The 143,944-nt window shown below is 34.5% G+C and overlaps 1 long non-coding RNA gene and 1 other non-coding gene across 6 annotated transcripts; one reads left to right on the forward strand and one right to left on the reverse strand.

Annotated features, from left to right (window-relative positions):
- The first annotated feature begins 26,855 nt into the window (after nucleotides 1-26,855).
- On the forward strand, nucleotides 26,856-46,796 carry LOC123573500 (uncharacterized). Of its 5 annotated transcripts, XR_012435289.1 has the most exons (7): nucleotides 26,856-27,118; nucleotides 27,642-27,657; nucleotides 28,766-28,839; nucleotides 37,401-37,489; nucleotides 40,754-40,799; nucleotides 41,729-41,775; nucleotides 46,680-46,796. It is a non-coding gene; the product is annotated as an uncharacterized lncRNA (long non-coding RNA). The 5 variants fall into 5 exon arrangements; XR_012435288.1 differs by lacking the exons at nucleotides 40,754-40,799; nucleotides 41,729-41,775 and adding an exon at nucleotides 43,686-43,868 and having other exon boundaries at nucleotides 26,883-27,118; XR_010586633.1 differs by lacking the exon at nucleotides 40,754-40,799 and having other exon boundaries at nucleotides 26,888-27,118.
- Nucleotides 35,029-35,107, reverse strand: LOC123573779 (small nucleolar RNA SNORD18). Its single transcript, XR_006698513.2, has one exon. It is a non-coding gene; the product is annotated as a small nucleolar RNA SNORD18 (small nucleolar RNA).
- Nucleotides 46,797-143,944: the final 97,148 nt, after the last annotated feature.

The raw sequence follows: 143,944 nt of genomic DNA on the forward strand, positions 1-143,944 counted from the left end.
TTCAAAGCAGCACTCATTTTTTTAAGAACACATATAAGTAAAAAGGAGGAACATGGAGGTGAGACATAGTGCTAGAAAATAATTTTTTAAATGTAATTCTTTTAAAAAACCTCTGCATCCTTACAGTCTACCTAAAAAGACAATTAATTTATGAAATGACAGCCAAACTAGCAATACATATTAACAAATTTGTCTGACTCAGAGAGCTCGTTGTAATGTTTTGCTTTTGCATGTACAGATGTCTGTGCACAGGCAAACAACTTACTGTTTAATGAAGTTTCAATATGTTAAAGAAAATCACCTTAGTGTCATAGAGCAAATATATTACATTCATAACAATATAATCACAATTTTATAAGCAAGATTTACTGAAAGTATTTCAAAATTGATAAATGCAAGCTACCAGAATCTTATAGCAAATGTAACCTTCGTGTGATTTAAAATCAGGTCATCCCAAGAACAGATAAAAAGGCCTCCTATTGTGACTCCTTTTTACAGTATTACTAGTAATCATATTTAATGCAAAAGACAAGAAACAAATAAGAGAAATATTATCGTTAATTACAGATGCTGTCTATTTCAGTGGATACCTAGGGAATTCAATTAATCACTCATCTCATTGCGTGAGTTCTGAAAACACTGAGAAACAAACAGAAGCATACCAGATGAGGAAGAAATACATTACCTTCCAGTACTGAAAACTGGTGGTTATAATTGCAACAAATGTCTTTCTTATAATAGAAACTCAGAAATAGAATGACACACTTTATCAAAAGTTATGCTGCATGCCACCACAAGGCTTCCTCATGGACTAGGCCTACATCTCATTTAACAAATAGTCAAATTCTATTAAGGGGAGATGCTCATTGTATTTTTTTTTTCCCTCCCAGGAGAACAAGGCTTATTTGTGATTCACGTTTTCTTTCCCTTATAAATAAGTGAATGTGAGGCCAGAGGAAGTCCAAGAGTGTTATTCTTGGAGAGCTACTTCTAAATCTAAGGGCATATTCTTAGTGAAAAAAAAAGAAACAAAAAGTACATCTTCCCTAATAATAGTCTTTCTATTAAAAATATCCAAAATATACAGCTGAAATTTTGCTGGAAAAATTGAAAATATGGATGTATACAAATTAAAGATATAGAAAAATAAGAATCTTAATTTCATACCAGCCATCAGTTAAACCTGTTAATTAACAGATACAGCATTTGTGCTATTATAAAGAGGCTCGTTTATTTCTATTACAAGTTTGGGCCAGAAATACATAAAATTTTATTGAGTCTATAAAGTAAATCAAATGATATCATCCCATTTTCTTTTGCAAGAAAATTCCTTATTGTGAAGATGTCAATTATCTCCAAACTAGTCTATATTTAAATGCAATTCCCAAGCTATTTCCAACAGGTTTGTCACGTAAAATTTGACAGCTGCTTCTACATAGCCACTGTATCAGTAGTTGTTCTGAGACTGGAAACTTGGGCAGAATTTGATGCTGCAGTATTGAAGTAGAATGTTTCTGTCTCTGGAAAACCTCAGTTTATGCTCCCAAAGTCTCCAACTGACTGAATGAGGCCCACCTACATCATTGAGCATAATCCCCTTTACTTAAAGTCAGTTAATTGTAGATGTCAACTACATCTGCCAAATAACTTTACAGCAACACTGAGATTCCTCTTTGGTTAAGTAACTGGGTAATATAGGCTAGGCAAATTGACACATATAATTAACCATTACATCTTATAAAGAGAAAATTACCCAGAATAGGCATAAATATTTTGAGGAAAGAATAAAAATATAGTGGTACCTTTTTCATCCAGTCTAAATTTATATTGAATATAATACCATTCTTGTAGGTATAATAGACAAATAACCTAGTGGGAGGTTAGAATTAACATATATGAGGTTTCAGTATACGACCATTTCAAAAAACTGAATCTCTTATCCAATTTTTTGAAATGGTCGTATATTGACCATATCACATTTTTGAACCATTTCAAAAAAGCGGATAAGAGATCCAGTTGTTCATGATTTAATAGATCATGTTGGAATAATTCAATATATATAAAATGATATATATATACACACACACACATACAAAATATTATTTATAAAATAGGCTTTACATAATATCCTATATAACAATAAAGGTATAAAGTCCGAAATGAAAATGGATTCTAAGTGAAAATTGAAATGTGTGTGGGCAAGCTGTATTGCATAATTGTAATTTTTCCTTTGCTACCTGCCCTTGCCCTGATTCTAGCGTTGGGAGGATGCAGTTACCTCTCTATTTCATTTGGGCTGGAACACTTGTCTCAATTTGCCCAGTGCAAAAAGAGTAGGTAAAATGTGTGTAGGAACTTTACATGTGGTTGTGCAATTTTGGCTTGTTTTTATGCTTCTGCCATCCACCAATGGCAAGGACTTCTCTGGAGTGCCATTGACATCAGAATAAAAAAAACAAAACAAAACAAAAAAACTTTAGAACGTTTTTGAACCCAATCTACAACCTGGAATGAAACCAATGAATCACAGTTTAGTCTAGCAGAATGCCAGCTGATTTACAGCCCTATGAGCAGGAAAAATAAATGTGTGTTTAATGTACCTGAGATTTGGACATTTTTTTGCAACAGAGCTTTATTATCGTGACTGTGATTTAATATATTATAGGAAATATTAGAGAAATGTGTGAATATTTTATTTACAGAGTGAAGAATGCTTTTCTAGGCCAAAAAATTAAAAAAAAAAACATAGAAAAACATGAAAAAATTGCCTTTGTAATGTAAAGTATTAATGAAGTAAAATAAATATCAAATAAAAATAATATGATAACCTATGAAAAACTATGCAATATGAAAAGATTGATATTGATATTATAAAATTCAAAAAACTCCTGCATTATTGAAAATAACAAAATAGGAAAATGGCTAAAAATAAATACATGGACATATTAGGAGAAAAATACATTGAAGATGATTATCTCTTAGTAATATTTGTATCATGAGAAATAAAATAGTTATTTTGTTCTTTAAAGGGTAAAAATAAAACAATGAAAATAACAAGTGGTTTCAAGGATAAAGATAGATGGGACTATTTTCTGTTTGGGAAATGTTAAGTTTAGAATAATTTGAATTATTACCTGTATTTTAGTTGTACGTAACTTCCATCTAGCAATTCTACTTCTAATAAATAATTCTATCAACATTGTAATATTTATGCTTAGAAATGCTTATACAAAAGTATATATGCTTATATAAAAGTATATATGATTGCATATTAGAGCAAAAACTGAAAACAATCTAAATGTGCATCATTGAACACATTTTTATTTGTAATATACACAACATCACAATGTCTGATGCATAGTGCATGTTAAATAAGAATCAGTAATACTTATCAATCAATAAAACATGCCCCAATTAAGTCTAATTCAGATTGTTAAAATATTTAGTTTACTCTTCAGAAACATACGTTTAGGTGAAACTTAAAGTCTTATTTTTGCCCTTAAAAATGCCTACATTGGTTTATATGTTAAATGCAATCACAAACAGAATTCTTCAAGGTATTTTTGTAAAAATTGACAAGCCAATTCTATAATTTGTGTAGAAATGTAAATGACTTTCCAAAAGATGATCAGTGTTGAAGGACTTACATCTTCTAATTTTAACACTTATTATAAAACCACAGTACTGGAGCATAAACATAGACAAGTGGAGAGGGATAGAGTCCAAAAATAGACTCATGCATCACTAATCAGTGTGTTATTAAATTAAACTAATAACATATTATTTTATAATTAATCAGTTAATATTAAATTAAGCAATTAATTTGTCCACTAATTTTTGATAAAAGGGTAAAGACAACTGAATGGAGATGTCTTCAAAATATGATGCTAAAACAATTGTATAGTCATATCCAATAAAAAGATCCTCAATCCATACCTTGTACCATATAAACATCAAAAGCTGCCTTGTACCATACAAATATCAATAGCCAGAGTATTCCCCAATTAATTTAGGGCAATATTGTTATCATGGACCTAAAGTGAAAGCTTCACTTATGAGTTTGTTATTGTGATGTTATAATTGGTACAAGAGAAAAAAAAAAGCAAAACACCTACCCAATTTTAATTTTTTAAAAAATAAATCCAGAGAGAAGCAAAAGTTTCAGAAATTGAAAGTGGTACCTTGATCATTCCAACACTGGCATGCAGGATAAATAGCTTCTACTGTATGAGCCATACCAATGATTATTAAGGGGGTCCTTGAAGCTGTAAAAGTGATTAAGCTTGAATATCACAAGCTATTCTCAATTATAACTAAGATAGTGTAAGGAACAGAGTCGATGATTAGATTCCCCATCTAGGGAATTCTTTTTTTAAAAGCTTCTGAAAGGTGCAGTTTAATTACAAAAAGCAATCACATTCAAAAATTTGAGAAAAAATACACTTTCTGATAAAAATACTAATCAGCAGTTTGAAGTCAAACTATACATGAAATGGAAACTGCAAACTACTCTGAAACAGCAAGCTATCTACACAGGTGTAATGCGTGTGTTGTAAGCCTCTAGTTCTACCTTGGTAAACATATTTCTTTGAGGACTTGTAGTTTTATTGCAGGGATTGCTTTTTCCTGGAAGAGGTTGCAGGTGCCATCTTAGTTGAATACAAAGACGTTAGACTATTATTTCTGAAAAATAAATCTAGGGAAGTGTACTACAAAGGTTCCTTACTCCCAGCATCCAGTCTGTCTAGATTTTGAAAGAGAAAAATATATATCTTGTGACGACTTTTTAAAATTAGTCTCTATAGATGTTGAATCTATAGCATAAATTTTATAAGATATAACATATTGATTTATTTTCTGTTGACTGAGTAATGTGAGGAACTACTACTCATGTATCAATACGTGAAAATCAGGTTTATTTTGTACCACAGTACTCTTTAGACGTCATATAATCTAGGACAACCTAACATTTTTGTATTCCCAAATACCTTAAGCACTCAGAAAGTACCTCTTTTTGAGTCACATTTTGCCACTGTGTTCATGAACATTTGCAGTAATAGCATCATTTCAGCTTCTTAGTGTTGTCATTCTTAAAATAATATTCACCATAATATATTTATTGTGTTTTGGCAAAACATAATAAAAATAATAATACCACTAATAATAAACACACAAAACAAAGCAAACTTTAATTTTTTACTAAAGTTTTCAATCTCAGACATAAAATAATATGTATTTCATTGCCGATTTTGTTTAAATACTTTTAAATTTAAAAGCTACAGGAATAGGATAAATATCACTTTGAGCTTAAATAACATTTGACAACATCACCCCCATCATTTCTTGCCATTGTCTTCTACCAACTGGCATGTTCAATTTTATGTTTGCCTAAAATTCTTTGATATTTGCCTTCAGGTTTTCCTTATAACCTCAATTCTTGCCATAATCCTGGACAACATTCAGGATTTTTTTAATTGTTATTTTCTTAATCTATATTTATCTATTTTCCTATATTTTCTATGTAATCTATATTTATCTATTTAAAAATTTAAATTTAAGCATTGACATCAGTGATGACAATCTTCCATTTGCTTCTTATGTGTTATTCCTATAACACATTCCTGTAATGGATAATAGTTGGAGCTTGGATTTGAACTCCCAATCTCATAATCTGAAATGCCCCCTTCAGCAGAAAAGAACTTGCTCCCTTCTTTACTGAGAGTGGAGAATCTATTAGATGATAAGTGCCTTCTTTTCTGTATTTCCATTATAAATGCATTTTCCTTCCTCTGTTTCTCATTTTCTCTTGATATTGTCCAAATTCTACGTGAGCACTGATATGGTTTGGCTGTGTCCCCACCAAAATATCATCTTGAATTCCCATATTTTGTGGGAGGAACTCAGTGGGAGGTAGTTGAATCATGGGGGCAGTTCTTTCCTGTGCTTTTCTTGTGATAGTGAGTAAGTCTCATGAGATCTGATGGTTATTATAGGGGGGCATTTTCCTGCACAAGCTCTCTTTTTGCCTGCTGCCATCCATGTAAGACACTACTTGCTCCTCCTTGCCTCCCGCCATGATTGTGAAGCTTCCTGAGCCATGTAGAACTGTAAGTTCAGTTAAACTGCTTTCTTTTGTAAATTGCCGAGTCTTTATTAGAAGCATGAAAATGGACAAATACAAACACCAAATATTATATTATCCTTTTATGACTACGCAAATTATTTTCTTTTATATAACACACTTTCTCTTTATAGCTTCAGTTTTCCCTTCATTGGATCTTCTCCAATTATTGTTTTCAAATAACAATAATCATATTAACGATAATAAACTCCCATCTTTACAAATAAATGCAAAAATTATCACTCTCTACGTATTACTCTAAGTTTCTGATCCTTACATTGTGAAGAATTTAAGGGTAGTTTATAATCAATATCCTCATTCTTTCTCTCCCTTTTTCTGTTTTATATAGTAAAATATGAGTTTTACCCACCTTTCCAATGAAACTGCTTCGACTGGTATCACCAAAAAATGTGTTGGTCAATCCATTATAACCTTTTAGTTTCATATTTTTTCAGTATTTGGAAATATCCCTGTGCTAATTTTATACTGCTGCATAACATACTACCAAAAATTTAGTTACATACACTTATCATCTTTAAACAACATCCATTTATTATCTTACAGTTCTGTAGGTCATGGCATCTCTAGGTTATTTGCTGAGGGTTTTACACAGCTGAAATCAAAGTGTTGGCTGTGTTGCACTCCCATCTGGAAATCAGGTCCTTTTCCAAGATCATTCAGGTTGCTGGTTGAATTAAGAACATTATAGTTGGAGGAGAGAGGTTGCTGTTTTGTTTGTTTGTTTGTTTGTTTGTTTCTTGCTATAAGACAGAGATCTTTGTCTTCTTCTGGGAGATACATTTTAGCTATAAGGGCTTATTCACAACATAGTAGCTTTCTTCTTCAAAGTCAACAAGACAATCTCCCTTCAGTTTGTTATGGTAAAAATTTAAATAATAATAATCATAAAAAGAGTGACTATACCATTATGTTTGCCATATAAAGTAATCTAATCAGGGGAGACATCATTTTTCATATTAACAGGTCCTGCCTACACTCAAGGGGAGGAGATGAAAGGACATTTCCACCACTGATTAGGAATCTTGGAGGCCATACTAGAATTCTTCCTACCACAGTTTCCTTTTTGGCATCTTCTATTTCTTTGGCTCCTCTGACACCACATTTTTATAATTTTCTTCCTTCCACTTCAAATATGTCTTCAAGACACTTCTTTTTATGACCTGCCCTTAAAATATTTAATATCAATCATTCTTGAAGCCTACTGTCTCATCTATAACTTGATGCATCTAAAATCTATGTCTCTATTCCTGTATGCTCTTGTGTTACAAATTTATGAATCTAACCGCTTACTCTCCTTTGCCATATCCACTTGAGTGAGCAAAGGAATATCAACATATGAAATGAACTCATCACTTATTTCTCATACCTAACACACATGCACGGCACACACATAATCTCTTCTTCAGTGGTCAATGTTTTCAGTGAATGAAATAAAAACACCATTCAAATACTAGCCAATGCCAGAGGTCTGTGCTGCCCCTTGATTTCTCTTCTACCACTTACACAGCATGTCCAACCAATCATGAAACACTTTTACTTTTACCTCTTTAATAACTCTGATTTACCCAAACGGAGTTACCAGCATACTTGAGTTAATTAGATAAAAGTCTTCTAAACTACTTTTGTCTCCATAGATTGATTCTAGAAGCAAACATTTGTTTATACTTTTTATCCTAAAACTCTTCAACACTCTGTCTTTGAGCTCAGGGTAAAATGCAAGCTTTTTGGAATGGGATTTAAAGACCCTCAACAATAGGATCTTGATTATATCTCCAGTTTCGTCATTAGGCATTTCTCATCTGAACTCAGAAATTTTGCCACAAGTCTACTAAACCACTTGCAGATTCAGTTACATCTGTTTGTTTGTTTGTTTTCTCTAGACTACAAACCATGCCTTTGAACATGCTATTCCTTGTGATTTACTGGAACATCCTTTTCTCCTTTTTACCTGACTGACTTCTATTCATGCTTGTAGTCACAATTTCATTCTTGGTGAGGGCCTTTTCTTACCGTTCTACACTAAACATGGTTTGAAGATTGTTTCATGTGCTTTTCCTGGACAAAGCACTTAGATTATTATTTAAATTGCATTTTTTCTATATTGTCTTTTAATAGAAATAAGCAGGTTTCTGCAGTGCTATAAATTAAATGGATATATCTTAAAGGATGTATAAGTTATAATCAAGAGAAAGGAAGGTAAAAGAAGTATATGTAGAGAAATGTAATGACATTATTAAAGTCACAAATACAGTGTGCTTGGGATGTCTAAGTAGTTCAGTAATTTGAGAGTATAAGATGTAAAGGTCAAGGAGTAATTTGGAATGCTGAACTGAATCCACAATGAGCAGGACCATTAATGCTTCAACTTAATCTGGTAGTCAGAGAGAAGCCACTAAAAATTCATAAACATTAACATGACGTAGCTCTCCTTTCCTTTTAAATCTATCACATAAATGACTCGGTAAAAGATAGATTAATGGTAGCAGTCTTCTAAGAAGACAGATTGGAAGATTATCAGTACAACTGAGGTGAGAAATAATTAGGTCATGGAAAAATCAAGCTGGAGATACAAACACAGACTTGAAGAATAGAAGATTAAAGGTAAAATGTTAAAAGGAAGTTGTTTAACTTATCCTATGATTTAACCAAATATATGTATATATACACACACACATATATCTATATATATTCAGATATCTCTGCTATTTCTTGAAGGCGTATCTTATTCTTTGAACAAATATATATGTATTTCAAAGAACAATATATAAGTACTTATATATTATAATATTGTACATATAATATGTGCATTATATACATATCTAATATATAAATACATATATATAGAGAAAAAGAATAGAATACACATACTCAAAAAATAGCACAGTTATAGTCTGCATATTTCCCCAATACTTCCCCAATAAGGTTGAAACTACTTGATGAAGAGAACCATTATTTTTAAAAATTGTATAACATCTACTGTGAACCTTGAATTTTTGTAACACATATACACCCAAACACCCACAGACACAAAGGCCTCTGAATAATTCTGCTTCAAATAGTACAATAAATGTTTTTAATTACTTTGACTATTAAATGAATTCATACTCTTTTATGTGTTGTGCATATTGCAAGTTCAGTTTTTGAAAGCTATGCCCAGAGAATGCATTTGAGGTTCCTGACATGAGCCGTACCTTATGCACCATCAGAATTCCTCTTTGAGGCTATCTGCTTGTCTTAGTGTTCCCATTGTCTAAGCCAGCACTACTTGGTAGAAATTTCTGTAATGATGGATATGTTCTATATCTATGCTATTTAAATATAGTATCCACTAACTATGTGTAGCTATTGAGCCCTTGAAATTTGGTTAGTGTGACTGAAGAATTGAATTTTTAATTTTATTTGATTTTAATTAACAAGATTAAACAGCCACTCATCACTAGTAGCTATACAGTGGACACACACATCTCGATTTTTAAGCACCGGACTTCTGACAGTTGGAAATTACTGGAATTTGAGTTGCTGGGATTTGATTCAACTAAATTAAAACTAAAAACGCATTTCTCAAACCTCCTTTGCATGCTTTAACTTATGCTTACAGCTGTAGAACAAAGGTGCAAAGAATTGAAAACTTCAGATTCTACCTTCGAAGAAGTCCATCGTCAGTTTTACGGACTAAAGCTTGTGGGCCAAATACAATCTGTCACCTGATTGTGGAAATACAATCTTTTTGGAACACAGCCATGCCCTTCCTTATATATAGTCTCTGGCTACTTTTATGGTACAGAACAGGTGTGAGTGGCTACAACTCAGGCTACACAGACCTGAAAGCCTAAAATATTTACTATCTGGCTCTATACAGAGAACGTTTGCTAGCCCTGGTCTAGTGGGTCAAAGCTGTGAAAACAAATAATTACAATGAAGTACAACAAAGCTACTATAGAAATGGGGATAAAGTACAGAGAGGCATTAGGGCAGGGCCTGATTGACTCTGGCTGAGTTGTCCGGGAAAAGAATCAAAGAGAAATGATGTCTGAGATAATTCTGATTGATGAATAAGAGTTTGCCAGAACACAATTAAAGGGAGGGTTTGATGAGTCTCTCTGTATTTAGTGAATGGAAAATAAGTGGAAAATAAAATAATCTCACCTTTTATAAATACATGCACACACACATATATATATATACACACACTTGTGTGTGTTTTTAATGCATATATACTATATACATATTTGTGGAATATGCATATATAACACTAGTGAGAAAATATTCATTTTTCTTAATGAATGAATGAGAAAAATGAATATTTTCTCACTAGTCTTAATAAATTTAACACTAAAGGGAACTTATTAGAAAGTCTATATTGAAAAGGTCTTAAATCTTTATGACTTATTTACCAATAGTTACTAATATTAAACGAAATAACATGTTTTATATTAATTTATATGTTTTCTGGAGTTACAATTGAATATTAATTTTTTAAAGCCATTAACCTTCAAAAGGAAGACTTTCTAATGGCATGCTGTCATTGTTTTTTTATGATGTGTGCAGGAATACAGGAATTTAGGCACATCATAGACAATGTGTTTTTCATGTCATTGGCTAAAATGTGAAGATGACCTACAAGAAGATATTTATGACTGAACAAGAAAAGGGTATTATAATGTCTAGAACTCAGGCTACACAGAACTTTGTGGCTCAAAACAGACATATTGAGTTGAAATTTGAAGCATGAGGAAATCTGAATTCAATATTAGAATAGATATTTTAATATCAACATGATTTACACTCCATGTAATTCATTTTTTAAAGAAAATAAAAATTCAGCTAATCTGAGCCATTCATCTTTATTATTATTATTATTTTATCTTTACTAGATATTTGCTTTGCTTTGCTGCAGTTATTTCACACTTCTACCTTTGGGCTAGTTCCCCTGTGATTTGAGTGACGTGAAAGGGACAAGTGCTTTCCTCTGGCTATTGTTATTGGTTCAGGTAATTTAAATTTAAGCTTATTTGCATGTGCATTATCTAAAGGTAAGTATTCCTGAAGGATGGTTCAATCAATAGATATATCAGCACAATTAATGGTTGTGACAGAACAGGGACACCTTATCTTCCTATGGGTATGAACAAAGCGTGACATTACCTTCATAGTGCTGCAGCCATTTGGTGACCCTGAGAGAAGACAGTCTAAGAATGAAGTCAACATATGGAAGAGGGCAGAGAAGAAAATACAGAAAGCTAAGTCTGAACCCTACTGATCATTACCTCAAGCCCACTCTATTCCAGATTTTTAAGTGAGCCCATCAATCCTGTATTGCTCGAGTCAATTTAGTTATATTTATATTACTGTTATATTACTTAAAGACATCTTGATGCAAAGATGTACAATATATGAGTAGCTTTCAAATAAAGTTGCATATCAAACAAAACTCTATGTCTAATTTTGAAATTACAATCTAAATGACTATAGAATCTGTTTTAGTTTTATTTTTGGGAATAATAGCATTTGCTCATGTACAACCATTTTTATCCCCTACGGTCTCCTTGGAGATGCATAAACTTTCCGCTTTATAATTATGTTGGATTAAAATTTTGTATGCCTTACTAAAATGTAAATGCTACCTTCATTTTAAGGAAATTATTAAGGAAGGGGAAAAAATTGCCAGGTGATTTTAATGAGAAAATAGAATTCAAAAATATTTGAAATAGTTTGTTTAAGAACAATGTGGGGTGGAGAGATGATGTTAAACTGTAACACTAAGTAGGTAAGAGGAAATATAAGGCCAACTGGAGAATGTGCATGTGTGTGTGTATTCACATGTATGTGTGTTTCCTCATGTTGGTTGTTGTAGGGAAGGTAATGATAGAGAAATGTGATACTAAAATTAAAAAAAAAAGTCCTTAAATCACAAAAGTTGATTAATTCAATGTCTTATATAAGAAAAGGTTAATGATTGCAGACAAAGGCTGTAATTCTAGGGGCAAATAAATATTTAATAACTGTTTACAATTGGAATTTCAAGAGTACCATATTTTTAAGAGGAATTTAGAATTATGGAACTTACCGCGAAAGTCAAATATGTTTTAAAATGACTTTTTTTTCAAACCTACCAATACTTTTTTACATATATGCATCAAAATTTGCTTTTGCAATGTTATGCTTTTAAAACATATCATTATTAGTATCATCATCATTTATTTTACTTTGCAAAGCATTGTAACTGGATAAATGATGGAATTGTATTCATAACATAAGGTGAAAATGAAATATAAAGTTATCAAATAGCAGGTATATAGCTAAGGAAATGTAATACAACATTTATCTTTGAATTTTTCAATCTGTATTTAGAATGCCAGTGTGTCATTAAAAAGGCCCCATATATTGACAGCATTAACACCTTATTTTTTGAATAGTAGTTAAATATAAAAAATTCCACATTCTTGAAAGTTATAAAAAGAAATACTATATTAACAGCTATTAAGATGGAAATTGTGAGAGAAAGTCTATCTGTGCACCATGAAGAACTCGTATATGTACTGTTGTTACATTTTGCATTTTTTTTACATAGTTTGATTTAGGTTAATTACATCTATATTTGCATATAATGTTGGTTATAAACATATGTTTCAAAATGACTTTTGTGAATTGCTGATCATGCAAAATTCTCTGCACCATGATTGGTGTTCTGAATTTTTTTAAAAAGATACATATATTCTGTTCTTGGATTCTACAATACACTTTGACATATTAAAGGTTCTGATAAGCTCAACAGTAAAGAAACTAATTAAACATCATTTAATAAAACATTGCTTAAACTTATTTGTCAAGAAAATATTTTCCCCCTAAATAACACTAACATCTATCATTTGGAATGCTCAATTCACCAAATAGACTATTAAATCTTTCATTTTGAATAAAAAGATTTTCAATTTCCTTGTCTGGTTTTGCTTCTGAGATACATTGGCTCAGATAGATAGTTTCACCATAAATAGTGATTTTTGCAACTTGTTTTAACCTCAATAGTAGATCTTGTTCTTTTGGCTTAAGATAAGCACTACTTCTATATGTATCACATCATATTGGCTTCCTTTTGTTAAGGTAATATGCATGCTCTAAATTCCAAGATAGGTATTAGAAGTGTATAATTTTAAATGGTACACCAAGGACATTGGATAGATTCTTCTGATTTTTTTAATATTTGTACATGGATATTTGCCTAAGAGTGTTTTCCTGTATAGTAAAACTTGCCCTTTGATGTTAAAGAAAGATGTGTGGTATGTGTGTGTGTGTGCATGTATGTATTAATATTTCGGGGTTTCTCCAACCAATGCCATCAACATAAATTTCTTACATGATCATTATTTGTTTTTCTTAATTCAATCTCATTCAGATCAGTATAATACAAACGTTAGATAGGGAGGAGCAAATCTGTCTAAGTCACGCTGAATAGATTTAAAGAATTTGAGGATTTAATGCTGAATGTCAGAGTCAGATTACACAAAAATCTTGAAATTCCAAAGCAAGATTTCTTCCGTAAGATAGTGTCAATGTAAAGAATATCATATTATGGACTTCATTCCATAGCTACACATACAAAACATTTTCATTCAGAAAATGTCATGCACATTTAAAAGGAAGATTGATAAAAGACATCATATGAAGTCTTTCTTGGAAAACAAGGCTGAGGAGCTGTCTGGATCCTCACTGCAAAATGAAATGTCCTTTTTGTTCGGAATATAAACAAAACAATAATACACTATCATGCTCTAACTGAAAATACATATGACTAAATAACTAATCATATAAATATTATAGTTCTTCTCAAAAATCACTAATAAAAATAATACATATTTCTTTCTTCCACTCATATTTATTCATTGCTTATGTATTCTACTTCATAGAGTAAATGAATGTGTACAATGATAAAGAAACAGGGGAGAAGTAAACCATCAAATAAATAATTTTTTTGGAGAAAATTAGCAATGTCACACATATAATATGCTCGAGGGGTAATTCTTATTAGTTATTTATAGTTATGCCAATTATTACATATAAAATGATCAGTTAAATTATTCAATTTGAATGGTGCATTAAAGGATCGATAGTTGTACTTTTTAGCGGTACAGTTGTAGTACAAAACATTGGTGTTTGAAAGTCAAAGATATCTGAGTTGGAGTTCTTGCTCTACCTCTTATTTAGAATTACTAAGTGTTCTGTGTTTCAATATTTGAGTCAAAATAAAGGGAATAACTTCAGACCTTTTAGCTCTTGTGATAATTTTCTAAAATGTTAATACATTAAGGTTGCTTCTAATGCTAGCTCATTTTCTTATTCTCCTTCCCTTTTTAGCCATTGGTCCCTCCAACTCCTCCTGGAGTTTTTTGTTTTGTTTGTTTAATTTTTACATTGCCAACATAAGCTTATGGAGTATGAGTGTAGTTGGATATATTGCACAGTGGTGAACTTTGGGCTTTTACTGTAACCATCGCACGATTAGTGTATGTTGTGCTGATTCAGTGATTACTCATCCCTCATCCCCCTCTCAGCCTTCCACCCTACTGAGTCTCCAGTGAGTGTTATTCCACACTCTAACTTGGAATTTCATTTCCATTTCATTCCTCTCTTTTTCTTTCCTTAATTACTTTGCTGCAGAGTGAAACACACTGCTTGGTCTAATAATTTTTTATAATAAAAGTATAAATGGAGTTCGGGAGTTTTTTTGGGCTGTGTGTCAAATGTTGCTAAATATTTAATGAGGCTATATGAAATTCATTTTTGTCCAGACTGAAGTTCCAAGGACTGCATGTTTTCAATATATGTATCACATGTCTTATATCTTTAATGTATTCCCAATATATTCTTTTTTTTTAATCCCATTGTCTCCACCTAGAGTCTGAGCTGATATTTTCTCTTAACCAGGTGATCTTTTTCACATATGAGTTGATTTTTTATTTTTAACACTTATAACTATGAAATGTTAGGTTTTATCAAATGTAACTGTGATGCCAGTTACCACCCTAACAGATCATAAGTGTTTTTATTAAAATGTTTATGGAATAATTTATCTATATAGAGTTTGATGCGTGATTTTTGAAATTCCACAATATGTTACTTTCAAAATCACTTGAGCTTAAGGAAAAATATACAAAGCTTCAAGTAAGAGATGTAATTCATTATATCATACATGTGCTATTAGTTACTATTGCAATAGTAGCTATGAATTTATATTAATACTATTACACAATATTAGCAGCAAGTCGGTATCATTTAATTTTTTTAGCTTTTAGTTTGGGGCTATTTGGAAAGAGGGTCTGAATAACTTGTCTGCCCAATATTTCTGGATCTTTCTTCATTTCAAGTCTTTTAACGAACAATTAAAAATTTACACAACTGTACCCTATAATGTATAGTGATTTTATTCATTCTCCTTCCAGAGTGGCAGCCCTTCATCTGATAAATATTTTAGTCTTAATTTGATATCTACTAAATTACTGAAATGCATTGAGCTGATTCTTTTGAAGTATTAATTGATACTTGAAATGCAATTCATTATCTAAAGGAAATTTGACTCAGTCCAGTGAGACATTAGAAATGAAAAGCACTTCAATATATCTAACAAACTCCTTGTTTTACTAACTAAGCAACAGAGAGATTAAGGAGTTATCTCCTCTTTTTTTTTTCTCTAATTGCAATTTAATATGTCTTTCCTGTATAATTATTTAATACTAATAATTTATATTTCTGAAGGTTTCAAATTACTGGCCAGTACCTTTTTTCATGATGAATGAATCCTCTAAGAAGACAAAGTTATTTAAAACCGTATGCCAAGCAACAATATTGCAAAAATCTCTGAATTCCCTTAAAAATGATGACTCATTCAGAAAACATGATTGTTCATATTTATTCCCGATGCCACATTGAAATTGTTGAATGCTGATGGCGACTGATGTAAACAAGAAAAAATATTTTTTAAATGCAGTGCAATTTACTTAAAAATATTTTGCATTTCTCTTTCTTACATATTTACAATATTGAAAGACCTTTTATTTTTAATTTTGTGAAAGAAATAACCAGAAACTTTGAGAAAGCCCAACCTTACATGGAAGAACATTTCTAGATATGTGAAGGAATTGTGTAGAATGTATTTTTTCGTATCTATTTGAAAAGAATAGAAATAACGCTTTGTCTTTTATAATCACTAGGTAAATAACAGGTCCGAGAGTTGAGATATGGCGTCAAAAACAAAGTGAAAGAAAAATGCAGGTAAAACTAACAATCATATGTTTTCTACTTATTTGACCTGGATAGTATCCTTGGGCCTAGTTTTACTATTAGTAAAATGGAAACATTTATTTCTGCTACATAGATATGCACTTTAAATGTAATAGTCATTATGGAAATGTGTTTTTCACAGTCATGCAAATGATCATTTTCAATATTAAGTGATATTAAACTTTGTACAACTCCTGGAGATATTATCTAGCACTTCAGTCTATGATCTACTCTCTTTGTTTTGAATCATTAATTATCAATAACTATTTTCCAGTGTGGCATAATTGATCCATGAGGTAATTCAGTTGATACATTTCACTACCTGTCTGTTTGGATATTATCTATATTAGCAACCCATGGAATAAGTCATTAGTTAGGATTTTAATAAATCTTACTATATAGCCAAAACTTTAATACATATTTCCATCATAGCTCCCTTTTAAAAAAATCTGACTTTCTTCACAAGATTATGATATTGGTGTTTAAAGATCATGCATTACTTGTCTTTGTATTTCCTAAAACATTCTAGAGCCTGCCAAAAAAATGAGTGCCAAATACAGACTTGTAAAATTAAATAATAACTTCATGAACTATTTACAGGACATGATATATATTATCACATACAATGCTAGCAATAATCGAATTGTTTTTCTTTTAAGGAAGTCTAATAAAATGTTCCAAGACTTCATTGATCTATACTAAAGGACAAGCTTAAAAGATAATATTTACATTATGGGACCAGTTACAAATTCTTTCTCACCCTTCAGGTCTAAGATGACTTGTGCTACACTGAATTGCAAGCTTCAATGTGGTGTGATATAGAAAGAAACCTGGATTTCATAGCTTTCAAATAATACTTTCATAAATTTGTAACCAATTATCTTTAGCGGTCATCTGCAAAATTTCAGAATGTCAAAGCTCATCAGCAAGCTCATATTTACTCTCTATAGTGTCATAGCAATGTTGTAAAGACATTACAATTTTAAAACTCTGCATGGTAATTATAATAATAAATGAAAAAGTAATCATTTAAAAATACAGGGAAGAGGAGAATGGACAATAATAAGCTTAAATGTTTTGAACATAATATATAGCATACATCCTATTTTTTATGCTGGGATACACTGCTTCTGTTGTGAAATAAAATTTGTAGTTTGCTTAGCAGAGCAGAAAGCAATTCAACATGAATTGATAGAATATTGTAAAAAACATTCTAGCTGGCTAAAACTTCAAGAACAACATATTACCCAAACTGGTATATGACCAAAACACTAGGATTTAATGGCTGTATATCAGTTTTGTGTTTGTTTTGTGAAAATTGCCTGGGGTTCTGTGGTTATTCCTATTCCACTTTGAAATATGTCTCCATTCTCCATCAGAAAAAGCAAAAGATGCAGAATTATGTAATGAACCATGTAGTAAAAGGAAAAAGGACCCATTTTTGAGATTTAATAAAAATGCTCTTATCTATATAAATTATTTTCCTGAAAGTGATATGAAAACATGAAGACCCAGTGAGTCTCACTCAATTTTCCTAAACAAAATGGGACAGTTTTCATAATTTTCTAAGCAAAAAAACTATGACCCTTACTTTATTTTAATCTACCTTTCTTTTCCTTCCTTCCTTTTCCTTCCTTCCCTTCCTTCCCTTCCTTTCCTTCCTTCCCTTCCTTTTCCCTTCCTTCCCTTCCTTCTTTTTCTACAACTTTCTTTTATTTATTTAGTAAGGAGTAAATTCCACTCTAAAAGATTACACTCTGAGTTACTAAATATAGTACCAGTTTTGCTTCAGTGATGTCAGAATCACCACGTAAATCAGATATTTTTAAAAGTACATACAAATACACACCCCTACACCCACACACACTCAGAGTCTTATGAAGGTAAATACTGCCGAGAAAGATGAGCCTTAGTGTTGCTCGGAGCCAAATGTCTACAGTTCATGGGCTCAATTCCCATTATATTTACATTACATTTAAGAATCTGCTGGGTGTGGTGGCTTACATCTATAATCCTAGCACTTTGGGAGGCCAAGGTAGATGGATTACTTGAGGTTGGGATTTCAAGATCGGCCTGGCCAAGATGGTGGTGTAGCCATAAGTAGAAAGCTGAAACTGGATCCTTTCCTTACTCCATATACAAAAATTAACTCAAGATGGATTAGAGACTTAAATGTTAGACCTAAAACCATAAAAACCCAAGAAGAAAACCTAGGTAATACCATTCAGGACATAGACATGGGAAAGGACTTTATGTCTAAAACACCAAAAGCAATGGCAACAAAAGCCAAAATTGACAAATGGGATCTAATTAAACTGAAGAGCTTCTGCACAGCAAAAGAAACTACCATCAGAGTGAACAGGCAACCTACAGAATGAGAGAAAATGTTTGCAATCTGCTCATCTGACAAAGGGCTAATATCCAGAACCTACAAAGAACTCAGTCAAGTTTACAAGAAAGAAATAAACAACCCCATCAAAAAGTGGGCAAAGGATATGAACAGACACTTCTCAGAAGAAGACATTAATACAGCCAACAGACACATGAAAAAATGCTCATCATCACTGGCCATCAGAGAAATGCAAATCAAAACCACAATGAGATACCATCTCACACCAGTTAGAATGGCAATCATTAAAAAATCAGGAAACAACAGGTGCTGGAGAGGATGTGGAGAAATAGGAACACTTTTACACTGTTGGTGGGACTGTAAACTAGTTCAACCATTGTGGAAAACAGTGTGGAGATTCCTCAAGGATCTAGAACTAGATGTACCATATGACCCAGCCATCCCATTACTGGGTATATACCCAAAGGATTATAAGTCACGCTGCTATAAAGACACATGCACACGTATGTTTATTGCGGCACTATTCACAATAGCAAAGACTTGGAATCAACCCAAATGTCCATCAGTGACAGACTGGATTAAGAAAATGTGGCACATATATACCATGGAATACTATGCAGCTATATAAAAGGATGAGTTTGTGTCCTTTGTAGGGACATGGATGCAGCTGGAAACCATCATTCTCAGCAAACTAGTGCAAGAACAGAAAACCAAATACCGCATGTTCTCACTCATAGGTGGGAACTGAACAATGAGATCATGTGGACTCTGGAAGGGGAACATCACACACGGGGTCCTATTGTTGGGGTGGGGGGGATGGAGAGCATTAGGATATATACCTAATGTAAATGACGAGTTAATGGGTGCAGCACACCAATATGGCACATGTATACATATGTAACAAACCTGCATATTGTGCACATGTACCATAGAAGTTAAAGTATTTTTAAAAAATAAAAAATAAAAAGATGGTGGTGTACTATGGTTTTGTATTTTTAGTCTCTACTAAAAATACAAACAAACAACAAAAAAATAGCCAGGTGCAGTGGCACATGCCTTTAATCCCAGCTACTTGAGAGCCTGAGGCAGGAGAATCTCTTGAACCCTGGAGGCAGAGGTCGCAATGAGCCAAGATCACACCACTGCACTGCACTCCAGCCTGGGCTACAGAGTGAGACTTCATCTCAAAAAAAAAAAAAAAAAAAAAAAAAAAAGAAGAATCATTCTGAATGATATGGTTTGGCTGTGTTCCCACCCAAATCTCCTCTTGAATTGTAAGTCCCACAATTCCTACATGTGGTGGGAAGAACCTGGTTGGAGGTGATTGAATTATGGGGCGGGTCTTTCCTGCACTGTTCTCGTGATAGTGAATGACTCTCATGAGTGCTGATGGTTTTAATAATAGAAGTTTCCCTGTACGAGTTCTCTTTTTGTCTGCTGCCATCCATGTAAGACATGACTTGATACTCCTTGCCTTCCACCGTGATTCTGAGGCCTCCCCAGCCATGTGGAACTGTGAGTCCAATTAAACCTCTTTCTTTTGTAAATTGTCCAGTCTCAGGTATGTCTTTATCAGCAGCATGAAAATGAACTAATATAGCTCTCTGTAAGGAATTTTACTTGAAAATTGGGAATCTAGGTTGATTATTAAGAGATTATGACTCCAGAATAAGAATAGTGGGTTTGTGTGAAAGAAAGGCATGGGATTCAAGATAATCCTGTTTGTTCTAAAGTAGGGTTGTGAGTACCACAAATGATGATTGTATCTTTGAGTAAGGAAAGATGCACAGGCTGATTGTCTAAAACTATTTCTTTTTCCTCTTTTAAATATAATAGTTAATTTAAAAAAATATGTTTAATGCTTATGCCAAACAAATACAAGCAAAAAGGAAGAGAGAAAAAAAGAAGAGATCATAGAATCTGTACAATGAAGCAGGAAAAGCTATATACACACACACACACACACACACACATATATATATATTCATTTTTATTATATCATGAATTACATCGAGAAAATCCCAGATTTATGCATTGTCAAGGAGGAAAAAGAGTGGTGTCTACTTCCAGCATAATGAGGAACATAAGTCACTGGACTAAACGTAATGCTATAAAAAAATTGAATTATAAACTAAAGGCTAAATCTTGCTTATCTCTGGTTCACTGATTTGTACAAGATTAGAGGACTCTATCTGGACCTATAGGCTTTCTTTTCCTTTCTTTGTGTAAATAACATTCCTGAAGCATTTTAGCAGCCCATTAGACACAGTATGACTGACTTGTAAGCCACTTTTCTTCAGTTCATCTTTACTGAACATCTTCAATATCACAATGTTGTTCAGAGTGCCTCCTGGCCGGGTGCATTGGCTCACGCCTGTAATCCCAGCACTTTGGGAGGCCAAGGCGGGCGGATCATGAGGTCAGGAGTTTGAGACTAGCCTGGCCAACATGGTGCAACTCCGGCTTTACTAAAGATACAAAATTTAGCCAGGTGTGGTGGCACACGCCTGTAATCCCAGCTACTCAGGAGGCTGAGGCAGGAGAATCACTTAAACCCAGGAGATGGAGGTTGCAGTGAGCCGGGATCATGCCATTGCACTCCATGTGGGCAACAAGAACGAAACCCAGTCTCCAAAAAAAAAAAAAGAGTGCCTCCTATAGTCTAGGTTAAGATGAATATCATTTGAACCTTTACCTTGGATTTATGTATTCAATGGCTGTATTATCTTAGCAAGATATTTAATTACTTCTACCAAAAAATGACTACTTTAGTATGTGTCCTGGATTTGGAAATGATGCTAACTTCCTTAGCAGGGCCACTGTTAGTACAAATTGTCAATAAGCTTCAATCATAATGATTGTTGTTTTTATTTTCATTCCTTCATTTATTTTCCCTAGCTCAAAAGGTTTGTTGAAACATTGTTCAGAAGCAAAGGTCTTTCTGATCAGGTCTTTCACGCTGAAATATTATTACTGAGGGACTTAAAATTTGCTCTGCAACCTATGATAACTCTTTTATAACCACAATATTTTTTCTACATTAGCTTCATGTGAATCCATAGCCTGGTTTCTTGCTGAGGTAGAAACCAACCCATTCACAATCAAAATTTTCTTCAAAATAATCAGTTTATCCTGACTTAAAAGGAAGGACAACATCTAATGAATCTCCACACTGTTTTCTGGAACACTCCATAGTCTGATTAGCTTTGGCCTTCCATACCATTTTACAGATTAGGATCATAACTAAGGTGAATTAATAGGCAATAAGTCAGTAATAATAAACTTCCTTAAATCCTAGTAGAAGAGTATAAAAGAAATTCAAAATCTAAAATATAATCCAGAATATTATTTTACAGTAATATCACTGAAGCTATTAAACCTTGTATTAATGTACCATTAATGTTTTTAATATAATCAATATTAAGTGGCATTTCCTTTTTGTCTTTATAACTCATTTTAAGATAATGTTTTACTTTCTATTATTTAATATATTGCCTTGACTGCTTGATCCTTCTGTGAATGTAGGTGGTGTATGTATGTGTGTGTGTGTGTGTGTGTGTGTGTGTGTGTGTCCAAGAGTAGACCTATTATTATCAAAAGGCCAGCAGCACTAAAGGCTTGAATCGGTGACCCGAAGGTTAAATTCCACAGCGGTAATCACTAAGCTGTTCTCCATTATAGTTGTAATAAAAAGACTGGGACTGCTGACATCTGGTACCTCCTCATCTAAAACCTTTTAAACTGTTTGTGAAAAAAAAAAAAGCTTTTATTCAAGTGAAAAAAAAAATCCTCTAGGTGTGTGTTACTTAAAGATCTGGAAATTTCCTGTAAGATACACTGTCAAAGATGGTCAGAACACATCTGTACTAAAGTAAAATGTTAAACCACACTTTTTCAACTTTACACTTTTTCTTGACCTATATAAAGAGCATAATGAGGACACATGCAGAACAATGCAGTATCACACTTTTTAATATTCCCTCATAAAATGAACATATTTTGCTGATTATCAATATGCTAATTCAAAATGACTAAAAGATGATAAGTAAAAATATATTAATTAAATTATTATGAACCATAAGTTATAAGCAATGACTGTTTTTCTTATATATTTAAACAGCTTAAGTAAACTATTCCTTGTATCCTTATGTACTTAATTTCAAAAACACTTTAATAAGAATAAATTTGCCAAGTGGATTTACATATACTAGATATTGTCGGCAAACAATAAACAATGAAAATTACAGTGCATTTCTCAGTTATAGATTTGCAAGTATTTATTAAAATGAATTATTTTTACTATTAATATGCTATAAGAATTTGCTACCTTTAGAAAATTTTACAAAAAAATTTAAGATGTATAATAATACAATTAATAATCAAAAAGTAAACTTTCTCTAAAAAGATACATAATTGTATGGATTTTAAGGACTATTCTTTCCTTTTCCCAAGGGAGACTGATGATTTATACACACTCTCACTGGGTGTTTTCGAGTAACAGCACAGATGCCAAAATAAATAAATAAACACCAACCAAAAAAACTATCAATTGCCCTTGAAGAATACATTAGAATTTGAGGGGCAAAAAATATACACGCTCAAATTACTTAGGACCACTAACAGAAGCAAATAATGAACAAGCGCCAAAAGAGTATGGTCCAACGGAGGAAATAATTTAACTCTTTGCTGTTTGTGGAATACATACTCAAATGATGTCTGCAGTTTGGATACTATTTATTCCTTTAAATGTTTAACTTTATTATTGCATAAAGATTATATAGCTATTTGGACATAATATCAATCTTGTCCACAGAGAACTGTCATCAAAGAATTATAGAAAGTTTACTTAATTTGATACTAAAAGATCAGAGTTCACTTTTTGGTTTTACTCATTGCTAATTTTGATATCTAAGCGAATTGAATAATTCTTTGAGTTAGTATTTAAACAATTACTGTTAATATAATTAAATTTAAAAATAGTGCTAAAAACTAAAAATGACCCTTTCCTCACGGGGTCATTGTAGATAGAGAATGAGATTTATATAAAAGCTTCTTGTAAACTGAGGCAGTCTGTTTACTTAACAGCTATTATGAGCTTGTGTTTAAATACTTACATTAGAAAGTAAGACATGCTTCAAAAGGGTCATAGTAAAAATGCAATGTAGAGATAATCAGGGAGGCAAACACTTTCCCATCAAAGAAGAAAAGTAAATGCTCCATGGAGAAGGAGCATTTGAACTGTGCCCTGAAGGATTTCTATTTACATTTAGCTTCAGAGAATGATCACCATTAGGAAGATTATTCTAGGAGAAAGTTATTCAAAAGGCATTTTGAATGAGATAAAGAATTATGGCTTATTTCATATGGGTAGGACAAAATTAGATTTGAAATAATATCATGTTCAAAGGGTCGAGAGAGGATCTAGTAAGTACTGGGTGGTGAATTGCATACGAATTTGCATGGCTGAATATAAAGAGGCTTATATTTCCTTAGAAATAGATTGAGACTGAAAAACTATAAGCATTTAAGAGGAATTTTTTTCTGATTTTCTTTTTTGAGCAACTTGACAAACATTTACCAAATCAAGGGTAATCATAAAGTAAAATATAATATTCATCATTTGCCTTACTAGAGATATTCAGAAGTCTCACCATACTTGGGAAATATATTGTATAGGTGTAATTAATAAAGAAACACATGAATACTCTGCAATGTTTATGATAAAGATCAGAACAAAATGTTTGAGTGGGAGAGAAGAAATAGGTACCATTTAAATGTATGTTTTAAAGATTATTTTATCTGGAGTCAATAGATGATCCTAGTGATACCTGTCCTATTTGGTCAGTTCATAGCCCTCCTCCCTCATGCTACATTCTCATTAAATTTACTATAAGGTTTGCCCTGAAAGGCATTAGGTACTTACTTCCCTAGCCACAATTAGGCAATCGTATACATTTCAATATTATTCTTGTATTAATACTCCTCTCACTCACATTCAGTTATTTGCTTACAACGGCCACTTCCTCATTAGAAGGTTACATTGTAGGCCATAGTAGGTCTGTTTTACCTCCAGTTCCTCTTTGCAGCATTCATTAAGATAAGCAGCCCAATATCCTTTCAAGAGAGAACTTGCCAATCAGCCAGGAGGAGTGCAGTTAGCTGACACTGTCCACTTGCTGGCCTTCAAGATATAACAAAGTATTTGAACTGAGGCCACACATGCTTTTTTCAGATAGCCTGTAGGAAATGGCGGACCACAATTGGGACACTGGAGCCTGGCCATTTCTGCCCACTGTGACACCTCTATGGGTGCTCCTTTTGCTGAAGCTCCCCTTTGGGCTTGTGGAGAATCTCTCAGAGCTGCATCCCAGAATGAGGCTCTTTCTGCCAATCTGTCTTTCTTCTTCCTCTGTTCACATGGGTGTCAACTGTGACATGGTCTGAAGGTCTTTTCTGTCCTGCCAACTCTTTCTCCCTCTCCTGTCTTCCATAAGTATTTCCCTCAATAAGTCTATTGCAATTCTAATTCCATATTGGCATCTGAAGAACAAATTGACACAATGTCAGAATTCCTAATAATCAGAAGTTACTCAAAACTATTTGTGGAATAAATGGATGGATGGATAGTGCATGGATGAGGAGAACTGCTAGAAATAAGAGGGAAGTTTTAAATGTAAGAAGCAAAAAGACAAACTTTATTCACTTTCTAATTTTTTATAATAATGCAATCCATTAAAAATAACCAGTCCCTGCCATCACTAATGTTCTATCATGTTTTTGAAGGAAGGATGGGAAAATAATTGGTAACATGAAATATTATTTTTTATATATATATAACATGTATTATGTGTAATTTCCCAATACTTCTTGCAAATAATAGCATACATATATATGTGTCACATATATATATGAAATATAATTTAATTTACACAGCAAATCAGGAAGGAAATTAAAACTCAGAATGTTTAATTAACAAAGTGAGTAGCTAGCAAGTGGAAATGATGGAATTTTATCTTTCCTTTGCTCCCAAAGATTCAAGGGCTAGCCTCTTAATGGAGCATTTTGATGCTTTATGCTGTAAGTTAAGAATTAACTATAACAAAGAGAATATTAGGTTATAATTATGTCTATAGGAGTCAACTTTCATTCACCTGACTACAGGGATTTTTCTCTATTAAAACAAGTTGTTGTGAAAAGTTATCTTATTTTCCTGTTGTGCAGCTAAAAATATTGAGGCATTTCATTTAGTGCTTGTGTATTTCTGGAACTTTACTTCCTACTTATAATGCTTCTATAATGGAATAAATGTTGATTTTATCATATTTCCACTTTGAATATCCATATATATATATATATATATATATATTTTTTTTTTTACAAACACCCAGCATTTATTTTGGAATACTACATCTCCAACACAAACACTGTGGAATTAAAGGACAAAGTGATGGATGGTGGTTGTCTCTAAGTAAAAGAGTCTTAGAGTTAATGTGATTATGCAAATGTTCATTTTATTACATCTTGTATGTACTGAATTTTTGAACAGATGCAATAAACAGTCAATTACTTCAGTGATGGGTAATACCAAGTAGTAACTGCAACTAAATCTGAACTGTATTCCCCAAAATAGACTTTCAAAAGTAAAGCTGTGTTTTGTCTAGCTACCATTTTTCAATTAATCATATACTAATTGACTTAGTAAGAAATGTGTTGGTTGTCTAACTCTTTTAGAATTATCTTGCCGGAGCTTCCAGGAAAACCAATGTGCTCTTCCCTGTCACACAAGTGCTTGCTGAATCAGTAAGTCAGTAAATGTAAGTTTGCTGATGACAAAAATGTGTCAATTTTTTCCATGTTGTTTTAGACAAACACTTAAAATATGGAGAGATAAATTGGTTTTAAAATGCTAGAGACTGGTGCATTCATTTTCCAAAGCAATTCCTTTTTTCTGCCTCTGATTATATTTGACTTTAAAAATAGCAAAAGTCAATTGAGTGCCCTGATAATAAGGGGATGTTTGCTGATTACAAACAAGAGATACCAGTTGTGTCTGTTTTTGTGCATAGCACACAATCTATCTCTACATACCCCCTGCCCCTTTAAATTTTATAATTTTCTATTTCTTCAAAATAGTCACAGATGGTGGCAGACAATTACATGATAGTAGACTTTTCCTAGCAAAGCCCTGGAATGCCATATCTTACCACTGATGTGTTGAGTGATTCCCCTTGAAGGACCATTTTATTTGATGTTCTGTGACCCAGAGACTTGACATGGCTACACTTCCCAGAGAGTCTCATGGAACTAGGAATCTGTCATCCCATGGTAGCAGTACGTTGGCTTCTACTATAGTAAGTTATATTATCTCTCTTTTTGAAACTTATTGTATGAAAGTAAAAACATTATTGCACACAGAAGAAAGATATTTTCAAGTCTAAGTTTTATCTAGTTACGAATCTATATATTTTAAGAAAATTAAGTCAGAGAACATGATTAAAATCAATGTTAAATTAATTTATTGTGAGCAGGCTGATCTGGATAAGTGAATTCATCAATAGTGATGAATGATATCAATATTGACAATATAAATGTGTTATGCTTTAGTTTTTCTCTCTGGAGTGTGCATGCAAAACCATGCTTATTAGAGGTGCTTTTGCTGACAACAACAGATTCATTTTCATAAACAATTACAGGGAGCTACTGAGTATTTTAAAATGGTGGAATAAATTGATTAAATAAAAGAAAAATGGGGACATTTTATTGCAATATAGTTAAGAATTTCCCAAAGTAGTTTATGATAGATGCATTTTAAATAAATAAAATCGTTTACTTAATTAACTTAATTAAGTACACTTTTGCACTTGCCTGCTGAAGGGCTGACAACAACTGGGTAAGTAATGCTTTTGCCCTTTCTTGAACATAAAATCTGGATGCAGAATCATTATGTACGTGAATTTGCCAACATAAAGCTAATTCACTTTACCTGCTAAAGTTTACTTTATTTTGAACTGATCAGCGAGGGCTTTAAAGAAAGGGTAGGCGATTAATAGGGATGCATAGATAGATAGATAGATAGATAGATAGATAGATAGATATAGATATTTCCTGATTTATAAATTTTCACTCAAAATTTTAAAACACTGTGTAAGCTGTGTGTGTATACATACACATGTACATACATGTACATGCATAAAAATGGGTGCAGAGCCAGATATAAGATATAAAGATACTATGAAAAAAAAATCAAAAGTTTGCATTCTTCTCCCTGGCTCATTGTTTTCCTATGGCAAATTAGGACCAATGCTACCACAGACTGATTTTTTAAAGTCATACACCCACAATTAGCTAGGTGTCACCTAGAAACTACCACTGTAGTCATCTCTGTAGTTTCTTCTACATTCAGTTAAGAGATAATTGAATAATAATTGTTATTTAAAAATCTGACTTGCATGGAAAACTAGCTTCAACATTGGAAAACTCATTTACAGAAGATATTGACAGTTCAGGCTATATATCTGTGGAAAGAGTTTATGTTAATTTGCAGTTTGGTTTAGATGAGAAGAAATGTGGACAGTAAGAGCCAGAAAGGGCCTGGCTGCAAATCCCAGCTCTACCTAGGAGCCTAGATTTGTGACCTTGAAAAATCTATTTAACCTCTCATCCCCTCATATACACAATGGAGTTAATAATAGTAGCTATCTCTCAGGTTTGTTCTCAGTTTAAATGGATTAATATTAAGATTTAGAATAGTTTCTGTATCAAACATGTCAGGCTGTAGATGTTTTTATAGAATAAAAATATATCTCAGGACCCTTGATGCCAGCGTAGACATCATGAATCTTCAATAGAGGTATGGGTGCGCACAATTCCTTAAGCTTAATTGTCCATACAGTGTATTTTTGGATTACTAGATCATGAGTGACAAGTGTTCTCTTGCACAAGTTTGCAAAATGCTAGGGAAGTGAATGAGCCAAGATTCCCTTTCCATTTTCTTCCAGAGTTGACACACTAGAACCCTGTGACAACAAAAGCTGCAAAGCGACACCACTGAGGGAATGTGATCCAATATCAAGTGAGTAGCAACAGATGCTGCCAAATGCTTTTCACTTTTAGCACCACTACTGATTTGGTCTTTCTAATCTGTGTGTGTTTATTTAACTAAGAATTCTTGACACCGAGATTCTCATAGCAGACCTACTTATGAGAGTCAAATATCAAATAGGACCTTATCTCAGACAAGTTAAAGTTTCTATGTATGTGGTCATCACAGGCAATCTCTGCAATGATCCTTTCTTTCTCATGCATACTCAAGTGGCACAAAGTATTCCAAAGCCTGAATATCCAATGAATATCTAATGAATGGTTAGTATTTGCGAACGGAACTCACTATATACACACATCCTATATATCTTGTAATAAAAATAAAAAGAAATTATTACAGAACACAAATAATATAAGCAATGAGGAACACACAAAGAGTATGAGTCTCATAAGATGAGTCTATTTATATTTTGACGACTTGTTGAGGCAGCACTCTTCTGCGATTACAATTTTGAAGAGACAGGAAAGATTTAATGAAGAATTTAGATTTACTGAAGTTCGAAAAAAAAGTTGTGATTTAAATACGCAGAATACTTAAGAGAATCAAGTACATTAAAGAGAACCAAATTACAAAGGTGGAAAAAAATAAAAGGGTATGGAGAACAGTATCAGTAAACAGCTTTACTGAAGAGGAATGTTTATGTCAAATTGAAGATAAACTTGGTGTTATAAGTAGGGTTAGAACACAGGTTCAACATTCATATTAACTTGTTCAATAAGTATTTATAGTTTTGTGACCTCCTTGTGTTTAAGGAATTATGCTGGGAATTGTGTAAAATGTAGCCAGCAGTTGTTTGAAACGCAAGAATTATTTTTTTCTCCACGTCCCCTAAAACTCAAAATGATTTATGTCAAATTTATCTTGAGGTGGAAGATTCAGATTCATCATTGTTACTGTATTTTAGATCATGACTTCTTTATGTTCTGATTAGGTTTGATTTATGAATGTGGGTGAGGAACAAAAATAAAAGAGTTGCACAAAATGGTCATGTATTTTATTTAGACAATCTTTGGTCAAGGTTTCAGTGACACGGAGCATTTGCTCTTCATCAACATTAGGTTTATTGTCTTCATGCTGTCTGGTGACAACAGCCGTATTTCATTGTTTCACTTACCTTTGGAACACTGCTCACTAGGCATTACTCTGCAAGTGAGATTGTCTTACCTTTTGGGATTAGTATTAGTGTCTCAATTTGTTGACTAATTTCTTCATAAGGTGTCAAAAATCCTAAATAGTGAGAAAAGGCTAAGCGTTCTTTCATGTATGGGCCTTGATTTGTGCTGCTGTTTTTCTTTTTGGCAAGTAATTTAGATGATACCGGTAGCATAGCCATACGACTTTGGGTAGTTGGATTCAAGAATCAACCAAATTATTCATTGTCTGCATTTAAGATTTAGCCAGATTGTCATTTAGAATGTATGATTGTGTTATTTTCTCATAAGCCACATATAAGTATAGTAAGTTAAGAAGTATGTCTCTTCCTCATCTGTTAATTTGAAAGAAGTAGTTGTCAGACCCAATGAAAGCATGAACCTCAGAAACACTAGGACTGGGAGGTTCTAGACTGTGAGAAGATAATACTGTCCTATCTTTGACAGAGTGTGCAGAAAAATTTAGAAGGAAACGAAAGCTATTACTTGTAGATAAGGGATATATGTAAGTTGCCGTTAATAACTTGGCATATGCCAGTTTCTCCTAAACCAAATTTTATATTTGATAACTACCATTACAGATGGCCAAATAAGTGGTTACTTTACTTAATAGTCCATGGATCTGCTGAGTCTTGCTGAGCTGAGGGAGGTGATTAACATTCAAATATACTTTCACTTGTCTTATTAAAATATATGCTTTCCCAGGAAAGAGAATTATTTCAGTAAAAAGTTTTCAGCTACTGGCTTTCAAGGAGCAATCGTTAGTTCTACATTTAATGTAGAAACTGGAAAAGATTTTAAAAGTGTGGGAAAAAGAAGTACACTGAATTAGGTGTCGCGACATTTGCTATTAACCTACCTCTGTCATTAACCAGCTTTGTGACCTTGGATGTGTTCTTTAACAAAACTGGACTTCAGTGCTCTTATGTATAAACAGAAGAAACTATACAAAGTATCATTTAATTTAATTTGTTTTTTATTTTATTTACTTTTTTTTTTTTTTGAGACAGAGTCTCTCTGTCACCCAATGTGGAGTGCAGTGGTGCAATCTCAGCTCACTGCAACATCTGCCTCCCAGGTTCAAGTGATTCTTATGCCTCAGCCTCTCCAGTAGCTGGGACTACAGACGTGCACCACCATGCCGGGTTAATTCTTGCATTTTTAGTAGAGATGGGGTTTTGCCTTGTTTTGCCTTATTGGCCAGGCTGGTCTCGAACTCCCGACATCAAGTGATCTGCCCGCCTCGGCCTCCCAGAGTGCTGGGATTTCAGGCATGAATCACTGTGCCTGGCCATAATGTGTCATTTTTAAATCTAAACTATATGGCATGTCTGTTTCAGGCTGGACTGAAACTGACCAACCAACCTAATGTAACTGGGGCTTAGAGGCACACATTAGCTTTTGAAACCCATGGATTATTTAGAAATCAATTGGTCATATATACCAATTGGCCCATGGTTAAAGGCAAAGGTCCAGACACAAGTCTCCAGTATAAGCTATCCAAGGATCCCCAAATTCTCAAAAGTGTCCCCAGAGTAGCCATTGCCTGGATGCTGCTTGGAGAATTTATCAATCTCAGAGCAGAGCAAAACCTAGATTATGAAAGAAGCTATTGAAGAACTAAGAAGAGAACTAATTTTCTCAATAAATTGTTCACTTTCTAAGGCCCATAAAAATAGAAAATTATAATACATTTTCAGAGAACTATAAACAAGAAAGAGTTAAGTGAAAATTAAGGAGTCACATTTTTTTTTTTAATCCGTGTAAAATGAACATTTCCCTTTCAGAGAATGCTTCTGCTTGAATCAAGTTCCTATGCTTCTATTTATATTGCAAGCAACAAAACCAAACAAAATAAAAGGAAAAAGATGGAAAAGATGAAGGAAGGAGCAAGCCAGAGGAAAGAAGGAAGAAGGGAGAGAAACACACACACACACACACACACACACACACACACACACACACACACACAGAGAGAGAGAGAGAGAAAGAGAGACTGACTTTTCATTTGCTCAAAATGAATTTCATTTTAACTTTTTTAATCCTACATCTTAATATGAAGAAAGTTGACCTCTTCTTTTACCAATTCTAATATTATATTTAATTTTTTTCATATACATCATTAAGGAGGGAATAAAAAGATATTTTTACCTCCTGCTAAATGTTTGCTTAAGCAAAACATATCAGTTACACAATATTTACTGAGCTAGTCGTATTCAGAACACTGTAAAAGGCAGAGTGCTGTAATGTTCAAAGATTACTGTGGTGTGTTGCATTTTGCATTCCCAAGATAGTATTTTTTCCACAAATGCCCTTTTAAAGCATAGCATATACTCGGAGGGCCCCTGTAAGAATTTAAATGAGAATTCTTCAGAAGAAATAGTGTTTCAGAGTATTAACATTTAAACCTCTAGTAATCCCTGAATAGTACCAAATATCATTTCTTTTGAATCAGGATACTGCATTACGCTCAAAGAAAGCAAAACTGAACAAGTGGCTTGGAAGGCATACATATAAAGCTTTTGGGTAATTACAGATTTCTAGTCATGTCGCCACAACGGATGTTAGTGTAGCTGTTAATAGTTCTGTTTTAAACTCTGATTTCCCTATAGCATGTAACTTAAAAACTACATTAAAAAAATGGTGAAAGTGGACATAAAAGGACTTTAATAAAAAATATATAATTACTTTCTACTCCTTTTGCAGACTGTGGGGATTCATTCCTAAAATGAAGTTTTTGGTCACTTAATAACAATAAATTACTAAATATTTAATGTTATAGCATGTGGCCTTTTCAATAACTCAGAAATACATTTAGTTTTAAATAAAATTTAATGTGAAAAAATAAAATTTTAATAGCTCTGATTTTATAAAGTTTACTTGGAAATACTTATATTTTAAAATGTAAAATAGATAAATTATTAAATAATTTTAAAATAACTTTCAGAATATGACTTAATTGCATATTTTTCACCCTACTTAATATGTTGTCATCCAGAAAAAAATCTCTCATCAATACTTCAATACTTTTTTTTTTTTTTTTTTTTTTTTTTTTTTTTTGAGACGGAGTCTCACTCTGTCGCCCAGGCTGGAGTGCAGTGGCCAGATCTCAGCTCACTGCAAGCTCCGCCTCCCGGGTTCCCGCCATTCTCCTGCCTCAGCCTCCCGAGTAGCTGGGACCACAGGCGCCGCCACCTCGCCCGGCTAATTTTTTGTGTTTTTAGTAGAGACCGGGTTTCGCCGTGTTAGCCAGGATGGTCTCAATCTCCTGACTTTGTGATCCGCCCGTCTCGGCCTCCCAAAGTGCTGGGATTACAGGCTTGAGCCACCAAGCCCGGCCTACTTTAATACTTTTTTTAACGGCAGATATACCTTTAAAGTTGATGAAGTAGCAAGAAACATTACACGGATTTATGTTTCATTTGTTTCAGTGTCACCATATTTGATACGCAACTGACAAGGCATAATGTCACTATGTAAAAATATACAACTTCATGTAATCTTAATGTGATAGGAACAGAAAATATATGTAGCAGTTTCTGCGTGATTTCTCCATTGAGCAATGACACCATCATTGAGATAAAATTCAAAGTGAATGCTATAAGCAGAGTTGAAAGTTTTACAATGCTTCCTGAAATAAATGTCACAAAATTTGATATATTCAACACATGCTACTCATATGTAAATTAACATGTGGGGAGTGTATGTGAATCACTGTTTCTGACATTTATTTCATGGTGCTCTATAAAATCTTTCACTTCTGCTTATTGTTCTTTTTTATTTTTCTCAAATGAACAAATCTTTTTCAATTACAGAGAAAAGTTCACATTAAAAATACTGACACACTGGGTACTTCATTTATTTGAAGTGGTCTTAAAAGAATGTCCTAGCTTTTATTTAAATACTTCTGTGTGTCTATTTAAATAACTTCAACTTTAACTAATTATCACTTTTAACTCCCTTTGTTATTTCAACATATAACATTATATCATTTTTTGACTTTTTAATTTTACTCCTTACTTTCTGTCAATGCTAGTCAATATTGCACTTAAAGAAGAAATATGGCCGGGCACGGTGGCTCACGCCTGTAATCCCAGCACTTTGGGAGGCCGAGGCGGGCGGATCACAAGGTCAGGAGATCGAGACCACGGTGAAACCCCGTCTCTACTAAAAATACAAAAAATTAGCCGGGCGTGGTTGTGGGCGCCTGTAGTCCCAGCTACTCGGGAGGCTGAGGCAGGAGAATGGCGTGAACCCAGGAGGCGGAGCTTGCAGTGAGCCGAGATCGCGCCACTGCACTCCAGCCTGGGCGACAGAGCGAGACTCCGTCTCAAAAAAAAAAAAAAAAAAAAAAAAAAAAGAAGAAATATATTTATTCTTCTTTGTCCTTACAAAATTAATCATCTGATCATTCTAAAAAAACAAACAAAAAAAAAAAAACAAAAAAAAAACTATACATTTTTGAATTCATTAAAGTTATATTCTGTCAATATGTTGTGACCAACATCTTAACATGAGATCTTATGTGAAAAAACAGAGAATGTTTGGGTAAAGAGGCAATATATCCCTTTTTCTCAAGAATCTTGAGATCGTTTACAGAGAATGAAACAAATATTTAAGTAATAGAAAACAAAAAAAGAATGATTCCCTAAGATTTCTTTTTTTTTTTTGAACAGTGTATTTGCTTGTATACCAGTGCTCTTTTCAGGGTGATTTGGGTATAAAATCTAGTGAGTATGAGAGTGGATTCTTTTTGTATGTATATTCACTTGTTAAGCCTGTTGGCAGGACTCTGCCTATATTCTTCCTTCAGGTTCTAGGAGACTGGGGACCAGGGATATATTTCTTTCTTTTTTTTTTTTATTTCAAATTTCTTATTTATTTATTTATTTATTTATTTATTTATTATTATACTTTAAGTTCTAGGGTACATGTGCATAACGTGCAGGTTTGTTACATATGTATACTTGTGCCATGTTGCTGTGCTGCACCCATCAACTCGTCAGCACCCATCAACTCGTCATTTATCCACAAATATCATGTGTTTCAAAAACAGGGACCAATTAAGTGGAATCTCATCATTTTGTTCCCTAAGATTTCTATGATTAATTGAAAAGTCTGAAAGACAGTTTCTTTGAAAGAAAATTTTGAAAAATGAATAGTATTTTAATTTTTATTTCTTTCTATAAAATATAAGAATTTTGTCATAATGGCACTAAATTTTTGAAAAACAAAACTATAAATAAGAGAATGAAATAATACATAATAGTTTATACCACGTATATGCATAAACATTTAAAAATAAGCCATGATTTTAGTATTTTTATTTACCAGTTTAACTTTCAATTATGAGTATTTCTAATGAATGAGATTTCAGAGGCAATTAAGAAAAGGTGTTTAAAGCGAGCGATATGTTAAGCAATGTTGAGGATGTAAGCAATATGTTTGGAAAAGAGCAGTTGAAAACCAGTGCAAGTTGAAGTGTAATAAGACACAAACGGAAAGCAATTGAACTTACAGCCATATTTTGGAGGATCTTCAATGTGGCATTGTAAAGCTCATATCTAACACAGGTGGATATGAAAGCCAGTGAAGTGTTTGGAGTAGCCTATAATATCAAGGGGAAGGCCGGGCGCGGTGGCTCAAGCCTGTAATCTCAGCACTTTGGGAGCCAAGACGGGCGGATCACGAGGTCAGGAGATCAAGACTATCCTGGCTAACACGATGAAACCCCGTCTCTACTAAAAAATACAAAAAACTAGCCGGGTGAGGTGGCGGGCACCTGTAGTCCCAGCTACTCGGGAGGCTGAGGCAGGAGAATGGCGGGAACCCGGAAGGCGGAGCTTGCAGTGAGCTGAGATCGCGCCTGCACTCCAGCCTGGGCGAGGAGCAAGACTCCATGTAAAAAAAAAAAAAAAAAAAAAAAAGAAAAGAAAAGAAAAGAAAGAAAAGAAAAGAAATAGAGTTTTATTGAGAAGTAGACATGTCGATCCAATAGACACTATCAATGTCTACAAAGATTTAAAGCTTCCCCAAGGAGGAGGATTACAAATTCCCACCATGTTGAACACAGACATGACTTACTTTAATCTGTGAACTTTGTGTAGAAGCTCCCCATAGTACTCTCGGATGGAAGCTTTACAAACCGTCACGTATGTGATTCGTCAAATTTCAATTTTCTTTTCTTTCCCTTCCCTCCCTCTCTCCCTCCTTCCCTCCCTTCCTTCCTTCCTTCCTTCCTTCCTTCCTTCCTTCCTTCCTTCCTTCCTTCCTTCCTTCCTTCCCTCCTCCCTTCCTGACTCTCTCTCTACACTTTCTTCTTTCTTTCTTTTTCTTCCTTTCTCTTTTTCTTTCTTTCTTTTCTTCTTTCTTTCTTTTTCTTTATTTCTTTCTTTCTCTTTCTTTCTTTCTCTTTCTCTTTCTTTCCTTCCTTCTTTCTTTCCTTCTTTCCTTCTTTCCTTCTTTCCTTCCTTCCTTCCTTCCTTCCTTCCTTCCTTCCTTCCTTCCTTCCTTCCTTCCTTCCTTCCTTCCTTCCTTCCTTCCTTCTCTTTTTTTTTTCCTCTGGGCCTCACTCTGTCACCCAGGCTGGAGTGCAGTAGTTCAATCATTGTTCATTGTCACTTCACACTCTTGGGTTCAAGGAATCATCCTGCCTTAGCCTCCTGATTAGCTGGGGCTACAGATACACACTAACCTGCCTGGCTACTTTTTTTTTTTTTTTTTTTTTTTGGTAAAGATGGGGTCTTGTTTTGTTGCCCAGGCTATCCTTCATATTTCTTATTCTATGTAGAGGAGGCCCTATCACCAAGTCCCTTAGTGAAGGTCACATCACACAGAGCTTAATTGGAATCAGGGAGACATGTAGCAAAAGTAGAAATAAACCTTTGTTGTTGTAAGCCAATAAAATATTAGTTATTGTTGCTGTAACAAAACTTAGCCATTTTAATGATACATGTCCTCAAGAAGAAGCAAATGAAAGATAAGAATTGTAAGAAGTAAATGACCACCATTGTCAACCATTGCCTATTTTAAAATAATGAGGCCTAAAAAAATTTATAAAGTCATCTGGAGTGTACAATTTTACTAGTTGTGTGAACGAAAGCTTACAAGAATTAAAGGATGAAATCGTTGTATTTCATCTGCTGAATGTTACTACTTAAAATGCAAATGTCATTCTGATGCTCGATTCTACAAATATTTTACTTCATTTTGTTTTATCTCTTTCTCTGGAGCTCAAAAGAGGTTCTTTGGGTCTACAATGTTTTAAAATGTCATAATGTGGTTTGCTTTGTATATATTCTTAACATTCAGATGTTGTAACTCAGGATCTTGATCTCTAAACTTTGTTTTAAATGTTATTTTATTATATTTATGTTCTAGGCTGCAGGTGCAGAACGTGCAGTTTTGTTACGTAGGTATAAACGTGCCATGGTGGTTTGCTGCACCCATCAACCTGTGATCTACATTAGGTATTTCTACTAATGTTGTCCCTCCCCTAACCCCCGCCCCCTGACAGGTCCCAGTGTGTGATGTTCCCCTCCCTGTGTCCATGTGTTCCCATTGTTCAACTCCCACTTATGGGCAAGAATATGCAGTGTTTAGTTTTCTGTTCCTATGTTAGTTTCTGAGAACGATGATTTCTAGCTTCATCCATGTCACTGCAAAGGACATGGACTCATCCTTTTTTATGGCTGCATAGTATTCCATGGTGTATATATGCCACATTTTCTTTATCCAGTCTGTCATTGATGGGAATTTGGGTTGGTTCCAAGTTTTTGCTATTGGATATTTAATATAATTAAGAATACAGGGAAAATAAGTTTAAAGGAACTATTAAAGCTCTTCCTTTTTTCTAAGAAAGAAAAACACTCAGAAGTTGTCTAATGGGAACATCTTGTGGTACCTTTATGAGTATTCATTTGAGAAAATCTCTTCCAGTAGAACCCATGTGATCTGTGGGTGAAACAGAGAGAAAACAGGACATGCACACTTGTGGGCTCTGAAAGCATAGTGAGATGGACATGCTAAACTGGGGAACGAACAAATTGAGAAGAGGTGGTGGATGGGCCTGAGCTCCTGTGTTTATGCGCATGCAGCGTCCAGATCATGTGTTTACGTGACTAAGACATCAACGCTTTTGATAATATATGAAATTGAATAAAAGCATTTCCACCAACAAAAAACTTATTTTATTTTATGTTTTGCACTTTTTAAATTTGTGCTCTATTTTCAGTTATTTTCCCTTCAATTTTACCTGCTAACTTTTCTGTTGAATTATTTTTTAGTTTCACTAGCATAATTTTAATTCCACAAAGTCTGTTTTTTCTCAGAAAGATGTATGTGTCTATCTGTTTAAATAGATGGGATATATTTACTTATTTTTACCAGAATCTTAGTGAGTTTTGTTTGTGTGTTTGTGTGAAATCATCTGTATTCTGAACTCTGAGAATGGGAGGAAAGCTGGCTTGGATGTCTGAGCACATCCTCCTGAGCTATGCCTTTTGTCTCTTACTTCAGAAATATTTTCTTTGGCATTAATCAAAGAATAAGTTTCCAGTTATCTCCTTAGATGTGACTGAAACAGTCTCCTAGCAATGGTTAACCAGGGAGGAGATCTGAGTATCCAACTATCTCTTAAACTCTAAAACATTACATTGTAGGACAAATTTCTGTGACATTTTAGGGTATCCCAATTCCTTCAATTCCGGAAGATTCTGTGAGTAAATCAGTTTAATTTTTGGTTTTCCTTACCGCTAGCTCTGATTCAACATCCTTAGCTCCACTGAATAATTTTTTGTCTTCCACCTCTTTCCAGATTCCAATAGTTTCTTATTAAAATTCTCACACTTTGTCTTTAGGGTTTATAGAAAACAAACTTTTTACCACTCATAGATGCTTATCTTTTTTGAGATTTCAAAGAAGTGGAAACTCAGGAGTTACCATTTTCTTTATTAAAAAAAATAAAAAATAAATAAACTTTATTGAGACCAGGCACAGTGGCTCAGGCCTATAATCCCAGTACTTTGGGAGACCGAGGTGGGCAGATCACCTGAGGTCAGGAGTTTGAGAACAGCCTGGTCAGCATGGTGAAACCTTATCTCTACCAAAAATACAAAAAATTGGCCAGGCATGGTGGCATGTGCCTGTAGTCCCAACTACTCGGGAGGCTGAGGCAGGAGAATGTCTTGAACCCGAGAGGCAGAGATTGTAGTAAGCCAAGATCGTGCCATGCACTACAGCTTGGGCAACAGAGCGAGACTTCATCTCAAACAAACAAACAAACAAACAAAAGCTTTAATGAAATATAATTCATATAGTATGCAAATTATTTATTTACCAAATCAAATCAATGTATTTTAGCACATTGACTTGTGCAACCGTCACCACAGTGTAAATTTCAATATTTGTATTACCTATTTTCATTTTAGGGAATGTTTGTATGTGAATATAAACACATACATAAACACACTTATGTTTATAAATTTGTGCATATATACACATATGTGTATATGTACACATGTGCATATGTACATATCATATAGGCAGCTATGTGTGTCCATATACATTCATGCATTCCCACAAGTCAACAAATCCTTTCTATTTAAACAGTTTTTTTAAATCAGTTAATTATTTTGAAAAAGAGGATGCCTCATATTTTGATAATATTCATTGACTTTCAGATGTGTATCTCAGGTTTAAACCTTTTTGATAACGTTATTATCTTAATATTCTGACTTATATCTTCCTCTGTGTGTGTGTGTGTGCGCGCGCGCGCGCGTGCGTGCATGTACGCATTTAATTTTACTTTTGTCCTCTGATAGGTTTATGTTGATATGCTTGTCATTAATGCTATAATATTTTCCCTCAAATCGTCATTTTTGTTTCATTGTTAAGACTATTTTTCAGGAAATAGGTTAATTTATTAGGTATGCATCCAATTTTTAAACTTTTTTTCATAAATGTTTAGAAAGGCCATCACAAGATTGCTTTTGAATTATTTTTATATCCATTTTACACCAACAATTTAGTGAAATTACAACTTATGTGGGTTTATAATATTAAAAGTTTGCATTGGTATCTCAAATATTTAGCCAAGTTTACTTTTCTAATTTTTCCATGATCAAAAATTAGCGTAATCTAGAATCTAGAGTAAAATCTTCTATTATTTAAACAATCTGGATATGAATTAGTCATTAAGGTTCCCTGTTTTCAAGTAAATATATATACACCTGTTTATATGAAATAACAGAGTCAGTTGGCCTTTATAAGTTGGTGTATTTTATTGGCTATTTCTTGGAACATACATGGTATCCCTTATTTTTGATGTCACTAGCTGACATTCAGATGGGTAACTTAGGTCTTAAACTGGTTGATAATATTATTTCTTTAGTATCCTGACTTACTTTTATGTTCCTGTGTAACCTCTCCTCCCCACAGCTATATACACTTTAACATTCTATTTGGAAAAGTAAACTAGGAAAACAAATTGCAGTCAGCTTTTTTATTCTTCTTGATAATATATGTTGTTGAAAAAACAATAAAATAATTAGATGTTGCTTTAGGCTTTTTTGTCCATCTCACATGACCTGGACCTTTGGATTGTGGCAATCATCAATGTCACAGATAGGAGAATATGAGATCATGAGGTTTTCTGTAGTCTTTTGGAGAATAAACCCTGAGACCAGAAAAAGCAATGTATTTGTTTGTTTAGCAAAGTAATTTCTTTGTTGCAGTAATAGAGCAGCATGTGGATTAGAACAGACTCTTCAGGGTGCTATGGTAGGTTATGCCTTTAAATTACTAGAACTATAAATAGAAGGATATACAACATCTGTACTAAAGAAATGTTGCTGCCATTAGTGCACACAGTGTAGTATGTCATAGCACAACATTTAATAGGCAAGTATATATTAACTCCTGGTATGTATCTTTTTCTTGAAACAATTTTTAAAAATATCTCTAATCTAAATTTATTGGTGTTTTAAAAATTTTGAACTAAAGGAGAAAATAGCTATTTTGAAAATTCTGCCTGAAATGTGACTTAAGATTTAATGTAAACCATACGAGACACAGTATTTATAATCACCTACTAATTATAAGGCACAGTGCGGGAACCATATTAATTTATTTTCAATAAAAATGTGTGTACCAATGTAAATGAATCTTGGACAGACTCTAGACACGTATCACTTACAGTCAAAATGTAGGCTAAATTCATCTGAAGAGATATTTATCCTGGTTTCCAAGAGATAATCAAGCATGGTCTGAGCATATTAGAGAGAATATATAGTCTGCAAAGTTTATGATTCTTAAACTTCATTCTCAAATCTTTATGTGCTTATTTTTTTAGTACTAGCTGCATTTCTGAAGTGCAGCTTCTGGAAATTCCATTAAGAGCCAAATCTGTATAGTCATAATATATGTTCATTGGAGAAAGCGATTTTTAGGAGATTCATGAAGCTTTAGGAATTTAGCACAAAAGTGGCCCTGCTGGTGGAAATATACCCTTCATAAATGAACACTATGAGTGGATGAGGCAGTACATCACAACAGATCAATAATCAGCATGATGTACTGTCTCATGGCAAACTTTCTCTTTCCCATACAATGTATAATAGATCAATAGGAAAATAATTCCAAGTATAAAGTTACTGGCAAATAATTATGTTTGAATTATTTCCATTGATATTTTTCCTCTGGTATTTCAGTTCAGTTTAAACATACAGAAAAAGGTGGAGTAATATAATTTAATCAGGTAAGAAACAATTTGGAATATAGTTGACCTACTTCCCATAAAAATACTAACTTGTCAATTATTTTGCTCAGGAGATTCTTCCCAACCCCCCATCCCACTCCTGGTAATTGTGTATTTTTTTCTTCACCAGTGACAAATACAGACCCAGGACAATCCAACAGGATATGTTTCCCTTTCAAATTCTGACTTATGCAATAAGCTTTTTTTTTTTTTTTTATAGAGCGCCTCTTTATATTTCAGACTAGGTTTGTGGTACTGAGGATACAATTATAAAGGAGATGGATATCACTGTTTTCAAGTTGTGTACTCTTCAGGGGAAGACATACCATAATAAAAGCACTTTTAAGGCTATGTAGTAAGTGCTATACAGAAGTTGCTTGCTAGATGTGCTGTGAGTGGAGAGCTATGTGCAGCTGGTCTGCTTCTAGGTATCATGAAAGGCCTTGCAAATAACACAAAGTTTCAGATGGTATAAGAAGGAACAAGAAGTTAGATGTATCCCAGGAACAATGGCAGGAAAAATGGAAAGTCAGGGAAAATGCACAGAGGTGGCAGATAAGTAGCTGTGTGACAGGAACTCCTGTTTATGTTAGAGGCTCACCAAAGCTAAGAAACTATTATATTAGTGCAAAAGTCGTTGTGTTTTTTGCCATTATTTTCAACAGCAAAACCCTCAATTACTTTTGCACCAAAGTCATATCTGCTTAATAAAGCTCAGAGAGAAGCACATGAGGTCTTATGATTTCCATAGCCAGAAAATGGTAGATCTGCCACACCTCAGTCCTCAGAAATGAATCAGAACCTTCAAATGTAGTCGTAATATGAAAGGTTTTTTTTTTTTTTTTCTCCCCTAAAGGGAGTCTTGCTCTTGTCGCCCAGGCTGGAGAGCTGTGGCATGATTTCAGCTCACTGCAACCTCCGCCTCCTGGGTTCAAGCAGTTCTTCTGCCTCAGCCTCCCGAGTAGCAGCGATTACAGGCGCCCACCACCACACCTGTATTTTTAGTAGAGATGGGGTTTCACCATGTTGGCCAGGCTGGTCTTGAACTCCTGACTTCATGATCTGCCAGGCTTGGCCTCCCAAAGTGCTGGGATTACAGGTGTGAGCCACCGGGCCTGACCAGAAACTTAATTTTTTTTAATGATATTGGCCAATTGTCATATAATTGTCTATACAGCATCTAAATGCTACATCTCCTCCATATTTTGAAATCTCCCCATTGCATAAATAAGAATTATTGGGGAGGAGAATTCATCTGTCACTGTAATAGCTCACTCAGGCAAATCTTCCTATATGGTGAAAACACATGACTTAGCTAATCAAATGCATCCACCTAGCATGTATATTCAATATCTAGTGACCCAAGAATAAGGATAGTAAAAAATTCATCTTAGTGGGTAGCTATGGAAGTGGTAGCAATACTGAGTTTCCAAGGGTACTTTCCAAATGGTTCTGCCAAGTGCTGACAGCGTCTGCAATGCAAGCTATGGTATGTGGTATCTAGCAGTGGTAATAGTAGTTCTCACCAGATGTACTGATTTTCCATGACTACGTTCTTAGTCATGTTCTATATCTGCCTGATTTTCCAACCCAAGTGCACCACTGTTATGGAAGCTGTGAATTGCCCAAATCCTTTCAATAAATTCCTTTACTGTTTAAAATGATCAGAATAAAGATAAGTACTTGTACCTAACAATCCAGCTAATACATGCATATCACAATATGACTGCTGACACAAGTGTTCACAGTTTTATGGACAATTTTATCAACTTAGAGCATAAGTCACACCCACAGGCTTTATACAAATACTTAAACTCCCTCAAAAATCCCTATCCACTTCCTTCATATTGGTTATCAAATGGTAACACGCAAGATACATAAAGTCACCCTCATTGACTTCTTTTTCTTAGCCATAATTGATGGGAGCATATGGATATTTCATTTGAAGAATAAAGAAGAGTCAAGTATGCATTAAGGATTTGCACATATAGAAATGCAGATGAAAATCATCACATATGATAAGACAAGTGGATATTCAACTCAACAGATCAGCATGCTTGGAGAACATGTTATCTAAGGAGGAATCATTGAGGGTGAGGCTGGCAAAGAGATAAGCAAGGATTAGGTCATAAAAAACAGTTTACATTAGGCTGTCAGGTTTGGATTTAATCCTGTAGACAAATGGTACACAAAACATATTTGTCTACAGATCTTCTAGAAATGTAAAAAGGAAAGGAACAGAAAAGTACGGATTATTTAGTCTCAACTTCAGTGTTTAAGATTTAAGTAAGTTAAGGATAGGTTTAAAAATGGCATTAAAATTCGGCACTTTTGGAAATTTGAAATAAGTAATACAATAACACATTTTTGGGGAACTTCACTTAGGTTCTCTGACAATTTATTCATTCAGTCAGTCACTTAACATATTGACAATCCCAGTATGGATTCTAGACATCGAGAATACAGAATGTAATGCTTGAGAGAGAGACATCAGCCCTCATGTAGCTTACATTCTAGTATTTTGCATGTAGTGCTGGTAGAGAGGAGGAGGAAACCAATAAACAAATAAAAAGTTAAATGGATATATTGCACAGAAAATTAAAGTGAAGTAAGAATGAGTTAGTGTGTTTGGAATTCACATTTTATGGTTAATCAGAAGAGCTTCTTTGAAGTAGATATCTATGGAAAGATATAAAATGCACCAAGGAGGAAACTGAAAATATCTTAAAGAACAGCAAATACAAATGCCAGAACTTGGAATGTGTTTTATTAATCTGAAGAATGTCAGAAAAACCAGCATGCCTTGATGGAGTGGACAAATGAGGACTTCTGCTGGCCATGGCCCAGATCTTCTCAAGGAACCTTAGGAATGCTGGAAGTACTTTGCCTTTTTTATTGAGATGGGAAGTTATTGCAAGATCTTTATCAGAGGGTAGACTTGATCAGATTATTATGCAATGAGATCAGATAGTCACCATTTATACTACATTGTGCTCAGGTGGAAGGTTTGGTTTAAGGAGATGAAATACAGTACTCCATCTTATGGAAGAGAAGAAGAAATATAGAGGTTCAGATGAAAGTAGGTTAATATGACTGATGGGAGCATGTGGACATTTTATTCTGAATGTTCCCCTTTTCTCAGTAAAATAAAAGCAAAACAACAAAACAAAACAAATAAAATAAAATAAAATACTCAGCATTACTATTAAGTGTTGGCTTACCACCTGAGACTATGTTTCAGGGTTGAAGAAAGAGGAAAGGAATAAAATTCTCATTGAGAGGAATGGACTAGAGGCCTGCAGGGGATTTGTTAGGTAGCGCTAAGGGAGAGCTTATAAGTTGAAATTATGAATGTCAAATAGGGCCAGCTAGTATGTTTGTTATTTTCCTCCAGCTACCTTCAGCTCTGCCTCTGCAGGAAAAGAGTGATCAAAGACCTAAATTTGACTAGAACATTTTCACCCCCTGGGTGAGATGATTGGAAAAAGGTACAGGGAGTTTGAATGTGAATGAATATTGCTGATTTTAATGACCGGCCATCAATCTTTTAAACTAGGTGAATAAGGATGTGATGGCAGGGTGAAACTGAGTGACAGAGATGATGAGATAAAACCTATATATTGTAGGTGACTGATGGGTAAAAGAGTTGTATGATTTGGGATTCTGGAAAGATTAAACAGGAAATATTTGAGGTGGCAGCCTGAGTCTGACGCTTATGTATTAAATTTTGAAAAGTTTCCAGTTTTTACTAATGTCAAAGATTGAGATATGACTATGAAAATTGATGACTGGTATTGAGTAGAAGATGAAATCATAAGAGGAGAAGACTTCAAAGTAATGAGAAGCCAAGGTAGTTGAAGAAAATAATGTATGTGGGTAATGAAATCACCAAGAATTATGACAGAATTAATATCAGAGACTGGGACATTGAACCAGAAGTTAAAAAGGATCAGGCATAGTTACTAGCATCACTAGAAAATAGCAATATGGAAAGATTCTCGTTGCAAATGGAACAATATATGCAAAAGCCTCATGAGCTTACATAATTTCGATAACGAAGTATTTCAATTAACTTGAATTATGAAATATTACTGCTTTTGAAAATGTCTGAATGTCATCTTTAAATCTTCACAGCTAATGAGTAGCAAACTCAGAAAATATTTTTATTTGCGGCAAGGGTTGTGTCAGGGGAAGGATGAGATTTAGATACTTAAAAGACTTTTAGAGCTTGATGGAAGTAGTTGTTTATTAATTAATTTCTACATTTATGGTTTTGTTTTTCCTTGAAGGAATTTATCACTAGTATTTCTCTGATGATTAAAAGTTTCAAGAGAGATTACTATTCATTTGGAAAATTAATAGAGAGAAAGGAGAAGAGATTTGTGAAGTTATCCCACTTTTTTAAAAATGTTATTTCTAATAGATTGGCATTAGAAAGGCAAATTAAAGGAAAAACCCAATGAAAAAATGTTCAGGAGCTGGTAAAAGTAGAAATCCTCAAAAAAGAACTAGTCCCATACCATGGACCTCTCAGGCCTCCATCATTGCCTTGAGGGGCATTTACCATGGAGGGGAGCAGAGGAAGCTGTGAGCCTTAGGGGCCAAGTCTCCTCCAACTCAGCATCCAGGGAACTTGAGACACAAGAGATAAAAGGGTGATGCTATTGTTTGGATGTTTTTCTTTCCAAACTTCATTTAAAAATTTGGTCCCCAACGTTGAAGGTGGAGCTTAGTGGAGGCATTTAGGTCATAGGGGTGGATCTCTCATGAATAGATTAATGTCCTCCAGTTGGGTTTGGGTGTGGCAGTGGGAGTGAATTCCTACTCTGTTAGTTTCCTCAAAAACTGGTTGTTTAAAAGAATCTGGCCTCTCCCCAACTCTCTTGCTTCCTCTCTTGCCACAGGATCTCTGCGCACACCAGCTTCCCTTCTCCTTCTGGCATGAATGGAAGCAGCCTGAGGCTTTCACCAGATGCCCCATCTTCCAGCCAGACAAATAAAGCTTTTTTCTTTATCAATTACTCAGCCTCTGATTTTTTTTTACAGCAATGCTAAATGGACTAACACAGATGATTAAAAAAAAAATGATTGGAAGAAAAGAAAAAAGAAATGAAGCTGTGAAGGAAGAGGAGGAGGAAAAGGGTGAGAGAAAAGAGTGGGCAAAGAGTAGGCACTGAAACTCAGGAGAGTATGAATAAAACAGAAGCAACATCTTCACAGGTAATTAGGCAAGGATTGAAGGAGACAAAGAGAAGAGAGCAGGGGTTAATTAGTATGCAGTTCTTATGAGGAAGGATTTTTTTGAGGTAGAATTATCTGAACTGTGAGCAATGAGAAGCAGAGGAAAATCAGTGCACAGTATGTGTGTGATGCTCAGGACAGACACAACGTGGGGAAGAATCATTCGAGCCGACAGCCTCCCACATGTGGCATCACACTGCAGAGCCAGCCTAGGACAGCTTAATTGCCATTGTATGCTGGGGTGTGGCAGAATGACATTGGGCTAGGCTAGAGAGAGAGAGACCATTTAGACTTAATTGTGCTGGATTTCCACAAATCAGGTCTATGTAAAAAAATACTAGAAATACCTAGAAATACTAGGTCTATGTAACTTTATGGAGTGGTTCACAGAGTTGAAAGTTTAATGTTCCTTTTCATCAGCATCAAGAAAGTTTAAAATGGAACAAAATTAAAAGAATCTATGTGACAAATATTACTATAAATCAGTGTAATCTTTAATGTGTCTTCAAATTTCTTATATAATCACAATCTGGCATTGAAAATACAGTGTGATATTTTTAACATAAGTAATGATACATGACAGAAAATTCACAAGACAATGTCATATTTATCTATGTTTACATTTAAAGGCGTATTATGTTTGACATCTTCAATATATGTTGTTTTAGGCACTCTTGCTTTGTTATAAAGAAATACCTGAGACTGGTGATTTATGAAGAAAAGAGGATTAATTGACTCACGGTTCTGCAGACTGTACAGGAAATATGATGTTGGCATCTACTTGGCTTCTGGGGAGGCTTCAAAAAGCTTAGAATCATGGCCGAAGGCTAAGCTGGGGCAGGTGTCTCAAATGGCGGGAGTGGGAACAAAGGCGTGGGGAGGTGCCATACATTTTAAAATAACCAGATTTCAGAAGAACTTACTCATTCTCACAGCAACATCACCAAATCACGAGGGATTCACTCCCGTGACCCAAACACCTCCCACCAGGTCCCACCTCCAACACTGGGAGTGACATTTCAACGTGAGATTTGGTGATGACAAACATCCAAACTCTTCCAATGGGCTTATATAAGTGAGTCAAAAAATATAAGGGCACACACTGGAGTGTAATTCTCACCATACAAGATATAAAGTTCACTTAATTTTTAGTTAAATGTACCTAAAATGATTAAGACTAAAACAATTTTGATAAAGACCAGATTGGACCGTGGGAGAATCCCACCGGAAACATTTCCCAGCTAGGCTTCTTGTTGGCAAGCTCTGAAAAACTGACAGAGTTGCCTAAAGAAAAAGAGGTGATTGGACAGTGCAGAAGGGCCGAGAGCTGGAGAAACCAGTTTATAAAGAAGAGCAGGTTGGATGCTTTGGGTGTACTGCACTCCATCCCCTGGGCTAACCTGTGATTTCTGTCACAGTTGTCCATGCTAACAGTGTCCCGCCTCAAACTAGCACTCAAGCATCTCCACCTTTATGCCTCGGGGCTTTCTCTGAAGCCTGAGGAGCCTGCTGACCTAAGGGTAAAGCAAAGTATGTAGGGAAGTCAAAGACCCCCAGGGCATCTCCTCAACCAATAGGGAATAATTGCCGTGGATAACTGTCCCAGCCTTCAGACAGACCAGTGTATAAGGCGTTCTATTCACTTCTCCAGCACCCACTCCTGTGCCTAATGCAAGGACTTTATATTCAACATCTTGGTCTTTTTTCTGACTTTTTTTTTCTGTTTCAATCTCTGTTCCTTCAACTCTGCAATGGGCAGTCAAATTCGCATTTCAAAATCTGCTTTTAAGGAAACCCAGCTTAAAATAAGAGGCAATAAAAAAGTGTTGGTAATGTTTATCAAAGTAACATGCTTTCCTCAAGGTAGCACCACAGATTCAAATAGTGTTAGTCATGAGCCACCATCTCAATTGTCCAAGGAACCAGTGTCTTTTTGCTCTAGCTTGGTTCATGGGTTCACCGATTGACACTGAGGACTGTTTTATCTTTCTATTTCTATTGTAACAAATTAGCAAAACAGCAGTGGCTTAAAACAAGACAAATTTATTATCTTATAGTTTTGCAGGTCAAAGCTCAAAATAAGTCCTACAGGACTCAAATCAAGGTATCAGCAGGGCTGTCGTTTTTCTGTAGCCTCCAGGGGACAATCAATTTCCTTCCTTTTTCCAAATCCTACAGACCACCTGTATTCTTTGGCTCATGGACCCCACAGCCATCTTCAAAGAACATGTCACTAACTTCTTGTGTCATCCTGTCTCCTTTTCTGACTCTGATGCTTCTGCCTCCTTCTAATAAATCCTGTGGGTTTACATTGGCCCACTAAGATAATCCAGGGTAATTTTTGCATCCCCAGATTGTTAACTTAATCAGATTTACAAAATAGCTGTTCCATGGAAGGTGGTATATCCACAAGTTCCAGAGATTTGGACAGGGTTACCTTTGGGAGAGTGGGAGGCATATTACTTTGTCTGCAAGAGTAGAGCACTCTGAATTAGAGTGACAGCAAATTTTATCCAATATGGTGAAACTATCCATTCCAGAATAACTGTGGAATGCTGGCAACTGAGGTTGGACGCAGTGGTACCAGAAATCACAAACATCAAAGGTCATGAAAAAAAATTCCAGTCTGGGAAACATGGTGAATCCCTGTCTCTACCAAAAATACACAAATTAGTTCGTGGCACATGACTGTGGTCCCAGCTTCTCTGGAGGCTGACGGGGGAGGATTGCTTGAGCCCAGGAGGTTGAGGCTGCAGTGCGGTGAGATATCACCACTGCACTCCAATATAGGAGACAGAGTGAGACCCTGTCTCAAAAACAAACAAACAACAAAAAACCCAAAACTTTCCACTTGTATATGTTTTATTTTTCTCCCAATCGTTCTTTTGAGAATACTAATTAACCGCTAGTGTATCAGTTACTATCTAGACACAAGAGGAAGCTGTGTTACTCCTACTCTCTAACTATCTTTAGCTCACTATATTCAGAAAGCTTAGGCCTGGGTCACTTTTTTTTTTTTTTTTTTGAAACTACATCACCTTTTTCAATCGTAAATTAAGGTTTGGATTAGATATTTAAGCATAAATCTCAGAAAGCAAACACAACTTCCTTTAGGTAAACCCACACTTCTCACGTTTAATAAGTAGTAAACACAGTGCAACACCTGACCTCTGCGAACACCCATGTATATGCACACAGTCACACACCACACACATACACACACACGCATACATACATGCATACACACACACATGCATACACATACATGCCCACACATATACACACACATACACACACAGTTATACACACACACACACGCATACACACACGCATACACACAATACACACATTCACACACGCATATACACACGCATACACATGCATCACATACACACACATACACATACACACATGCATACACACACATATACACACATACACACACTCCTTTACTTGTATATTTAGAATATTTAGGAACAGTTCAGTTTAAGCATTGTCTGTCATATAATTGTTGGAAATTATGCCCTAGAAGAAAAATTTATCATGACTCTGCAAGCTGCCTACTTTTCTAATACCTCATATCGTCTGTTCCCTTCCTTGCAAACCCTTGCTGTGTGATATATCTATGGTTGCTAACCAAACCTGCAACACGATGCTTTTCTATTCGACCATCCTCCACAGTTTCACTGTCCCTGCCCTCATCCCTTCAGACAGAAGGTCATTTTCAGTCCCTACCTCCTGTCTCATTTGCTTGTTAATTTATTGAAATCTTTGAACACACAACTCATACACACCTTCCTATTGGACATTTTACCTGTATCCACATAGGAAATAATGACTCCATCTTCAACTAACCCTTCCTATATAATTAATAAATTACACGTATAGTTCGTTGCTTATTGTAAGCCTTATTAAAACATCTACCACTTTTACCAGAGAGCTCTTTGAGAACAAAATCTAACACTTTGGCTGGCAAAATAAATAGTTACAATCATGATTTTAATAAATTGCCTTGAATTGAGTTGAAACTAATTGAAGCAACAGATAGAATGTGGCCAGATTACAGAATGATAAGGAATTCAGCTACTTCTCTAAGCAGCAAATAGTGAGCAGAGTTACAGTTACAAAAATATTAATCTACATGTGGTGTAAATGAAGAAAGAAAAATAAAATGCAGTTGAATATAGGAGTTTAATATATTTCAGTTAAGGGAAAGTAAGGGATGGAATTAGCACTAAGGCTGTGAGAATAAGATACTGTAATGCCTTTCCATTTAAATACCTTACAACATACAGTTATTTAAAAAAAAAAAATTGCTTAGGTCAAGTTGTTCAAGAAAAGTTTCATTCCAACATATGGAGAAAAAGAAAAATGTTCTCCAGCTGTAAATCTGCACTGTAGCAACAAAAGATTCTATCTGCTGTTACTAGGTTTAGTTCTTCTTCCTAGGACTCCAGTTACATTTTCCAATTGTTTAATTTAGTCTAATTTTATGAATTTGCTTTAAAGTTCTTTCTGGGAGTTCCCTAGGCAGTCTCCTGCAGTCTTTTGTAGCTAATGAGCGATAACAAAATCATTTGTTGTTATAGGTGACAGGAATGTTTTTCAACATACTGTTAGTGTAGTGATGTTATCACACTTTCATTATTTAATTCCACTTGGTCTTTATAATTGTTACCTTCTAATTAATAGGAAAAATGTTTTGATTGTCTAGGAAAATATATAGGAGAACATAGCTTCTTTCCAATTTGGTTCTTTAGCTTAAAAGTGATGAAAACCGTTCTTAGCCTTCGTGTCTTATCTCATTTTTAATAACTCCACAAAATTAAATGAATTAGTTCATATACCATTTCTGGAAAGGAGATATTTCCTGGGTCTTCAAAATCATGTTTGTTTTCTTTTACTGCTTCATCAAGTGCTAACTAAAATAGTGCTAAAGAAAGAAAGGTATGCCTTAAACTAATTTTAAACTGGGGAACCATGCTCTTTCTAAAACATGGATTAATTATATTTTGAAATGTATATGAAGTACAACAGAGTGCTATGGCAAAGTTCTGTAATGAATATGTATTTTTTTCAATGATGATAAGATTAAGATTGCTCCTCAGCTCCAATCCTGAATTAAAATTTATCTCACATGAAATATCAAACAAGGGTGGAAGGTATAACAAAACTTAAAAAATTACCAGTTCACAAGAAAACATAGAAAAATGTGATTCAGGAAATAATTGTGAATTGATGCTATACTTTGGTCAGAATGTTGTTGAAAAACAGGCTGTTTACTTAGTTTCAAATGATCACTTCACAGATTAGTCATTCAGTACAAAAGGAAGTTGTTTACCTTTACCATATAACAATCAGGCAGATGCCATTTTATTTGATTTGTTGAACTTAACGTTACCAATAATAAATTGTCATTACATGCCTTAAAATGTGATACCTCGAGAATAACAGAATACCACCTATGTGATATTTCTGTAAAAACAAAGAAGAATAAGAAAAATAACCTGAATCTAATCATGAGGAAACAATCAGGCAAGCCAAAATCAAAGGCTATTATGCAAAACAAATGACTTGGAATTTTAAAAATAGAGTAAAGCTATTAAAATATTTTTTTAAAAAAATCAGCATAGTAAACTCTTCTAGATTAAACAAACTACAATACATAGCATTGGTCAGATTCTTATTTGGATAAGAGAAGAGTTTAAAACACTTTATTAGGTTAATTGGGAACTTAAAATATGGACCTTACATTGAATATTTGCATTGTTTCAATATTAAGTTGATTAAGTACAAACTGTCTGGTCACAAATGAGTATTGAGTATATTGTTTCAATACAAAGAGACCTTCCCTAGGCCTGGCATTGACTTCTAGTTAGTTAATTGTTTCTCAGCTTCCTTTCATTCAAAATTTTTGCAAAGAATTGTATACATATAATAGTTATATATGATACCTTCTTTCACTTTGCCACCCACTGAAGTTTAGTTTCCAAGGTCTCCATTTCACAAACGGCTTCTGCCATTCTTTATAAATACAATGGTTTTATTTCAGTCTTTATCTTAATTTGTTTCTCTCTTCCATATTTAATATCTTCCTTAAACAACTTCTGTTCTTAATTTCTGTGATACTATTCTCTGCTTCTCTTTCTGCCTCTCAGTTGTTGCTCTTCATTCTGCTACGTTTTTCTTGGCCATTTCATAAAAGTGGTATTTCCAAAGCTTTTTTTCTTTAGCCCTTGTTTATTTTTTGTTTGTTTCTTTGTTTTGTTTTGTTTTCACTTTAACATTTTTCGTGGCTTATTTTACTCAGGTCCCAACATTTCTACTATCACTTTTGTGAAAATGACACTCACGCCTACATGGACACATCAAACTTATCTTCAGATCTATACTTCCAAATACCCACCAGCAGACTCTAGCTGGATATTTTAAGAGCCCGTGTATTATAATAGATCCAACATTGAGCTTAGTGTTACTTTATACCCAAATTCACTCACCTTCCTTTATTTAGCTCTATATAAACAGCTTCCCACTCCTCAGAGTCTGTGGATTCATCATCCTTCTGTTAGGTTTGTCAAAATTTATTAAACAATGAAGTCTTATCTTATTTCCCCAACCTTCTTTCCACTGAATTTAAATTAATATCTAAATCCTGCAACTATAGATTTAGAATATCACACATGCAAAAATATCCTCCCTCCCTTGCCTGATCTTTGACATTAGCTTAGTCCAAATAATTTATTATCTTCTTTGGAAAATAGTAATAATGTTTTTTGTTTTGTCCCACCAGCTCCTTTATAGTCTATAGTTTGCCACCATCATCATCTTCCTGCCATATATATCTTCTTTTTCACTGCCTTGATCAATAGTCTTCATTTGTCCCCAAAGTCTTTTCCTTTTCTTTTCTTTCTTTTTTTCTTTTTTTTTTGAGATAGTCTCCCTCTGTCGCCCATGCTGGAGTAAGTGGCATGATCCTTGGCTCACTGATACCTCCACCTCCAGGTTCAAGCAATTCTCCTGCCTCAGCCTCCCAAGTAGCTGAAACTACAGGCACGTGCCTCCACACCCAGCTAATTTTTATAATTTTTTTTTAGTAGAGACAGGGTTTCACCATATTGGCCAGGCTGAGCTTGAACTCCTGACCTCGTGATCCACTCACCTCAGCCTCCCAAAGTGCTGGGATTACAGCGTGAGCCACATGCCCAGCCCCCACAGTCTTAAAAATACATTTTAAACTTCTATGCATGAGATACAACATTATTCTTCATCTGCGTTGTGAATACTCCTCCAGACTCATCTCGGCTTGCTCCATCACTCCGTATACATCAACAGTAGTTGTATGTCTTTGAGCTGTGCATATTAGTCAGGATTCTCTAGAGGCACAGAAATAATAGGATAGATGTATATATAAAGGAGAGGTTATTAGGACAATTGACTCACATGATCACAAGGTGAAGTCCCACAAGTTGAAGAGCAAGGAAGCCCATCTGAGTCTCAAACCCTCAAAAGTAGGGAAGCCGACATTGCAGCCTTCAGTCTGTGGTTGAAGGCCCCAGAGTCCCTGGCAAACCACTGGTGTAAGTCCAAGAGTCCAAAAGCTGAAGAACTTGGAGTCCTATGTTTGAGGGCAGGAAACATCCAGCACCGGAGAAAGATGAAGGCCAGAAGATTTGGCAAGTCAACCTCTTCCAACTTCTTCTGTCTGCTTTATTCCAGCCATGTTGGCAGCTGATTAGATGATGCCCACCCAGATTGAGGGTGAATCTGCCTCTCCCAGTTCACAGACTCAAATGTTAATCTCCTGGGACAACACCCTCATAGACACACCTAGGAACAATACTTTGAATCCTTCAATCCAATCAAGTTGACACTCACTATTAACCATCATGCTATGCCTTCTCATTTCTCAAAGCTTTGCATTTGTAGTTATTCCTGCCTGGAAGTTCTTCCTGTGAGTGTTCATCTGGTTGACTGTCTCTCAAATTTTAGTTCTCATGCTGCCCTAGACTTTCCTAGGCCCATTTTAACTCTACTTCAGGCACTGCTCTCTTATGCCTTGTTTTTCCTGTATTTCAAAAATACATTATTGTATTGCAATAGTTATTTTACATAACCATTTCCTCAGCAGAGAACAATTATACATGGAAACAAACACAGTCTCTCTCTCTCTCTCTTTTTTTTTTTTTTTTTTTTTTGCCTGTATTTCCCGACCTATCGTATGTGGAACTTCTTGGCCATTCCAGGCAAATTATTAAGACATTAATACATTAAGAGGAAGTCTTAAACCCGGTCTAATTGTATCATTAGAAGTCAAATATTATAAACAAGTTTGTTAGTGATTTAGGCACTCATAAGAATGATAATTACTGACTAATATAAATGGAGTGGCATCTCCTGGAGACAAGCAAGGAATTTCAGTTGACAGAGAACATTATGCAATTATAGTATCCATTGATAGTGTGGTACACATTCCTAGGACCACAAAAAGATTCATTAGATGGTATTTAATCTCTAATTTCTTCATTTCTTTGACAAGATATTATCAACTTTGTTCTAGACTTAGAACCAAAAGAACAAAGTAACTTTTGCAGAGTCATGAGCTACCTTTAATCATTTAGAGTCCCAAAACAAGTCAGTATAGCTACGAGAATAAAGTTTCCTATTTTAAACTTAGTATGTTTCTCAATCTTAACAGTGTTCCATCTCATCTGTTAGAAGCAACTTACAGAAATAGATTTTATTGGTCATTTTGGCAGTCTACTTAATTTTTAAATTGTGTGGGTGACATTATTAAAATAAGAGTTATTTTTAGGATGACAATAATTCATGTCCATCATAAAAAATTTGCTGAAATATTTTACCTGAAAATATCAGATGAAGATAACTCTTAACATTTTAGTATACTTTCCCAATTTTCTTTTTCTGACACATAGTGGCAACATGTTTGGACTCTAATAAGAACTGTATTTTACTCTTGAATCCTGTTGCATGATACCAGGTAAATTGTTTAACCACTCCATGACTTGAGTTTTTCCTCTGTAAAATGGTGATGATAATAATAATAATACTCATATCATTAGTTTCCTTTGAAAATCAAACAAAATTATCTATACAAGACACTTAAACCATAGTCTAGAATTGCATAAGCAATCATTAAATATCGGTGGTTTTTGCACATTTTTTCATTTTTTGATCATACTTCACATAAACTGATTTATATTGTGAATTTTTCATTTTACGTAATATCATAGGCCTTTACCTGTATTATAAGCATTTTTCAAAGTTTGTAGTACTTTTAAAGAAATATATTTTATCACACCAACATGGCACAAGTATACATATGTAACAAACCTGCACGTTATGCACATGTACCCTACAACTTAAAGTATAATAATAATAAATAAATTAAAAAAAAAGAAATATATTTTATCAAAAATAAAAGTAAAACTACTTTTATTTCTCAAATACTGTTACACATAGTTACTAAATTCAAGTTTTGCATGAAAATATTTTACCTCTATACAGACACCTACAATCTATTTTTGAATGCTGGGATACTTTGGGATAAAAACTGAAAACAGTTCAGATGTTTCAGAACATTCAGATGTTCTACAGAATAAACACTTTCATTGCAGATTAAAAATTTACATTTTCAGCTAGGTGCTAGGTGAAAAAAAATTCCTGTATTAATAACTAGAATTAGCCATACTGAATGATTTATTTCATCTTTTTCATCACTGCAGTATTATCACCTTAGTGCTATGTATTACAGAAAACTGAGATATATTCATCTCTGATAGAATTTCTGGACCATGAAACCTACACTCTTATAGTTTATAGTTGGAGTGTGGTTGTATATGAAAATAACTACAATCTTATTTGACAGTACAACAATTTAATGAAATAGAAGTCTACTTTTTTAAATGGTCCCATTATAATTTTTGTAGATAATTGCATCTACTCCTTTTTGTGTCAATGGTTGCTTGATTCTTGATCTAGATCTTAGTATGTTTGCTTTAGTAAATAAAGATAAAGCTAGTTCTGGTCTTTATAGCTAACTCCACAGATTAATGTAGGGTACTTGATACTGGATAATATATCATTTGGCCATGATCCTGCCCTTAAATTCAGTTATTTGATAAATGCTGGTTTGAAAAGAAGCCTCAGAACAGAAATCAGGAGTCTCTTTTACATGTTAGCTGAAATTGCTTATTTTCTGTGTATTTTTAAAATTCTTCTATTCAATCTAAATACACACATACACACTCTCACAGATATATGTGTGCATGCATATGGTGTGTTCCAAGACGCATGCAGCAGGTTCAGTAGTATAGAGATGAATTCACTGTCTGCAATCAAAAATGTTCGGAATCTGACAGACTGTTGACATATATCAACAGCTATAAGAGATACTATTTATTATGTTCTACACATTTTGCTAGATTTTGTATGTATATTATCTAATGAAATTGTTTAAATTAAACCTTCTATAGAATTGGTATTATTATCCCTGCTTTACAAAATAAGAAATTGAATGATAAGATATCTTGCTCATAGTTGCACACCTTAGAAACCAGTTACATCTAACACAAAATGCTATCAGGTAAGCTCCAGTGTTTCCCTCTGGTAGTTTGAGAGGAGCTCTATAACAGGTATTAGTTGGATGCCAGAGAACTCTGTCTAATAAGTGAGCATCCAATGATAGTGGAGAAAATTAGAAAGTCTTCATGTATGTGATAGCCCTTGAGGTGAAGCTTAATAAAAGAGTGGTAGCTAACTAGGAGTCAGAAAAGAGAAAAGGCATTCCAGGAAAACTCTTGCAATTCAATTATATTTGAACATTGTCACATGCTTTGGTTTTCTAAATAACGATTTAATAAACAGTACGAAAATTCTTCTGAAAATCTCAAAAGAACTTTACATTTCCCTAAATGGAATTTTCGACATTGTAGCCAAGATTTATATGTCAAAAACAGAGGGCCTAGCCAACCACAGTTAAGTATAAGACCAAGGTAATAATTGATAAACCAAGGAAAATCATATCCCTATTCTTTCATTTCACTTGCCTATAATATATGGAGAATTGTGCATCTATTTTCTTAAAGTTGCTTATATAGACACGACTTGCCCTAAATGAATGGGACTCTTGCTGAAAAGAAAGGATTCAAGTTTCAATATTTGGATCTCTCAAAACAGAAATGAAACATAATAAAATATGTTGCACCTGATATTTAGAGAGGAAATTTGTTTAACATAAACATTTTCTGGACCAGTTTTGTATGTTAAATTAGTGATCACACATGTTTTATTGCCAACTTAGTGTAATAAATCTCTCAGATGCCAATACCATCTGGCCATCCGTGCCCACTTGCGAATTCCATGTGTCATTTCGTACCTGCCATAGTTCCATACTCATGCTGCTCAGCATCTGCCTTGAGTTAAATGTTTCCTTTACAAATCACAATTAATGGGAACATCCTGAGTTGTGAGTAAAGAATTTGTGAAAAAAAAAATTGTCACACATCCCAAAATACAGCCTGAGATGTCATTGAACAGATGTTAAATGAAAATAAGTGTGATAGTATAAGGAAACAAAAATACTGTATCGTACTGATTTGACTTGGCTGATTTTATTCCTATTTCTTATTTTGTTGATAACGGTTTAAAAACTTTGTTTTACAAAATGTGTTTTAGAAAATAACAGTGATGAAAAGGTATGAAGTGGCAGTGTAAAAGTATAATGAAACACCAAGTCTTTTTGTTTTCTAAATTATGTAAGAAAAAATCAGAATTGCTGCCTTATACAATCTTTGCTTTTTGCCTTGGAAACCTATAGAGATATTTTTGTGGGCTATTTGGAAAAATGAGAAATCCTCATTGGACCCTAAAGATGATATTTCCACTTTTAATTTGTGAGTCAGGTAGTCATTCAGCAGTCATTACCATTTAATCAGTACCAACCACACACAAGTAATTTTCAGGAAGAATTCAAAAGCTAGGTGATATCTATGTCTGTGTTCAGGAGTTTACAAAATAATAGGTATACTGGAAAGTTAAAAGAGTCATTAAGTATAAAATATGGTTATGTGATTCCTGAAATATGGTTCTCGGAAGAGAACTATGAAGTTAGACTAATGCTGGGTGTACATAATGGCAAATTAAACTATGAGTCGCACGTACAAAAAAGTCAAATGGAATCGGGGATAAAACCGTTTAAAAAATTATAGTTTCAGAAAATATAAGTAAGACACTAGCACCATTTAGCTGCCTCTAAATGGTCTTTCAAAAAGAGAAGATGACTTGGTAAAGGTGGTGCCTTTCGAGTTTCTCGTGGAACTGTAACATATACGACTCTTGATGTGATGCACGGAGAAATACATTTTTGTGCGGTTCTTGCTGAAAATGTGAATTTAATCTTGAGGAAATACCACACAAGACCAGATTGAGGAAATTACACAAAATAACTGGCCGGTACTCTCTAAGAGTGTCAAGGTGATGGAGACAAAAGGGCTAATGAAGACTAAGGAGACATAATTAAATGTAATGTGAAAGCCTGAATTGAACCCTGAAAATCCTAAAGAATTGAGAAAAAAAAAAATACAGAGATGAGAGAGTAAACATTATACTTAATATCTCTCTCTTGAGGAATCATTACATTTCAGGTTGTGCATTTAGCTTTCCAACACAAGTGTGTCTCCTGTCACAACACTGTTCTAAAAATGTAATTGCCAGTGGCTATGCAGTGACCTTTCATAGGAATACGTTATATTTTACTTACCATATTTCTGTTAGCGGAATTTAGTTCTATATTTCCCCTCAAGTTCTTATGTCAAAAAACCCAGATGCAAAGATGTATGTATAGACAAAAAGAAAAATACATTTCTAATTTAGAATTATATTTTTGGTTAGACTTGATGTTGACTTGATAACAATTTGGATTGTGTCATATTATGCCTCATCATATCTTTCCTGGAGCTGAAAATTATATTAAAATATTTTTTATTTGATCCATGGAAAGTTGGTATATTGTTTTATTTTTCTTTTCTTAATTATTAGTTAGTTAGGATGTTATTTTAAATGGTTATTTGTATTTCTATTCTTTTACATTTTATTTATTTATTTATTTTTTATTTATTTATTTTTTTTTGAGACGGAGTCTCGCTCTGTCGCCCAGGCTGGAGTGCAGTGGCGCGATCTCGGCTCACTGCAAGCTCCGCCTCCCGGGTTCACGCCATTCTCCTGCCTCAGCCTCCCGAGTAGCTGGGACTACAGGCGCCCACAACCACGCCCGGCTAATTTTTTGTATTTTTAGTAGAGACGGGGTTTCACCGTGGTCTCGATCTCCTGACCTTGTGATACGCCCGCCTCGGCCTCCCAAAGCGCTGGGATTACAGGCGTGAGCCACCGCGCCCGGCCAACATTTTAATGTATTCTTTAAATTTGATATGTATTTATTTAATATTTGATTATCATTCTGATACTTAAATGCAACATTTTGCTTTTTAAAAAAAATCCATATTTATCTGCTTTCTCTAAATTCATGACATAATATGTATACACTATTACTTTCTGTGAATTTGTGGTATATTTATTTTTTCTAAAACATTCTGTAGTGTGGTTCCGTGTATTTGACTACCTTTTCATTAAGATGTAGTACAGATAACTGACCCAATCTTACACATGGCTTTTATTTGAACATACAAATTTAAAATTGTGAGTATATGTTTTTAGATATACTCACAATTTAGGTTTTCTCTCAAGAGATCTGAGCATCAACACAGCTGGAGCTCTTCAAAAACTGACTTTGTGACTATTACTCAAGTCACCTCAAGATAACACAATTGTTTTGTTTTGGTATTATTTTTTCTTAATGTACATTATTACCTTTTCATTTATGAATCTATATTGCAACTAGCACTGCAGAGTGAGCCCAAAATCTCCCTTATAAACAATTTTCATTGAGTTGAATATTTTATTTTTCTTATTACACAATTTAAACCATCAGTATAAAAATAATTATATTGTAATTACTTAAGTTACTAAAAGACTATATAAAGAAAATAATTTGAAGAATATTATAATGTTTTATTTAAAAATTCTTTAAAAGGCATTTTCCAAACTTGACTAATAATGATTTTAAGTTACATGTTATAACTCTTTCAGTAGTTTCAGTTGACGTTTGCTAATTTAATAATTGAAAGTTTTTAAATAATTTCAGTTGACAATTTTGTAGTACTGTTTACAGAACCTGCCTGGCCTTGTCTCTTTATGTAACCATTTTCAAGACTTCATAACAATAGCAAAAGCTTGGATTTATTTAGGCTTACAACATACCTTTCCTTGTTCTAAGAGTTTTACACAATGTGTTTTCCTTTATTTATTACGGTATGTAGTGTAGGGGTTATTAATAGGCTCATATTACTATAATCAGATTTTAAATAATTGGTGCAACTTTGCAGAGCAGGTCTCAGACATTTATATCAGATTACTATGACCGATGCATTTTTCACTCCTCTGTAGGATGGCTACTTCTTTGAACCATAACTTCACTTTTTTTTCTTAAACTTGTTCATGCGTGAGTTTCTCAATTGTTATTCATGTCTTTGCAGAATGGTATGTTTTCAAATAATCATTTGTAGAGGGTAAATAGACAAAACATGTTATGAAGCCGTTTATATTGGATAATATTTTCTACTGCTTTTCCATCAGAAGAGATACTTCATTTTTATTACAATAATGCTGGAATTGAATCATACCATTAGTGTAATAACAGGCAATTGATCTGTCTGAAAATCAGTTTTTTTATCTACAAATGATAAAACTAATGTTCATCCAACTCACAGGATTGTTTTGAAGATTTAATTATATATCCCTCATAAAGAAGACAAATAATCGACTGGAGATTACAATGATTATTTTTCTAATGTATTATTATCATCGTTTTCCAAAAAAGTAACACAGCTGTTGTTGTTGTCATTTTCGTTAATCTCTTGGTAGAGAATTATTCAATAACCCTCCAAAACCTGCAAAAGTTTCTCCATTAGTGTCAGGTAGTTTAAAAAAGAGAAATCTGAGTCCATTTGGATTTTGCCTCTTTCGAAGACATTTTTTCCTCTCCTCCCCTCTGTTCCCTGGATACTACCTGTAAAAATTATTTTTATTTTTATTTAACATGATTCATTTAGGTACAGCTTGTCTATAAGTTGTTTATTGAATACCTTTATACTACATATTTTGGAATATTATTAATTTTTATGGAAAGTTTTCTTCTATTATAACTTTCATTATTGCTTCCATTTAGTTTCATATAGCTACTTTCCATAAAATTCTTCATAGGCTGTATTTTAAACATGTCACATATATATCTGGCATCTAGTCTTGTAATGAATTTGCTCATTTTTTCATAATTTTGAAAATTCTTTACAAATATGAACTGCACAATGATGAAATCTTATAATCGATTTGAATTTTTGAAACCAATTATTTAAGTGTTGTTTACTTTTAAAGTAGTTGAAGTATTTATTAGGGTAATGTGGTTTTATTAAAATATCTGCTATGATTTTGGAGGAAACTTCATTTATTCATTCTCTTTTTCACGCACACGTTTCATATTTTTTCAAAATAATATTGTTTTTCTTAATTCTCAGCAAATTGGGAATTGGAATGAGCAATGAAAGCAAACTAATAATTATAATTTATCTTTTTCATTCTTAAAATAAAATTTCAAAGTATTCAGTGTTCTATAATTTAATAATCAATGCCACTCAGATGTTTTTATAATTGAGTCAATTATTGATGGATGTAAATATCAATACACAAAAACAATTACAATAATAAGATTATTTTTCCACATTTCATGCATACTAGCATTATATACAACTCTTATTTTTCTTGTACATTTGCCAGATCTTCTAAAATATGTATTTCTGACATCATTTTCAAGGATTTCCAGGATTTTTCCTCTCTTCTGAACTTGGCAATCTTGTTCTTTTATATCTCTTTTAACCATACCTATAATATAGAATCAAATTTGGGTTTAATATATTACAAAATAATTTTCAACTGAAACTTGTACTTTAAAATATTGCAAGATATGAAATACATCTGTACCTTGTTTTACTGTACTACTCTCTCACCATTCTAACCCTTAGTGAAACATCTTCCATAATGCAGAAATTATATTATCAGCTCAAATGTGTTAAAGAATCACTGGGTTCCTAAACAGCTTCATCTTTATTGGACAGTTACTAATAATTTGGGGGGGCATTTGTTCTATTTTGTCTCTTAATTGTTACTAGATTTTAGTGATTAGCTTAAGTAACCACTTCCTCTTCTAAAACGACCAATCCTGGGAGATTCAGTAGAGGTATTCTCTTGAATACCCTCTACCTGACATTCTCTGTGTATTTCCAGTTCTAACTTTAGGATCCTTTTATTAGAAAGTAAAGAAGGTATAGGAAAATTGCCTTGATTCTGACAAAATTTGCTCTGGTCTAAACATAACCACTCATAGCCTCTTGATTTGGTACAAAGGACTTACTTTTCTGGCTGTTTTTGCAATTATTATTTAATAGGATAATTTAGATAACAAACATAAAGCATATAGTATAACACTTAGGCCATAGTAAGTGCTCAATAAGTGCTAATTTAATTTCCAGATATTTCCACTTTGTAATTAAGAGCTAAAAATTAAGTATTGTAAACACACTGGATACAATCAACTATAAAAACATAGGGCAAAGAAACATATAGAAAGCACAATAATTATGGCATGCAGGGTAATATGCATGATGCATCCTATTAATAGGCAGCTCAAAATTGTGTGCAAGTCACAGAAGACATGCAAAGCACTTCTAGGAATGTGCAGTGATACATGCAAAGCCAAGAAAACCATCAATCTTTCAAAGGTTGGATATGGAAAAAATTCTAAGAACACAAAATATATAACCCACATTTTTTGTATAATAAAATCTCTAGAAGTATAAAAATACAGAATATAGTCTGTAAACTAGATAAATGTACTTCAAGCAACTAAACTAAAAATACTTATTGAACTCCTGCAATATAAAAGACACCTTCAAACAAGATACATGGCAAGAGAGCCAACATTAGCAAAATTTTTATGTAATCTACTCTGGATTTATCCCTTGTTACTCTCCTCCAAGCAATTTATGTTGTTGTGTGTTTATTTTACTTTGCCTTTAATGTTACATGCCCTAAGCTTATTTAACTTCTATTGTTTTTGTTTAAGTTGTTCAATTTGCCCTTCCTGTTGGTACAAATCCTGTCATCCTTTGAATTCCAACTTCAGTATCTCTTCCCACAAACATAAATCTCATAACATTCTGAGTTAAATAAAAGTCTCAGTTTATTTTATCCTTCTAGCATTTCTGACATCCTTCACCTTGCTATTACAGGTCCACGTGAATGCAAACCTAATATACAGTGAGTTTCTTGAGGGCAGTGGACAGTTGAAAATATCTCTGTGACTGTAGAATCTTCATGCAATGCCTGAGAAGGGCCTGATCATAGGAGATACAATATAATAAGCTGGGGATAGTGAATTGATAACTATTTTCAATAGTCAGTTTCTAGTATGTAATTAATAACAGAGAGGAGCAAAGGTTTCAGTGCAGTGACACTTATATGCATGTTTGCCTAAAATCTCTCTTCCTCCACTCTCTTTTGCCTTTTCATTCTCTTTTCCTTTATTCATTTCTATTTTCCTTCATATTACTTTCCTTTTCAATATTTTTTAAACTTTCTAATTATCCATGTAAAATTCTGATGAGCTTTTGTGTAACTACAGGATGGTAGAAAGAATAGGAATTTACACCCCAAAATACAGTGGTTTATTAATGCCCTTGAATGAACAGGATGCATTTTCAAGCTGTGATATTTCTGATATCCTTCTGCTTCCGTAGAGACCAACACCTGGGCCAGATCAGGGAAAAACAAGGAATAAGGAAGATGAGGACAAATACAAATGGAGCACTTAGGTGTATAATGTGTGTGTGTGTGTGCATGTGAGAGAGAGAGAAATGATCATCAAGTCAACATGGTAATAAAAATTACAGAGGTCATTACTTCACAGTGAAATAAATACCAAATATAGTACATGTGTTAACATAATTTTTGCATCAGTTTTTCCATGTGTTAAAAAACCATAATGCTCAACATTTATACATCCACAAATTTATACTAACAGTTTATATATGAGGATCAACTAAGTTAATGTTCTCTAAGTAATGGGAGTTATTAAATATTCCAAAAGCCAAGGAATATGTTTAATTTACCTATGAAATTTTAGAAATTTTATTCAGGCAGCAAATTCCTTATATTTAGTTCATTTTGTTTAGGGAGCCAGTGTGTTATAAAAATAGATTTGGTTTTGATAATATTAGTTTATAATTTTAGAGAGAAAGAACAAGTGAATTGTATGAATTTTTAAATGATGTAAGTACATAAAAAGGCTTGTATATAGAGCAACAAAAAGCTGTGCTATCCTCAGTTTTCAAAGTTTCAAACAAAAATCCTATCATCTTTCTTAAAACATTTTTTCCATAGTTATTCAATTTTTGCTATAAATATACTGTAGGTCTACGTGTGTATGTACAAATTTTGAAATTGCTTTTATACAAGGAAATTAGTTGATTTCACAATATTTTCTGGAATGTTAGGCAATAATTTAAATTATGATATAATATTTAGCATATCAACATATGATTTGTCATCATTGACAGACATTCAGGCATGTTTAGGAAGCAGTGTATACTTTCTTTCACTGTACATCAAATAATGTTGAGAATAAACAGAATAACACTCAACCTGGATTTTGAGGTGTGACTTAAAGTCAAACAAATATTGAAAAATGCTTACATGCAAACAAAACAAACATTCAGCACATATGCTACTCCAGCTGATAACTCAATACTTGTCACATAAAGAGACCATATAATTCAAATAGGTAAATATATTAAATTCTACTTGAATAAAAAATTCAATTATAGATCAAAGGATAAACTGCACAGTCAATACCTGAAATAAAATGGTCAATTTTACCATATAATCTCATATGAATGCATATAGTATGAAATTCATCATATAAAATTTACATTACATGATATTTTATGATTTTACATGGCTTCTCTTATTTAATTTTTCCTTCACTATAATACACTATATTGTAAATGCTTATTTATTTCACAAATTGTCATATCCCATAAAAACTTGAGGATATTAAGCAAAACAGAAGATATTCCTAGTGTGCCTGGTGCAATATATGTATTGAACAATATTTAGAGGGATAATAACACTATAGGTTATAGCTCACTCCTGGCAGAATGAAAATGTAAATCCAAGTCTCCTAAATTATGGCCTCAATCATTTTATATTAATTATTGCTATTTTAACTAACTTTAAAGAATCATAACGTTAGAAAACCTGCTGAATCACAGATCTTGAATATGAGTATTATTTTTAGACCAAATATGTTAGTTAAGGTTTGAGTTTACTTCTAGATTAATATTTTTGGCAACTCAGTAGGCCAGAGTCATTATATTTTATGAGAAAAACAGACATTTTTGTGAACTTAAAATTTCTAATTAAAAGGATATCTTTCACGCTTATAGAATTAAGAGGGCATCGTTATATGTGAGTTTCTTTGTTAAACTCTCTGAAGAAAAAAGGTGAACATCATCCATTTATAGTCCTCACATATGGTTACAAATACTATCGAAAGTTCTAAATTGAAGAAGCTGTGATATTTTAGAATAAGGAATGAAAATAGAAGGAGTTTGAGGTATGCTGACTTGTTGTGGTAAGGAGAAAGCATTGACAATACTGGTGATGCTGATTATGTAAGCTCAGTTTATTATTTTCACTCAAAATAAAACATTTTTACTAAGCCTTTTGTCTCCAATATATTTTGTATGTTTCCACCTATGTTATACTAGTGTTGTTATTAACCCCATTTTATGAAGTTTTAAACTGTCACTGAGAGGTAAATGGCTTGTCTCAAGTCATGCAACTAGTTATTGGTGTGTCTGGGATTTGAACTCAAATGTCTCTTGAGTACAAAACCCCACTTTTTTTCTTGACAGTACCATCTCTCATAACTCATATGGCCTAACCAGGATTGTGAAAGAGAACACAGTGTATTCTAATGTTTATTTGCCATATTTGTTGAAAATAATTGTAACACTGATGTGACACTACTAGTCATGTGATGTACAATGAGTAGCATCTTTTTAAAAAATTTTTTATTATACTTTATGTTCTAGGGTACATGTGCACAATGTGCAGGTTTGTTACATATGTGTACATGTGCCATGTTGGTGTGCTGCACCCATTAACTCATTCTTAGCAAACTATCGCAAGAACAGAAAATCAAACACCGCATGTTCTCACTAATAGGTGGGAATTGAACAATGAGTGGCGTCTTATTTGCAACCAAATCCATTGGGGGAAAAATCATTCGGCAGCACAACTTTTAAAAACAACTTTATTTACTTCCCTTTTTAAAAGTTGGTTATATTAAGTTATAAAACAATATACTTTTAAAATACTAAAGAAATGAAAACAGGCGTGGTTCAAAACAAACAGATGTTGCAAATGATTTATTTGGTATCTACTGTGTACTAAGCAATGTGCCAATTACTTTACTTGTATTTTATTCTCATCCACCCACATACTATGGTTAAAATAAACTCTATCAGATGAGAAAACTGAGACCAGAGAAGTTAAGCAAATCATATCAAATATTAAATTTCTAGTAAACGAGGCTTTCTGCAATTGTACAGATGCCTATGTAATGCAAACAAATTTTACTATTGTCAATATCTCTCACTGATGAAATTTAGATTATTTATAGTTAAATTTCTGGCTCACATACATCTAATCATGCTATAAACCACTACATATAAAGTCCATATAAGGCTCTTCTTTGTATTGCAATAAAGAAATACCTAAGGCTGGGTAATTTATAAAGAAAAGAGGTTTAATTGGCTCACAATCCTGAAGGCTTTACAAGTATACTGCTGGCATCTACTTGGCTCCTGGGGAGGCCTCACAGAGGTGTTTACTGATAAGGAAAGCCAAGCAGGATTAGGCACAACTCATGGTGAGACCAGGAGCAAGAGAAAGCCAGAGGGAAGTTGCCACACACTTTTAAACAACCAGATCTTGAGGGAACTTACTCACTATGGTGAAAACAGCACCAAGGGGATGGTGCTAAATCTTTCATGAGAAATCCATCCTCATGATCCAATCACCTCCCAAGAGGTCCTGCCTCCAACACTGGAAATTACATGTCAACATGAGATTTGGAGGGAGCATCCAAACTGTATCAACTAGTATTCATTGAACACAAAAAATAAACCAAAGATGGCCTATCCCAAAGGACTTTACAAATCTAGTTAAGTAGAGAGAAAAGATTAAACATGTATACACATAAAAATTTTACAAGGTCAGAGCAACAAATGCTCTAATAATAACGTACATTGATCATGATTCATTCCTACCAATGCAGATTTTTGAAATATAAATGCTGGAAATCACATTGGAAAAAATGATGCACCATGGGTCTTCCTGATATATGTATTTTTTCTTTCTTCTGCTTTTTTCTTTTTCTTCATAGTTTTATTTAACCTATGAATTTCTGTTTAAAAATCCACTTTATGAAATTATAATCACGTCTTAGCTAGAAGGTTGACAGTTGGAGCAAAAGTGACATCCTACTTGTGCATCATATTGACAAAAACCTGAAATGTACAGAGTTTTCATATAGGTGAGAACTATAGAACACTCTCTGATGGGAGCACTGCGGCTGTATTAAAGACTCAAAGAACAAAACAAGCCATAGCAAGTAAATATAATTCGTATGTAAAGAAAAAGATCCTATCATGGCTATAGCACCAGGTTAAATGAATTAATTATTTTAGTTTTTAACATACAAAAGCATGTTATTTAAGAAAAAATGAATTAAGAAATAATAATTATGAAAATTTGGTGATTTTATTGTGCCTTAGAAACATTAGGTAGGATGTTGAGGCAACTGAATATGCCAGATAACCACGAGATTAGTAAGAAGGCTAAAAGGAAAAGCAAGAGGGAGAGGAAGAGAAAGAGGGGGGAAAGGAGGACAAAAAAAGAAAAGACAAAAATAATACTAATAATGCCAAATAAATGAATTCTCTTTGAACATTTTCATATCTATGTAATTAAAAATGGGTGATACTTCAGAAAAGAGAAGAAGGAATTTTCAAAAATTAAAGAAGAGGGAATTTATGGAAGTAATTTTTAACAGTATATAGTAATGTTATTAATTAATATAAAGGATTACCAACTATATTCAAAGGACATCTATGTTACCTTCAAAAATATAATCAATAATACAATGACTTATTCCTCTTACTATATCTTTGTCTTAAAGAAAAACACTTGTTGTTTAGTGACTTTTAAATTAAATTATGGATACATGTTTCTTCACATATCTGGAACAGATGTAAGAGGGAAAGGACAATGGAAGCCTATCCATTAGCATCAATATTTTTATATCCTATTCTTCTCATATGTAGACACACACACACACACACACACACACACATTTTGAATTGCAATGAATAGTTTTCCTTGCATGTTCAATGGTGATATGGTTTGACTTTGTTCCCCCATCCACCTCATCTCGAACTGTAATCCCCATATGTCAAGGGCTAGATCTGGTGGGAGGTTATTGAATTATGGGAGTGGTTTCCCCCATGCTGTTATCATGGTAATGATTGAGTATTCATGAGATCTGATGGTTTTAAAAGTGTGTGACAGTTCCCACCATCACACTCTCTCTTTCCCCTGTCACCTTGTGAAGAAGAAGTTTGCTTCTCTTCCGCCTTGATTGTAACTTTCCTGAGACCTCCCCAGTCATGCAGAACTGTGAGTCAATTAAACCTCTTTTCTTTATAACTTACTCTGTCTTGGGCAATTCTTTATAGCAGTGTGAGAACGGACTAATACAGAAAATTGGTACCAGTTATGTGAGGTACTGCTATAAAAATACTTGAAAATGTGAAAGTGACTGGGTAACAGGCAGAGGTTGGAAGAGATTGGAGGGCTCAGAAGAAGATAGGAAGATGTGGAAAAGTTTGGAACTTTCTGGAGACTTGTTGAATGCTTATGACCAAATATGGAGATATTAAAATTTAGTGATAAAAGTGGATTTTTGTGTTGGGAATTTTGCTTTTGTTCTTCCATTTTTAATGACGACAATTTTACAATGGATATGTTTGTAGCATTCTATTTTATATTGGAATTTGAGTTTCTCATGATTACTGACACCAAATGACCAAAATGTGATGAAACTACTATTGTATTATAGTGTAAAACCATCTGTTATTGTCTATGTTCTAGCCACCTGTCTTAGTCTTTTTGTTGTTGTTGCTATAACGGAATTTGTGAGGCTTGGTAATATACAAAGAAAAGAAGTTTCTTTGGCTTTCAGTTCTGTGGACTACACAAAAAGCATGGCAACAGCATCCAGTGAAGTTCTGATGAGGGCATTAAGCTGCTTTAAGTCCTAGTGAAAGGCAAAGGGGAGTTGACATGCAGAGATCACATGGCTTGAGCTTAAGCCAGAGAGAGTGGGCAGGAGGTGCCAGAGTCTTCTTAACAATCAGCTCTCATGGAGACAAGTAAAGCTAGAACTCACTCGCTATTGCAAGGAGAGAACCAAGCTGACCATGAAGGATCTGCTTGTCCCCAAGACCCAAGCATCTTCCACTAGGCTCTACCTCCAACATTGGGAATCAAATTTCATGATATTTGGAAGGGACAAATATCCAAGCTATATCAACAGTAAACATACATTTCACCCTCTCTTTCCTCCCTGTCTTAAATTAGTATGTGGTCAAGGTGAAATCTAGACCTAGATCTTTGTCCCCAGAGTTCATGTTCCCAATATTATGTTATTTTCATTCTCTATATATTATCCAATAGTCATAATTGTTTACTTTTATCATCACTAGTCAGTTATATTTAAAGTTGAAAATGGAGAAAATGTACAAATTACTTTCAAATAAGGTTCTGTTGTTCAAGTAGAGTCACGACTTGACAGCCGTGCTTTTCAGTAAATTTGGTAAATGCATAAAAGCTATCTTAATCTCACTAAACAAGCATCTAAATTTTTCCAAATTGTCTTTGCATGTTACCCAGTCACCTCGTCCTTTGGCTGTTTTATGATCATTCACATAATTTTGCATGGGACCGATCATAGAACACCTTTGATTTTTGACCAAAAAAAAAAAATATATATATATATATATCAAAAAATCCCTGTATTCTCTTAAAGTTTTAATTTCTTTTTGATGCCTGTTTCTAGTTTGGTGCCTTAGGCTGCCCAGGATGAGAAATTCTTGTTTCAATCTTGTAAACCAAAAAAATCTCCTTCTTGTTTTAGATAATCTGTGTTCTACCTGAGCCTTTTGAAATAATGTGTAGTGGTGGTTATTGAGAGACACAGCAAAAGAAGAATTCCCAATTCCAGAAATTAAACATCAAAACTAAATATTTTGATGAAGAACTCTGCATTAAGTTCAGAACAAAATATGAATTCATATTCACGTGGAGAACAATGTATTCTAAGATAAAACCAGTGTGTGTGTGTGTGTTTGTGTTTGTGTGTATACATATGTACATGTATATATTTCCAGCAATATTTATATATATTTATATATTCCAGTTGCATATATTTCATGCAATATTTATTTAATCTGTTGGACACGTAGTCTGTGTTCAAAATATTTTAGTAGCTTCAACGATAGCAGGTTACCTACTCAATAGAGCTCATTCGAAGGAGGAAGTGGAAATTTAGATCCCTAACACAAAAAGAAAACAAATGTGAAAATGAGGAAGATGACTGGTGATTTTGACTTGAATATAGAAATAGCAAATCTTAAGCTTTGTATTAGAAAATTTACTTTATAATTTTGAGGAAACACTTAAATCACAGCTTAGCAACCTGTTAATCAGTAAAGCATTCCAATAAACCTGGAGACTAGTGAGAAGGCTAGATGTTACTGCTGTCTGGACAGGGTAGCCAAATAGGAGAAGGTTTTCTGATAATATTTCACTCTTAATTTGTTTTAAAGACCTTCAAATAATAGTAGAAACACCCACAATATTTTAATCAATCAATGTTAATTAAATAGAAATAGAATTTAGTGTTTCCAAAGCTTGCCAAAACAATTTACCTGATTTTCCTTAGTAGTAAAAATACATTGAAAACAATACTTTTCAATATAATTTCAAGAATCAATTGCAAATAACTGTGTAAATACAAGATGTGTACAAGGATAAACAGATGTACTCTACCCCATAGGGCCTTCTTAAGATTATGAGCACTTAAAAAAGAAACCTAACTTGCTGTTAAAGGTCATTTGAAAACATAAACTAAGAGTCTTCTTAGACTGCTCAAAAGCCTGTGTTATAAAACATATAGGCCACAAAATTGTTTAGAGTAAGTAAATTGTGTAAACTTTAGAAAAGCATATATAAACTTGACCAATAATTCAAAAGAAATTAGGCCAAGCTATTTGATAAATAACTCATAGTTTCAAGAAAATTTTGTGACATTTTAATAGAATTTCTGTAAGCAAAATATTCAGAAAACACAGACGATGAAAAATTAATGCTTGTTAACTTTAAATTTTAAAATTAATCAATACTTAGCAGTACAAGAATTCACCGAAATTGCTTATGATTTCTAAATATTCTACATTTTATGAGCAAATTTTCTTTTGTTATCATTTGAATTATTAAAATATAGTGCTATCTCATTATTTCTCAGACTTTATTATTATATATTTTCCTCATATTGATCTTGTGTAGAAGTTTAATCACTTTATCTGTTCTTTTTTTCACTAAAGTTAACTTGCACTATGCATTGTATTAGTTTATTTGCAAAGAATGTTATTCAACTAATGAAGGTATTATGCTTTTAGTGCTGTATTTCAAATGTTGTAAAATATTAAATCAAAATTTAAAACAAAAGAAACAGATTTATTTATTGTTTTCTGACTTAAAGAAACTCAGTTAAAATATATCATGAATAAATCAATTTGTTTTATAGCATCATAAAAATAAAGTAATGTAAAAAATATATTTAGTTGATTCCTAAGTATTTTAATTTTTATGTGTTCTGTAACAGGGATCCCCACCCCTGGGCCATAGATTAGTAAGGGTTCATGGCCTGCTAGGAATGGGGCCTCACAACAGGAGATGAGTGAGCCAAGCTTTATCTGTATTTATAGCCACTCCCCATTGCTTACATTACCACCTGAGCTCTACCTGCTGTTAGACCAGAGATCAGAGGTGGCATTAGATTTTCACAGGAGTATGAACCCTATTGTGAAATGTGTATGCAAGGGATCTAGGTTGCGTGCTTCTTATGAGAATCTAATGCCTGATGATCTATCATTGTCTCCTGTCACCCGTAGATGAGACTGTCTGGTTACAAGAAAACAAGCTCAGGGCTCCCATGATTCTACATTATGGTGAGTTGCATAATTATTTTATTATATATTACTATGTAATAATAATATAAATAAAGTGGACAATAAATGTAATGCACTTGAATTACCCTGAAACTGTCCCGCCCCCCACTCCCAGCTCTGCCGGTTCCTGGAGAAATTGTCTTCCACAAAACTGGTCCCTGGAGCCAAAATTGTTGGGTACCGATGTTCTATAATATACACATCAAATCCTGCCTTAATGTTGGGAAACTTCCTGACCATTGGAGCCAAAAGTGATGTACTGTGTTTCAAAGGCATGAAACACAATGTATGGTATTCCCTTGGTGAACTTGAAAGCATGGATATCTTTGGGAATTGGAAAAGATGCGCAAAAGATCAGAAGCTATGATTCCATTTAAAAATCTACAAATACTTGTGTTTTAAAGAGGTCAGTAATGACAATATGATGGAAAACGACACAGGGAAGTTACTCTGGACTGAAATTTCCAAAGACTATTTTTTGAGACGGAGTCTCGCTCTATCACCAGGCTGGAGTGCTGTGGTACAATCTCCTCTCACTGCAACCTCCGCCTCCCAGGTTCAAGCGATTCTCCTGCCTCAGCCTCCCAAGTAGCTGGAGCTACAGGCATGCGCTACCACGGCCGACTAATTTTTGTATTTTTTAGTAGAGAAGGGATTTCATCATGTTGGCCAGGATGGTCTCGATCTCTTGACCTCGTGATCCACCCACCTCCGCCTCCCAAAGTGCTGGGATTACAGGCATGAACCACCACACCCAACCTCCAAAGACATTTTAAAAGCTTGATTGCTTGTTGTCTATTTCTAAATAAGAGACTGGAATAATTGGTTTTAAGTGGAATAATAAGTATGATTAATTTGTGTTTTGTAAGTACTACTTTGATATTAATGGGAAGGGTCTAACCAGGAGAATCGTGTAGAAGGGAAAAGTTGGGATAAGATAAAAAAGACTTTGGAATACACCTCACGGAAATTACTCAATATACGTATGAGGCTTAACTTCTCCCCACCCCTTTTGTAAGGAGTACTGCTAAACACAGTCTTGTGAAATTCTGGGTAAGAGCTAGTTGTCTATGTTTTTTACCACATGTGTCTCCTGATGCATTTGACTAGTTCTGGGGAAACACTGATACTAGTGAAGGGGGTCAGATTCCTAGGACAGAAACATTTAAAGGGATAATGAAAATGAGGTGATATCATAGAGCATAAGGAAGAAATAAAGAGAGATGGAGAAGTGTAATTACTTCAGATCCTGGTGTTTTCCAGGTCCTTAGCTCCCAGCTCTTGAATCCAACATGTATTTATATTCTGTGATACACTGGGATTTGTTAACATATATTGAGCACTTACTATGTGCCAGATATTTCTTGGAACCAATTATATAGGAATTTCTGATTTCACACAGAAAACAAAAAGCTAAGAGAATATAAACACAGTGACAAATTTTCCAGAGTATATAAATAGGAACCAAGATACAGAAAATTTAACTCTTGTGGCTATAATTAAAATTATTGCAGGATGCTTTCTTTCTGTTTCACAAAACCAACATTTGTCTCCGATTGAACTTGCTTGTAGATTCCCTTGAAATTGAACAGTTTGATTAAAGCAGTAAGAAAAATTGTGAAAAGAATGAGAAAACATGAGAATACTATCCTGGGTAATCTCAATTTTCAAGTTGTAGATGGCAGAGAGAGTTCCTAAAAAGGAAAGAACTAAAAGGTGTCAATATATATGGCAAGGTAGGAGATAAGGAAAGCTCAGTTACTTTCAGCACAGCCATAAACTAATTATATGATATATGCAGTCATTTTTCCAGACTATATATTTGATTTTTACTTGGAACACTATAGGATATACTATTTCATAAGAAAACAAGAAAAAAAGGAGGAGAAGTAGAAAATGACGGGGGAGAGAAGGTGGAGGAAGAAGAGGAGGACTCCCTGAGTAATGGTTTGGGCTATGTATAGGGCCACATTTACTATAATGAAAGCACATAAAATATGAAAGCATGGCAAGCATGCAGAAAGTTATGAATAGGGCTCTTGTCACATCTGCCATTTCAACAGAATTATACTCACAACTCTGGTCTTCTTTAGCTACGAATTCACATCTACAGGTCTTCTTTTCTCCTCCTCATTATCTTTGGAATGTCCTTCCTTTTGTGGTTACCAGTTATTCTCTCACTGAATGAGATCAAATGAAACAAGTTTTCATTCAGGTTTCTGGGATTTTTAGTCATGAAACTATCTGAAAAGTTCTCAGTCTTTACCCTGTTTCCTGACTTTTCCGCTGTCATGCCTAATCAACAATGCTGACTGCTTTGTGAATGACAGCTTCAAATTCTCCAAAGGGAAGACATCTCTCCACACAATGCATTCCAATGTAGCACATGCTCACAGAGCTAATTTTGCCTATCACAGTGAATTCTTTAGGTTACTAAGCTCATAATTAAAAGTCTTCACTAATGACATGGTAATTGTTTTAATGGGTTTCCAATGAAGTGTGAAGTTCCCTGCTGATGTGTCAACAAAGTATGAAGCATTGTAAGAAAACGATGTAAAGCTTCATAGAATGTAGCATTAGAGGAGACCTTAAAATTAGCAAGGGTAACCTTTCCATATTAGAAAAGAGGAAATAACTTCAGAGAAGTGATGTGTGTTGCTGAAGGTCATTACACTGAGTGGAAACTGTGGATGCACTGACTCCTAGTACTGTGATTCGTTTCCATCTCGCTGCCTATTAATTTTGATCTGCTTTTTATTTATATTGTCCCTGTATAAAAAACTTGATTTTATGTTTTTCACTATATCAATAGAAATATTTATTTATTCTATCAATAAAAAGGTGCATATGAAAACAATTTTATTACATTAGTTTTATGGGAAGATTGCAAAGGTGACTTTGGGGATAAACATCTACAGAGCTGAGAATTTCTTGGTTGGGTGCCTCCAGAATAAATAAATATCTTGAGAAATGAATGCACCAAGAGAGTTGTGAGGGAATTTTTGTGCAATTTCACAATTAAAAGAACGTTATATTAAGTAACTGAAATTCTACATATTTGTGCAGTATCAAAATGTCTAAGAATATTTCTAGTTATTTTAGTCTTGAAACTGTGAAAGGAAGTAGAACAGACATCAGAACTTTAAAAAGCAGAAAACTGAGGGAAAAGGTAAGTGGGTTACTTGGCAAAACCAAAACTTAATTTTTTAATTTGAAGTTCAAGCCTTGAAAAGTGCAATAAGTTGCAGAATGAAGTTTTGCAGAACCCATTTAAGATCAATTTTCAATGCATAATAATTAGTGATAAAACGAAAAAAATTTTTCATCGTGATGTCAAATTATATTCCTTAGAAATAAAAACAAAAAGTATGAGAATTTTCTTTTACTGTAACTCATCAAAGAATATTTTTCATTATTGATTCAGGAATGTTCTCCCAGTATGAGACAAACTTAGTAGTTCTTGTAAGTCTTTTGGAATTTTATAACACAAATTCATGTTAAAAGTCATGCATGCATCTATTTCCAAAGTAGGTTAAAGCACATGTTCTCAAAGAATTTACAGATACTTTTAAATTTCTCCAAATATTTAATAGGTAATTGGCACTAGCTTCAAATTCCAGAGATTTAAAATTGATAAGTACATTGGATCTATTAATCTAGTCTGGGTTTAATTTTAAGACCGGGATAATTTCATTACACCTTTCTTCATTTAGGAAGCATTCTAAGAATGACAATTATCATTTTTTAAAGTTTTCGCAAAGTAAGAGATCGTTTAAATGCAAAATACTCTTATTATCACTGTGTCAGTACCCTTGCTTACATGGAGTAAGCATTGCTACTGCTTCCTCACTTATATCTAGATTTTGATGGTGTCTCATGCTGTTAAGCTAACTGTTAGACTGTTTCATTTTCCTACTTGATGAAGGAAAGTGATGTTAATTTTAATTGAATTGCTGTATTTCATTACTTTGTAAATTCCACTCTTTATACTTTTTTCCAATAGAGTTCATCAGAAAACAGCTCCAAAATAGAGTTTATAATGGAGATTCTTCTACAGTTTGCCAAACTGTTACAGGCACTTATATGCTTGAAGAGTCTGTTGAAGTCCTTGAATGAAGGAAAAGAATTGTGTTATGTTTGATTACATTAAGCAACCTAATAAAGTCAATTTTCTCCAAATGACAAATCAAGTGACCTTGTTTTCTCCTCTATGTTCCCTTTTCCTTTTGGCATTGATGACCTCCAAAGAACAGAAGCAGATACTACATTCTGCCTAGCTAGCCGGGCTTGCTTCTACTATGGTATACCTTTTAAAAAAAAAAAAAAAATTCTTTAACTTTATTGGAATTAGCACATTTAACAAATGACTCTGTTAAACACTGAAAAGGAAATAACAAAGAACCCATATAACTAGCTAAGTTTTTTAAACACAAAGGAAAGCAGAAATACATACATGTTAAATAATCATGTAATATGGGCATACTGTATCATTGTATAGTAAGACTGAAATTCAGGGGCCTGGATTTCATCCTCTAAAATATTATAAGCCTTCTCAGAGATAAGAATATGGACCTATGAGATTATGATTTCAAGAGAGATGATGATTTTACCTGGCACACAAAACAGCTGAAATAGGGCTTAGTTATTTGCTTGGTATGGGCACCAGCCAGTTCTGTTGAATAATCCATAGCCAGGTGCAGCTAGCAGTCAGCAGGAACCCCTCCCCGCCCTGCTCTCCACCAAAAGCTCCTTATATGATGTCTGGGAGCAACGGTCTGCTCTCAGGTTTGGGTTCAATTCATGTGTGAACTGCTGACAAAATATGCTGGGCTGTGATGATATGCAATCTGTTCTCCTTCCTTTGTGAGCTCTGGAGGTCCCTGTAAGCCTGGGAATGGCGCTCGTAAGGTAAAATCCTTTTGAAAAAAATATGGAAAATAAATCTCCTTAATACTCTATGCTTTTAATAAACTCTCACTAACATTTTCACTGTTTTTATAAACTTCTTCAAAAATAATAAAATATTGAAATTCTTCAATACCTTCTCCTAAAGCTTTTTCTCTAATCTATGCCTCTAGCACACACACGAAAGACCAGAAAGAGAGGAAGCTAATTGTGGTGTACTGCCAACAATGATTGTAATTCATTCCTGGAGCCAATTTTTCCTTCCCTGGTATCTGAATTTGTCTCGTATTCAGTGTTGGCCAATAGCAATGTGGTGGAATTGCTGTTGTATCTAAACCTGTACTTTGTGTGCTCCTGCTGTCACACATGGATTTCTGAGACAGCCATATGAACAACAGCCTAGCCTGCTGGAGGATCAGAGATCCAACCTACAGCTGGCCCAGGAGCTTAATGGAACTTTATGAGTGAGCCAATGTGAAATCAGCCAGTCCTGGCCTGATTTGGCCAAATGCTCAGCTGAGCCTATCTCCAATTTCCAAATCACAGTACAAACTAAAATATAGTTGTTGTTTTAAAGTCATATTTTTCTCATGAGTTGTTATACAGTAAAATGTCATAAATATAATGAGTCTAGTATTTCTGAAGAGGTCACGGTATAAAAATACTTAGGCCTCTTAAGGATTTCCAATGTAAGTAAAGCACAAGGTAAAATGCAATTCCTCCTCTATGCCAAAAAGCATAAGCGATAGGTACTTTCTTTTATAAACAATATTTAAAAGTAAATTTGCTTTAAAAATGACATTGAAAAAATTTTTGATAGTACATTTATAATATATTGGCCACAAGATGATACTAACACCTCTTAAGTTTTCTGAGAACTTTATTTAATGTCTTGAAGGCATAATGTTGAACTGTGCTGTAAAACAAGCTAACTTTCTCCATTAGATTAAAACTATGTAAATTAACAGCATGTAACACAGTACAAAGCACTGGAGCTTTATAGCAGTATACAAAGAAAATATAAAAACAATTCCAGGGAATGTACAAGAGGATTTTGTGTGGGCGCACCATTATAATAGAGACTGGAAATTAGATAGGAAAACAGTTTAATAACTTTGCTTGCATCAAAAATATCATGAGATATTCAACAACGACAAGTGTTAGAGCTTAGATTTAATGTTTCCTCTTCACAACGCTTCCTCAAGGAATCTAAATCCATAAGGAAATACCAATAACTGCTTAAGTCTTTTGTAGTACATGACCATCAACTGGGGAAGCTTTTCTACTAAAATAAGAATAAGGAAAAATAATAATTTCAAGCACTGGCATATTGTAATCCTTAGTTATTATTCATTTTGTTGCAATTGTTCCAAATAATATGTCCCCAGTTAGTGGCCAACTATACAATTGTATAGATAGTGTAAGAGATAGGATAAATGAAAGTGTATCATACAATCATGTAATAGGCCACCTACCCAGTTTATAACCAAACTTTCCTGAAAAAAATTTTTGTCACCAAATGTTATGTTATCTATCAACATATGATATTTGAATGTGTTTGCTATAAAATAATCTGAATCTAAATTATCATATTAACTTCTACATATAATGGAAAGTTTTATTTATTTTTCAAGAAACTGGTTATTAAGTTAACCTTCAAATGAATTATCATTTAAATTATGATTTATTTCACCATTATCATCTAAGGGGCTTTATAGAACTCTTAAAATACCAATAATAATAAATTAAAAAAACACAAACACGCACAGATAATATATAGGTATGTATACCTACACATGATGTATACACATGTATATGTATATGTCTTAAACCACTATAATATATATTATTAATATTAGTATATATCACATATTTTTATATTACATTTATGTATAATGTATACATAAACTTATAATTTTGTTACCATATGTCACTAAGCCCTCAAATTAAACACTGGCTCTAAGACTCAAGCTCCCTTCCCAAAGTAACCCCCTTAGCTTCTTCTTGCTGTTCTATAATACCTGTTTCAAACCACTTCCAAGCCAGGAAATCATTTTCTGCTGTAAGTCTAACCTTGGTTACTGCAAGATGGCAAACAAGGACACAAAGGGACAAGGACCAGTCAAAGGGCTCTTCAACTCCCTTTCACTTTCTACTAAAATAAATAGTCATTTAAAAGCAAATAAACACTTCAGCCTCTGTTCTTCCAAGATTTGTTTTGTTTTGTATCCTTTCTCCCAACCTCTGTCATTCTTTTTTTTTTTTTAACTTATTTATTATTATTATACTTTAAGTTGTAGGGTACATGTGCATAACGTGCAGGTTTGTTACATATGTATACTTGTGCCATGTTGGTGTGCTGCAAGTCATTCTATTCTCTTTCTCTCTTTCATTCTTATTTATTGGGTTTTGGACCAGTCCCCACACACACCCCACCAGAAAGGTCTAACACATCAAACTAGACACTTGTGGGGGAAAAATATATATATTGACAGAGTTTAGAAACTCAGCAAACGATTTTATTGATGGTAATTGGGTGAACAGATAGTCATTTCTTCCAATAGCAATATTAATAATAATTTTAAAAATTTAAAAATATAGAAGTACTTTAACAGCATTATCCTCTTTTTTAAAATATATAAAGTAACCTGTTCTATGGCATAATTGACTAGTCTCTTTTTCTTCTTAAAAAAGAGTAAATATGCCCATGTTTCCGAAGAAAGGGTTTTTTTTTTGTTTGTTTTTTTGTTTTTTCTTTGTGTGTGTGTGTGTCTGTGTGTGTTGTGTGTGTGTGTGTTTGCCAGGAGGTGTGTCTTTTTAAAAACTCAATTTATATAACAATATTTTTAATTTTTATGGGTACATAACAGGTGTATATATTCATAGAGTATTTGATATATTTGATACAGGTGTACAATTTGCAGTAATCACATCAGGATAAATGGGTATTCATCACCTCAACATGTATTCTTTGTTTTACAAACTATCCAATTACACACTTTTCATTATTTTATAATGTACGATAAATTATTGACTTTGGACCATAATCAATAATAAACTATTAATTTTTTTACTATAATCACCCTGTTATGCTACCAAATACTAGATCTCATTTATTCTATCTAACTCTATTTTTGTATGCGTTAACCAGCCCCACTTTCCTCTCCATCCTGCTACCTTTACCAGCCCCTGGTAACCATCCTTTTACTCTATATGTCCATGAGTTCAACTGTTTTAATTTTAGCTTCCACAATTCCCTGAAAACATGCAAAGTTTATCTTTCTGTGCCTGGATTATTTCACTTAAGGACATCTGTTTCCATCCATGTTGTTGCAAATGACAGGATCTCATTCTTTCTTGTGTCTGAATAGTACTCCATTGTGTATAAGTACCACATTTTCTTTATCCATTTACCTGTTGATCAGCACATATGTTGTCTCTAAATATTGGTTATCATGAATACTGCTGCAACAAACATGGGAGCACAGATATTTCTTTGATAGACTAATTTTCTTTCTTTTGAGTATATAATCAGCAGTGGGATTGCTGGATTACATGATAGCTCAATTTTTATTTTTTTAATGAAGCTCCAAACTGTTCTCCATAGTGGTTATACTTATTTACATTCTCACCAACAGTGTACAAGGGTTCCCTTTTCTCCACATCCTTACCAGCATTTGTTATTGCCCATCTTTTAGATACAGACAATTTTAACTGAAGTTAAAGAATATTTCATTGTAGTTTTGATTTGCATTTCTCTGATGATCAATGATGTTAAACATCTTTTTCTATACCTGTTTGCCTTTTGTATGTCCCCTTTTGAAAATTTCTGTTCAAATCTTTTGCCCATTTTTACTTGGTTTATTAGATTTTTTTTCCTATAGAGTTGTTTGAGACTCTTATAAATTTTGGTTATTAATTCTTCATCAGATGGATAGCTTACAAATAATTTCTCCCATTCTGTGGCTTGTCTCTTTACTTCAATTATTGTTTCCCTTGCTGTGCTGGTGCTTTATAACTTGATGAGTTCCGATTTGTCAATTTTTACTTTGGAATCCTCTGCTTGTGGGGCATTATTCAAGAAATATTTGCCCAGTCCAATGTCTTGCAGAGTTACCCCAATGTTTTGTTTTATTAGTTTCATAGTTTGATGTCTTAGATTAAATATTTAACCTAATACTTAGGTTTTGATTTGATTTTTGTATGTGGTCAGAGATAGGGGTACAGTTTCAATCTTCTGCATATGGACATTCAGTTTTCCTAGCATCATTTATTGAGGAGACAGTCCTGTTTCCAATGTATGTTCTTGACACCTTTGTTAAATATTAATACATTGTAGATCTATGAATTTGTTTCTTGGTTCTCTCTTCTTTTCCATTGGTCTATGTGTCTGTTTTTATGACAGTACCATGCTGTTTTGGTTATTATAGCTCTGTAGTATAATTTGATGTCAGGTAATGTGATTCCTAAAGGTTTGTTCTTTTTCATTCAGAACAGGTTTGGATATTCTGGATTTTTTGTGGTTTTATATAAGTTTTAGAAATGTTTTTTTCTATTTCTGTGAAGAATGTCATTGGTATTTTATTAATAATAGGCATTGCATTGAATCTTTATTTTGGATAGGATGATTATTTCAACAATATTCATTATTTCAAGCCAGAGACATGAAATGTCTTTTCATTTGTTGTGTATTCATTATTTCAATCCAGAGACATGAAATGTCTTTTCATTTGTTGTGCCCTCTTCAATTTTTTTCACTGATGTTTTAGTTTTCATTGTAGAGGTTGTTCACTTCCTTGGTTAAATTAATTCCTAGATATTTTATTGTATTTGTAACTATTGGAAATGGGATTAATTTCTTTTTCAAATTATTCACTGTTGGCATATAGAGATGAGACTGCTCTTTTATGCCAATTTTGTATCCTGAAACTTTATTGAATATGTTTGTTAGTTCAAATAGATTTTTGGTGGAGTCTTCAGATTTTTCTAAATATAAGATTGTATCATCTGCAAGCAAGGTTAATTTGACTTCTTCTTTTCCAATTTGAATGCTCTTTATTTTTTTTCTCTTGTCTGATTGCTCTAGCGAGGACTTCCAGTACTTTGTTAAATAGCAGTGGTGACAGTGGGCTACCTTATCATAGGCTTTTAGTATTTTGCCATTTAATGTGATACTAGCTATGGGTCTATCATATATGGTTTTTATTAAGCTGAGACATGTTCCTTCTATGCACAGTTTTTTGAGGGTTTTTTTTTATTATTATTATGAAGGGGTACTGAATTTTATCAAATAATTTTTCAGCATCAATTAAAATGATTTTATGTTTTTTGTCCTTCATTCTGTTGATATGAAGCATCACATTGATTGATTTTCATATGTTGAACCATCCTTGCATGCCTAGGATAAGTCCTGGTTTTGCGTATGTTGAATGATCCTTGCACCCTCTCTTGGTCACAAAGAAGAATCTTTTCAATGTGCTGTTGAATTTGATTTGCAAGTATTTTGTTGAGGATTTTTGCAACAATGTTCATCAGAGATACTGGCCTTTATTTTTCCTTTTCTTCTTCTTCTTTTTTTTAATGTGCTTTTGTCTGGTTTTGATATCAGGGTAATACTGACCATGTAAAATATGTTTGGAAGCATTCCCGCCTCCATTTTTTAAAATAATTTGAGTAGGATGAGTATTAGTTATTTAAATGTTTGGTAAAATTTAGCAGTGAAGTCATTGTGTCCTGGCCTTTTCTTTATTTAGAAATGTTTTATTATAGCTTCAATCTCATTACTTTTTATTCATCTATTCAGGTTTTGGATTTCTCCATGGTTCAATTTTGGTAGTCTTTATGTGTCTAGGAATACATCCAATTCTTCTAGATTTTTCAATATATTGGCATATAGTTGCTCATAGTAGCTTCTAATGATTCTTTGAATTTCTGGGGTATCAGTTTTAAAGTCTCATTTTTCACCTCTCATTTTATTTATTTAGATCTTTTTTTTTCCCTTAGTCAGGCTAAAGGTCAGTCTGTTTTGTTTGTCTTTTCGAAAAACTTTTTGTTTCATTTTTGTATTTTGTTCTTCATTTCAATTTCATTTATTTCTGCTCTTTATTTATTTATTTTTATTTTGAGATGGAGTTTCACTCTTGTTGCCCAGACTGGAGTGCAATCTCGACTCACTGCAACCTCCACCTCCTGGGTTCAAGCAATTCTCCTGCCTCAGTCTCCTGAATAGCTGGGATTACAGGCATGCACTACCACGCTCAGCTAATTTTGTATTTTTAGTAGAGATGGGGTTTCTCCATGTTGGTCAGGCTAGTCTGGAATTCCCAAACTCAGGTGATTCACCCACCTTGGCCTCCCAAAGTGCTGAGATTACATGTGTAAGCCACCATGCTTGACCTGCTCTTTATTATTATTATTTTTTTTCTATTGATTTTGGGTTTGATTTGCTCTTGCTTTTCTAGTTCTTTAAGATGCATTGTTAGGTTGTTGATTTGAATTTTTTTCTCCTTTTTTAAAGGTAGATACTTATAAATACAAACTTTCTTTTTGGTACTACTTTTGCTGTATCCCATAGGTAGGTTTGGGTGTGTTGTGTTTCCCTTATCAGTCATTTCGAAGATTTTTAAATTTTCTTCTTAATTTTTTCATTGACCCACTAGTCATTCAGAAACACATTGTTTAATTTTCATGTATTTGTATTGCTTCTAAAACTTATCTTGGTATTGATTCCTAGTTTTATTTTGTTTTCATCAGAGTAGATATTTGATATAATATCAATTTTTGAAAAGTTTTACAACTTTTTTTTGTGACTTCTCATATGTTCTATCCTTGAGAATTATCCATGTGCTGAGGAGAAGAATGTGTATGCTGTAGCCATTGGATGAAATGTTCTTTAAATATCTATTATGTCACTTTGGTCTACGGTACCGTTTAAGTTCAATGTTTCCTTGTTGGATTGTCTGCCTGGATGATCTGCCTAATGCTAAAAGTGTAATGTCAAAGTCTCCAGTTATTATTGTATAGAGATTTATCTCTCTCTTTAGCTCTGATAAAATTTGCATTATATATCTTGGTGTCCCAGTGTTGAGTGAATATATATATTTACTATTGATACATCCTCTAGCTGAATTTATCCATTTATTATTATTTAATGAGCATACTTGTCTCTTTTTATATTTTTATCTTAAAAATCTATTTTTCCTGGTATAAGTATAAATACTCCTGCATTTTTGCTTTCCATATTGATGAAATATATGTTTACATCCCTTTATTTTCAGTCTACATTTGTCTTTATATTTGAGTGTGCTTCTTGTAAGCAACAGATTGTTGGGTCATTTTTTTTTTTAAATCCGTTAAACTGCTCTATGTCTTTTTATTGTAGAATTTAATCAATTTACATTCAATGTTATTATTGATAAGTAAGGACTTCCTCCTGCCACTTTGTTTTTCTTTTCTGATTGTTTTGTGGTCAACCCTTACTTCTTTCCCTCCTTCTGGTCTTCCTTTTAGCGATGGTGGTTTGCTCTAGTGGTACATTTTAACTTTGTGTGTGTGTGTGTGTGTGTGTGTGTGTGTGTAAATTGCATGTTTTTTTTTTTTTTTTTTTTTTTTTTATTTGGGGTTACCATGATGCTTGCAAACAATATAATATAGCCCATTATTTTAAAAAGATGAAAACATTAGATAAACAAAAAAAACTAATAAACAAGTAAAGAGAGAACTAATGAAAACTCTACACTTTTTAAAGCCATCTTCCCACTTTTTAACTTTTTGTTATTTCTATTTATATCTTACTGTACTATCCATGTCTTAAAAAGTTGTTGTAATTATTATTTTTAATTGGTTCATCTTTTAGTCTTTCTACTTAAGATATAGTTTAAACATAGTAATTACAGTGTCATAATATTGTGTGTTTTTCTGTGTATTACTTTTTGTTTTTTGTTTTGTTTTCTTTTTGTTTTGAGATGAAGTCTCTCTCTTGTCCCCCAGGCTGGAGTGCAATGGCGCCATCTTGGCTCACTGCAACCTCCGCCTCCTGAGTTCAAGTGATTCTCCTGTCTCAGTCTCCTGAGTAGCTGAGATTGCAGGCACCTGACACCATGCCCGGCTAATTTTTGTATTTTTAGTAGAGACGGGGTTTCATCATGTTAGCCAGCCTAGTCTCAAACTCCTGAGCTCAAGTGATCTGCCTGCCTTAGCCTCCCAAAGTGCTGGGAATACAGGTGTGAGCCACCACCTGTATAGTGTATAAAACTAACAAGTTAGTTTCATACCTTCAGATGGTCTCCTCTTGATCAATAACTTTATTTTCTTTCAGACTGATGAACTTCCTTTAAAATTTCCTGTTGAACAAGTCTTGTGTTGATGAAATCTCTCAGCTTTTGTTTGTCTGCGAAAGTCTTTATTTAACCTTCATTTTTGAAGGTTATTTTTACTTTTATTCTAGGATAAAAGTTCTTTTTTTTTTTTCTTCAACACTTTAAATATGTTATGTCACACTCTCCTGGCCTGTAAGATTTCCACTAAAAAGTCTGCTGCCAGACGTATTAGAGCTCCATTATATGTTATTTGTTTCTTTTCTCTTGCTGCTTCTATGATTCATTTATTATCCTTGACTTTTCATAGTTTAATTATTAAATGTTTTGAGGTAATCTTATTTGGATTTCATCTGCTTGCTGTTCTACAATTTCTTGTACCTGAATACTGATATCTTTCTCTAGGATTGTGAATTTCTCTGTTATTATCCTTTGGAATAAACTTCTACCCCTATCTCTCTACCTACTCTTTAAGGCCAATAACTCTTAAATTTGCCCTTTCGAGGCTATTTTATTGACCTTGTATGCATACATCATCCTTTTTAATTCTTTTTTCTTTTGTCTTCTCTGTGGATTTTTATATATCCTGTCTTCAAGATCACTGATTCTTTCTTCTGCTTGTGCAATTCTGCTGTTATGTGACTCTCATTCATTATTCTGTGTGTCTATTGCATTTTTCAACTCTAGAATTTCTGCTTGATCCTTTTAAATTATTTCAATCTTTTTATTTTAGTTTATCTGGTAAGATTCTGAATTTCTTCTCTGTGTTATCTTCAACTCCATAGAGTTTCCTTCAAATGGCTATTTTGAATTCACTTTCTGGAAGGTCATATATCTCTTTCTCTCCAAGATTAGCCATTGATACCTTATTTTGTTTGTTTTGTGAGGTCATAATTTCCTGGATGGTCTTAATGCTTTTGAATATTCAGTGGTGTCTGTGAATTGAGGAGTTGGGGATTTACTGCATGTGGTCTTTCCAGCCTGTGCTTGTTTATACCTGCCCTTCTTGGGAAAATTTTCCAAGTCTTCAAAGGGATTTGGGTTTTGTGATCTAAGCTTTTGGTTGCTGCAGCCATATCTGCATTAGGGGGCATCCCAAGCCCAATAACACTGTGATTCTTCCAGACTTGTAGAAGTACCACCTTGATGGTCTTGGATAATACCTAGAAGATTTCTATGAATTACCAGGCAGAGAATCTTGTTCTCTTCCCTTTCTTTCACTCAAATCAATGGAGGCACTCTCTCTGTGCTGAGCTCCCTGGAGCCCCCGGAAAAGTTACAAACGCACCACTGTATCCACAACCACTGAGAATGTGCTGGGTCAGATCTGAAGCCAACACAGCACTGAGTGTCACCAAGGCCTGATGTAACCACTACTACCTGGCAACTGCCTATGTTTGCTCAAGGCCCTAGGGCTATATAATCAGCAGATGGCAAAGACAGAAATTCATTTCTCTACTGATCAGTGATGTTGAGCTTCTCTTCAAGTTTTCTGACCACATAAATGTCTTCTTTTGAGAAGTGTCTGCTCATGTCCATTGTCCACTTTTTGATGAGGTTTTTTCTTGTGATTTTTTTTTTAAGTTCCTTGTAGATTTTGGATAATAGACCTTTGTCAGATGAATAGATTGCAACAATTTTCTCTCATTCTGTAGGTTGTCTGTTCACTCTGATGATAGTTTCTTTTGCTGTGCAGAGGCTCTTTAGTTTAATTAGATTCCATTTGTCATTTTTTTCTTTGTTTGAAATAGTTTTTGGTGTTTTCATCATGAAATCTTTGCCCAAGTCTATGTCTTTAAGGATATTGCCTAGATTTTCTTCCAGGGTTTTTACAGTTTTGGGTTTTACATTTAAGTCTTTAATCCATCTTGAGTTAATTTTTGAATAAGGTGTAAGGAGAGGTCCAGTTTCAATTTTCTGCATATGGCTAGCCAGTTTTCCCAGCATCATTTATTAAATAGGGAATCCTTACCCCAGGGCTTGTTTTTGTCAGGTTTGTTGAAAATCAGATGATTGTAGATGTGTGGTCTTATTTCTGAATTCTCTATTCTGTTCCACTGGTCTATGTGCCTGTTTTTGTATCAGGACCATGTTTTCTTTTGATTACTTTAACCTTCTAGTATAGTTTAAAGTTGGGTAGAGTGACGCCTCCAGCTTTGTTCTTTTTGTTTAGGATTGTTTTAGTTATAAGTGGTTTTTTTTTTTGTTGTTGTTCCATGTGAATTTTAAAGTATTTTTTTCTAATTCTGTGAAGAATGTCCATAATAGTTTAATGGGAATAACACTGAATCTATAAATTACTTTGGGCAGCATGACCATTTTCATGATACTGATTTTTCCTATCCATGAGCATGGAATATTTTTCTGTTTGTTTGTGACCGCTATGATTTCCCTGAGCAGTAGTTTGCAGTTCTCCTTGAAAAGGTCCTTCACTTCGCTGGTTAGATGTATTCCTGGTATTTTATTATTTTTGTAGTGATGAGATATCATCTCACACCAGTCAGAATGGTGATCATTAAAAAGTCAGAAACAATAGATGCTGGCAAGACTGTGGAGAAACAGGAATGCCTTTACACTTTTGGTGGAAATGTAAATAGTTTAAGACAGTGTGGAAGACAGTGTGGTGATCCCTCAAATGTAAATAGTTTAAGACAGTGTGGAAGACAGTGTGGTGATCCCTCAAAGACCTAGAAGCAGAAATACCATTTGATCTAGCAATCCCATTACTGGGTATATGCCCAAAAGAATATAAATCATTCTGTTATAAAGATACATACCAACATGGTACAAGTATACATATGTAACAAACCTGCACGTTATGCACATGTACCCTACAACTTAAAGTACAATAATAATAAATAAATTAAAAAAAAAAGATAAAAAAAAAAAGATATGGAGCTCCAAATGGAAGCGCGCTTACTAATCGTGAGACTCTGTGCTCAATTCTATTAGTAATGACGCGCATGTCTTTGATGAAATTCAAGTTAGTAAATATGTTTTATCCCTGATATCAATCAGTTGTTCTTGCAGGCTAACTGGAAGAGATATGTACTTTTCGTCGTGTTAACAAATAGTTTCCGTTATCTGCTGAACCTCTTTTCTAAAAAACGTAAAATAGTTTAGTAAAGTCTGTATGCCAAGCTTCTAAAGTGTTCTGATACCCATGTGTGTACACATGACCCCCTTATGTTATTTTTGGCAATAAAATCACATGATATGAAAAAAAAAAAAAAAGATACATACACACATATGTTGACTGCCACACTATTTGCAATAGCAAAGACATGGTATCATGTCCATGACCATCGGTGATAGACTGGATAAATAAGAAGTGGTACATATACATTGTGGAATACTATGCATCCATAAAAAGGAACAAGATTATGTCCTTTGCAAGAACATGGATGGAGTTGGACTCTATTATCCTCAGCAAACTAACACAAGAACAGAAAACCAAACATCACATGTTTCCACTTATAAGTGGGAGTTGAACAATGAGAACACACATACACAGGGAGAAGAAAAACACACAGTGGGGCCTGTTGGGGGAGGGGCTGAAGGAAGGAGAAAATCAGGATACACAGCTAATGCATGTAGGGCTTAATACCTAGGTGATGGGTTGATCTGTGCAGCAAACCACCATGGCACATGTTTACCTATGTAACAAACTGCACATCCTGCACATGTGTCCCAGAACCCAAAATTAAGTTAAATTAAATTAAAAAAAAAAAGAAAAAGAAAAAGACAGCAATGCTTGTGTCTTTTCCTTTAGGGCTGCATGTTTCCTTTATTACTCAGTGGGTCCAGAGATGCCATTTGGGAACCAGGGCCTAGAGTTGGAAACCTTGAGTCTACCTGGTGCTCTATTCTACTGTGGCTAAACTTGTATCTAAGCCATTAAACTGTCAACTTTTCCCTTCCTTTTCCACAGTCAGAGAAGTTACTCCTCATGGCCACCATCACTGCAGCTCCATGGTGAGTATTCCCTGGCTATTACCAATATTCACTCAAGGCCCAAGGACTCTCCGCTCAGTTTGCAGTGAATGCTGCAAGATTTGAGACTCTCCAGTGCAGTGGATTCCCCTCTGGCCTAGGGCCCGTCTAGAAATGCAATCCAAGAGCCAAGTCCTAGAATCAGGGACCATAAGAGCCCACTTGTTGCTCTACTCCACTGTGGTTAAGCTGGTACCTAGCCTAATATTTGGTTCTTATGAATGTGCTTATTTGGTGTTCCCGCAGGGAGGAAAATTAGTGGAGGCTTCTGTTAGACCATCTTTCTCTGTCTCCATCTCAGGGGTGTCTTTCGGGGGGTAATAAAAGGACTCTCATTCCTTGTTGTAGTCTTTCACAGAAAAGAGGAAAAAAAAAAGAAGTATTTGAGAACAGGAGAGTATTTACAAAGAGCAGCATCATGTTCTTCCTTATTTCTTCCATTAGAAAGGAGGTTTCAAGTCGAAATATGATTATTTTTTGCTGGTGCATTGGATCTATTCCAGTCCACTGAGTGACACAGAGAGAGACACATTTAACAGTCCCTGTATTTTCTCTTATAATTCAGCCAGGTTTTATGTGGGGCAGAAAAGAACCAAGTTCATTTCAGGAAAATAATAAAGGAGGGGTGGCTATTATTCCTAACTGAATAAAACTAGAACCGTGTAAAAAGGAAAAAGACCATTAGCTCAGTATGGGTTAACTGAATCACTGAAGAAAAATGAGTATCACTGAAGCTGTGCTTACTTCACATGAGGAATAACTCTCACTATTAGGAAGGCAAGCTAGAAAGTGGGTCACTTGCATTAGATCTAATTCTTGGAACTGTTTGTTTTCTTTTGAGCCCAAGAAGATCGAGAAAATATTTGTATAGCTGTGCAGCCCAAACCTAAAGAACTGCTTAAAGTAGCAGGAAACAAGAAGGGTCCAAAAGGTGAAACTCCTTCCAATGGGGAAAGTTGGAAGTTTTATCAAGGAAGATTATGTGTTGAGAGTGATGACAGACTGTAAAAGGGGACTATTTGTGGGTGGGCTGTTACCACAGGTCAAGATAGAGCTATCCACTGAGCATTCTGTCATCATCTGAGTGTAAGGCTGAAAATCCCCTTTTATTCTGAAACACAGTGGAATGTCCATAATGTCAGCTTCTTCAGGTGTTATTCCTCATACACGTTTGTGATTGCCTTGAGAGAGAGAGAGAGAGAGAGAGAGAGAGAGAGAGAGAGGCTTGATGTTTGTGATTGCTTTGACATAATAAAGAAATTATGTTTCTAATATATATTGACCTTAATCTGGAGCATAAAGTCCCTTACAAGTTGTTGGGACAAAAAGTGGAGATGGGTTAATAAAAATAAAACTAATTTCCAAGCAATCTTTGTTGGAAAAATAAAAAAATAAAAAAATTGGCTGTTTTTCATTAAATATAATTTGACATATTCCAGTGTCATTGAAAATGAGAAAGATACTGCAGTAAAATTTCAGGCATTTATTTGTAAATACATTGATAGTCACTCTTCCACCTACTTCAAAATTAATAATTGATCCTTTGGGATAAAAACAGTGATTGATTCCTGCACAACCAGTTTATAGTAACAATCATCCAGTTATCAGGAATAAGAAGGCAAACAGAAACGGTACGGCTCTACTCACATTAGCCTCCTTTCTTCTTCTATCACTAAAACCATTCCCAGATGAATGCACTAAAAAGAAATAAGATCAATCTCCTTTTTAAATTTGCTGTGACAAAATACCTCTTGCTTTCACATGTAGAAAGTCAGTACAGAAATGTGAAATTATTATAAGCATTTCACTTGTTATTGTTAACAAATATATTTTAACACCATTATGTCTATTGATGTTCACGACTAGCAGAATCCTACTAATTTAATTATTCAATTTTTTACATACTGTCTATTAAAACATCTCTTTATCTTTACAGTTAGAAATATTCAAATTGTCAGTTAATTTTTTTTATTTTTTCTTTTTTTGAGATGGAGTCTCGCTCCGTCGCCCAGGCTGGAGTGCGGTGGCGCTCGGTCTCTGCTCACGGCAAGCTCCGCCTCCCAGGTTCACGCCATTCTCCTGCCTCAGCCTGCCGAGTAGCTGGGACTACAGGCGCCCACCACCACGCCCAGCTGAGTTTTTGTATTTTTTCTAGAAGAGACGGGGTTTCACCGTGTTAGCCAACATGGTCTCCATCTCCTGACCTCGTGATCCGCCTGCCTCAGCCTCTCAAAGTACTAGGATTACAGGCGTGAGCCAACGCCACCGGCCGTCGGTTAAATTTTATATAAAGTTTAGGATGTCCAAAATAAGTTATGCTAAATAATACGTATCATAATTGTTCACGTGTTACCCTCTATGGTAACTAATATTTGCCATCACTGTCAATGACAGAACAATTCTGATTAAGAACAACTACAAGGGGGGAAAATAAGTCAGCCGTATAAATACTCATAGAAAAGATTGTATGTGTCTAGTAACTTTGATTTTCACTTTCCAATTCTTCCTTCAAAGCCAATAACTCTCAGCTGCCTAAAAGTTTAATAAATTATGTTGATCATTTTAAAGAACCAGGTCACAGTTTTATTTTATTTATTTATTTATTTTATAGTTTTTGTTTTTCAGATTTTTGTCTAATTTATATATATTCTGCAATGGTGTTCTTTTTTTTTTTTCCTCCCATTCTAATCGTTTTTGTATTATCTTATTATTTATAAACATCTTAAATTCTTTCATTAATTCTATTAAATTGACTTAATAATAATATGCTTAAAGCTATGCATTTTATTGAACAGAGCCTTGGTCATGTACTGTGGGTTAACATGCAACGATTTAAACTTTACTAATGTCTAAATTATGTAAAAATTAATTTGTTATATCCTTTACTATATAAATAATGTTTAGATTATTAAAATGTTTTTAAACGATTATTTTATTTGTGCTGATTTACCGTTTTAATGCATTTTTTGTTACAGTAAGTTATATATAAGTTTTATACTTTTACCATATGAAAACATTTCTCTGGCTAGATAATGTATGCCAGTGTCTATAAATGTTTATATATTTTTATGATAATGACTTTTTGATGTCTTCATTTTTGTCTCACTCATCATTAGGCCTGGGATAGACTTCGCAAAAACAAAACAAAACAAAACAAAAACCAAACTAAAAATCAAGAGACATTAATATTTCTTGAAAAAAAATAACCTAACCATACTCTTCATTTTTCTATTTTTACTAATAACTGAACTTAGTGAACAGATATGAAAGAATTAATCAATAAACTAAATCTTACAAGTATCTAATTAATATTTGATAATAATATAGCAACGTATAAAGAAAACCTGCATACTTAACAAGACATCTACAAATAGGCAGTTTCTGATGCAAGGTTCAGCATCCCTATGTTCTCTTGGAATTATCAGTCATATGATTGCCAGAGATCTAGTTATTAATTTATTTTCTAAGTGTGAATGAGAAGAGTAACTGCCCCTTTTACTTATTAAGAAGGCTAAAACATTCTTAGCATGTTCACAGTGCAGATACATACACTTAGATTTCCTTCATCAAAATTTGGCACATATTTTCTCCTTTCTTCAAATATTTCACCTTTTCATCCTATATATTAAGATTTTCAAGGACAAAGAGAGTTAGAGTGGCAGTTAATCTAGCCAATATCTGTGTGTTAGCATTATTTTAAATGTATGCTGCATTAGACCAAATTAAACTGATTTTTTAGCTATGTGTGTTTCTGTAGCTTATTATAACTTTCTAGAAACAAAGATAAAAAATGAGGAGAAATTGTGATTTCAGCACAATTTAATAAATATCCATTTAACATCCACTATTGTACTATGCATTATAAATATATTTATTTCTGTGTGTGCAAAAATGTAGCTAAAACAGGTCTTTTAGTTCAATTCTCGAAATGACTCCTTTTGCAAACCATTTCACACAGGCATTCTCTGCAATAAGTGAGAATAAAGAAAGCTTCTTTATCCTATTCCCTCTTTATTTCTTCAAAGCATATTAAAGTTCATAATGCAGTTATCTTACTCGAATGGTAAGAAGTTTGTGATGTCAATGCAACATAAATGCTTATGTTTTCTAGCCCAATTTTGGCTAGAAAACTGCAAATGCAGTTAGCAGCTCTTCTCTTCTGCCTCATTGGTATTTAAAAATCTGGAAGAATACTCAATACTCTCCACAACCCCCTGACTGCTTAATATAATATATTCATCAAACAAGTATATGCTTGGTTCAGCACAAAATGGAAAACTTAGATGAAAAGGGAGTATTAGGCAGTCTTTTTAACATATTTCTTTATCATAGGTACATACAAAGCTCCTCTTGATCCATAAGTTATCATCCTGGTGAGTTGCTATAAATATGCATGAAGGGACTGACCTCAGAGTAGCAGATTAATTACCTCTTGTATGATTTTGTGCATGTGTGTGAGCATAGTTTTATTGTATTAATTCAAGGAACATTGATTGAATTCTTTTTCTATCTTAAGAAATAAGCTGCATTCAAAGATGAATAAGACATTGGCACTATTCCTAGGGAGTGAAGTTTAGATAACGAAGAATTTGAACCAAGAAACTAGTCTGAAAAAGATGATCCCTGTAGTTCATCGGAGGCATTGTTTGAAAAGTACTGGAGATAATTACATAGTAGTATAATAACTTGAATAAAGATTTGTAAAATCTGAGATGTGATATATTTACAGTCAATACAAAGAATCTCATTTTAATCCTTTTATTTTTCACATACTTAAAGTATGTGAAAATCATGGAGATTTAAGTAATATAGTTTCTTTGTTTTCTTTATTGTGTATACTTTAGAGTTCTCAGTAATGCAATTAAATTGCCCCCTTTGTTTATCAAAATCCTCTAATGTACTTTAAGCCATATGCTAGATCACCAGGCACTCACCTTGTGTTATGTACTCTATATGTGTCACTGTCTATAATAATTGCTGTTATAGCTAAATTTGCAAAAGGAGAATTGGGTAAAAACACTGACTTGGAGTTACTTATTGTCACTTGTATAGCTCATTTTCTTAGGATAAGAAGAACATCTATTTATAAAATACAAAATAGCTTTTCATTCTTAGTTTTATTATGAAGGAAAAAAAGGCTACAAGAATGCTCAGAATCCTAAACAATATTTGGCAGACTGGAATTTCAAGATTTTTCTCAAAGGGTCACCAAATGTTGATTTTTATATTATTTCACTTAGCTATATAAAAAGGGCAAAGCATGTCTTCTGATTATTTCAACACATTCTGCTCCTAAAACCTGTACACCCTATTCTTCAATTCAGGAAACCTTGGGAGAGACACGATTTCTTTCCAACAGAAATAACTGTCCAAATAAATGTGTTCAACTGGTGTGTTCACTTAAATTAAAGACAGGTTTCCAGCTGATACAGATGATTGTTCTAGCTGATATGTTTGATTGCTCTTGTGTAAGCAATTACAAGACCACAAGGAGAAGCACAGAGAGTCTGACTTCCAATCACAACCTGACTGTGGGCATGCCCAAATCTGACAGTCTTTGATGCAGGAAACCTTGAGTGAAAGATTGCAAAAAGAAACCCTCAAAGAGAATAGGTATAATGGTATTTAGAAACACACACACACACACACACACACACACACACACACACACACACACACACACACAGAGAGAGAGAGAGAGAGAGAGAGAGAGCAAAATAAACCCTCAGAGAAAATAGTTACAGTGGTATTTAGAGAGAGAGAGAGGATAAAAAGGGGGCGGGGCGCCGTGGCTCACACCTGTAATCCCAACATTTTGGGAGGCCGAGGAGGGCAGATCACCTGAGGTCAGGAGTTCGAGACCAACTCGGTCAACATGGTGAAACTAAAAATAAAAAATTAGCTGGGCGGTGCCTGTAGTCCCAGCTACTCAGGAGGCTGAGGCAGGAGAATCACTTGAACCTGGGAGGCGGAGGTGGCGGTGAGTCGAAATTGCGCCACTGCACTCCAGCCTGGGCAACAAAAGTGAAACTCCATCTCAAAATAAAAATAAAAATAAAAATTATATATATATATAATTATATATATATATATATATATATATAAAGAAAGGGTGAAAAGGTGGAGCGGGAGGCAAGGAGCAAGAGACACTGACATAAAAGAAGAAACATGAGATTAGATTTTGCATAGGGCCCTAGTTCCTTAGGCAAACTTATTTCTGCATAGAAATCCCTGGACTCTCTCTCTTCTTGCCTTTCTGCATCTCTTTAAAGTTTATTGCCTCCATACAGAAGAGCTAAATAAGCTGTTGAAATGTAAGATAACCATGGTATGAAAATCAGATTTTTCCCAACTTTCATTTATCACAGTCCATTGAATTAATGAAAATTGGGTCTCTTATGGAGAATTTGTTTTTATTCCTGTTGTTTGATTTTACTTTGAGGTTGATATTTCACAAGTACTAATCTGATAGACTATAAAGGAGAGAGGTAATAAGCATCTTTCAGGATTTTATTTGTAATTTTGACTTCCGATCCATTTCTCCCAATTTGTGTAGCTATTTATAGCATTTTGTGAGAGAGAAAATGCTGCCATACATTCTCTATTATTAATATTTTATAAGTAGTCTATGCTTTTGGAGTTTTAATACATGTTTTTTTGTTTTTTTGCTTACATGTTTTCTCTACATATTTTTCTTAAAGTCATATAATAAATTTTACTGTTCAGTAGATAATAATATTTCTTCTCTTGGATTTAATGAAGGACAATGACATTTCAAAATCTAGAAAGAGGTGAAAGTTTACTAGTAAAGAATCTTTCCTATTTACTTTAGGCCCATTACATAACTTATCTTATTTGAATAAAAATTTGCTGTAATCGTCAACACCACTTTGAAACTAGACGTTTGTTCAAAGAAAAACTAATTGTAAAGCTGTAGAAGGCAATTTTGATCAAATTGTGCTGTGCTTATTTTATGTTAGAAAAGCTGTTTGAGGCAATTCTTTAAATTTCATTTATAATTCTCTTTGACTATGCTAGATGATGGTAGCTACAAATTGGAAATTAGAAGTACAGTGAAGAGAACTTCACATTTTCCAAAAATAATTTTCCAATTAAAATCAAATATAAAAATATAATATGAAGTAAATTTTGAGGTTTTATGAATGACTGAAACTGTAATTTCGGCTGAAACATTAAAGCCATGAAGTGTTCTCACAAATAAAATTAAAAGACAGCACCTTCAGTGTTTTGTGATGGCACATTTTATCTGAGCATACATGAAACCACCAAAGTGAGAGGGACTCACATATGTCACCTTAAATTAGTTGGCCATGCCACTTTTTGGATTATCACTCATCATGAACTGATATTTTTCATAGTTTGCAACTGATGAAAATCCAGAACTGACCTCAATATGTTGGTTTGTAGAAACCACACACCAGCTGGTGATGATCTGAACCAACAAAATGAAATAGGAATAAATGCTTTTATTTCAGTTTTAATTGGATTCTTTGTTCATGGGTAGAAGAAACAGTTGCAAAGATTTCAACACAAGCTAGACAGAGAATTAAGTACACAGAAAGATGATATTTTTAGGGAACTCACATTCCAAATCATGCCCTCCTCGGAAGTCCCCATTGCAGAGGACACTCACTTGATGGTAGTTCTGCATGGAAATTTGAGGTGCTTTTTCAAGTTAAGGATTTTATAATAGAAAATCTCAGAATTAACAGCACTAATGAAAGCAGAGAAAAAAATGGTTATTCTATTATTATAAACTTACAAAATTTACCCCTTGTTATTTAAGTAGAATCAATACATGTCTCAGAAACAAAAAATTCCTTAAAGACATCTTGCTCTAACATCTTCCTATAACTTATTTTACTACTTAGGAAACACACACTGAAAAAATTACTGTGCAATATATACTCCATGTAATTATTATTGATGGCATGACTGAGACCAGTATCCTCATACCATAAACTCTCAACCAAGACTTTTGTGTGGCAACATGTTACTGCTTTCTGGGAAATATGTCTATATAATTTTTATAGGGATTTAACAAAAAAGCAGAGTTTATTTATATACATTTAACAATAAGAGTGGCACTTATGTTTAAAAAAGAGGAATATTTAAACGTATTCATCTACTTACCACTGTAAAACTGAATCACTGAAATTTGATTGGTATTAACGAATGTATTAAGTAATGATGTCATTTCTATGTTTATCCACAGAACATTTTGATTTTGATGGATAGATTTTAGTGTCACGCTAATACTATCATGCCTGATTAAAAGTTTTAACCTTTTTTTCATCCTTATAACTATAAATACCTTGACATGTATTCTTTAATCTTTGACCTTGAAATTTTCAGTAAGACAATAATTTATAGGATCATTTTGAATATTAAAATATATTCTTTGCATTATTTAGGCAGCATATTATTTTCATTTAAAGCTATTTAAAATTTCAACAATTCATAAATCTACACATGGCTCCCCATTGCATAAAAGTTACAACATTCTCCCAAGGAATTTAGATATGTGGTAGTAAAGTATGAGTTGTCATATTGTCATTGTATTATAGACTAAAGGGAAAAGGTTTCTGACAATTTTATATGAAAATGTAGTGTGATATTCAATAAGAAAAAATTCTTTTAGATGTTTTTAATTTAGAAAAATATCTTCTTATGTATTTTTATCAAGTTTTATGAAAAGAATGAGTATTGAGATGATTGAATAAAATATTTCCAAACAAAGAAACAAAATCACTTTTAACAGTCATCTTCAAAATGAAGTATGTATTCACTTATTTGAAATTTTCCTGATAATGTTTTTTATGGTGTTGTCCAGTTCACAGAACGGCATAAAACTTTCAAAAAGTTGTGAGGTAGAAATTGTTTTTATTTTTTTTATTTTTTGAGACAGAGCACTGGAGTGCAGTGGCACGCTCTCAGATCACTGCGATTTCCACCTCCCAGGTTCAAGACATTCTCCTGCCTCAGCCTCCTGAGTAGCTGGGACTACAGGTGCGTGCCACTGCACCCAGCTAGTATTTGCGGTTTTAGTAGATATGGGGTTTCATCATGTTGGCCAGGTGATGTGAACTCCTGACCTCAAGTGATCCATCTGCTTCGGACTCACAAAGTGCTGGTATTACAGGTGTAAGCCATCATGCCCGCCCTACAGAGGCTGTCATGATTACTGCTTTGGGGGATTGAGAGAAGCCACTTGGTGGTCAATTAAAGAGCCACCTCAGTCAACATCACTTAATTGATCATTCCAATTCATTGACCTTTCTGTTTCTTTATGAACATTAGAATGGCTTTTTAAAATTGGGATGTTGATTAACAAAACAAACAAAACACAAACATCAAACAAATAAACAAATAAAAGGACCTGAGAATGAATTTAAGCGTTATGCCTGATAAATTTGAATTTGAGTAGCTTCTCCCTAAACTAATTCTGAAATGTTAGGTTAGCCACATCACATTTGAGAACCTCGATTTCCTCTTCTTTGAAATAGGGATAAATATCACAGCCAGGCAATATTGTCATAAGTGATGTGGATTATACTGAATACACATAAATAACAGTTTTATCTATCTAGGTAGTACTGGATACAGGATTAGTATCATCCCCCAAATCCATAATCTTTCCATTACATATGATGAGTGGCACACACATGGCACATATTTGTTAATTTCACTGCAACCAGAAGATACATTACTAATGTCACAATGGTCTTTTGTGATGAACATTGATATAATGCTAGAATCCTATTTCTGTAACTGGATTAGCAACAAAAAAAACTAGTTAATAACTGTACTATGAGTAAGGAAAGGATCCAGTTTCAGCTTTCTACTTATGGCTAGCCAATTTTCCCAGCACCATTTATTAAATAGGGAATCCTTTCCCCATTTCTTGTTTCTCTCAGGTTTGTCAAAGATCAGACGGCTATAGATGTGTGGTATGATTTCTGAGGACTCTGTTCTGTTCCATTGGTCTATATCTCTGTTTTGGTACCAGTACCATGCTGTTTTGGTTACTGTAGCCTTGTAGTATAGTTTGAAGTCAGGTAGCGTGATGCCTCCAGCTTTGTTCTTTTGACTTAGGATTGTCTTGGAGATGCGGGCTCTTTTTTGGTTCCATATGAACTTTAAAGCAGTTTTTTCCAATTCTGTGAAGAAACTCATTGGTAGCTTGATGGGGATGGCATTGAATCTATAAATTACCTTGGGCAGTATGGCCATTTTCACGATATTGATTCTTCCTATCCATGAGCATGGTATGTTCTTCCATTTGTTTGTGTCCTCTTTTATTTCACTGAGCAGTGGTTTGTAATTCTCCTTGAAGAGGTCCTTTACATCCCTTGTAAGTTGGATTCCTAGGTATTTGATTCTCTTTGAAGCAATTGTGAATGGGAGTTCATTCATGATTTGGCTCTCTGTTTGTCTGTTACTGGTGTATAAGAATGCTTGTGATTTTTGCACATTAATTTTGTATCCATGGAATACTATGCAGCCATAAAAAAGGATGAGTTTGAGTCCTTTGTAGGGACTTGGATGCAGCTGGAATCCATCATTCTTAGCAAACTATCACAAGAACAGAAAACCAAACACCGCATGTTCTCACTCATAGGTGGGAACTGAACAATGAGATCACTCGGACTCAGGAAGGGGAACATCACACACCGGGGCCTATCATGGGGAGGGGGGAGGGGGGAGGGATTGCATTGGGAGTTATACCTAATGTAAATGATGAGTTGATGGGTGCAGCACAGCAACATGGCACAAGTATACATATGTAACAAACCTGCACGTTATGCACATGTACCCTACAACTTAAAGTATAATAATAATAAATAAATTAAAAAAAATAACTGTACTATGCCATGCCAACTTCTTCCAAAGTTTCCTCATCTCTTCCTAAATAAAATATAATTTTTTAAATGAAAGAAATGTTGAAACCAAGATCATCTTTCATTAGTCTTTACATCATTCCACACTCTTCCTAAACTAATTTCTGATTCCATATTTGTTAAACCTCACAAATACTATGCATTGTTATGTGTTATGTGTTGGTCAGAACTCTTTTGGTTGAGGTATCAGAATCTATTTTAACAGGAGAAAAAGAATGAATGTGTTTGCTTATGACATACTTATAGAGTATGTGAAGGAGAGGCGGTTACATGCAGTGCTGGTTTCAGGATATAAAACAATGCTATTAAAATGTTGTAAATCTCTTACCACCTCCCACTTTTTTCCCTCTGGGTGTTCTCCTTCTGATGGTTATTCTCCCTTTGCAGCTAAGATGTTACCAGAAAACTACAGGCTTTTATGTTCTTTGGGAGGCAGAGGTAGGAGGATTACTTGAGGCCAGGAGTTCAAGTCCAGCATGGTCAATGTAATGAAACCTTGTTTTTTTAAGAAAAAAAAATTATAATGTTAGGTGTGGTGGCACAAATCTGTAATTCCAGCTACTCAGGAGGCTGAGGCAGGAGGATCTTTTGAGCCCAATAATTTGAGGTTACAGTGAGCAATAATAGCACCACTGCACTCAACCCTGGATGACAGAGCTAGACCCCATTTCTAAAAATAAAAATTAAAATATGACTTATAAGAAAACCCAAAATACAAAATATAATCTTTAAGATACATGGTCTCAGAAATTGGTAGATTATCAATTTCCATCTAAACAGTTTATTTTACCAGCTTATCTGTGACTATTTTCGTTTAAAAAACTTGCAAATGTTCAGTGTGAAATTGTCTTGCTCTCATAATATGTACCACTTCCTGCACCACTGAAGGGATTTGGACTGTAATGTACTCAAACTCAATATTTAAAGTATTTGAGTTTATAAGTACACAAGTTTAAATTTTGCATATAACAAATAACTTTGTAAATATATAAATATATTTACATGTATATATGTCATTAATAAAATCAGATGAAATTTAACAATTCTTAAAAGCTTCCTGTGCATACGAAATAATAGTTCACAAATTGGGAGACCTCAAACTGAAAGTGCTAAGGAGTCCAGCTCGCAGAAGTTACAGCATAGTTTATGATGCATAAAGAATCTTCTTTGTCATTGGCTGATATACATCAACACTCTATTTAGGGCCAGTGGAGCTGTTTAAGCTGATTCATCTATAGCTGATTGATTTAATTTCATTAAATCATGCTGACAAGAATTTAAAGCTTATATTTCATGGGTTTTTGTGTTTTTTTTGTAATTGGAACTAACATTTTGGGCAAATCGGAATGACTTAAGTTTTGATTATGCAGCTATAAACAGTTGACCTTGAAGTATATCTAAATTTTAGCCATCATTTTTATTTTTCCTTACATATACTTATATATTAATGTATATACACTTGCTTATATGCATATACACACACACATATGCACACACATGTTCACATTACATTTCTGCTTATCTGAAAAGGTTGAAAACAGAGAAAAGTAAGTACCATTTTCTTAGTTTTTACCTTTTAAAATTTGTAAAGCCTCATTAATAACAGCCTTATTTTTTCCTCCTAAGTTCAGAACCAAGTTAGAGATGGACAAAGAGTTAGGAAAATGGAAATGAAACCACTCTTTCCATTACTGATGAAGTGGTGTATAATATGACTTCAGTTTATAGGTAAAGAAGTAAAGTTAGAGGCACTTATTAATAATTCCCTGGCCACAGGCAGCATCAGCCCTTACCAGCAGGAACAAAACTTGTCCTAGTTATGTTGGTGCAAGACTAAGACTGAAGAAGAGAACATGTCCTAGCTTCCATCAAATGCAATTTATGGCCAGTTTCTTCACCAAAACTCACCAGTCAGGTAAATCATTCTTCCCTGTCCAGAAAGGAATAAAGAGAAGAAGTCAGGAATATCACTATAATGAAGGTCCAACATACATCAGTATGATGGCAATAGAAGGTAGGTTCCATCTCAAGCTCACCACTTGTAAAGCAAAATAATTTAACATCTGAAATTGAAGTTAGTTGTCATCTAGTTCAAAACTCTCATAATGTAGCTTAGAAATCTGAAATCCTGAGTTCAGGGATGATATTTAAACTGGCAAAGGGAATAAGGGGTTTGAACTAAGAGTTGACTCTTTCCTCGCTTCTTTTAGTCATGTATTTATTTAGCAAATACTTATTGTATACTGTGAAATCAAACTCAACCCCAAGGATACAATATTGGATATATATGTAACATATATAGTTTATATATAATATATAACATATAGGCTATATATAATATATAAATATATTACATATAATATATTTATATATTATATATGTACATACATGTGTGTACATATATAATATATAAAGGGAAGTTTATTAAGTATTAACTTACATGATCACAAATTCCCACAATAGGCTGTCTGCAAGCTTGAGGAGAAAGGAGAGCCAACCTTAGTCTCAAAACCAAAAAACTTGGAATCCGATGTTTGAGGGCAGAAAGCATCCAGCATGAGAGAAAGATGTAGGCTCGGAGGCTAGGCCAGGCTCTCTCCTATTCACGTTTTTCTGCCTGCTTTATATTCACTGGCGGCTGAGTAAATTGTGCCCAACAGATTGAATGTGGATCTGTCTTTTCCAATTCATTGACTCAAATGTTAATCTCTTTCGGCAACGCCCTCACAGACACACCCAGGATCAAGTTGGCACTCAGTATTACACATCACAGATACTGTGAAGCACATAGACAATTAAAATATTCACGTTAAATACTATGATCAACAAAGTTCACTGTAGTTAGAAAACATAAAGCTAGTTTTAGGGGAGACTCTGAAAACACCTTTTCTGTAGGTGAAATAGTGTGAGTATGGGATTTGGGGTTGTGGACAGTGGAAAGAGAACAGGACACATTAGAAGACTGGAATGAAGTTAAATTGTCTGTAGTAGCAAGAGACAAGATAGACATAATTTCTGACAAGAAATTGAAGAATTAAAAAGATAAAATACAATTTCTTAACTCTTGAGCCTGTGGGATGGTCTCTCTGGGAAATCTTTATTGAAAAATACAAAACAAAAATATCAAATAGGACAAAAAAAACACATAATCTGTAAATCCCAAAAGTTTATAAGTAAGCAGAAGCATAAAATAATTGATAAAGGAAAGGCATTCACAGGGGATGGTGACGTGGTTTGTATCCATTAAAATAGTAGATAATGACAATAACAGCAGGAAAGCCTAAGTAAGTAAGAGAGGGATAAATCAAAAAGATACATTAATGTGTTTTTGTACACTCATATGTTATCATATAAATGGCAATAGTAGTTTTAAACAAAATTTCTGACATTAATATTTCCTGGCGATATCCATTTTCTGCGTTGCTCTAACTTACAATAAATTCCAGTATATCCTTTCTTGGGAGAAGCAATCATTTTTTTTTTTTTCATTTGAATGGGAAGTCAATCTTTCAATATATCTATTGTTTAATAATCAAGAGGGCGGATGTAGACTCACTTTGATTAATGGATTTTAACAACACAATAATTATGTTGTCTAAGTTGAAATTTTATTCCATCATTCAGCTATGTATTGTGGTTCACACTTCTGAAATAAAATTTGAAGGTCCGACGAGGTTAGATGAAGGATGGTGAGAAATATATGTGTTTCCCTTTCCTGCATTTGAATCTGATGAATGATAACTAAAGCCAAATTCTACAGGTTGCAGCATGGCATGTGATTCCTAGCATGGGACATAGGGTAGGGTCCTTTATGATCTGAGCACAGGGCCACTTCTAGCCTCATCTTTTATATATACAAATAAAGTGCAATACAATCCCTGAACTCACAAGAGCATCTTAGGACTCATGACTATTATTCAGCATGCATCCTCCTGCTTCTCCCACCTCCCTCTGCCTCAATTCAGAGATTATATTACCTTAAAATAACTTTTGCCCTCTCTAGGCATAGTTTGCTATTCCTTCCTTTTTGTTCCCAAAGCACACAGCAAATCAATCTCTTTATCACACTAAACACTCATACCATTTGGTTACTTAAAAAAAATAAATAAATAAACCCACATGACAAGCTAATAAAGCATACTGAGTTTGGTGAAATATACATACATATTTTTGAGATGGAGTCTCTTTCTGTCACCCAGGCTGGAGTGCAATGGCACAATCTTGACTCACTGCACCCTCTGCCTCCCGGGTTCAAGCAATTTTCCTGCCTCAACCTCCTGAGTAGCTGGGACTAGAGGTGTGTGCCACCACACCACACCTGGCTAATTTTTTATTTTTAGTAGAGATGGGGTTTCACCATGTAGGCCAGGCTGGTCTCAAACTCCTGACCTCAGGTGATTCGCCCTTCTCGACCTCCCAAAGTGCTGGGATTATAGGCATGAGCCACTGCGCCCAGTGGTCAAATACATTTCTATCTTTAGTGTCCAACTTGTAGATTGCATATCATACAGTAAGGGTCTGTTTCCTGTAGATTGCATAAATAAATGAAAGAAGGAATGGTGAATAAAATCGAACAAACATGTAGTGAGAGTTATATTGCAAGCTGGGAATATGTGAGGTGATGATCACAAATTGTAATTTCTTTGTGTACGCACGTGTAGCATTACAGCTCTGCAGATCTGCAGTTCATAGAAAGCTAACTTGAATGTAACAAGAGTGAAACAGGCGAATAATTTTGAGGTTAAAATGTCTTCATGGATATTATAATCACATCTGATGATAGTAGGAATCGTAAAGTTAAAGAAGCCGGTGGGACAGATTTTATTTTTCTTTGGTTAATTGTAAAGAATGGAAAGAATATTTTAAGAAAATTGTGTCATGGGTTTTACACTGATAAAAATTAATAAAATATACTTTCAGGTTTCCTCGGTTTACCAGGTGTCTCTTCTTTCAAAGAATGGGACCCCAAATAGATGTTTGTCTTTCACGCAGAATGCAGACTCTTACAGGTGGCTAATCAATACACATGTCCAGCAATTCCTTTATGGAGCTTACACAGAAACACAGTGTAGCTTAAGATCCAACTGACATTTTGGAACCTTGCAAGGGATTTAAGATCTTATGTTCTGGATCCATTTTTCTTAGTACTCTAAAAATTACTCAAGTCTACCAAAGGGCAGGTTAAGCTAAAATACTAAACATTTTCTCCTATGTTTTGCTATAAATATGCTACCTTGTGTTTTCATCCAAACGGAATATGTATTTAAGGAGGCAGGGCTAGTATAAAACCATAATTTATAAACTAGTCTAACTAAAATTTATGTCATAGGTATTACTCATATCTCAGTTAACACAATTTTTTTTTTGCCTCTGCCTCAGAGGTAGTGTGACTTAGGTGTTCTACCAAAAATCCCTGCAAGTCTTTAGCAATTACTAAATCAGAAAAAATAAAATAATAAATTCTTTAAAAGAATATATGAACAAAGTTTTTTACATCATGAAAATTATACAGTTCTATTCTAAAAAGTCTTGAAAATTCAGGAATTTTTGCCACCTTGAAAGATGACTTTAATATCCCTGAAGCTATTCTGTTCTGGGATATCTGGATTGGGGTTTACCTCACTTGCTTTTCTTCTCTCGTGAATCACAATTTTGTGCTGCCTACTATCTAATGTCCACAAAAACTTGTTTCATATCATGTATCCAATCATAGAGTGGTCCACAGTGTTAAAGCTAGCATAGTACTAGCTATTCTATTATAGCTAGTATCAGAAGTTTCACATATCACATTTTATCCTTTGTCAGGAATATCTTTAATCCCTCCTCTCTTTTTGAATTTCACTTACTGTCTTTTCATGCAGTATACACTAGCGTAGACTCATGGGTAAAACTTTTGAATTTTGTACATACTCCATATTCTCTATTGTTTACATACCTTCTCTTCATGTAAGATGCAACACAAGTGCCTTTTCACTCAGAAACCATTAGACACACACACACACACACACACACACACACACACACACCGTCATCGTCACCACAACATCAAGTTTCTGAGAATTCCTTTTAACTAAGGTTTTATTTTATACTTCATGATGCATTTTATTTGTTATTTTACTTCTTTTGCTCTACCACTGGTCTTTGAACTGTTTTCGGGAAGATATCATGTCTTGCTAATGCTTTAATTTCTAGGACAGTGACCAAAACAAAATAGAAAAAGCAAAACAAAAACAAAATATATTTGGTTAATAAATAATCTTTATTAATTTAACACACCTCTTTCTCTCTATTTCATTCCTTGTATTTATTACTGCCCATTCTTTCAACTCTTGTTTCACGTCATATTTCCCAAGGGTTTTGAATTGTATTTAACAATTCTGTCATTCATTTTTCAATTATTCCAATAATTATTATCTGCTTTCCTCTTTTCTTCCTCTTGGGTCCTAATATTAATATGTACTACATATGAGCCAAGTTCATATTTTTGAATTATACATTCCTTTTATCCCCACTGTTCTTTATTCATTAAATCATCTAGGCCATCTTGTACTGTGGCCTTAGGAAAAATATCCAAGAGAATAGAGAATAGAAAATTGGAGTCTATTTCAGAGTTGATGTTTTTAAGATCCCAGTTCCCTAAAGAAATATAGATAAATAATGGCAAAGACAAAATATTTATAAGGATACAGAAAGAGCGAAAGTATTACTTTCCCCACACCCTCCAAGACTGGAATAGGCTCCTTCATACTTGAGAGAGTGAAGACATCAGTTGGGAAAGTAGCATCTGCAGACATGTCTTATAAGATGGAGGAATTTTGGAGATAAAGATACTTTTCCATGATGGTCCAAGTGGAGCCATCTGGTGAGGGATAGCAACACTCTAGAACAGAATTGCCTGCAAAGTGTGTGTCTGCAGACTAAGCCTTAAATAGCATTTTCTTTTGTTTTTCAGCATGACATAGTAGGCAAAAATGATTCACATATATCTAGTTGAGAAAGGAGGTGGTCAGAATAGTCACCAAATGTGAAAGAGCTAAGATGATGGGAAAGTTGGACATCTCCTCAGCATTTGTGTGGATCAATGACTAGAGAAAGTAATGGATATTTTGGTCAAAATATTATAGCGTAACTATGGAACTTACAGGACAAGATTTGCTACTACCCTCCTATTGATCCCATGACATGATCCACGCACCTAGACCTAAGCCTAAAACACAAGTGACGTCAAATTAAGATTTTGTTTCCATCATGTCAGCAGAATGAGGATTCAAAATGAGTTTTGAAATAAGAATAATACTCACCAAATGTTAATTTTTGCAACTTAACAAATGAAAGAAGATTACATATTGTTTCATTTCAGCATAAATAGGTAAAACCATATATTTAAAACAAAGATAAAGGAGGCTCTTGAGAGTGGTATGGCTGGTAGTCTGTCTTTAAATCTGTAATGTTGGGCATCACTACATATATTATAGTCATCATAATTGCTAAATATTGCTTAGTTCATTCCACATTTTCTCATCATGAGATGTAGGCTTTTAGGAAGACTGGAAAGAAAGATTTAATTCTGAGAAAATAAGAGGGAGGCTCTTAAAAATTTTCTCTTTCAGTAAAATAGTTCAGAGTGAATTCACAAAAGATGGCAGGTTTTTTAAGAACAAGCCTGTCCTACTATATGATTATTAGGATATTATTGTGTTGTTCTAATCAAACTAACCCACATATACTTGCTATATATAACTACTGAGTTGCAAATATCTCTAAACATTAGCAAAATTGCAGATGACAACAAAGTATTATCAGGACCAATATTGTGTTTATATCATTGCCCTCTTATGTCTAAAGAAATGTATCACTTTTTATCCAGTTAATTTTGTGCCTAACAGGTAGTCTTACATGTGTTCTTAAATCAGTTTTTATTGTTCCCTAGACTACTTTCATTGCTAATTTTTTATCAAACTGAGGGGCCATTACAGCAATTGACATCATTCTGTTGACTCAGGGGGCAGCCGTACCCTTTGCCCTTGCATTTACCCGAATTAGGTTCTGCTACTGGGTGTTGCTGCTTCCTTACCCCCAGGCTCTACTTTTGAGGCTACTCACAAGAACAAGCGTTTATGACGGGTTGATAGGTGCAGCAAACCATCATGACACATGTATACCTATGTAACAAACCTGCACGTTCTGCACATGTATCCCAGAACATAAAGTAAAAAAGAAAAAACAAAAATTACAATAAAGAGGTTCTTAGCTGATCTTTGTAATTTTGTTCCTGTCATCTCATCCTTCAACTCCCAGTGCCTGTTGCACATGCTTCTATATGTCTGAACACCACTTATAGAATAGATTTAAATTATTTTCTGTGGAGGCTCTTTAGCCACTATGTACTTCAACTGATACAAATATATATGAAATGATGAAAAGGAAACAACAGTCACCATAGGTTAATTCTGAATCCCAGTTCCAGCTGTGTTGTATGATTTAACTTTCTTGTTTTACCCTCACAAAAATATTCATAACAACTATGATTACAATCCACTTTAATTTCCACGTACTTTACCTCTATTAAAAACTATCCAAACAATATATTGGAAAAACAGATAAGAAGTGAAATTTTAAATTTTGAGAACATGGAGAATGAGAATTTATACATACTAAGAATTTAACTTTAAGGATATGTAAAATTAGTTAATCTCTCCATCACTGAGATATTCACTAACCTAAGCAATCCACAAATTTGGAATTTGTGTATGTTCGAAACCACCTTCAAGAAAGATTTCTAGAGTATAATTCCAACTTACTATAAATTAACAGAAAAATGGTGTTTATTGCAATAAAATGTGTTTAGGAACAGTGTAAACTGATTTATGATGTATAAAATATATATGTATATATAAAATATGTGTGTATGTGTGTGTTAATATTTTCAAAAATAAACTGATACTTTTTAGATGTATTGGCACATGATCTGGCATTTGGTTAACATTTCTTTCCAAGTTAACCTAGATTAGCAAGAAACAAATATATCTGAATTTCTTTACAAATGCTCCAAGATTCATGCATCCTCTTTCTTTGGCTATTTCTGGATGTTAGAGGCCTATAGTGTATTTTCTGAGTTAGTCCTTCTGTAACTTTATTTTCCCCAAGTTCTCTTAACCTTGACTCTTTGTCATGACCATGACCTTTAACTTATAGCTTGAATCTGACACCTAATTGCAGCTAAGAGACTTCACTGTCCCACGAGTTATGATGACATGAAATTGAATATTAATGAATGCTATGATTTGAAATTATACAATATATCAAAATAAAAATTTCTCCCAAAAAGGAATACTTCTGTAACATAACAGTAGTATAATGTTTATATATATAAATTACATATAAATAGTTCAAATAAGGTACATTTATATTTATTTAACAATGCATAATAAATAACATTATCATCATTACTACATTTCAAGTTGTCTATACATTATGGCTTCATTAATTCAGTATATTGCATACTGTTGTTTTTGCTCTTTTTGTAATCACATACTTACACTATTAGTTTAAAAATTAATAATCATTCCTTTTTTTGTATTTCAACTTTTGAAATGATATAAACTATTCTTTTTGCCAATACATTATTTTCTTAATAAAAATGAATGAAAGTTTTTGTTAATTGGCTTATTTTTGTCTCTCAGCCTCAAAGATGGGAGCGTCTTTCATGTTGGAAACATTTTGAGTTCAATTCTGGGCACCAAAAGAGAACAAAATGTTCTCTTTTATAACCACACCCCAACATACACACATTTACAGCAATCTTATAGGGAACTGCCATAGAAGAGTTAATTTGCTCTGTGGACTACTGTGTAGATCCTATAGAGCAAGGTAACTTTCAAATGAGCTCTTGCATATGAGGAAATTACAACCCATTTATTACATAATGTGGAATCACACATATAGAATGATTGTGAGATGGACAGGGAAATACAGAGTAGAAGAGGATGGTTCCCCTGCAGATGCCCTATTCTCAAGCCTGGAAACCCATGGCCCTAAATTGGAGCAGGATTTCCTGTTTTTGCACCCAAAAGTTACCATTTGACCTGCCATACCCCCATATCCTGTACACATATAAACCCTAATCCCTAGGCTCCACAGGCAAATGAGCACACAAGCAGACGGTGAGGTGAACAGAAGAGTAGAAGAAAGGCAGAACTGCATGTCAGAGAGAAGAAAAGGAGTGTCTAAACACAGAAGAGTTTGGCTAGGGGTGGTTGGAGAGAAGATGGATGACCAGGCTTCAGGGGAAAATCATCTTTCCGCTCCATCTCCTTTCCAGCTCCCCATCCACCCCACTGAGAGCCACCTCCACCACTCAATACAATCCCCACATACATCCTTCAAGTCTGTGTGAGACTTGATTCTTCCTGGACACTGGACAAGGACCTGGGTACCAAGAGGGCACTGAACTGGTTAATACTTAAGCTGTCCACGGAGGACAAGGCTAAAGGAGCACACTGTAACAAATGCCCACTTGGGCTTCATGAGTCACAGACTCCCACACCTGGACACTGCCATGGGGCCAGAGCCCCGGGGCATTCGCTCCAGCTCCTATACCTGCCCATCTGTGTGCTCCTCCTCCCACAATGGGTTTGAGTGTGCATGGTGGCCAAACAAATGAGCCACATCGCTGCCACACATCCTGCAAGGGGGATTAGGGTTCTCTACCATTTCAATTGTTACTTCTTCCTCATGAGGCATTCATTGTTTTTAATAATCCATGCTAGAAAAAGTATTGCTTCCAGTCACATATCATCCAGAATTCCACTATCGACTCTCTCCAAAGGCAGATTTGAAGCTTATCTTCCTGGTGTCATCAGCACTAGAAAATACTTTAGGTTTTTTTCTCACTGAAAATTTTGAGACTTTGAACATGTCATATGCTTATTATAAGTAAAGGATTGATTATTTTATATTACATGTGTGACCAGTAATATTGCAATTTCCTGTCCTCAAAATGAGAAAACCAGTTGTACTGGTGTCATTTCACATTTAAATAAACTACATAGTACATGCACCTGAAGCCAGAACGTTTGTTTTTCCTTCATTTAGTTTATAAAATTCCACATTTTCTTCCTAATGTGAATTTTCACTCTGGACACACACACAAAAAGTATTTTGAAATAGAACAAAATAAAGATTTTTTTTTTAAAAAGTTAACTGAAAACCAACTATAACTGGATAAGTTTTAAGAACAATAAAATTGTTCCATGAATCACAGCTAAAGATTCACTTTCTCTTACACTCACAGACTTTATTACATTTTTGTCAGATTAACAAAGATCTATCACTCAAATTCAGGAAAAGTGTTTCCATGCACATCTTTGCAAATGCACTGTTTGTAACTATATTCTTTAGTAGGGTGACACAGAGGAACAATGAGGAATTTTCTGTTTTCTTTTTAAATTCTGTTTATCATCACTTTATTTCATGCTGCGCTATAGCATCAGATCAGAAGTCACACTCAGTGTCATTTTGCCAATTATGAAATCCGGATGCCAAGATCTAGATAACATTTTAATATCTACCTAGAATTTTGGTTGTGATTTAATTTTAGTCATAAATCACTTTTGACCTGTTATAGCAAGTAAAAACATATTTTGATGACTATTACATCTATTTAAAAATCTCAGAAAGTGCTGTATTCTTAGATGGACTGGCCTTTGCTAAAATTCAAAAGTGCTTGCAGAGCATTAAAACCTAATTCTAAATTTTGTTTAGACAAAGAGTATTAGCATTAAGGCTTATTTCTGTACTAACAAAAATGAAAGAGATTATTTTATATCATTGGATAATGACATGTTTGCATTAACATGTGAGAAAATTTTCACTCATTTCTATAATTGACATTTGGCCAGATTTAGCCTAAATATGAGGACACAAAAAAGCTACCTGCTGAAAGTTCAAGAATGTGATAGCCAAAAGAAGGACTCCTTATTATATTATTCAATGATTTATGCATCACATACGATCAGAATAACAATCTAGTTAACCATAGTAGGATGTAATAACATCCTTGTAAAAGTAAAGAAGAGAAACAGCCATGAATGTAAGGCAAAAATAGATGTCTTGAGGTGATATCTAATGCTTTTTATTCACTATCTGTGATTTCAGGATATGTCTTAAGTTTTAGAACATAATTTAAAAACCTACATAATTTTCCATTTTTTTCTTTCATTTTTAGTGGAAATGAACTTATGGGAACAATTTTCTTGGACTTGATGTAATAAGTTAACAAAATAATTTTAGAACTGATAATGAGTTTTGGTTTTTGTTCTCATAATGAATGTAATGAACATATATGAAATTTCAATATCTAGCCAAGATTGGTGGGTCATACAATCCCAGAAATCTTTGAAGCCATTGTGGAAGAATTGCTTGATGCTAGGAGTTGAGACCATCCTCGGCAACATTGCAAGAATCTGTCTCTACAAAAAATGCATTTAAAAAATAGCCAGGCATAGTGGTACTCACTGTAGTCCCATCTTAGGAGGCTGAGACAAGGAAGATTTCTTGAGCCCATGAGTTCGAGGTTACAATGAGCTATGATCATGTTACCACACTCCAGCCTGGGTAACAGAGTGAGACCTCATTGCAAATAAATAAATAAATAAAATTTAATACTTTTAGCTATACTGTATAATAAGCATTTATTTATAGTCATTATTAAATAAAATGTTTCACTTTAAAAAATACGTTAAATATGAAAGATTTTAACTAAATTGTTTTGAGAACCTATATTTACTCTTTGTGGCCCTAAACTGTATTCCATAATTAATAAACACATTTATTTAATTACATAAATATTAGATACCATCTCTAGAGGCTAGGATCCATGGGTCAGAAAATATATCAGGCTTAATTACCATTTTAGACTCAATGCCAAGTCATGCCTACCTCATTATAGGTGTTCATAACCACTGGTTAATGAATGAAGGAATGAATAAAACATATGAGGTCATACTTTCAAAATATGATGATATCACATCCATCTGTGTGTGTAAGTAAATGTTCACTCAAATTGTAGCAAGCCAGTCTGGCTAAAGGAAGGGCACAAGTAGGTACTAGTGAAATATAAGATCAGAATAGCAAGCTGGGACACAGTTATGAAGGATTTTGACAGCTGAAAAGTCTGGATATAATACAGTATATTTGAGTAGTTGTAAGGATATAAAATATTCATCCACATATTTTCATGTATTATTTTTGTATATCTATACATTTAACAAAATAAAAGGTTACATATGGGATGTGTGTGTGTACATATATATGGCAAATAACATATATATCTACAAACACCTACCAATTTTAGGAAAACCAAGAAAAATAACATAATTTATATTTTAAAATTCCAATTAAAGTGCTTTAATAAATAAATTTTATTGTGCTAGATCTTTTATTTTTTCAAACAGTAGATTTCTACAGGCTTTTTTTTTTTTTTTTTTTTTTTTTTTTTTTTTTTTGCATAACAGGATTCCCAGAAAGAATGCCCCACTGTTCTAGACCGGGCAGCTGTAATTTTTTTTTTTTTTTTTTCTATAAAGGGCCAGAGTAAATAATTTAAGCTTTGTGAAACTTAGGTCTCTTGCACAAGTGCGTGATTCTGCTGTTGTAGCATGAAAACAATCATAGCAACGTTTCTGACCAATGTAAGTTAAAAATGAGAATAGCTAGGTTTAGGTAAACTTCCATTCTAGAAACTAGTTGAATGCCACATGATTGTCATGTGTCACAAAATAATATTTAAAAAACTTTAAAATTTTTCCAATCATTTAAAAACATAAAAAATATTTTTAGTTCATAGGCTACACAAAATTCAACCTTTGCCACCATCTATTCTATCAATTTATATGCCTAAGAGTTTTAATAGATATTATCATGATTAGGTTTATAGCTATTTTCCAACAGACTAAGCTCCCTGAGGGTTGCAAATTTTCTATTAGTAGTTCAGTTCCAGACATGCAGTAACTAATCAATAAATATATATTAAGGAAACGTTTGAAATTGATGAAAAAGTGCTCATACTTTAAATCAGGATACATTATTTTTCTTTCCACATATTTTTCTCCTGTGCTAGATAATTGCAGAAGATTATGAACTACATTTGTAGAGCATTAAGGAGAAATGTTGGCAGTAAGAGTATTCTATATTCTAACACAATGTCAACCATTTTTAGGGAAAATGGAAAAGAACCTTTTGCATCTGCAAAGGCTTTAATTACATACATCACATATATCAAGAAAACATTAAGAAAAGGCGTCTAGATTGTGCAGACCTTCATTAAATTAAAAATGGGAAATACAGCTTCAGTAGTTCTAGGGATAATAAAATCACACATTTTAAAATTATATCTAAAATTTTAAAGGTCATATTGCTATGGATAAAATAAGATGATTATATTCTCTTGCTTTGACACTGCGATTTTGATTCCAAAGACATTTTACCTCTATCATTAAGATTCTGTCATTTTGGCTTATCTCTGTACCTAAATTTTTCTGTTTCCTTACTAAGCTTATTTTTGTTCTTTAAAACATAAATAAAAATATTAAGTGTAGTGACACTATTGAAAATCATGTGACTGGGAACTCTGAAATCCATTTCCTCCAAGAAAGCAAGAAATAAACTGACAAAAATAGAATAAACTATTTCATGACTCTATCATCAACAGTTTACAACAACGAGTGAGATACTTACTTAAAGAAGAACAAAGCTGCTGAATTTTGTAAAATAGTGCTGTGGTATTTTAAGTTCATCTTGTTACCACCCTCCAATCCCCCCAGCTCGATGGTGGCCTTGGAGACAGTAGCCCACATTTCTCGTGCAGGTTGCAGGTACCAACTGGAACAATACAGACATTCTTTTTGAAGAATTGTAATAGTGTGCTGTGATCTGTCTGGTGGTTCCTTGAAGGATTAGCTCAGAGCATTTCCTTTGTTATATTTACTTTTGATCTTACCCAGAGATGAGGTAGCTTCTCAGTTGACTTTTGTGCAGAAATTTAAATGAAAATGAATTAGCTGCTGTTGCCTGAGGCAAGAAGTAATTATTGGGGAAAAAAATAGACAAACAAACCTGGGAAGAAAGAGTTTTGGGAAGAAGATACTTTTAGAATAAAGGCTTTTAAAAGTTCTTGCCTATTCTGGGAATCCAGGAGGCCAGGCACAGGCGAAGGGCTGAAGACATGCCAGAAAAATAACTGACAAAACCTGGAACTATCATGCTTCAGTTGATCTTTAAGATCTATAAAAGTAGGACACGAAGGCTAAGGCAGAGTTGTCAACAGGCATGGCTAAACATTACAGAGATTTAAGTAACCTCAGATGACAATGAATACAGGCTTTAAGACATTGGTTCAGGCCGGGCACAGTGGCTCAAGCCTGTAATCCCAGCACTTTGGGAGGCCAAGACGGGTGGATCACGAGGTCAGGAGATCGAGACCATCCTGGCTAACACGATGAAACCCCATCTCTACTAAAAAATACAAAAAACTAGCCGGGCGAGGTGGCGGGTGCCTGTAGTCCCAGCTACTCAGGAGGCTGAGGCAGGAGAATGGCGTAAACCCGGGAGGTGGAGCTTGCAGTGAGCTGAGATCCGGCCACTGCACCCCAGCCTGGGCGACAGAGCAAGACTCCATCTCAAAAAAAAAAAAAAAAAAAAGACATTGGTTCAGAAAAGTCACTTAGCATACAAACAACAGCAACAATCCGTGCAGAAGGTGAAGAATATAATTTCCAAAGTTGCCACTTTAAAATATTAAAAATATCCAGCTTTTAAAAAATCAGTGATATATGCAAGGGAACAAGAATGTGTTGTCCATTCAGAGAGGAAATAAATTAATAGAAACTGTGCCAGAGGAAGAACAGATATTAGACTTCCCAGATAAGAACTTTAAATCAAATGTCTAATTTATGCCAAAAGTGTTACCGGTAGTTAGACGGGCATGATCAGGGCAGAAGAGGGTTCCCTCCCAACCAACCTGCCAGGAATGTCAAGCAATGCAGTGATGGTTCAACAATTGTCGCACTGCCTCTCTAAAAATGATAATTTGGTAGCCTGCACCAGGGAGAGACAATCTCCTGATGATCCACAGCTGCTAATATTAAACTGTTAATTGACTGCAGCCTCCAGGGAGAAACAGAAAGGACTTCCAATAAAATCTCAGGTATTGGGTGAGTGAACCTGGGCATGCACATTAAGAGAAAAAATGGTGAAGTATGAGCTTTTCTTGGCACTCCACCAGAGAAGGGAAGAAAGCCTTAGATGGACATGAGTACAACTTCCTAAACATGTTGCGAGTGCTCACTTCCCAAGGGTAAGGAGGGCACTGATAATCATGGGAAAGGAGCACAAGGTGCCAGAGGTGGACCAGCCTATAAGGTCCTAGAATCAAGCTTAAACATTGCACTTGTTCTTCAAGTTGCCTGGTTGGGTCTCTTCCCAGAATATCTTCCTTTCTTTCCTGTTCTATATGTTCTATAGCTTTTTAATAAACTCCCATTCATGCTCTGAAACTTACCTTGGTTTTTTTTTTTTTTTTTTTTTTCTGTTTCATGCTCTTCAGTCAAATTCTTTCTTCTGAATAGGCAAGAATTGAGGCTGCTCCAGATCCACATGGATTCACCACTGGTAACTAGAACACCTTCCACCAGTAACAAAATAGCTAAAGGAAGCCATGGACAAAATATACACACACACACATGCAAAACAAGTAAAAAGTAAAACAAGAGAAAAATGTCTTACCAAGTAAATTATCAATAAATTTAACAAAGAGAGAAATAATTAAAAGGAGGAGCTCGTCATAGCAGGTTATTCTTGTAATCCCAGAAACTTGAGAGGCTGAGGTGGGAGAATAGCTTGAGCTCAGGAGCCCTATGCTACAGTGAGCTATGATTGTGCCACTGCACTCCAGCATGAGTGATGGAGCAAGGCTCAATCTCAAAAAAATATATATATATACACAAATAAAATATTAAAATAAAACACAAGGAGACACATAAAGAACACTCCTCTACACAACAAGGGAATAGACATTCTTTTCAAATGTAAACAGAATGTCCTCCATGACAGACCATATTTTAGGTCACAATGCAATTCTCAACAATTTCAAAACTGATCATAAAATTTTTATGCAATCATAAGAGATCAAATCAAAGTATCATCTCTAACCACATGAAAGGCAACTAGAAATCAAAAACAAAAAAGTTGAAAATTTTATCATTATGTAAAAAAAAAGACAATATATTCTTAAACAACTAAGAGCTCAAAGAAAAAATAACAAGAGTAAATGGGGACAAATTAACACAAAAACACAACATACTTTAAGTTATAAATTGTAGCAAAAGTAAGGATTAGAGGAAAATATATAGCTGTAATGACTACATAAAGCCAAAAATTCTAAAATCAATAAACTAATTTTATACCTAAAATTATATAAAAAGAAGAGCAAATTAAATCCAGTTAGAAAAACGAAGGAAATAATAAAGATTACAGCAGAGATAAATAACAAAATAATCAACAAAACAAAGTTTGTCCTTAAGGAAATCTACAACATTGACAATCTTTAGAGTAGACTAATCAAGAAAAAAAGAGAGAAGACTAAAATTACTAAAATCTAAAATGAAAATGTGGTAATATGATAAATATTACAGGATTAAAAAGACATTATTATTATTATTACTATTATTGTTTTTATGAGACACAGTCTTACTCTGTCACCCTGTCTGGAGTGCAGTGGCACAGTCTCAACTCACTGCAACCTCCACCTTCCAGACTCAAGCAATTTTCATGCCTCAGCTTCTGGGTAGCTGATATTACGGGTGTCCACCACCATGCCCAGCTACATTCTTTGTATTTTAGTAGAGACATGGTTTCGCCATGTTGGCCAGGTGGGTCTTGAACTCCTGGTCTCTAGTGATCCACCCACCTCAGTCTCCCAAAATGCTGGGATTACAGGTGTGAATCACTGTGACTGGCCAGGAATTAAAATAATCATCACCGAAAAGTATGAACAATATTTTATCACAGTATGAACTACCCTATATGAAATGTGCAACTTCATAGAAATATACAAACTACCTTTTAGAGACTGAATTGTGTTCCCCAAAATTGTATATGCTAATCCCTAACCCTAACATGTCCTTATTTGGAGGTGAAGTCTTAAGGAAATAATTAAGGTTAAATAAAGTTATAAAGGTGAGCTTTGATCCAATGTCACTATTGTCCTTAAAAAGGAGAAAATAGATACCTAAGAGATACCTTCTCTCCCTCTCTCCCTTTCTTCTCATACATGTATCAAGTAAAAGCCATATGAGGACACAGTGAGAAGATGACTATCTGAAGTCTAGAAAGAGAAACTTATTCTGGGACTTCCAGTTGCAGTTAAAAAATAAATTTCTGTCTTCTAAGCAACCAAGTCTGTGATATTTTCTTCTGGAAGCACAATCAGATTGTTGCGGTTTAGCTCTGTGTCCCCATCCAAATCTCCTCCTGAATTGTAATCCCTATGTGTCAAAGGAGCAACCTGGTGGGAGGTAATTGGATCATGGGGGCTGTTTTTCCCATGCTGTTCTCATGATAGTCAGTGAGTCTCATGAGATCTGATGGTATTATAAGTGTCAGTTTTCCTGTGCTCCCACTTCACTTGTCACCTGATGCCATGTAAGCTGCCATGTAAGCTGTGCCTGCTTCTCCTTCTGCTATGATTGTAAATTTCTTGAGGTCTCCCCAGCCACGCAGAACTGTGAGTCAATTAAATCTCTTTTGTTTATAAATTACCCAGTCTCGGGCAGCTATTTGTAGCAGTGTGGAAATGGACTAATATAGCAAATTGGCACTGCAGTGAATGGGGTATGGCTATAAAGATACTTGAAAATGTGGAAGCAACTTTGGAACTGGGTAACAGAAAGAGGCTGGAAGAGTTTGGAGGGCTCAGAAGAAGACAGGGAAATGTGAGAATTTTGGGAACTTCCTAGACAATTGACAAATAGTTTTGGCCAAAATGCTGACAGTGATACGGATAATGAAGTCTGGCTGAGGTGATTTCTGATACAGATGAGGGGCCTATTGGGAACTGGAGCAAAAGTCACTCTTGCTATGCTTTAACAAAGAGACTGGTGGCATTTTATCTCTACCCTAGAGCTCTATGGGGCTCTGAATTTGAGAGAGATGATCTGATATTGGAGCTTTTGTTTAAAAGGTAAGCAGAATATAAAAGTTTGGAAAATTTGCAGCCTGACAATGCAATAGAAGAGAAAAACCCATTTTCTGAGGAGAAATTCAAGCCATCTGCAGAAGTTTGCATAGGTTATTACCTATGCAAAGATGTTGAGGTAACATTAGGAGCCAAATGTTAACAGCCAAGACAATGGGGAAAATGTCTTCAGGGCATGCTAAAGACCTTCACAGCAGCACCTCCCATCACAGACCTAGAGGGCTAGGAGTAACAAATGGTTTCCTGGACTGGGCCCATAGCCTCACTGTAATGAGCTCCAGCTAGCACTAAAAAGAGTTGAGATACAGCGTGGGTCATGGCTTCAAAGGATGCATGTGTCACAACTTGGTAGCTTACATTTGGTGTTGGGCCTGCAGGTGCACGGAAGTCAAGAACTAAAGTTTGGGAACCTCCACCTAGATTTCAGAGGATGTATGAAAACTCCTGAATGTCCTGGCAGAAATCTGCTGTAGGAGTGGGGCCCTTTTTTGAGAATCTCACACTGCAGAAGGGAAATGTGAGGTTGGACCTTCACACAGAGTCCGCACTAAGGCACTAGTGAAGCTGTGAGAAGAGATTGAAGCTGTGAGAAGAGAGCCACCATCTTCCAGACTACAAAATGGTGGAACCACTGAGAACTTGCACTATGTACCTGGAAAAGCCAAAGATACTCAGTGCCAGCCTGTGAAAGAAGCCAGGAGTGGGACTGTAGCCTGCATAGTTACAGAGGCAGAGTTGCCCAAGACTGTGGGAGTCCACCTCTTGCATCAGCATGCCCTTGACATGAATTCAAAGGAGATTATTTTGGAGCTTTAAGATTTAATAACTGCCCTGCTGGATTCTGGACTTTCATGGGACCTGTAATCCCTTTGTTTTGTACAATTTCACTCATTTGGAATGGGAGCATTTATTTAATGCCTCCTACATCCATTGTATCTTGGAAGAAATTAACTTGCTTTTGATTTTACCAGCTCATAGGTAAAAAGGGACCTGCCTTGTGTCAGATGAGACTTTGGACTGTGGACTTATGAGTTAATGTTGAAATGAGTTAAAGATTTGGGGAACTGTTGTGAAGGGATAATTGGTTTTGAAATGTGAGGACATGATATTTGGGAGGGTTCAGGGGTTCATTTGGCTCTGTGTCCCCATTGGAATCTCATCCTGAATTCTAATATCTACATGTCAAGGGTGCAACCTGGTGGGAGATAATTGGATCATGGGGCAGTTTCACCTATCTTATTTTTGTGATAGTGAGTGAGTCTCACAAGATGTGATGGTTTTAAAAGTGGCAGTTTTTTCCTGTGCTCTTACTTCACTTCTAGCCTGATGCCATGTAAGACATGCTGGCTTCCTTTTCTACCAAGATTGTAAGTTTTCAGCCATGTGGAACTGTGAGTCAATTAAACCTCTTTTCTTTATCAGTTACCTAGTATTGCATGCTTCTTTATAGTAATGTGGACACAGCCTAATACATAGACTAATACATGACAAACAGTGACTCAAGAAATTAAAAAAAATCTGAATAGACTTATAACAAACAAACTGATGGAATCAGTAATCAAATACTTCTTAATGAAGAAAACTTCAAGACTAGATGCCTTCACTGGTAAATTTTACCAAATATAAAGAATATTCAACACCAATCTTTTTCAAAATCATCAAAAAGAGGTTGTAATACTTTCCAGATCATCTTATAAAGTCAGAATTACGCTGTTTCTAAAGCTAGACAAAGATATCACATAAAAGAAATTACAGACTAATATATCATGTCAAAATAGTTGAAAAATTTCTCAAAAAATACAAACAAATCGAATTAAGTATAATATTAATAGAATTATACACTACAAACAAGTAGAATTTAGACCAGGAAGGCAATAGTGGTTTAATACATACAAATCAACCAATGTAATACACCACATTAATTAAATAAAAGAAAATCAAAACAGAAAAGGTCAAGTGATACAGAAGTTTCATGATAGCTTAGAAATAAAAGTGAATTTTCTCCACAGAAAAAAAAATAGTTTTATGAAAATTCTCAGAAACATCATACTTAATGGTAAAACACTGAAAGCTTTCTTTCTGTGACCAGGAACCACAAAAAGAAGCCCATTTTTGTAGCTTTTACTTAATATTTTCTGGGTGGTTTAATCAAAGCAGTTAGACAAGAAAAATAAACTAAAATCAGGAAGTAAAACTATCTCTGTAGATAAATTGATCTTCTATGTACACTATACTTAAATATCCATAAAGAAATTTACTAGAGACAATAAACAAGTATAGCAAAGTTGCAAGATACATTATCAACATATAAAACGTTGTATTTCTATATGTTACCAAATAACAAAGCACAAGGAAAATTAAGTAAACAATATATTTACGATGATATAAAAAACAAAAGATTTACAATGATATCAAAAATATATATATAACCAAGGATATCCAAGATTTGAACACTGAAAACAACAAACCATTGCTGAAAAAAGTTAAAGAATATCTATATAAATGCCAAGACATACCATGTTCATGGACTGGACACCTTAATATTGTTAAAATGGCAATATTTCCAAAGTGATCTACAGATTCAGTGCAATCTCTATTAAAATTCAACTGCTTTTTAAAATTAAGAAAAGGAAAATCTGATCCTAATATTTACATAGAATTTCAAAAGATGTGAAAATCCAAAACAGACTTGAAAAAGAATGCTGACAGTTCACAATCAGTAAATTGGGGAAGATACAGTAGTTGAAGATAGACAATTGAACATATGTATATTTCAGTTACAACTCAAAACCAACAAACAAAAAGTTAAATTACCTGTTACAGGTTGAATTGTGCACCAAAAAGTTTACATGTTGAAACCTACTCCTCGTATTTCAGAATGTGACCTTATTAAAAATAGAGTGGATATAGATGTTATCAGTTAAGATGAGATCATACTGGAGTATGCTGGGTCCCTAAACCAACGTGATTGGTGTCCTTATAAAAGGGGGAAATTTTGACACAGATACACACATACAGGAAGAACAAAATACAAATATAAAAGGAGAGTACAAAAAATATAAAAAAAGAATCAACAAGACCTACTATTTGGTAGCACAATAAGGTAACTATAGCCAATAATAACTATATATTTTTAAAATAACTTAAAGAATGTAATTGAATTATTTGTAACTCAAATGATAAATGCTTGAGGGGATGCATACCCATTCTCCATGATGTGGTTATTTCACATGTTATGGAGTACAAAATATCTCATGTACCCCATAAATATATACAACTACTATGTACCCAGAAAAAATTTAAAAGATTTTTAAAAACCCAGAAAAGTAAATGTATATATAAAGGCAGAGATTGTGGCAATGCATCTACAAATCAAGGCGAGCAGTCTGGGATAAATATTTTTCTACCATTCCTTAGAAGAAAACAACCTTGCCAACACCTTGACTTCAAAATCCTAGCCTGCAAAACTGTGATACATTTATGCTGTTTAAGCTACTTACTATTTTGTTACGGCAGTCCTGTCAAACTAATATACTTAAAAATTAAACATTGGCAAAAACTTAGACATTTTATCAACAAAGAAAAATAAATGGCCAATTAGCATGTAAAAAGATCAACATCACTAGTCGTTAGAAAAATATGAATCAAAGTCACAATAACATACTACATCTCACGGATGGGCATAATTTTTAAACGTAGAGAAATTTAAACCCTCACACATTGCTAGTGGCAATGTAAAGTGTTATAGTCACTGTTAAAAATAGCTTGGCAGCTCCTCAAAAGGTTAAACATAGAATTACATGTGGCCAAACAATTTTATCTCTAGTATATACCCCGCAAAAGGGAAACAAAGTTTTCAAACAAAAACATCATAATTATAAAAAGCACTATTTCTAATAGCTGAAATAGCAAAATATATAAACAACAAAAATGTTTATCAAATAATGAATGGATAAACAAAATTATATCTGTATACAATAGAATATTATTCAGTCATAAAAAGAAATAAAGTGCTGATACTTGCTACAACATGGATTATCACTGAAAACATTATGCTAAGTGAAGATAGACTGACACAAAAGATCACGTATTGCATAATTCTCCATAAGAGGCAAATCTACAAAGTTAGACAGCAGATCAGTAATTTTCAGGGACTGAAGGGAGAGAAAAATGGGAAATGATACTTCAAGGGTAAAGGGTTTCTTTTTGAGATAATGAAAACGTCCTAAAACTGCACAATGGTGATAGTTGCACAACATTGTAAATATATTAAATACTACCAAATTGTACTTTCTAACGTGGTTAAAGTGATAAATTTTTCCATGTAAATTTTACCCTAAAGGAAGAAAATTACTAAAAGGTAAGTGTTTACTTTGTAGTGATAATGAATTTACAAGGAAAAATGATGGACAGAATAGTAAAGTTTTACAGTGAATTTATAAAACATGTACATAGGATTATAATGAATTTGCTAAAGAAATCAGAAAGAATAAATTGAACATTTTAATATCCGTAATAGCAGAAATATTTAATGGCACTTTGCTGGCAATATTCAAGAATTCAATAGTAAAATGGGCTTATCTACTACCTAAACCTTAATTTTAAGTAAACAATTTTTGGGTTGGGTCAAGATGGCAGACTAGAGGTAGCTCTTGTCCACTGCTCTTAAAGAGGGGAAAAACTGACTAGGAACACTGATCCTGCAAGCTAGTTGTCTAAGGAACCACATTGTGATCCATCAACTCAGCAAGGAGAAACAGAGAGCAGAGAGGAGCAAATCTGGGCAGCAGCCCATCTGGGATTAGCATGGAGCCAGAAGAAGCTTTTCAACACTGGAAAAGAGTGAATGGGTCAGAGCCCTTCTAGTGGATTTATATTCTGCACAGGAACCTGTGCAAGCCTGAGAGTTGGAGAATCCTCCTGACCTCCATCCATATGCCTCTTAATTGAGACACACAACCACTCAGAGTTTTTGCAGAAGCAACTCTCAGGTGCATGGTGACCTCTACAAGCCTTTGTCTTTGGAACAGACTAACACCAGTGCCATAGTCCCAACACAGGCTGCAGTTGTGGTGCCTGGGATCAGTAAAATTGCTCCGGCCCCTGTCACCAAAAAAGGTTCAACACCAGCATCCAACCTGGCAGTCCCACTTCTGTTTGAATTCTGGCAGTGAGTGCAGCCTCCTGTTCCCACAGGAAACACCCAGAGTGTAGAGCATGTGGTTCCACCCACCCCCACTGCTCATAGCCAGACACGCACACCTGCTACAGCTTCTATCTTGGTAGTCCTGCTTCTGTCTGAACTACGCCAGAATTCCAGCCTTCTGTTGTCCTGGGACACACCTGAAACAACAGGGTGGGTAACTCCCAAACTGGACTGTAGGAAGGTCAGTGGGATCAAGGAGAAAGTTGAAACCCAATCAAAGAAACTCAGTATAACAATCCAGGATCTGAAAAATAAAATAACCATTTTAAGAAAGAACCAAACTGAACTTCTGAAACTAAAAAATTTACTTTAAGAATTTTACATTACAATTGCAGACATCAAGAGCAGAATACATCAAGCTGAAGAAAGGATGTCAGCCCTTGAAAACCAGCCTTTGGAACTGACTCAGTCAAACAAAAATAAAGAAAAAAGCATTTTAAAAAATGAACAAAATTTTTGAGAAAGATAGGGTCTTGTAAAGACACTAAATATATGACTTATTGGCATTTCCAAAAGAGAGAGAGAGAAAATAAATTACTTGAAAAATGTGTTTGAGAATACACTCTATGAAAATTTCCCCAAACTTGCTAGAGGAGGAAAAATTCAGAAAATATCGAGAACCCCTGCAATACACTAGACAAGATGGCCATTCCTAAGGCATAGAGTCATCAGATTAACCAAAGTCAATGCAAACAAAACAAAACAAAACAAAAACTTTAAAGGCAGCTAGAGAAAAAGTCAGGTAACCTACAAAGAAAACCCCATCAGGCTGACAGCAGACTTCTCAGCAGAAACCCTACACACCCAAAGAGATTGGGGGCCTATTTTCAGCATGCTAAAGAAAATAATTTCCAGCTAAGTATATCATATCCAAACTAAGCATCATAAGTGAAGGAAAAATAAAGTCCTCCTCAGATAAGCAAGCACTAAAGGAATTCATTACCACAAAACCACTCTTAAAAGAGGTCCTTACGGGAGTGCTAAACATGGAAACAAAGCACAAAAATCTGGTAACTCAAATATAAGCATATAGCCCACAGACATTATAAAGCAACTACACAATCAAATCAACAAAACAGGCAGCCAAAAACATGATGACAGAATCAATATCTCATATATCAATACTAACCCTGAATGTAAATGGTGTAAGCACACTATATAAAAGTTGTAGAATGGTAAGCTGGATAAAAAGCCAAGACTCAACAGTCTGCTGTCTTTAAGAGATGCATGTCACATGTAATGATCTCTACCAGCTCAAATTAAGGTATGGAAAAAGATCTAACAAAACAAAACAAAAAAAAAAAAAAAAAAGGAAAACAAAACAGAGCAAGAGTTTCTATTCTCACAATAGATAAGGAAGATTTTAAATCAATAACAGTCAGGAAGAACAAACAAGGGCAGTACATAATGATAAAGGGTTCAATTCAACAAGAAGACTTAACTATTCTAAATATATAGATACCCAGCATAGGAGCACCCAGATTCATAATACAAGTTCTTCATGACCTATGAAAAGACATAGGCAGCCACATGATAATAGTGAGTGACTTTAACACCCACTCACAGCATTAGAGAGATCATAAAGGCAGAAAATCAACAAAGAAATTGTGGACTTAAAGTCAACATTTGACCAATTGGACCCAATAAACATCTACAGAGTATTTCACTCAACAACCACAGAATATACATTCTTCTCATCCATACACAGAACTATTCTAAGATCAACCGTGGACTCAGCCATAAAGCAAGTCTCAATATATTAAAAAATAATTGAAATTATACCAAGTACACTCTCAGACCACAGTGCAATAAAAAGAGAAATCAATACAAAGAAGATCATTCAAAACTACACAAAAACCTGGAAATTGAACAACTTGCTTCTGAATAACTCTTAGGTAAACAATGAAATTAAAACAAAAAAATTTACAAATTGAAATTAATGAAAATAGAGAAACAAATTACCAAAACTTTTGGTGTTAAGGCAGTATTGCAAGGAAAATTTTTAGTTCTAATAAATGCCTTTATCAAGAGATTAGAAAGATCTCAAACACCTGACAACACAACTGGAGGAACTAGAAAAAAGAAAATACAACCCCAAAGCTAGTAGAAGAAAGGAAATAACTAAAATCAGAGAACTGAATGAAATTGAGACCCAAAAGTCTATAAAAAAATCAATGAAACCAAAAGACGATAGACCATTAGCAAGATTAACAAACAAAAAGAGAATACCCCAATAAGCCCAATCAGAAATGACAAAGATGACATTACAACCAATCCCATAAAAATACAAAAGATCCTCACAGGCTATTATGAACATCTTTATGCACACAAATTAGAAGCTCTCAAGGAAATAGGTAAATTTCTAGAAACATGTAACCTAACATGACTGAATGAGGAAGAAAGTAAAAACTTGAACAGCCCAATAACAAGTTTGAAAATTGAATCAATCATAAAAATCTACTAACCAAAAGAGCAAGGGACTAGTTAGATTAACAGCTGAGTTTTACCAGATGTTAAAAGAATTGATATCAATTCTCCTGAAACTTTTCCAGAAAATTAAGGAGGAGGGTCTTCTCCCTAACTCATTCTAAAAAGCTAGCATCATCCTAACACCAAAATCTGGAAGAGACACATGCACATATACAAACATCAGGTCAATATCCCTCATGAATATAGGTACAAAAATTCTCAGCAAAATACTAGAAGACTAAATCCAGCAGCTCATCAAAAAATTAATTCCCCATCATCAAGTAGGCTTTATTTCTGGGGTGCAAGATTGGCTCAACATATGCAAATCAATAAATGTGATTCACCACATAAACAGAATCAGAAACAAAAACTGAATGATCATCATCATAAATGCACAAAAAGCCTTCAATAAAATTCAATATCCCTTCATAATAAAAATCCTCAATAGATTAGGCATTGAAGGAACATACCTAAAAATAAGAAGATCTATTTATGACAAACCCACAGCCAACATCATACTAAATGGTAAAAAGTTGGAACCATTCCCTTTGAGAAATGGAAAAAGATAAGAATGCCCACCTTCACTGCTCCTATTCAATATATAGTACTGGAAGTCCTATACAGGAGAATCAGGCAAGAGAAGCAAATAAAAAGCATCCAGATAGGAAAAGAAGAAATTAAATTACCCCTCCTTGATGATATGATTCTATACCCAGAAAACCCTAAAGAATCTGCCAAAAGACTCCTGGAACTGATAAATGAATTCAGTTACATTTTAGGACACAAATCCCATGTACCAATAATGTTCTAGCTGAAAATCAAATCATGAACACCATTCCATTTACAATAGCCACAAAGTAAATTAAATACCTAGAAATCCATATAACCAAGGAGGTGAAAGATCCTGACAAGGAGAACTACAAAATATTGTTGAAAGAAATCAGAGATGACACAAATAAATAAAGAAAATATTAAATAATTGTGGACTGAGAGAATCAATGTCATTAAAATAGGCATAAAACCCAAAACAATTTACAGATTCACTGCTATTTCTACCAAAATCACAATTTCATTTCCACAGATATAAAAAAAAAAAAGAAAAAAAAGAAAAAAAAAAGCCTGAATGGTCAAAGCAATCCCTAAGCAAATAGATCAAAGCTGGGGGCATCATATTGCCTAACTTCAAACTATCTTACAAAGCTACAGTAATCAAAACAGCATAGTACTGCTACAGAAACAGACACATAGGCCAACAGAACCAAGTAGAGGTCCCGGAAATAATCCTGCACATGTGCAATCATCTGATTTTTGAAAAAAATCAACAAAAATAAGCAATTGGGAAAGGACTCCCTATTCCATAAGTCCTGGGATAATTGACTAGCCATATGCAGAAGAACAAAAGTGAACTCTGGCTTCTCATTGTATAAAAAAACTACCTCAGGATGAATTAATGGTTCAAATGTAAGACTTCAAACTATAAATATCCTAGAAGAAATCCCAGAAAATATTCCTGTTGACATAGGATTTCACAAAAATTTGTGGCTAAGTCTCCAAAGGTTATTGTAACAAAACCAGAAATTGACAAGTGAGATCTAATTAAACTGAAAAGCTTCTGCAAAGCAAAATAATAACCAACAAAGTAAACAGACAACCTATAGAATGGGAAAAGAAATTTGAAAATTATGCATCTGACAAATACAAAATGTCCAGAATCAACAAGAACATCAACAAATCAATAAGCAAAAAAGAAACAATCCAAGTAAAAATGGGCAAAAGGCATAAATAGGCACTTCCAAAGGAAAACATACAAGGGGCCAACAAACATGAAAAAAATGCCCTAAACATCACTAACCACTAAAGAAATGTGAATCAAATCAGAATGAGATACCATCTCATACTAGTCAGAATAGCACTTATTAAAAAGGTCAAAAAACACAGATGTTGGTGAGAACGTGGAGAAAAGAAAACAGTATATACATTATTGGTGGGGAAGCAAACTAGTTTAGTCACTGTGGAAAGCAATTTGAAGATGTCTTGTGAAACTTAAAATAGAACTGCAATTTGACTCAGCAATGTCACCACTCAGAGCATACCCATAGAAAAATGATTCATTCTATCACAAAGACATAGGCACCTATATGCTCATTGCAGTACTATTCACGGTAGCAAGGATGTGATTTCAACCTAAGTGCCTATCAACATTAAATTAGATAAAGAAAATGTGGTACATATACAATATAGAATACTATGCAGTCATAAAAAATAATGAAATTGTGCCCTTTGCAGCAGCATAGATGGAGCTGGAGGTTATTATCCTAAGCACCCTAACACGAGAACAGAAAACTAAATGTTGCGTGTTCTCAATTATAAGTGGGAGCTAACACTGAATACATATGGTCATGAAATGTGGACAATAGACACTGGGGATCTCTAGATGAGGGATGAAGGGAGGGGAGTTTGGACTGAAGAGCTACAAGGTGGACATTATGCTTATGGACTGGATGACAGGATCATTACGACTCCAAGCATCGACCATGCAATTTACCAATGTAACACACCTACACATGATAGAAGAGGCTCAAAAAACACTATAGGAAAAAAAAAATAATCTAATGAAAAGATGCAAAAAAAAATTGGATACTTCTCAAATGAAGATTTCCAAATGGCAAACAAGCATATGGAAAGGTGTTCAACATCATTATCATCAGAGAAATGCAAATCAAAACTACAATGAGATATCATCTTACCCCAGTTAAAATGGCTTATAACCAAAAGAAAGGAAATAATAAATACTGGCAAGAGTGTGGATAAAAGGGAATCCTCCCTCATACACTATTGGTGGGACTGTAAATTAGTACAACCACTATGGAGAACAGCTTGGAGGTTCCTCAAATCTAAAAATTAAGTTATCATGTGATCCAGCAATCTCACTGCAGAGTGTATACCCAAAAGAAAGGAAATCAGTCTATCACAGATATGTCTGCATTCCTATGTTTGTTGCAGCACCATTTACAATAGCTAAAATTTGGCAGCAACCTAACTGTCCATCAACAGATGAATGGATAAATAAAATGTGGTGTATATATATATACATATATATATATACAACTGAGTAGTATTCAGCCATAAAAATTAGATCCAGCCATTTGCAATAACATGAATGGAACTGGAGATCAATATCTTAAGTGAACTAATGGACTCAGAGGGTAGAAGGACTGTTATCAGAGGTGGGGAAGGGTAGTTGGGGGCTGAGGAGGAGGGGTAAATGATTAATGAGCACACACAGTTGAAATAATGAATAAAACCTATTATTTGATAGCACAATAGAATTATAGTCAATAATAATTATACATTTTAAAATAAAGAATGTAACTGGTTTATTTGTAATTCAAAGGGTAAATGCTTGAGGGGATGAATACTCCATTCTCCATATGTGCTTATTTCAAATTGCATGCTGGTATCAAAACATGTTATGTACCCCATAAATATACACACCTACTACATACACATAAAAATTTACAAACAGGTTTGGCATGGTGGCTAATGCCTGTAATCCCAGCACGTTGAGATGCCAGAGCAGGTGAATCACCTGTGGTCAGGAGTTTGAGACCACCCTGGCCAACATGGTGAAACCCCATCTCTACTAAAAATGCAAAAAATTCGTTGGGCGTGGTGATGGTCGCCTGTAATCCCAGATCCCTGGGAAGCTGAGGCAGGAGAATCGTTTGAACCCAGGAGGAAGATGTTGAAGTGAGCCAAGATGGCACCACTGCACTCCAGCCTGGGCACCAGAGCGAGACTCAGTCTCTAAATAAATAAATAAATAAACACATACATAAATAAATAAAATAAAATATAGAAATTGGAAAAACAGATCGTTTTGTTAGTCAAGCTGACTGAAAATTATCAAAATGAATAAAGAATAACAATTGAAGAAGTAGATACTCTCATACATTGCTGGTGGAACTATAGATAGATATAAATGTTTTAGAAAGTGATTGGTAGTATATACAGACCTTTGATAAAGCAAATTCTAATTCTTCCCATTAGGAAAATCATGTATTTGGACTATGACTACACTTTCTGATTAGCCTGCAGACATTTTGGTTTATACCTATTGTCCCGTATGGTTAGAGGCTCCTTTCACTCTGAAGATGTTTTAGTTTGGATAACCTATTCACTTTACTTAAATAGAACTTTTTCAAAGAGATATGAAGAGATATTAGTGGATCACTAATAGTAAATGCCAAAAGTTCTGGTCAGCTCCTCAGCCTATCAGCTGAAAGGCACAAACTCCTCTGAAAGAGAAGGGCTATCAAATATTGGATTTTCCTTTCTGTAACTTCCTTTCCTTCTTGGATCTTGGTCCCACAATTCTTCCCGCTTTGATAGCTCTCAAGGCTTTCAACAAATTTTTAACGTATCTATTTTGTCCAGCTTGTTTAGATATTTTTAGTAGGTGTTAATAAAAAATCTACACGATTTTCTTTTTTAAAACATATTTTTGCCTCGAATTACTTTAAAAGCATTCTAAGTAAAATGAGGTTGCAGACCTCTCTACTGTAACTATCACCCACTTCCATTGGTGCCGTATTTACAAAACATTCATATGATTAACATACTTTTCTGCTTCAAATTCTTCTGCATTTTATCTTTTTATAAAGACAGGGGACTTCTGTGACACCATGACTTGGCCCTTTCTAATGTAGCATCTGTTAATACATTACATACTTGTATTTTCTCCCCACCTCTATCCTCCAACTGATAATAATTTCTCACTTATCTTGAATTACTTCCCTTTTGTTCAGGTCTACTTTACATCATATACAGTCCCTTAACTGTAATACTCTTTCACCTATTATCAATTGAAGAGAATCACTCTTATCCTTGAGGACCTACAAATAGTATAATTTAAGTCCATGCTATCTCATCTATAAAATGTGAATAATAATTCTCAGTCTTAGAATTTATGTATGGCTTAGATATAATACATACTAAGCTTCAACCCAAAACTCATATGTCATGAAGGGCTTAAAAATAAATAGCATTCATTATGCTAGGTTTCACATTTTCATTTTTTTAATTTTCTTTTTTATTCCATACCTAGACAATAAACTCTTTATGAGCAACAATTATACTTTCCACATTTTTGTATCCTTAGCACCTAAAATACTTCTCCCTGGAAGGTAGTCAGTAACATGTAGTTAAGAAGGTATAGGAAACTAATACGTTCATCTATTTTCCTGCATGCAAAAAGCTTGAAAGTCATCACTGTGCCTAACAACAACTAAAAGCTAAGCAGACTGATAAACAACTCATCTTGGCTCCAAGAGAGAGGTGAGAACACAAAGAAAATCACTGCCCCAAAGATTGTAGAGATAGACAGGTGAATACAAGTATTCACAGCTTACCAAAGCAGAGACCCCAAATCAGAAACCACCATGAGAACAAGTGCCTACATAGGCATACCTGAAATGTAATTGATGAATTTCTGCGGTCTTAGTGCTGATAAGTGTGAGAGTTAAAACCTCCTGGAAGACCCACTCACAAGGAGGGTCTCCACACTCTGTGAGTTTTACCTTCAGGAACTCCATGAGATTCTCATAGTAAATATCAGAGGAAAACCCACTCATGCATCTGGCAGGAGGAAGGAATAATAAACCATTTTGAAATAAACCATTCTGTTTCTCTTAACAAGGCCTGTTCTAAGGGGAAACTATGGACAGTATGAAGTCCTTCACATGGCGGTGGCAAGGAGAAATGCTGAGCAAAAGGGGGAAATGACGCTTTTAAAACCATCAGATCCTACGAGAACTCACTATTATGAGAACAACATGAGGTTAACCATCCCCATCATTCAATTACCTACCACTGGGTCCTCCCACGACATGTGTGGATTATGGGAACTACAATTCAAGATGAGATTTGGGTGGGGACACAGCCAAACCATATCAACCACTGTGTTAGTCATAAATACAATTTTTAAATCCTATAGTACAAGATAAATTTTATGCCTATTGCAGAATAAATTTAAATAAATATAACTAAACTTCTTTTGAATTTAATGTTAGCTTAGAAAGAAAGACTAGATTTGAAGACTGGAAAATAAGACGAATATGTAATACCTGATAGTTTTGAAAAAAAATAAAGTTTTGCAAATTTAAAAAATAACATCTCTGCAAGCAGACAATCTGAAAAAAGACAAAAGTAATTTAAAAGCAATATATCTGGAAATAAGTAAAAACTGATGTATGCATACACTACTAAATTCTTCACTCAAAATTGTATAGAAGTAAAGATCAGAAATGGAAAAAAAAGTTCTGAAATCAGAAAAACATATAAATATGAGCTGTTAAAAAAATTGTGGTATTTCAAAATTCTAGAATCGTTAAGTCAATTTTAAATATAATGTCTTAAACTTTTCAATATCTTAGGACCAATAACACATTTAATAATACCTAAATGAATATTATGTTTTTGTAACTTTCTCCTAAATTCAAATTCAATAACTTAGGTGGCATATTAGAAATTATTTGGGGCCAGGCGCAGTGGCTCACATCTGTAATCCCAGCACTTTGGTAGGCCGAGATGGCGGAATCACAACGTCAGGAAATCGAGACCATACTGGCTAATGCGGTGAGACCCCGTGTCTACTAAAAATACAAAAAAATTTAACAGGGTGTAGGGGCGGGCGCCTGTAGTCCCAGCTACTGGGAAGGCTGAGGCAGGAGAATGCCCTGAACTTGAGAGGCGGAGCTTGCAGTGAGCTGAGATCACCACACTGCGCTCCAGCCTGGGTGACAGAGCGAGACTCTGTCTCAAAAAGAAAAAAAAAAAAGAAAAAGAAATCATTTACTAACATGAAAGTTTCTTTTGCACCAAAATGAGGCTTTCTACATCAAACATCTACTTTCTAAAACGGAGACTCCTGCAGAGATTACTTAAAGTTGTATTACTTTTCACGGAAGGCTCAATCATTGTGCTGTTCAGAAGCCAACAATTTTCAATTATGAACCAAATTTTTTATTTTGGATTAGTAATTTATATTAATTCATGTATTTATATATGTTTTTTGAGACAGATTCACGCTTTGTTCCCCAGGCTGGAACGCACTGGTGTGATCTTGGTTCACTGCAACTTCTATCTCCCAGCTTCAAGCAATTCTGGTGCTTCAGCCTCCCGAGTAGCTGAGATTACAGGGTGCACCACCATGCCAGGCTAATTTCTGTATTTTTGTATTTTTAGCAGATACAGGGTTTCACCATGTTGGCCAGGCAGGTCTCGAACTCCTTACTTCAAGGATCTGCCTTCCTCAGCTTCCCAAAAAGCTAGGATCACAGGTGTGAGCCACTGCACCCGGCCAATAACTGTTATACAACCATGATAATTCTAAAACTTCAGATGATGTACAAAAGAAAATGTAGGCCGGGCATGGTGGCTCATGCCTGTAATCCCAACACTTTGGGAGGCCAAGGTGGGTGGATCACGAGTCCAAGAGATCGAGACCATCCTGGCCAACATGGTGAAATCCCATCTCTATTAAAAATACAAAAATTAGCCGGGCATGGTGGAGGATGCGTGAGCCAAGATCGAGGTATTGTACTCCAGCCTGGGGTCAGAGTGAGACTCCATCTCAAAACAAACAAAAAACAAAAACAAAACAAAAAAAACCAATAAAAAACAAAGAGGAAAGCGGGCAGAGGGGAGGGGAGTGGAGGGGAGGGGAGGCGAGGAGAGGAGAGAAAATTTCCAGGCTGGACATAGTAACTCACACCTGTGAATCAAATGAGGAGGACAGGAGGCGGAGACCATGCTGGCCAACATGGAGAAGCCCTGTCTCTATTAAAAATGCAAAAATTAGCTGGGTGTGGTGGCACGCACCTGTAATCTCAGCTACTCAGGAGGCTGAGGCAGAAAAATAGCTTGAACCCAAGAGGTGGAGGTTGCAGTGAGCCGAGATCATGCCACTGCACTCCAACCTGGGTGATAGAGTGAGATTCCGTCTCATAAAATAAAAGTAAAAATAAATAAATAAATAGATAAGCCAGACACAGAGACAGAGATATTCAAATAATCCTGCAAAATAAATCCATATATGCTTTTCTAATACAAAATATTTAATTTCAATTTAAGAATGAACTGAATATGGTAAAAAGTAATGTGAAGATTTTACTAATTTTCCAATAAATAATCATAATATTTATTATTCCTGTCTTAGTTCATTTTGTGCTTCTGTAACAGAACACCAGACTGGGTAATTTATAAAGTAAGATAATTTTTTAAAAATTTGTTTGGAACTTTTGAATTATATTCGTTTTTATAGTCTTTTTTTTAACTTTTAAGTTCAGGGGTGCATGTGCAGGTTTGTAACATAGGTAAACTCGGTACCCATTAGTTATTTTTCCTGATTCTTCCTAGTTATTTGCTCTAGGTATTAAGCCTAGTACCCATTAGTTATTTTTCCTCATTTTCTCCCTCCTCCCATTTTCCACCCTCAGATAGGCCCCAGTATGTGTTGTTCCCCTGTATGTGTTCATGTGTTCTCATCATTTAGCTCCCACTTATAACCGAGAACATATGGTAGTTGGTTTTCTCTTCCTGTGTTAGTTTGCTAAGAATAATAACCTCCAGCTCCATCTGTGTCCCTGCAAAGAACATGATCTCTTTTTGCCTGTGGCTGTGTAGTATTTCATGGTGCATATGTGCCATGTTTTCTTCATCCAGTCTATCATTATGGGCATTTAGGTTGAGACAATGTCTTTGTATTTGTAAGTACTGCTGCAATGAACATACACGTGCTTGTGTCTTTATAATAGAATGATTTATATTCCTTTGGGTATATATCTAGTATTGAGATTGCTGTGTTAAATGACATTTCTGGTTTTCGATCTTTGAGGTATCTTCACACTGTTTTTCATAATGGTTGAACTAATTTGCACTCCTACTAACAGTGCATAGCCTTCCTTTTTCTCCACAACCTCTCCAGCATCTGTTACTTATTGACTTTTTAATAGTAGCCATTCTGACTGATGTGAGATGGTAGTTCATCGTGGTTTTGTTTTGCATTTCTCTAATGATCAATGTTGTTGGCCTTTTTTTCATATGACTTTTGGCTGAATTTATGTCTTCTTTTGGAAAGTGTTCATGTCCTTTGCCCACATTTTCTTGGGTTGTTTGCTTTTATCTGGTAAATTTGTTTTAAGTTCTTTGTAGAAGCTGGATATTAGACCTTTGTCAGCCGCATTACAAAAATTTTCTCCCATTCTGTAGATTGTCTGTTTACCCTATTGATAGTTTCCTTTGCTGTGCAGAAGCTCTTTAGTTTAATTATATCCCATTTGTCACTTTTGCTTTTATTGCAACTGCTTTTGATGTCTTTGTCATGAAATCTTTGCCTCTGCCTATGTTTTTAATAGTATTGCCTAGGTTGTTTTCCAGGGTTTTAAAATTTGGGGTTTTATATTTAAGTGTTTTATTCATTTTGAGTTAATTTTTGTATGTGGTGTAAGCTTATTTTTGCCTGGTTTGTCGAAGATCAGATAATTGTAGGCGTGCAGCCCTATTTCTGGGTGCTCTATCCTGTTCCATTGTTCTATGTGTCTGCTTTTATGCCAGGACCATGCTGTTTTGGTTACTGTGGCCCTGTATTATAGTTTGAAGTTGGGTAGCATAATGCCTTCAGCTTTGTTCTTGTTGCTTAGAATTACCTTGGCTATTTGGACTCTTTTTTGATTTCATGTGCATTTTAAAGTAGTTTCTCCTAGTTCTATGAAGAATGTCAATGGCAGTTTAATAGGAATAACATTTAATCTGTAAGTTGCTTTGGACACTGTGGACATTTTAAAGGTGTTGATTCTTCCTATCCAAGATCATGGAATATTTTTCGATTTGTTTGTGTCATCTCTGATTCCTTTGAGCAGTGGTTTGTAATTCTCCTTGTAGGGATCTTTCACCTCCCTAGTTAGCAGCATTTCTGGTATTTTACTATTTTTGTAGCAACCGTAAATGGCAGTACATTCCTAATTTGGTTCTAGGTTTGACTATTGTTGGTGTATAGAAATGCTAGTGATGTTTGCACATTGATTTTGTATCCTGAGGTACAGATGGGTGTCTTCTCTGAGTCCCACGAGCAGAAGCAATTGCTCAGGGTGTAGGAGGATCCACTTTTTTTTTTTTTTTTTTCTGTGCAGTATTAGCCCAAGGGCAGGGCACTTTCAGAGACAGGGACTGCTGGCTCTGTGCCCACCACAGCTTCATAGGCAATGTCCATCCGAGGAGAGAGCGGGGGTGGGCTTCAGTCCTGCACGCTGGTGAGGCAAGTAAAGCAAAACCCGCACATGCAGACACATGCCAGCAAAGTGATGTGGGGAGTTGTGGTGGGCTGGGAGCAGCTGCAGTATGAAGTGCGAGCATGAGCGCTGGTATGTGTCTGTAGGGGCCACCTTGCTGGAGCTCTCTATCAGTCAGACACTGTCTTCTGGGACAGAAGCTATGCTGTGGGCCCCCAGGGCAGCCGAGTCTGCCCTGTAAGCAGGAATGGCCAGGCTGGGGCCCCAGGAGATGCCAGTAGACCAAAGGGTGCTCAGGTTGGACCAACCCCTTCAGTTGTGCAAAACAGCCCTGCAGAGATTGGGTTCGACAGTAGTCCTAGGGCTAACGTTTCTTATGGGAGTAAGTCAAGCCTAGGGGAATGGGAAACCCTGGTCATGCTACACTACAGATGCACCCACACCAAACCCTCTGAGCTTCACATCTGCTAGTTTGCTACCCCTACCACTTCTCTAAGCAGCTCTCCCTGCCACCACAAGTGTCTGTGGTGGTCAAGGGGTCCCCTCCTATTGGGGTTTCAGAGGTCCGTGGAAAGAGCAGGTAGCTCCTTGCAAGTTCTACTCACCTATTTCTATAGAGCTTTTGTAATTAAAAAATGAGTCTTGGTGCACAGTATCCCATGCAGGTTTCCCAGTTTTCTCTTCTTTCAACTCAGCTTCTGTGTCGACCCTACATTCACTCTTGGTGCCTTCCCTCTGAAGATCTGTTAAAAGCACAGCAGTTGTCTTAGTCCCTGGGAGCTGTTCCAGTTGTCTTGGCAATTTATTTTTTCACAACTCTGGAGACTGGGAAGTCCGAGATCAGTGGGCTGGAGTCCTGTGAGGACCTTCTTGCTACATCATCTCATGCCAGAAAGCAAGAGGGAGAGAGAGAGCAAGAGGGAGATGAATTTGCCTTTTTAACATGGCATTAATCTGTCTCATGGGTGGAGCCCTCATGGCCTAATCACCTCATAAAGGTCTTACCTATTAATACTGTTGAAATAGCAATTAAATTGCAATATGAGTTTTAGAGGTGGCAGACATTCAAATAATAACGTTCTACCTCTGCCCTCAGCAGAACTCACATTCTTATCACATAGAAAATACATTTATTCCATCCCAATAGCTCAAAAAATCTTAACATGAGCCAACTTCAACTCAGAAGTCCAAAGTCCACAGTTTCATCCAAAGTAAACATGAGTGATATTCAAGGTGTGATTTTTTTCTGATACAAATTCTATTTCAGCTATCAGAGTGTGCAATCAAAACAAGTTACATGCTTTCAAAGTACAATGGTGGGACAAGCATACAGTAGACACTCCCATTCCAAAAGAGGGAGATAGGCAATACAAATGGATAACTTGTCTTAAGTAAGTTGGAAACTCAGTAGAGAAATATAACATTAAAAAAGCTAGAAAATAAGATTTTTGACTCCACATTCTGCCCTTTGGGTACACTGGAGGTTGGAGAGAAGGCCTTGGGCAATCCTGTCCCTGTGGCTTTGTAGGGTTCAATCTATGCAGCAGCTCTCACAGGTTGAAGTCTTATGCCTGCAGTTCTCTAAGGCTGACATGCACACCGGTGACTATAGTTCTGGGGTGTTGGAACTGAACCCATCTCACAGCTCCAGTAGGTCTAGTGTGCACTTTCTGCAGTCCCTCTCTTCCCACAGTTTTGTTGGGCATTGCCCTGGTGAAGAATCTTTGTGGTCAAATCCTGTGAATAAAGTCTTCCTGAGCCCCAGGCTATCTGTAAAATCCTTTGAAGTCTAGGTGAAGGAAGCCTTGCCCCCACTACTCTTGCATTCTGTGCTCCTACAGAATTGAGACAACATGGATATTGTCAAGAAATACCACTTGCTCCTTTCAAAGATGAGGCCTGAGCATACCTGGAATTTCTTGAGCCACACTTGGGGCAACTGAGAAATGCTGTGTTAGAATGTAGGGGGAGGAGACTTGGGGAAGCCCTTGGCAGTGAGCCCCATGCTCCGAAGTATGCCCTAGGGCTCTCTTTTGACATATTTTCTTTCTCCATATCTTGGCCCCATGAGTCTGTGATGAGAGGGGCTGCTCCAATAATCTCTGGTGTGCCTTTAGGGTCATTGTCCTATTGCCCTGATAGATGGTCTCTGGCTTCATTTTATACATATTAATCTCCTCATTAGATGATCACTTACAATACCTTTGGTTTCCTCTTCTGAACGTGTTCATTCATTCTCTGCCATATAGTCAGGCTGAGACTCCTTCGAATATATAAATTATCTATCTTTTTAATTATATATTCCTTCTTAAAATTATTTACTTCTTCTCATATTTTACTATATATGATTAAAAGAAGACATGTAATATCCTGAATGATTTGCTGTTTAGACAATTCTTCCTTCAAATATTCTAGTTAACTACTCTTAAATTCTGCTATTCACAAAGTGCCTGGGCATGGACACTAGTCAAGTTCTTTGCCACATTATAACGAGGATGCCTTTTCTCGAGTTTCTGATAATTTATTTCTCATTTTTGTCAGAGACCTCATTGGAATTACTTTTACCATTTATATTTCTAAAAACATTCTGATCACTTAAGTAATCATAATTTCTAAAAAGTTTTAAGCTATTCCTCTATTTCTTTTCTTCTGAGCTTTCATCAGAATTTTCCTTATTGCTCAGTTCATGGTAACTTAGGCTTTTTCCAGCCTGCTCTTCCAACTGCTTCCAGCTCCACTACTTGGTACCAATTGTCTGTCTCAGTTTGTTTTGTGCTGCCAGAACAGAAACTTGGAATTTTACAAAGGACAAGAGTAGACAAACTTACCCATTTATGATGGAATAAATTTCACCCATGATGACCCTTATGGCCTAACCTCTTAAGAGCCTTATTTAATATTTTTATAATGGCAATTAAACTCCAATATGAATTTTAGAGGGGATAACCATTCAAACTATAGTATTCCTAAGATGCCTTCTATTTCAAAAACAAATACCTTATGTTTTAAAATACCTTCTATTTTAAAAACGTTTATTTTGGTTGTTAGCAAAATCAACATGGAAACTGGGTGTAAATTGTACTGTAGGCCAAATGGACTTAACATATATTTACAAAACATTCTATCCTACAATTTCAGAATATACATTCTTCCATGGTGGATGGGTTACTTGACCCCATGTGTTTGAAACCAATCTGAATAACATTATCTTTTCTTCTCCCAACTTTCCTTATCCTGTTCTTCCTTTCTTAAGGTATCAGTATGTCAGCTAATTATACATAGCTGTGAGGGAGAGTTTGTGAGCAGTGCAGGAGCATGAGCCGAACTTGGTCACCCATGCAAGTGTTGGCTTGAAGTCCTACTGTCCAATGATATAGATCCATGGAGGAGCTGGAAGCATGGGCACGGCTGGCATGGGAGATTATTTTTATTAAATAAATTTATAAGTGAATTTAACAAAACAAATGTGCTAAAGATAATTACAGCCATCTTTTTGCAAGAAAAGGATAAACACATGAAAGGAGAAAGAATGAAAGCTGAAGTATTACATCGTAGGTGTCATTTTATAGACAAATAAAAATCTATAAATTTAGAGGTGTATAAGTGTGTATGTAAATGTATACATGCATTTATTGTCTAGTTCTTTTCAATGAACTAGAAGCAATGACACTGTAGAGAGTAAACACTTTCGTCTACATTTTTAGGTTGTGTGGCTAAACCTGAGAATTAAATTGCCTAAACATAGACTAACAAGAAAAAATCGTGCTAGTTTCATTTTACGTTAACATTTTTACATGTTCACAGAGGCCTTCTTATATAAGAAATGAATATCTAAAGAAGCAGATAGACCTAAGAGATTATACACGATTTTAGCAAAGAATGATAAATTGTGGAGACATAACAAGACAGAAGTAAAAAGAGTTTGGGCTAGAGGCAATAAATTGTGGGAAAGTGAGCAGAAAATATATGAGAGAAACTAGTGAAAGATAAGATTTATTTTAGTAGGTTTGCTTGTACAGATTCATACTGGTATTGACCCCTGCTTCCAGTGATAAGAATTTTCTTCTTTTTCTAGTATGGCAAGGGCATCTTTCTAAAGAAAAAGTTATTCTTTGATTTTAGGTAGAAAGCTGGAGTTCAGACACCTCTTCCTACATTTGCTGTTTCTTAATTGTCTTCAGCACAAAATACTCAATATGCTAAGTGGCATGTTTTAAGGTGATATGTCTTCATCTTCTTCAACATCCAGTAGTAATGAGCAGCTCACTGAGAGCCCTGATCTTGGTTTCAAAATACTATCTTCCAATATCTAGACCAAGGTTACTTGATTAAATGGTTAATACTAATGTTGGGTGAAGGAAAATACAAAATGAGTCTATAATATTTTGTACTAAACAAGTAGGAAAATGTTCAATTCACTGTGGGCAGAATCTAAAAGCATCATCTATACAACCACAAATATCTGAGTTCTCATACCCTATGCTAGCCCACTAGCAGGAGGACAAAAACAAATATTTTAAGTTCTTTCATGTATCATATACCATTTCTGTTATAGTAAAATATTCTGAGTATTATGGTCTCTAAATACAAATTATACAACATACCACAGTTTAAACCATAAAAAGTTCATTTGTCTCCCATTTAAATATCTAGAAATTGGTGATCCAAGGCTGCTATAGTGCCCTACGTTGTGAGGATATATAACCTGTCAATCACAGTTTTCTGTAATATGAAGCCACATGAAAAAAATTATTTTATGTAGTCATATGTACAATTATCACATTGCTATTTCAGCTAGCAAAATGACAATAAGACGTATAATTTTCTTACTGACATTTTCCAAAAATTGTACTTAGATCTTGTATATGAATCTTATTTGCAACAACTTGGTCATATGGTTTACATATAGCTGCTAAATGGGAGTGGGAAATGTATGCAATTCAGACAACCATTTACTGAACTAAAATATGAGGATTTTACCACTATAGAATAATGATGTGAATTGACATTGGGGAAGGCAAGTAATAATATCTA

This window comes from Macaca fascicularis, chromosome 5, assembly GCF_037993035.2.
Source record: "Macaca fascicularis isolate 582-1 chromosome 5, T2T-MFA8v1.1".
Lineage (NCBI taxonomy): Eukaryota > Metazoa > Chordata > Mammalia > Primates > Cercopithecidae > Macaca > Macaca fascicularis.